Source organism: Balaenoptera ricei, chromosome 8 (assembly GCF_028023285.1).
Source record: "Balaenoptera ricei isolate mBalRic1 chromosome 8, mBalRic1.hap2, whole genome shotgun sequence".
NCBI lineage: Eukaryota > Metazoa > Chordata > Mammalia > Artiodactyla > Balaenopteridae > Balaenoptera > Balaenoptera ricei.
Genome location: NC_082646.1, coordinates 106,625,272 through 106,759,744, shown reverse-complemented (window position 1 = coordinate 106,759,744; position 134,473 = coordinate 106,625,272). Strand labels below are relative to the sequence as shown.

The window sequence follows — 134,473 nt, the reverse complement described above, 5'->3', positions numbered from 1 at the left end:
TATTGGTAGTCCACGATCACTTTAGTTTCCTTTCATTTTCTTCTCATCTCCTGTTGCCAGGACTTGCCAATCAAATAAATTGTTGATTGACAAAAAGACAAATCCATTGCTGTAGGAGTCTTCTATTGCTGCACAACAAACGACCGCAAACTAAGTGGCTTAAAACAATAGTCACTTATTAGCTCACGGGTCTGTAGGTCAGAAGTCCAGAGTCTCGAATGCTGAAATCAGGTGTTGGCCAGGCTGAGTTCTCTTCTGGGGGCTCTGGGAGCCATCTGCTTCCATGCTCATCCTTATTGTTTGGCAGGCATTGGCAGGATTCCGTCCTTGCAGCTGTAGGAGTGAGGTCCCCATTTCCTTGCTTGTTGTCAGCTGGGGGCTGTTCTAGGCGCCTAGAGGCCACTGACGTTCTTCTCCACATGGTCCCCCTCCAACTTCAAGCCAACAATGGCACATCAAATCCTTCTTGCGCTTTGAATCTCTGACTTCCTCTGCCACCAGCCAGAGAAAACTCTGCTTTTAAAGAGCTCGGGCGGCACTTCCCTGGTGGTCCAGTGGTTAAGACTCTGGGCTTCCACTGCAGGGGGCACGGGTTCAGTCCCTGGTCCGGGAACTAAGATCCTGCATGCTGTGTGGCGTGGCCAAAAATAAATAAATAATAAAAATAAAATAAAGAGCTCAGGCCACTCAGATAATCTCCTATCTGAAGTCAACTGTACCATCAAACATGACTTGTCACGAGTCATATGCATCATATTCACAGTCCCAGGCATTATGCAGGGTGTGTACACCAGGTTGGGGAATCTTGGGAACATCTCAGAATTCTGCCTACCACAATTACCAAAGGGCAAGCGGGGGGCCTTTCAGGGGGAGGTATTGGGAGGTAAAGGGTAGCAGGCCAGGCTGGATGAGCAACTCTGGGAAGGGTCCCGTTGCATTCCTGCCCTTCGAGAAGCCCCAACATGTACTTCTGGGAGTGAGCATGGAGCTTGGGCAGCCATGGGCCCTCCCATCTCCCCTACTTCTGGTCCCTTTTCAGATGACCCATCCCCATCACCTGTACTGAAGGTCAGGATGAAGGATAGGTCAGGGGAATGTTCTAGCTGGGCCAAAAGGGAGGTGAGACACTGACTATTGGCAGGGTAGGTGGGCTGGGGCAGCTGTATAGACCACCCAGCTCCGAGCGACCTGGGTGGAGACTGATTTGGGGGAAGGAGGAGGAAGGTGTTAGGTCAGCAGAAGGGACTGGAGGGTGGCCTTGCACACAACGTCTGACCCCCGATGAGGTGTGGGTGTGAGGCGCTGGGCCAGGGACCAGAGGGGCTGGGTTTGTTAAAGATGAACCGGTCTCAGGAATTCCCTGGCAGTCCAGTGGTTAGGTCTCCATGCTTTCACTGCTGAGGGCCCGGGTTCAGTCCCTGGGTGGGGAACTAAGATCCCATAAGCCGTGCTGCATGACCAAAAGAAAAAAAAGAAAAGACGCATTGGTCTCTGTGCCCTGGTGGCTGAGTGTGACACACGACCGGAGATAGACTTACTCTCCAGCCCCAGACTTACTTTCCAGCCCCCAGCCTGCGAGGCCCATGGTGAGGCTCAGGGCAGCCGCCAGTCATGCGGGAACAGGGGAGAGAGGCTATGGGGAGGGAGAGGAAGCTGGAGCAGAAGAACATGCTTGGAGAATATGTGAGAAGACAAGTGGCTGCACTCCCCCACGGGGGGCTAGGATTGTGGTCACTCAGGCAGCAACATCCACATGCCTCGTGTGTACTCTCAGGCTTCTGAGACCACGGGGACATCGGGGTTACACCCACTATTTCCATCAGTGTAGAGTAAGGGGATCCCAAGACCCTGCCAAGGGACCCCTAATGGTATTGCTGTAGAAGGCAGAATTCTCACATGAAAATGATAAACCACTTCTCTGGAAGTCCCCAGATGTGATGTGTCCACAGCAAAGGCCTGGAGGGCAGGGTTGGAATGGTGCCTGAGCTCTCCAGGGAGTTTAGGTAAAGACTGTACCCTGAGTTCAGCTGCAGCTCCTGCCTCAGCAGCTCCTGCAAGATGGGGCCAGAGGCCACCAGGACGGAGACACGCGTTTAGAAGCCCAGCAGGGGGTGGTCTCCTCCAGCCCTGCAGTATAGTTTCTTTTTTTTTTTTTTTTAATTTATTTATTTTATTATTTTATTTTATTTATTTATTTTGGCTGCGTTGGGTCTTCATTGCTGCGCACGGGCTTTTCTCTGGTTGCCGCGAGCGGGGGCTACTCTTCGTTGCGGTGCGTGGGCTTCACATTGCGGTGGCTTCTCTTGTTGAGGAGCATGGGCTCTAGGTACATGGGCTTCAGTGGTTGTGGCACGTGGGCTTCAGTAGTTGTGGCTCACGGGCTCTAGAGCGCAGGCTCAGTAGTTGTGGCGCACAGGCTTAGTTGCTCTGCGGCATGTGGGATCTTCCCGGACCAGGGCTCGAACCCGTGTCCCCTGCGCTGGCAGGCGGATTCTTAACCACTGCGCCACCAGGGAAGACCCTGCAGTATAGTTTCTATCAAAAGTGCTCGGAGGCCTCTGCAGCTGAGCTCTGCAAATCACCACGTGGTTATATGTACACAGCACCCTGGCAGGCCCCCCCTGGCTACAGAGTTGGAGCTGCTGCTTCAGGGCAGAGTTCACCCCAGCCCGTACCTGGGAAAGAGGCTCTTCAAACCCTCTTGCTTTGCTACCAGCCCGACCTTGCAACTTCAAATGGTTTGATTTTGGAAACAGCACAGTGTTAAGATTCCAAAGGTCCAGCTTCTCATTCAACCTGGGTGACTTCAAGCAAGCCACTCAACATCCCCAGGCCTTGGGCTTTTTCTTATTGGGATCTGAAGGCAGGGATCCTGAGCAGCCCTGACACTCAGTCACCTCCAAGCTGGACACCTGCAGAGGCCTCTGGAGCCCAGCAACTGTGCATCTTCCGGAGAGAGGCCCCATGGGATGGAAGGATGCCCTCTGGCTGGTGCTGGAGCCCCCGGGCTGCAAAGGAACAGAACTCCCTGGTTCTTTACCTTGTTCTGGCAAAAGTGATCTGTTGGCCAAATCTCTTACTCATGACTGTAAGAACGAAAACTGTGCTTATATGAAAACTTTCTCGGTGGAAAGAATGAACCACTCCTCATCCCAGGGACAAACCTATGTGTTATTGGCTTTTCCCAGCCTGATATTTCTGCCATATTTAGAGGAAAACTCTGTTTTTCTTTTCTTTTCTTTTTAAGTTGTTTTCAGGGGGCATGTAGACACTTCTCTAGACCAGGCCATTATGGGGCTGAGCAGACTGCTTTGAGGTCAAGCAGGTGACCCCCTTCTGCTAGCTGGGAGCAGTCTCCAAGGAGACCTAGTGGCACCCAAGGCAGGGTTTGGCAGTGTATGTATGTGAATTTAAAGGAAGAAAACACTGGGAGTGGGGGAATGGGCATCATTTCTGAGGAAAAGGAAAATATTTGAACCCTTCTTCAACCTTTTGCCAGGGAACCAGCCAAAAACAATGAGGAGACACCAAAAGTGAAATGGTTCATTCATGTTTTATGAAACTTTCCCACCCAACAGAATCTATCCTACACAAAAAAACAAGAAAGAAAGTAAGTTAGGACATTTTCACAAGCTGGGGCATTACTAGATATGGAAGCTGCCCAGGACCGAGGTGCCAGCTCTGCGAAATTGGGGAAACGAGTTTCTGCCCACTGGAGTCTCAGAGGGAGAGAAATCCCTTCTTCCAGTCCTTGAGTCCTTGGAGAAACTCAAGCAGCCATACATAACCAACATGGGCTGGTTTCATTTATAAATAACCCAGGAACATTTTGTTGTTTTCAATTTTTTAGGGCTGGGTTTTCCCAGCACACAAGGCTCTAGGGAGATGTGAAAACCATGGCAGGTCAACATGAGAGCTGCTGGGACAAGCTTGTGGAACCCTCATTCAGGCCACTAGACAACCACCTCTTTCAGTATCCTCAGCCTCGGGCCCTTCCCTGGAACATCCCAGAAATTACATCTCCGGGGTGGACCCTTCAAAGTGCCATGTAGGAGGTAAGTCCTTTGGCTTCAAAGGCTGGCCCTGGAAGTCTGGACTGGGCCTGCCAGAGGCTCCTGGTCATCAGCTGGCACATAGCCTCCGGTGACAGCCCTGCCTAGGGGTCTCAATATCCCCTTTTAAGGAGAAAGCCAAAGAAAGAGTCTCATGGCTTCTGTGTTTTACTGTGATTGATGAAAAGAATACTAATGAAATCCCAAATAAAAGCAGTAAGTCAGGGACCTAAGACTGCAGACAGGGCTGGAATTACTCAGCTGCTCTCCAATGGTCAGGGAGGGGGAGGGAAGGCAATCGGTTTAATGTGATTTATTCCCTCAGAAGGCACTGAGGCCTGATCCTACAAGGGGTGGGCGATCAGACCTCCCATCTGGGACTTCCCTGGCGGTCCAGTGGTTAAGATTCTACACTTCCACTGCAGGGGGCGCGGGTTCGCTCCCTGGTCCAGGAAATAAGATCCCACATGCTGTGTGGCGCGGCCAAAAAAATATTAAAACAACAACAACAAAACTCTCATCTCACCCCCTCTTGACTCAGCTCCCCTAATACTCTGCTTATTCTCAGTTTTGAGTTCCTGCCTCTGTCCTCTTAGACTACCAGCCTGCTTTCTTCTCTGATAACAGGCACCAAGCCCTCAAGGCTCCCACATTTCCCAGAAGCCAGAAAGTTGGACATGAGGCCTCCAAGTTCCCAGGTGCACCTTAGATCTGTCCAGGAGCACCCACCACCCCCACCCCTGGCACTTTGGTGTCCTGATACTGGTTACATAACAATCACGGTCTCCAAAGCTTTGACATCACCCACTGAAGATTCTCACCATCCTGGACAGCCAAGGGGGCCTACGTGTGGCTGGGAATGATGGTGGGGGAATGAGCCTAATGGAACAGCCAGGAACTGGTTAAGGGCAGGAGGCACAGGTCAGAATAAAGCATGGTAACTGGTGGTGACCCAGAGAGGAAAGCAGAAGTATTTGGGTTTTTTAATTCCCCCTAAGTTCCCACAAGATTTCACTGTTGCCCCGTGTTTCCCCTCCACCCCACATAGGGAATTTCCGATTTCACTTCCTCAAAACTCAAGCGCTGGAGGGCCTCGGCTTCCTCTTCACATCCCCCCCACAGATGCAGCCTCTTTAGGGAGGCCATCTCTTTTCCCCCACATGTTATATGTCATATGTGTCCTCCACTGCTAGTGTCCATCTCCCAATTCTTGGCCTGAGGGGAGCTCAGACCTCTTGCTGTTGGTTGGTCTTTCCCCATCAGCCTCCTCCCTTCCCATTTTTCTTTCCCCAATCACCACCCCGCGCCTTGGATGTTCTACTCCCTCAGCTTTCTCCACTACTTCATTCCTGTCTCTCCCTCTCCCAAAGCAGATAAAAGATGAGGGGATGAGAGGGAGAGTCAGAGAAGCAGGGGCGAGAGGAGGAGGCAAGGAAGGGCAGCGCAGACAGGAGGCGCTGGAGATTCTGAGCCAGTGGGAGGAGGACCGTTCCTGGGGGAACTGCGGGTGGGGCGCGTATTCAGGGTACTGGGGGGTCTAACTGGGGGTCTCGCCGGGTATGGAAGGCGCGCAGACCCTAGGACCTCCTCGCTCCGAACTCCCACTTCCAGCCTTCCCAACCGCAGCACTCCCGCGAGTCGCCCCACAAGGGGCGGGGCGAAACAGGTGCGGTTGCCACGGCACCCGGGCCGGGGCAAGCGGAACAACCGGCGCTCGCGAGATTTGAAATCGGCCAATGGGAAGCTGGGGAGGGGAAGACGTGGCGCGGAGCGCGTGGGCGGGGCTCCTCCTTCACCCCTTCCCAACTCCCCGCGGCCCCGCGTGGCTGCGGTGCGCGCGCCCGAACGCGCGGCTCGGCCTTATAAAGAGAGCACGGCGAGGCGCGCGCTCCACCGCACAGAGGGTGCTCCGTGGGCCGTGCCGTGCGCCTGCGCAGTGCGGGCCACTCCCCGCCCCCCTGCCCCGCCGCTCCTCAGCCGGCAGGCCCGGCCCAGCTTCGGCTCCGCGCCCTCGCCCGGCTCTCAGCCGCCGCTCTGCCCTGCAGCAGCCAGCCCGGCCTCCGGCAGCATGTTCAGCTGGGTCAGCAAGGATGCCCGCCGCAAGAAGGAGCCGGAGCTCTTCCAGACGGTGGCCGAGGGGTTGCGGCAACTATACGCGCAGAAGCTGCTGCCCCTGGAGGAGCACTACCGCTTCCACGAGTTCCACTCGCCCGCGCTGGAGGACGCTGACTTCGACAACAAGCCTATGGTGCTCCTCGTGGGCCAGTACAGCACGGGCAAGACCACCTTCATCCGGCACCTGATCGAGCAGGACTTCCCCGGGATGCGCATCGGGCCCGAGCCCACCACCGACTCCTTCATCGCGGTCATGCATGGTCCCACCGAGGGCGTGGTGCCGGGCAACGCGCTCGTCGTCGACCCGCGGCGCCCTTTCCGCAAGCTCAACGCCTTCGGCAACGCCTTCCTCAACAGGTACCCACCCCTTGACCCGGGGGGCAAAGGGGGTGGCCGGGGTCCCGACCGTCCTGTGACCGCCGCCCCCGCTGTTCTTTGTCTCCGAGGCCCCCGCGAGACCCTTAGCTACCACTCCCTGGGACTGGGTCCCCTGCCGCTTCCCATAGAAAACCCTTACGAGGGGGTCTGCGAGTGGGCGTCGCCAGCTCCCCCGGCTCTGTCACCTCCCCCCCCCCACCAGAATTTTCCAGGTTATCGGTTTAACTCCCAACCCCCCTGGCAGATCCCGGACTCACTACCCTCAGTCTTGGTCTCCACCACCTTCCCCCAGACTGGACGCACCTAATTCATTCAAACCAATCCCTTCACCCCTCCCTTCACGGGTCTGTTTCTTAAGTGTCACGGAAAACTACGGTGAAACTTTTAGCCATTCCCTTTGCTGGTGTGCTGTGCTGTGCCTCCCCAGGGACCGGTGGGAGAGGATCTGCTGTGGCCTGCTGAGTTTGGGGCGGCCTGCAGAAGCAGCAGACAGGGCGAGGACCAGCACTTCTCCCAGGGGCAGTTCTGAAGGTCCTGTGCTGCTTTAGGGGTTTCAGGGGTAAGGGTCTGTGCTGCCAGGCGGTGGGCCCTGGAGCCCTGGAATGAGATTCCGGCTGCTTAGACTTACTAGGATGTTCCCTAACCTACTTGGGCCTCAGTTTCCCCAGTTAAATGGGTAAAACCCTGATAAGGGTAATTCTCCGAGGTTCTAACCTTCACGATGCTATGAATGAAATGCATTGGCCTCCTCTCTCAGGAGTGCTACAGCCAAGTTCACTTTTCTCTAAAGGAACTCCAAGGTCCTACCCAATGGGGATTCTAGAATCCCTCCCCCCACCCCCAGGGGACATACCAAAAGACTTCACAAATTTGTCATTTCTGCCAAACCCCATTCAAGGAGTGACTCCACATGCCTTTCAAAGTCTCGTCTGGGGAAGAGCCTAGGAAAGAATCCTCGACTCTTGCCTTCCAGAAGGTCTCCGCCCTGTATGATCGCATTCCTTTCCAGACACTGTCCAGCCGCACAGGGTAGACCAGCTTGCCCTCGATCCAGGCCAGTGGCCAGGCCTACCTCTGTGCGCAGAGCTGACCTTTAACGGAGAAGACAGGCAGTCTTCTGTTGTCTTTTTGCCTCTCTCAGGCATTTAAACCTGTCTTCCTGTTTCACGGCTGATGGCGTTTGTGAGTCAGGGCCAGAGTAAAGCCCTTTGGGTGAGACTCCTGAAGAGGCACGGCCCTCCTAGCCAGGAGCCCGCCTCAGGGGATACTGGGGTTTGAGAATTGTTGTGCATGTAGGTAGGCGATTGGCTGGCTGTCAGCTGGTGGGGGCCATACGGTCCAGTGGAAAGTCTGGCTGCTGTGCTGGGAATTCCAAGCATTATTAGGTCTGCTTTCCTGGAGAAATTTGGGAAGCTTGAAGGAAGGAGCTACATCTCCTTCTGCTGTCCTTCAGTGTCCACTTTTGATTGTGAGAGGTGACCTTTTTTGTAAGGAGAAATGGGCGTATGACCTGTTTTCTGAATTTGGAGACCTAAAGTTTCAGAGCTGGGAGGGATCTTAGACATCAGCTAGGCAACCCCTACCTCGTTCAGGAAACCGCGGCTCCGAGAGCCGAGTTCACGAGCCTTCACGAGCCGGTTAATGCAGTGCCGACTGTCTGCCTTTGTGCAGCCAATTACCACCTCCTGCTACTTCTCCCTGAGAAAAAGAGCAGTTCAGGGGTGCCGGGAAGAGAGGCAACCTGATGATGCCAGTGCCGCAGGATCCGAGAGCCACACTTTTATTTCCTTCTGCCACCACTTCATCTCCAGAGGGTCCGAACACTAGTAATGAATGGCCCTGCCGGAAGGGGCCTCATCAGCCAAGGGTTGGGGTGTGAGTGTGCACTGGAGCTGAGGCCCCCAGCTGTGTCAGCCTGTGTAGTACACCAGCGCTGCCCAGCCAGCCAGGGCACACAAAGGGGGCTTTTCAGTGGCTGACACAGCCTCTCCCTCACTCTTAAAGAGACTCACTGAATCATGGACTGGACTTTCCGGCCTCTTCCCCCTAAGTGGCTGCTCTAAGGCTAAAATCAGAGAGCAGGAGGCAAGGCGCAGCCACGGTATCCTGAGAGTATCCTGCGCAAACTCATTGCGTAACTGGTAACTTGTAGCTCAAGATGAAATCTGCGTCCTTGTTGGTGAGGAAACAGGATTGGATGCATCTGTACTGCCTGCTCCCTCTCGTATTTTCGGCCTCCCTCCCCGGGCTTTGCAGAGCGCCCGATCCGCAGAGGTGTTAACTTACAAGGCCCTTCACAAGGCATTTTTATGTATATTGCTTCTCAGAGCCAACTCGACTGGAAGTCGTCTTGTTTTGGTTTTCTCTCCGCTGACTCCTTCCCCAGCAGGAGCCCCAGGTCGTGCAGTTCTTTACAGCACGTGTGCTCTGCTGCTGGCACGGTGAGGATGAGGTCCAAGGTTCCTTCATCCTGCAGGTCAGCTGCTTCTGCTCTGTTGTGCTTGCAGGCAGTACCTCTCACCCCGGCCAGCTGCCCCCGCCTCTGGGCCGCGGGTCACTTGTGGGGTGGGACCAAAAGGGGAAGCTAGTCATGGCAGATCCCTAGACAATGGGCCAGTATTTTCTCTGCTCACAATACCTTTTCCAGAGAAGTTTTTAAAGGAGCCTTTTCTGTGTCCAGTCAAGAATCTCTGCTGTCGGTTGGGACAGCCCTTGCTGTTCTGGGCTGTTCTAAGCTCGGTGGGAACTCAGGCACACACAGCTGAGCCGTGGTCCGTGAGTTGCCAGCCTCTCTGTTCTTCCTCATTCTGCCTTGACGTTGAGAGAATGGTGTCTGTACTTCCCTGCCCCACCATGCACCAGCCTGCGTGGTCCCCTGGCTGTCAGCGGCTGCCCACTGCAGTCCCTTCACCCGAGCAGCTGGGTTGAAGGGAGGGCTGGCCCCAGCAGCAGTAGGACAGGACCATCTCTTGCAGCGTGGAAATTTAGCCAAGTGGTTGAAAATTTTAATATGGAATTCCAAGGTCTCAGTTGTCACCCTTCTCTATTCCTTCCGGAATTGAATGGTGACCCTAGGCTTGTGCAGTTTTCACTAACACGTCAGCAACTTGAAAGCTGAATTCTCGAACTCTGGGAGAAAAGCTAAGTGAGGGAAGTGCTGATGTGGGTCAGTTGGAGTCTGCTGGTTGGATTCCCGGTTAAGACAATATGTGCAATTTGCTGGCCACCCCTGGAAACTTTTTTTTTTTTGGCCTCGTGGCTTGCGGGATCTTAGTTCCCCGACCAGGGATGGAACCCGTGCCCCCTGCAGTGGAAGTGCAGAATTCTAACCACTGGACCGCAGGGAATTCCCACCCCTGGAAACTTAAGACAATAGAAAACCTCCTTTCCGTTCCTTTCTTCTGGAAAGGAAGCCAGAGGCGGAGACGAAGGAGTACAGAAATCACTGCTGTCCCATCTAGAGCAGCGATACCCGAGTCTTGACATCTCTCTTCTGGGCTCTTGCTCTCGTGCAGGTTCATGTGCGCCCAGCTGCCCAACCCGGTCTTGGACAGCATAAGCATCATCGACACTCCCGGGATCCTGTCTGGAGAGAAGCAGCGCATCAGCAGAGGTAAACAGGCTCTGACACAGCCCAGGGCACCTGGTGTAGTCAGACGACTTCCATCTGACGTCTGTGACATGGACCAAATGCTGCCCAAGTCTCTCCCAGCCCAAGTGAGAACCCATTTTACATCAGCCTTGTATCTGCATGGTACGCCGAGCCCAGTGGGGGCCGGAGCTTGCTTTTTCCTTGGTTCCCTTTGCTGAGGTTACAAGAGCCGTCAGGGTGAGACAACAGCTAGTTTCATATGGTTTTCAAGCTTCCCAGCCCCTGGGGCCTTCTGGAAAGGAAGACAGGATCCTGGCTGGCTGTGAGGTCCCAGGAGATTGCTCCGTGCCTGGGCTCCAGGTACCTCAGCCAGCATTGCTGTTCTGAATGAGCCCCTGGCTCCCCTGGGGCTCATTCACCTTAGTTTGTGTTTAAAAGCTTTGCCTCCCAGAGCTGTATAAATTCCTAGTGGGTCCAGCAGGACTGTGAGAGAACAGTTTGACTTGAAAGAGCCAGCCAAAAGGAGAAGCTAGCAGGAATTTGTTAAACATGTTGGGCCTTGGAAATGTGTTTAAATTTGCTTAAATGTTGGTCATCAGTAGCCTCCCTGGGTGCCGCGCGTGGCGTAAGGTTTTCATGCGGAGTATTAGTGCACCAGGCCCATTCTAGTTGTGTAAACTCCTGTCCTGAGTGTGCCAAGCTTTTCTAAAGATCTGGTTCAGGATGCACCTGAACTGGGTTATATTTCTGCCGCTGCCCCTTTTTGTAGAAGGGAGGGGAGCCTCACGGCTGAATGCTCTCTGGGAGGAGCATGGGGGCCGGCTAAGTGTGGAGCCTGCAGCTGCAAATGTAAAAATGAAACAAGATCAGACTCAGAGGGGGTTGAGGACAAGTGGCCAGATTTGTTTATCATTAACTTGCAAATCTCTCCTGTACCCGCTTTCCCTCCGGGCCGCCCAGCATTAGTGAGCTTTGCAGTTGAAGCCAGCAGCCTGAGATTTGGGAGGCAGTGTGTCTCTGCTGAGGCTGTGAGGGGGTGGGGGCCCCATTTTCAGTGCTGAGAAGCCCTGCTTCTCTTTTTTTCCCTGCTCGTGGGCCCCTGCCAGTACGGGATTGCATCAGAGCATACTGAAACTGCTCTCTGTCCCTCAATCTGGTTTAAACTTTTACGTTCTCCACCCCGATGATAATGACACTTCTAGGGGAGGCAAGGGTCAGTTTTTTCTTTCTTACTGCTGTTATTGTTCTAACCTGGTTTTAAGAAAATGCCTGATAAACAAGGCTTTTGCCCTGTCATTTGCCAGAGCAAGCCTAGAAAATCTGAACAAGTTACTCTTTTTTTTTAATAAATTTGTTTATTTTATTTATTTATTTTTGGATGCATTGGGTCTTCATTGCTGCGCGCAGGCTTCTCATTGCGGTGGCTCCTCTTGTGGTGGAGCGTGGGCTCTAGGCGCATGGGCTTCAGTAGTTGTGGCGCGTGGGCTCAGTAGTTGTGGTGCACGGGCTTAGTTGCTCCACGGCATGTGGGATCTTCCCGGACCGGGGATCGAACCCATGTCCCCTGCATTGGCAGGCGGATTCTTAACCATTGCGCCACAAGGGAGGTCCCTGAATTAGTTACTCTTAAAGAGAAAGACCCACAAAAGGGAATTTATTCTCCATCTCCCTCCAGGATTGAGCTATCCTGGAGGGACTTTCTTTGAGGCTCTGTAGAGGTATGTCTTTAATGACCTGGTGGAATATGCTGGGGAGGAGTGCTCCCAGCTGGGAGCTATCAGATCAGATAGGTCAGTTGATGTGAACGCATCTTTGGATAAGGGACAATAATAGCTCAGAAAAAGAGGCTTATTCTCCCCCAAATGCCACACTCCTTATAACCTTCAGAGCTGACAGTTAAGGTGTTTGAAGGAGGTCTTCCCTGCTGGCGCAGTGGTTAAGAATCCGCCTGCCAATGCAGGGGACACGGGTTCGAGCCCTGGTCCGGGAAGATCCCACAAGCCGCGAGCATCTAAGCCCGTGCGCCACGACTAGTGAGCCTGCGCTCTAGAGCCCGCGAGCCACAACTACAGAGCCCGTGGGCCACAACTACTGAAACCCGTGTGCCTATAGCCCGTGCTCCACACAAGAGAAGACACCGCAATGAGAAGCCCACACACCGCAATGAGAAGCCCATGCACCGCAACAAAGAGTAGCCCCCGCTTGCCGCAACTAGAGAAAGCCTGCGCACAGCAACGAAGACCCAACGCGGCCAAAAATAAATTTAAGAAATAAATAAATAAAGGTATTTGAGGGAAAGCCTTAGGGTTCTTATGGCCCCTGTTGAACTCAGAAACAGCAGTTTTCCACCAGTGCTGTGAAGTTCCCCTGCTGGGCTATCTTTGACACTTCAGCCTGGGGCCTTAGTCTCAGCAGACTGAGGAGTTGGGAGTGTCTAACACTGTCTTGCTGCAAAGAGTATCCTGGCCCTGCCTGCTGGGGTGTTTCCCTCCCTTGCCTCCCCTTCCCTCTGCTTCCTTACCGCATTAGTAGAAAAGCAGACAGTGGTGTCCAAACTTGCTCTCTGTGGGACACAGGCACCAGAGCAGTGCCTCAGCGTGCTCTCCAGTCAGGCGCAGGGTGCATCTCACTGGTGGGGACCAGACAGTCCTGGCCCGCAAGTTACCCATGTAGATGGCAGATGCTTGGGGGAGGAAGCCAGCAGGAGACTGCCTGTATTCCCCCCAACCCCGCTTCCTTACAGTGTGGCCCCTCTGGGTCCCTGGGCAGCCAGGGACCCTCCCCCACCCATCATGGGCAGGAAGGAGGAGGTTGGCTTAAAGACAAGTGCATCACTCTCATTGGAGGAGGGCTTTCCTCCTGTGAAATAGAGATCTTTCCCTCCATAACCCTAGAGGTCTTGGTTTAAAGTATTCTACTAACAGTTACCAAGTTGGGATTTACCGTGGGATGTGTTTGGAGTCAGCGTTTTACCAGTGGAGAAGAAAGACCATCCGGCAGTACCTCTTACACGTGCTGGGTGTGGCCTCCGGGGTGGTGTTCTCCAGGTGGACGCAGAAGGGGTAGGTTTCTCCTTCTTGAAGACCCCATTCATCTGTCATTGCAAAGGTCCCATGTCACCTGCCTGAGGAAGTCAGAGTAGGACAGTGTGTTCCAGGCTCCCCGGCGGCCACCTCTCTGCTCCCTTTGCTGACGGTGTGGAAAATAGGTGTTTCCCTCTCAAAAAGATTGGGCCAACAGAAAATGTGTGTCCCGGGCAAGCGGCATGCATTTCCGTGGTCTGTCAACCTCATTCCCTGGAAGCAGAGCATCCTTCTGGAGGCTGCGTAGACGTTAGTGTCGCTAATTACATTTACTTCCAGTTCCCACCCTCTCTGCCTAGCCCCCCCTGACTTTTTCCCCTTTCCCCATGGTGCCTAACGTGTGCAGGAAATACTGTGTGGAAAGATAAGGTAAGGCCTGAGCAGGCCCAAAGCAGTCGGGATACACCCAAGGCTCTGCAAGAGACCCCTGAGAATTGCTCCAGGGAAGAGTAGGAGCCTCTGGGGGGTCTTGGGCTGCGCCTCCCCGTTGTGCTAATCTCCTGAGTGCCTTTAAAGATAAAGTTCTCTTGTGTCAGCAGAGAAAGGTGACCTGCGGGGACAGTGTTCATTCTTGGGTGCTGCCCGTGTGACTGATAAAGGGCATTCCAGAGGGCATCTGGGGCCCGGCGGAGCTGGTGCCTTGGGCTCCCAGGCTGCTGGCCGTCGGCACAGTCGTGGCAGGACCTGGGAGGGAGCAGGTCTTCCCATGCGGGTCCTCTGTGGGCAGCGGCCGGAGGCGCTTTGGTGGAAGCCTCAGCCTGGGGGTCAGGGGCCTGGCCAGGGCACCCCCGCCATTGTCACTGTGAGGCTGTGAGCTGAGCTGTAACTTTCGGGCCTCACTTTCCCCCGTGGGAGTCGAGTCAGCAAGGTCGAGTTGTTTCAGCTTGGATTAGGAGATGGAGCTCGGCCAGCCTCACGCCTGGCTCTCTGCTGGCCTCTGCCATGGGAACCAGCCCCACTCGCGTATCGCAGCAGCTGCATCTGTGAGGAAGCTGCTGCTCTTCAGATGAGGAAACGGAGGCTTAGCAAAGTTAAGTAGCCCAAGAGGACATAGGCTAGCACGAGTTGGCGCTGGGATTCGAACCCAGCAGAGTCTGTGCTCACGCCGCGGTGTGCTGAAGAGCGGTGCTAGGGGCTGAGGAGCTCCGAGAGCTTGGCTCGGACGAGCCCTTAGCCCTGCTAGGCCGGTGCTGTGCTGGGCTCAGCCCTCCCGGAGTGCCCAGGGGCCACACTGCTTCTCTCCCCGCCCGAGATCAGACTCCCCATCCAGAAATGGGCCTGAGGTTCAGGGCTTTGAACAGCAGTGCTGAGACCTGCTTTTTTTCTCCCTATTCTCTGCCTCCAGCTGGAAATTCCCACCCCTGCCCCCCCAACCATCCAGGGACAGGCCTTAGGAGCCCTGGCTATGGCTGGCCAGTCCCCTGGGTTCTTGCTTGTCCCCCGGGTTCTCACTTGTCCCCCCTGCTGACTATCCCTGGATCCCAGGCTCCATCCAAGCTCAGGAGCCATCTGGCTGAACAGTCGGGTAGGGGCTCCCTGGCCCAAACCTGGAGCCCTCTGACCCACGGTGTCCCTTCCTGCTGACCACCTCCTGAGATGCCCCAGGCCTAAAAGCCCTCCATGCCAGCGTTTCACGAGGGTTTTCTGCACCCCAGAGAATGGCTCCATGAGGCTGCCCCAAAAGCCTTGTGCAAGGCCGAGCACAAAGCTGAGCCCTGCGTCCCTCCTGGGTTCCCAGCACCCTCAGCACAGATGATGACAGAGGTTCGAGTCCCAGATCAATACTTAGGAGCTGGGGGCCCTAGGGAGTTGCTGCACCCCTGGGAGCCGCATCAGTAGAACAGGAATAGCAGTACCAGCTTCTTGGTTCTTGTCGATGATTGCACGAATTTACGTGTGTAAGCTCCTACCCTAGTGCCCGCTGCCCAGTTCAGTGTCCAACAAATGTCAGCTGAATAAAAGTACACTGAAAAACCAGCGATTCTCAGACTTTGATGAGGAAGAGCTTTCTCTGAATAACAGCCCGAGGAGGCTGGGAGAGGGGGAAGCATTGACTCAGCAGGAGTTTCCCTTCAGACTCCAGGACCTCCTCTGGTGGGGGCCCAGCCTCCGCACAGCTACCCTCCTCAGGGCCTTCCTCTCGTCGCCTCCCCACCAGCCCGTCCAGCCCCCCCACTGCCCCTGTCCAGCTTTTGGCCGCTCTGCCCGCAGGGGAGTGGACCAGCCCCTGCTGGCGCCCCACCTGTTCCCCGACAGCTGCCTGAGCGCCTGCAAATGCTTGGTTTATATTTGGGGTATGAGGCATTCTTCACGCGTTCGAAGCAGTCGTTGCCTACACACCCATCAGAATCTGAGCTTCTTGGGCCCAAATACAAATCCTGTGAGTAAAGGACCGCAAACATTTACAAAGCTCTTACAGTGGGCCAGGCGCTCACTCGCTCACACAGCGGAAACCTGCTGTCTTCACGTTGCAGTTGAAGAAACAGAGGCTCGGAGAGTAGAAGGTTCAGGCCTGATTCCAGAGTCCTTCTGCCCTTCCCCCTGGTCTCCCCTGCCGCTGCCCCCCTAACCCGTCCTTTGTTGCTGGTTTCTAGGCCAGATTTATTGAGATCTGTGTTATATACGGTAAAATTCACCCAATGCACCAGTCGTGTAACCACCACGACAACCAAGATACAGAGTTTCCATCACCCCAGAAAGTCCCCTGCACCCCTTTGTAGTCCCTCATCAGGCAACCACTGATCTTTGCCCCTAAAGTTGTGCCTTTCCAGAATGTCAGAAATGGAATCATACAGTGTGAAGCCTTTTGTGTCTGTCTTGCACTTAGCATGTGCTTTTGAGGTTCCTCATTTCTTTGAGAGTCTGCAGTTCATTCCTTTTTGTAGCTGTTGTACCCCGTGATACGGCTGTACCGTAACTTGGCATCCATCCTCCTATTGAGGGGCATCTGGGTTTCCAGTTTGGGGCAGTTTTGAATAAAGCTGCTATAAACCTTCGTGTAGAGTACAAATTTTAATTTCTGTTTCTTTTTTTTTTCTTTTTTTTTTTTTTTTTTGGCCGCGCCTCGTGGCATGTGGGATCTTAGTTCCCTGACCAAGGCTTGAACCCGCCCCCCCGCATTGGAAGCGCGGAGTCTTAACCACTGGACCGCCAGGAAAGTCCCAATTTCTCAGTTTCTCTCGGGTAAATGCCTAGACGTGGGAGGCCCCTTTCTCCCAACCTCTGTGCCTCTGGAAGGGTCCTTCCCTTAAGAACTTTAGCTTCAGGAAGCTCAGAACAAGTCCTTATGGTGTAGATTCTTAACTCTTTAATCTCTCTCATGCTCCTGCACTCCTTCCCGGCCCCGGCACGGGTTAAGCGTGGTGATGGGAGCCATGGCAAGAAACGTGGAGGCCCACGTAGCTTGAATGGCAGGAAACAAAAGCCGATTGGAGACAAACCCTCTATTGTTTGCATTCTAGAAACTTCTGGAATGTCTGAAGCAGCGTTTCCCCCAGCTACTGCAACTACCTGTGTTTGGAGGGTGCTGGGCTAGGGCGAGGACACATCACAACTGCTCCCTCTTCACCTCGGTGTCGGAGGGTGGGAAGGCAGACCCGGTGAGGAGGGCAACCAGCACTGCAGAGGCAGGACCCTTGGAGCACCCGGGCCCTGCAGGAGGCTTGGTGGGAACAGAGCCAAGGTGAGAGGCAGGCTTGGGCCTCCTGTCTACACAGCCCGTGTAAAATACGCATAACGTAAGATTTACCATTTTAACCATTTTTAAGTGCACAGTTCAGTGGCATTAAGTACATTCTCATTGTTGTACAAACATCACCACCATCACCTCCAGAACTTTTTTTCTCTTCTCAAACTGAAACTCTGTTCCCATGAAACTACAACTCCTTTCCCCCTCCCCAGCCCCTGGCCCCCACCGTTCTACTTTCTGTCTCTGGATTTGACTCTAGGCACCTCATACCAGTGGAATCATACCCTGTGACTGGCTTATTTCATCATTTCATAATGTCTTCGAGGTCCCAGAACTTTCCGAGCCAGAGCTTGTCTCTTATCAGTGCTGGCTTTTACTCACATCGCAGGGTCAGCCCTTTCTTTCCAGTTCACCCCCTCCGGCTGTGTTGTCTGTGTCCTTTGTGGGTGTCAGCACCTCACGACTGTCCCTCCTGAGGCAGATGAAGCTGCAGCGTTGTGTTCGCACCTGGCGCGTGGGCCGTGGTGTCCTCCTCACCGGGCGCTCTGCCTTCCTGCTTCTGCCGAGGAGTTGCCGTGCGTTTGGTGATGTCTGATGCCTGGTCCTGCCGCCAAGGCCGACCTCTAGGTTGTCCCAGAGCCTGAAGGCCCAGTGCCTGGGGCAGTGCTGGGGGCAGGGTGCTCCTCTCTGGCTGTGTCCCTGGTCCCTGCACTTGTCACCTGCCGCCGAGCCCCAGGCTGATGGTGGCCGCTGGGCTGCCTGGCCAGTGCGGGGACTCGGTCGATGCTCTCGGCACTGCAGGCGTGGGTCAGTCCAGCCCTTGTTGCCTGTGGAGACACGCGGGCTGAGTGAGGGGTTGGCGGGCTGGGGGGTGTCAGGTGGGCCTGGGGAGGCTGCGGCCATGTGGTAGGACGTGGTCCTCCACCTGTGATGACATCTCACGAGCCTGAGCCTTGTGACCCTCTGCATGACCTGTGGGCGTGCTTGGCCAGCCACCGGCTCTCTCTCACCAAAAGTGTGAGCACTTTCCATATAAACAGGAAATTTCATTCACCTACAAAAAAATGGGCTTAGCTTTGTTGGCTCCCAACTTGAGGTGCTGGCAAGTAACTGGGTCTGCAGGCGGGGCCGTGCGGGGCGCTCGCTCTGGCTGGGGCTCGTGGACCTGGTGCCTCATTCATAGGCTCCTCCTCTCTCCCCTCCTCCCCCTCCTCCTCCTGTCCCCCCATCATCTGCCCCCCCCCCCGCCGCCACTGGGGGATGGGAGGAATGAGGCCACACTGGGTGGAGTCTGGGGGTGACCTCGGCTCCCTGCATGCGGTCCTCACTCCCTGGCCAAAGCTAACTTGGCCTCGAGCCCAGCCCATCAGGGTCCCCCTGTTCCCAGTCCCTCGGTTTCGGCATTGCCGCCTCCCCAGCTTTGTGAATCTGTGGTCGTTTGAACTTGCGGCGGTCTGAGGACAAACAGTCTGACGAGGGGAGAAGTTGAGCCTCATTGTTGCTGAGAGAGCAGCAGTTCAGTCCTGAGTCATCGTTTTTTCAGCGCCGACCTGCCGTTCCCAGAACCGGCCATAAAAGGCGGTGGCGGCGAGGCCGGGCTGGCCCTGCTCCCTGCCCGTGTCCCTCGGCCTGCTCCTTGTGTCCGGGGATGTAAGGACCTTGTACTTTGGAACCAGCAGCCTGGTGGTGGCTGGTGGCGGGCGTAGGAGTAACCTGGCCCTTGCTCCTGGCCTTCCCACGTCCTCTGAGTGTGGGGAATCTGGTAGCCCGGCCCTTTCCTTTCTCTGCATGGGCCTCTGGAAGACTGATGGCTCCCCCTGCCCAGGCTCAAGTTCAGGTTCACAGGGGCTTTGCTGCCACCAACTCCACTTCACTGCTATGCTGTTAAGAAGCTAGGGACATCCCTGGTGGCGCAGTGGTTAAGAATCGCCTGTCAATGCAGGGGACATGGGTTCGAGCCCTGGTCCGGGAAGATCCCACATGCCGCGGAGCAACTAGGCCCGTGTGCCACAACTACTGAACCTGCGCTCTAGAGCCCGCGAGCCACAACTGCTGAGCCCGTGTGCCACAACTACTGAGGCCCACGCACTTAGAGCCCGTGCTCTGCAACAAGACAAGGCAAAGCAAGGAAGAGTAGCCCCCGCTCGCCACAACTAGAGAAAGCCTGCGTGCAGCAATGAAGACCCAATTCAGCCAAAAATAAATAAATATTTTTTAAAAAGCAGGCTGTTTCCCCCTGTGCTGCAGTGCGAACAGGTTGCCCTGGTGAGGCCGCAAGCTCAATCCACAGAAACCATGCATTTGGGGTTTTCCTTGAGGTTCGGTGTCTTGCCATGAGGACAACACTGGCCTCCAGCCTCAGAGCCAGGCTGATCATTTGTCACCTTAGTTTCTGATCAGTGATCCAGCCCCAGCCCCTCAGCCCTCGTTCCAGGGGGCCCTGCCTCTTCTCCCCGTCCTGGGCCTGCCCGACCCACGGGTGTCGCTCTGGTGCTGGGGCCTGTGCTGGGAACGCAACACGTCACCTCATTTAATCCTCCCTGTGATCTTAGGAGGAGGAATTGTTATTTGACTTTTACAGATGAAAAAGTGTTAACTCAGAAGTTAAGAACTTGGGGTCACAGAGTCAGTGGCTGGAGCAGGGAGTTAAATCCAGGGCTTTCTTACTAAAAACCTGTGTTGTTTCTGAGTGCTTGGGTGCGGGGAGAGGCCGCCAAGGCTGCGGCTTCAGGTGCGCAGACAGCTCTGGAGCCCACTTGAACCTGGGGACGGGGCGGCTGGAGTGTTTGTCTAACCAGGCACAGCTTCACCCCAGGCACGCCCCGCACAGCTCTCTCTATCTTAAAGTACCCCCAGCCCCCAGGGGGTGTTCCGGCCGGAGTGGAGGTGGCCTCGTGCGCTGTCTGTGGACTCCCATTCAGCCCCGGAGGCTTGGCGGGACGGCTCAGCCCATGCCTTACAAGAGGGGCAGTGAGGGCTGCCCTCCCCATGGCACCGTGAGTCACTCTGGGCCCTTTGTTGACACTTGGTCCTTTTCTTTGGTCTGCCCTCTACCTGCTGCTTTCCTGTTTCCTGCCATCTAGAGAAGGCGTGTCTAAATCCCAGCCTGGTGGCGGTGGGGGGTTGGTTTTGGCCTGTTTCTGGGCAGCGTCCCAGGCTCTTCTCTATAGGAGTGCCTTCTCTGGCTTCTCGGGGGCGTGACTGTGCTCTGGGAAGGACGCAGCGGTTCCTAAGAGGGCCAGCCTGCATTGGGGGTGGCCTGTGGCCTGCCAGTGAGGAACAAGGGGACTTGCCCGGAGTCACCCAGAGAGATGGCGGCTCGGGGGCTGGGACCCAAGCTTCCCAAAGACTCTTGGGCCATTGTTTCCACATGGTCTACTATTCCTTAGTAGTCTCAAAAGATAAGAAACAGAATTTTCGCTTCCTCTGGGGACAGTGCAAGAAGTGGAAACTTTTTTTTTTTAAATTCATTTTATTTATTTATTTTTGGCTGCGTTGGGTCTTTGTTGCTGCGCGTGGGCTTTCTCTAGTTGCGGCAAGCGGGGACTACTCTTCGTTCCGGTGCGCAGGCTTCTCATTGCGGTGGCTTCTCTTGTTGCGCAGCATGGGCTCTAGGCGTGCGGGCTTCAGTAGTTGTGGCTCACGGGCTCAGTAGTTGTGGCGCACGGACTTAGTTGCTCCGCGGCATGTGGTATCTTTCTAGACCAGGGCTCGAACCCGTGTCCCCTGCATTGGCAGGCGGATTCTTAACCACTGCACCACCAGGGAAGTCCGAAGTGGAAATGTTTTGAGGTGGCGTAATTGTAAAATAGGCTACAAATTAAACTGCTATTGCAGAGACCCACAAATCCATGGGCTTTTAAATCAGGTGTCTGATAGTTTGTGTGAAATACAACAGTCCAAGGCCATCCTGAACCCAGGGTGGTTATTCCAGCTCCTGCCCTCACACCTGCATTCCAGTCCTTGGGAAGGGAGAAGAGGACAAAGGGCTGGTGCACCTTTTCTTTGCTTCTTCATTTCTGCTGCAGAGAGGCTGGGAAATGCAGTTTTAAGCTGAGGGGGCCGTGAATCGAGCTAAAACTAGACAGTTCTGTCAGCAGTCCTGCTGCAGACGGCACGGTTCACCAACGGCCTTAATTGTTGGCAAGAAACAGCACAGAATAGAATTGGGAGCTGGAGCTTAGTCCAGTCGCTTCATTTTAGAGAAGCGTTTAAGACCTAGAAATGGGAGGTGGTTTGCAGCACTTAATAGGCCTGTAGAGCAGGGGTCAGCAAACGTTTTCTCTAAGGGTCAGAGTGTTAAATTTTCGGCTTTGGGGGCCTCATGGTCTCTGCCACAACTGAGCTCTGCTCTTGTAGCTCAGAAGCAGCCAGAGAGTACAGATGAGCAGGTTGTGTTCCAGTAAAGCTGTATTTATGAAAACAGGTAGTGAGCCAGATCTGGCCCCCGAGCTGTAGCTTGCAAGGAACGAATGAGAGTCCTGCAGAACAGGGAGCCCAGCACGTAGCACCGGACAAGCAGCAGCTGTAGGTCTTACTGCTGTAATTGTCGCTGCTGTGCAGGGGCACCCAGCCAACAGCCCCCAAATCTGTTCTTGCCGCCCGGCGTTGAGCTGTGCTGCTGGGGTCTCCTCCTCACTCTTGCCATAGTTCGACCCACTTTAGAGCTTGGACTTTGTGACTTCCCTTGCCTTATTTATTTGTTAAGTGCCTCTTCGTGCCAGGTGCTGCATGGGTTCGGGTGTTACCATGGTGGGTACGGAAGTAGGGGAGGCCTGATGAACCTGCCCTCAGGGCACTGTGCTGTCCACATAAGTACATTCTGGAAATTTAAATGACCCCAGGCTGAGAAGTACCAGGCCAAGTCAGGGACGAGAGCCATCAGACCACCTGGCCCCTGGCGCCCCTGACTCGCCCTTCTCTTCCCGCAGGTTACGACTTCGCGGCCGTCCTCGAGTGGTTCGCCGAGCGGGTGGACCGCATCATCCTGCTCTTTGACGCCCACAAGCTGGACATCTCCGACGAGTTCTCGGAAGTCATCAAGGCGCTCAAGAACCATGAGGACAAGATCCGCGTGGTGCTGAACAAGGCCGACCAGATCGAGACCCAGCAGCTGATGCGGGTCTACGGGGCCCTCATGTGGTCCCTGGGGAAGATCATCAACACCCCCGAGGTGGTCAGGGTGTACATCGGCTCCTTCTGGTCCCACCCGCTCCTCATCCCCGACAACCGCAAGCTCTTCGAGGCCGAGGAGCAGGACCTCTTCAAAGACATCCAGTCTCTGCCCCGAAACGCCGCCCTCAGGAAGCTCAATGACCTGATCAAGCGGGCGCGGCTGGCCAAGGTAAACCCAGGGTGGGGACGCAGCCCCAGGGGCCTCTGGGATGGCCACTCGAGGCACCGGGATAGGATGCCCAAGACCCCGCCCTGCAGACCCGTGGCCGCCCTGTGCCATGCCTTGTCTGAACCTGTCCTCTTGTGCCCCCGTGGGAGCAGCCTTTTCCTGAGATTCCTTTTAACACATATAAACATCAAATAAGAAGGTACCACTGTGCCGGGGGCAGCCTGGGGGGTGGAGAGTGAGTGGGTGGGGACGCTGCTCGAGGGCTCATCAGTTTCCCCCCAGGTCTGCTGAGCACTGAGGTGCACGCAGCATGTGCTGGGTGCTGGGGACCCAGTGGGGACTGACAGGTCCCTACCCCCCTAGCACTTGTCAGCCGTACAGGGGAAAGCAGAACACATAAAGGAAAAGAAAGTACGATTTATCTGTATTGTCGGGGTCGGCCCGGGATGAGCTGACCTGGGAGGGCGGGCTAGACTGGGGGGCCTCGGGCGGGAGACGATGCTTAGGCCGAGACAGGAGGTAGTTAGTGGAGAGACGGGGCGCAAACCCGCGGGCCCAGGGAGAGCGCTGATGGCCTCTGCCCCAGAGGCCTTGTAAACCATCCCTATTCTTCCATGGAAGCACAAGGCCTGCTGGCACCTGTGGACAGCATCTGAAGTGCTCAAGAGTTTGGAGTCTCAGTGTCTGGCCGAGCACTTGAGTGGGACCCCGGGGTGGCTGGGGCTGGGGAAGGAAGGGTAATGCCGCCAGTGGGCCCTTCAAACACTGAGGAGCAGAGCACGTCCCCTTAGGACACGATTTTGAATAGTACCGCATTGTGAGGCTCCCTTCTGTGTAGCCCAGAGGCTCTGGGACTCTGCCATGGGCCAGACACAGTGGCCCAGGGCACCCTACACTGTCTTGAGGTCTGGAGTCAGGTAGCTTTGGGTGCTCCCTGGCCTGAATAATGAGAAACGACCGTGCATCCTTTACCCCCGGCTGTGTCTCCTCTCTGGTTACCCAAAGTGCTCCAGGACCAGCAGATTGGAACTTGCTAGAAGCATAGGTTCTGAGGCCCCACCTCTGCCCTACTGAACCATAATCTGCATTTGGACACAGTCCCCTGGTGACCTGTATGCAAAGTAAAGATGCCCGCACCCTGCTCTGGAGGGTACAGGGCTGCACGTTTCTGTAGATGTCTCATTTCTGGAAGCTTCCTGATGAGTGGAACTGGTTCTGAGAAAGGAGCCCATGAGAAAATCCACATACCTGGCTCCTGGCCTCAAAGGGCCAAGCAGTGTCCTGAGCTGAAGGGGAAGAGGCGGTGAATGGAGGAGAGACCTGGCCTCCTGTTTGCCAGTCCAGCCTCTGCTCAGTCTCAGGGAGGGGCAGCTCCCCTCCTTCCCCGTCCAGCCCCTCTCCTGGCAGGGCTTCCAGTGCTCTCGCTCAGCCTCCTTCCAGGACAGAACAAAGGGCAGACTTCAGGCCCTGCCTGCTCATTTACAGAGATGGTGTGTAATCGCGTGGCCCTCGGGCACATTGAGTCACCCTGCCTGGAAAGCCCCAGCCTCTCCAATCTTGTCCTGCACCTGCTGTTTTGAGACTGTTTCCTTTTCCTGGCCTGAGTCGCTCTCTCTGCTGGCCTGTGATGGGCAGAGCTGTGACTGTGACTCTGTGACCAGCCTGCTTCCCTGGGGCAGTTCTCAGCCAGGTCTCAGCCTCCGGCAGACAAGGTCAGGCCAGTGGAGAGGTTTTTTTGGGGTGGAGCTGGCAGTCTGGGAGAAGGGGGCGTGAGGCTGGCTGGCTGCAGCCCTCCTCGGCAGGACGTTGCTTGGCAAGGCAGAGGGATTTGAGGGCTGTGCCTTTGCAAGGTTGCCAGAGTTACTGGCCCGCTGTGGGGAAGGGAAGGATGTGCCACCCTTCATTGGCAGATGTCTACCCAAGGTACTGCGTAAAGCCTGAAACATCTGGGGAAAGCCTTGTGGGATTTTCCTAATCCTTAGTCATCCCCGAGGCTGTCAGGATGATAAAGTGGGGCATAACTCAGGCTGTGTTGGAGCTCATGGCACCAGCATCCACGGACTTGTGTAAGCAGGATGGCACGGCTCTGCTTGGCTTGGTAGGAATGTGCTCGGTGTCTCTGATGTGCAGAGGGGTCACCGGGGAGGGGTGTGCGTGCCGAGAAATGGAAGGAGCACGGGCTTTGGGCTGCGGCTGTGGTTAGCTGTCCCGGGTTATGGTCCAGCTTTCCAGGGCAGCGCAGGTGCAGGCCACGCTCCCAACAAGGTGTCCAGGAAGCACCTGACACCCACCCCTTCTCTGTCTTCGCAGGTCCACGCCTACATCATCAGCTCCCTCAAGAAGGAGATGCCCAACGTCTTCGGTAAAGAGAGCAAAAAGAAAGAGCTGGTGAGCAACCTGGGCGAAATCTACCAGAAGATCGAGCGGGAGCATCAGATCTCCCCCGGCGACTTCCCCAGCCTCCGCAAGATGCAGGTACAGCCGCCCCTGGGATGGGAATGAGGACGGCTCGCGGCACTGGGGCAGTGCTTCTGGAGGGAACCCCAGCTCCATGGGGCGGGGCCTCCCAAAGTGGAAGCGGCCCGATTAATCACCAGCGCCCCACCCGATGGGAGAAGTTGACCCAGGCCGTGACACCTCACAGGGGAATGTGGTGACTCACCCTGAGGGGGAGGGGGAGGGCGGGGCTGTGCCAGGCACCCCAGCCTCCTCCCAGTTAATCCTCGCCACAGTCCTGCACGGCGGCGGGGGCTGTTTTTACCTCCGACTTAGAGAAGGGGGAGCCAAGATGTTAAGTGGTTGGGGCCGTGACGCGGAGCCAGATCTTTCTGCTCGGGAACCCTCGCTGCACCCTCGGTGCCAGAGCCCGGGAGGGGCCGACCCAACCCTGTCCTTCCTCCACTCCCACCACAGGAGCTCCTGCAGACCCAGGACTTCAGCAAGTTCCAGGCCCTGAAGCCCAAGCTGCTGGACACGGTGGACGACATGCTGGCCAACGACATCGCCCGGCTGATGGTGATCGTGCGCCAGGAGGAGTCCCTGATGCCTGCCCAGGCCGTGAAGGGCGGTGCTTTCGACGGCACCATGAACGGGCCCTTTGGGCACGGCTACGGCGAGGGGGCCGGCGAGGGCATCGACGACGTCGAGTGGGTGGTGGGCAAGGACAAGCCCACCTACGACGAGATCTTCTACACACTGTCGCCTGTCAATGGCAAGATCACGGGCGCCAACGCCAAGAAGGAGATGGTGAAGTCCAAGCTGCCCAACACGGTGCTGGGGAAGATCTGGAAGCTGGCTGACGTGGATCGGGACGGGCTGCTGGACGACGAGGAGTTCGCCCTGGCCAACCACCTCATCAAAGTCAAGCTGGAGGGCCACGAGCTGCCCGCCGACCTGCCCCCGCACCTGATCCCGCCCTCCAAGCGGAGGCACGAGTGAGCGACCCCTACTCCCACCGGCCGGCCAGGCAGAGGCTGCAGGGGAGGGGAGGGTCAGCAGTTCCCAAGACCATAAAGACTGAGCAATATTTCCTCAGCTCGCAAAGGAAAACCACCATCTTTATCTTAAGGCTGCTCCTGGGGAGGCAGGGGTGATACTCGTAGGTGAACGATGGAATTTTGTGCATAAGAACCATGGCTATTTTTAATATATAACGTTAGAGGCAGCGTTCTTTCTTGCCTCCTCCTCCTCCGTCCAGCAGCCCCACGCACGCACAGCCTCTGTCCTCCTCGTCCTCACCTCCTGCCGGGGAAGTCGCCTGGCTCGCCCCTCCTGCAGCTGCGGCCCGCGTGTAGACAGGGACGCGGGTCCCGTCTGTTTCAGGCTGAGTCGCTCGGCCAGTGGCTTCCCTCTCCCCCGGCCTTGCCCCCTCCCTCTGCTCCCAGATTCAGTTGGTTCTTCTTGTGCCTTCCTCCTTCCGTTCGCAGCGGCCCCCTGTCCGCAGGCCCTGCCTTCGCTCTCGTGTCCCCTGGCTCGGCAGTCACAGAAGCCAGGCCCAGCTGCCTGTTTGCGGGGAGTCCGGGGGACGGGTGGGTGTGAGAGAACATCTTCCAGAGAAATACATAAGCTAGTTTTTGTTCTGTAAAATGACACCTTTCATACTTGACTGAATTTTCCAGTAAGTTCCCAACCACTTGTTCAGAAGCTGTGATTTTTGTCTCCTTCCCCACGCTCCAGCCAGGGGACAGCTCCACTCAGGAGCCATGAGATGTGGGGTGCGTGCAGAGCACACCCTGCCAGAGACCCCAGAGGCGGTGTTTCCTGCTTCACCCTCTCACTTTCCTAGGACATTCTGGTACACCTCTCTGTCCCACCATTGGTGGGCAGCGGGTCCTCACGAACCTGGTGTGGCTTGGTGCTCCAGCCCGGGCCTGGTGGCCGGACAGAGAGACCAGGGACAGCCCAGCCCCTTCCCTCTCCCACCTGACTTCCTCCCGTTGAGCAAAGGAGGGCGGCGCTCCACGTGGATGTCCTTAGTATAGTGGCCCCCAGGCTGAGCAGCTCGAAACCCAAGCCAGCCAGTGGCCAGCGGAGGCCGCCTCACTCTGCTTTGTCTCGGCTGGGCTGTCGGGGGCCTGGACATCCCTGCCGGCCAGTGGTCAGCCGCCAGGGCCTGGAGCCATCATCACAGAGCCACTGTGGCGGGGGGGGGGGGGGGGGGGGGCGGGAGCAGGCTTCCCACCAGGCACGCCCTCGGGGGTCTCAGGGACTCTTCCACTCTGACCTCTGACCCCGGCCCACCCTCCTAGTGCTGCTCTCTAGGCCTCTGCTGGGTCCGAGTCTCCAGGAACTGGCCATGTTCCCTGCAGCCTCGGCCCACCATCCCACACTGTGTCCTCATTGGGAATTCACTGTTTACGGTGCAGTGGCTTAACCACGCTTGCCTGTGGGAAGGAAAAGCAAACTGAAGACAGGACTTTTTTTTCTTGCATTAAAAAAAGTTTAACTGTGCTGAAGCTGGCTTCTGGTGCTGAGATGTCTCTTCCCGGGGCCTGCTCCCCACGGTGCCTGCGGGGGCGCTGGCAGAGCATTCGGGGGGCCAAGATACCAGCGGAGACAGATTGGCAAGCCTGGCAGGGTGAGGCCTGCAAGGGGGCTGACGACCCCCACTCCTTGTGCTAGATGGGGGCTGAGCAGGAATGGTTTATTTGGGGGAAGGATGGGGTGAGGAAGTTGGGAGAGCCTCTGATGACTAGGGACTAGGCTGTGCCCCCCAGGGGTCAGGGGAGCAGGCGCCCCCCCCCTGTGATCTTCACAGCATCTCCTTCAACCTGGGCTCCGCCCTAGCTGTGGACGGACAGGTGGGCGCCCATGGGGCTCAGGGCACTGGGAGGGGTCAGGCAGACAGGGTATATCCTGGGCTCCGTGCTGGCCCCAGGGTCGTTTAGAGAAGCCAGTACTTTGAAGGCGGACCAAGCAGGTAACACCAACAAAACTACAAAGGGTGGGGCCGGCCGATGTGGCAGATAGGGGACTGTTCGTACCCACAGAGGGGAGGGTGACAAATTGGGAGCCGACGCCGTGGAAGGGTGCAGATTTGAGGTGCAGTCGCGGGGGAGACTGCTCCAGGCACACTTGTGGCAAAAGGCAGGACGTGAACAGGTGCCTGCGGGTTTTGAGGGCCAGGCTGAGTGCTCTAGCCGAGGTGGCGGGCGTCCGGTCTGACGGCCCCAGAGGCTCCCCACCCTCCCGGCACCACTCACATGGTTCACCCTGATCCTCGTGACCCAGGAGGTCAGCGTTCTCTCCATGTCACAGCCAAGAACCTAAGACTCAGGAGAGCTTGAAGAGCGAGTGTAGCGGGAGGAGATTCAAACCTGGGTCAGCTCAACCCCAGATGGGGCACTCCGCTGTGTTTCTAATGGAAAATACCCTTTCAAAGGAAAAACAAAGCTGATGGCTCACTTCGTCCCCCAAAGTCTGCAGCTGTAGACTCAGGTTTGAGAAACGCACCTTGAAGCCTAAATGCCGTCACTCCAGCCCGGGGCCCTGAAAGCTTGGGGCAGCCCCTCTATTTCCAGGGTCACCCGAGACAGGGAGATGCTTGTTGAAGCTGTTAGAACACAAAGAGAACACAGGACCGTGCTTCCGGTCCCCCCACCCCCGCACGTCCCAGCGTGGGGTGGCAGGGGGCGGTGAACCCCCTAAGGCTGCCCCAGAAAGTGACTGCTGGTCTGAGGCTGGAAAAGGGGCCGAGGGCAGGCATCTGCCCCCCGTGCAGCCCCGGAGCTCGTGGCCTGGTTGGGGTTTTACAGGCTGAGGGGGAGTCCTCTCCTGGCTGTAAGGGGGTTCAGGAGGGCCAGTGGGGTGCACTAAGGTGTGACCACCCTCCCGGGGACCAGCCCGCACCCCTTGCCTCCTCCCCAGCTCCCAACTGGCCAGGGCCCTGGGTGAAAGGCCCCCTCTTCAGAGGCTGGTCTGGGGTCAGGACAGGGCTCCACCCGGCTGCCAGCGCTCCTGGCATCAGAGACCTTTGGGGCAGTCTGCCCACCCCTCTGGCCCTTGGGCGCCACCAAGTCTGCGAGCCCCAGGGCCCTCAGATCCCAGGGCCCAGGAGACACGGGGCGGGAGGGGGGCACCCACTGCGTCCGGGCCCTGCACAGCAGCTCTGTTTTACACCTGGAGGTTCCAGGTGAGAGCAATAAACATTTCTTCTGCTCTTTGATAAACAAAGGGTTAATCGTGACTCCCACCCAGTGCCCTCTTATTATCTCACGTGGGCTGGTCAGAGGACTTGCCCAAGGCCACCAGGCAATGGCAAGGTTAGGAAGCCCACCCATCAGTCCTGCCCCTCAGCATTCAAAGCAGCACCTCAGGGCAGACAGGCAGGAGTTCGAATCCCAGCTCTGCCACTTGCTGGGGCTCAGCCGTCCTCTCCTCTCCCCTCAGGTGTCCGATGCAGACAGTGACCCCTGCTTCCCAGAGGAAGGGCCCATGGATGCCCGACTTGAGTGGCCACCTTTCCTGAGCACCTCGGGGAGGCCGATCAGGGTGGGGGTGAGGGTCGGTGCAGGGAGCCCAGCTCCCCACCCAACTCCCAGAACAAAGCAGGCGGGACCCACCCTTCCCTAAAGCAACTTGCAGACTTGGTGGCGCCCAAGGGCCAGAGGGGTGGTGGCCGAGGGGGCTTGGGCCTGGCTTCCTGTGCTCCCAGAGGGATTGATAATTATAAAACCACATGGGGCTGCAGCCGCTGTGGCCGTGGAGCCTGGGAGCCCCTATGGCGTGTTGGAGCAGCACAGAGAAGGTTTTTGGAAGAAAAGCCAGGATGATGAAATCACCATATGTCCACCCATTTGGAGTGTGGACCTTTCAAAGGACACATCCTTGGTGTGCTGGGGTGAGCGGGGAGTGGGCGTGGGGGGCTGCCAAGGACTAGCGTGGGGAGTGGGGACCCTCAACCCTACCGTCTGCATCAGCCCCTTCCCGCAAGCCACCCCAGCAGACACACTTTTTTTTTGCCTCTCTTCGCGGCTTGTGGGATCTTCATTCCCTGACCAGGGATTGAACCCGTGCCCTCGGCAGTGAAAGTGCAGAGTGCTAACCACTGGACTGCCAGGGAATACACACATTTCAGTCAAACCTGGAGGCCTGAGCAGCAGTGCAACTCTACATGAGCTCCCGACCCTCCAACCACGTGCTCCTCCTAGAGAGACAAGCTCCAGCCACTACTGCAGGCCGCTCCCTGTACCATTTGCCGCCCACTCCTGAGCTGGGGCAGTTCTCTATTGCGTACAGAGACAGAGACCCAGAGAGACAGAAGTCACTCAACAGTAGGCAGGGCTGTAGGATCCCACAGCCGCTTCTCCTTGTTCTCTGGCTCCTGGGCCAGGAGTGGGGCGCTGCACTTCCGGTGTGGCCAAGGTCAGGGGCGGCCTGCCATTCTAGTTAGCCCTGCGGGACTATATGCTGAGAGCAGCTTCGGGAGGCAGGGCTGGGAGAGGCTCATCCTCAGCCACCCGGGCTGAACCTTGACCTTTGGGAAAGGGGAGCCACAGACCAGGGTCTGGAGGCCTAAGATGTGGGTGCGGATGTGACAGACCCTGGAGCCTGCCTTGTGTCTGGGCCCCTCCCAGACCCACAGGCATATGCTATGGGGGTCAGAAAACCTGGGTTCCCTGCTTTCCCCTGCGATCTCACCTTCCTCCTCTTTGGGGTCCCCCCCTCATCTGAACCGTCCTTCCCTTCTGCCAGGCCTGGGTCATTAAACTGACAGTTCCCTTTTCTCACCATCTAAGACCCTCCTCAGAAGCCTACATACATCAAGTCCACCACAGTCTGGCCTTCCCCTGTCCCCTGTCCCCAGAGTCCAGATGCCACACGCTGCCCTTCTGCTGCCAGGCACTGGCCTAGGCCTGGAACCTGGGTAAGGAGCTTGAGGCCGGCACTACCCACCACCCACCTCCCACCTCCCCATCCTCAAGGTATTAATCTGTTAATAAGGGAGGGAAATAATAACTTCCTCCTTCTGGCAGGGCCCTTGTGAAGATAACAGATCTGCATTCACTTTGAAATGCTAAGAGGCACGTAGGAATGCAAGTCTGCTGCCCTCAGGGCTGGGTGAGAGCTAGTGCCAGCACCTCAATGCCAAAGGGGCTCAGAGGGGAGAGAGGTTATGGAGGAGGTGACCCTCCAGGAAGCAGTGACCAGTGACCAGAGGAGTGTGAATAAGGACGCGGTGGGAAGAAGGGGATGGTGGAGGTCTCCTGCTCAGACTCACTCATCCCTGGAGCACCCACCCGCTGGTCCAGGGCCCCACACACAGGATCAGAGAACAGATCTGCTCAGCAAAGCAGGCCCAAGTGCCGGAGCTGTTTCTGACAGCGGGGGAGGACTGGCTGCTTGTCGAGGCTGGAACAGAATGAGTCTTGAGGGGCATTCTGGCCTTACAACTGCAAAGCAATGGGTAGGGAGTCTGACCCGACCCCCTTTTATAGACAAGGAAACTGAGGCTTGGAACAAGGATGTGACAAAAAAACGAATACAGGACCAAATCGAATCATGTACCAGATGGGCATGGAGTGCCGAGGGCCAGTCCCAGCTCCGCCCCATGAAGACCCCAGCAGGACACAGTTTTTGCTGTCTGGGGCTCCGTTTTCCCTCTGCTGTACTATGTGGGGACAGAGTCTGAAAGGCCAGGGGATGATGGACTTGTTTGAGAACTTGGCATTCAGAGAGGCTAAAGGTCACACAGGGAGTGAGCTGGGACCCAGAGGCCTCACCAGTTGGCCCTTGACTGCTGATCCTGGGGGACATGGTAGGGTGGAGGCGGGGGATCAGGGTGTCCAAGAGGGGCAGAGGAGGAATGGCCCATCTTCCACCCTGGACCCTCTCCCTACCTTTTGCTCCCCAGGAAATGGAACTTGGTCCTGTCCTGAGCACCTGGCCCTCCTCTGGTCTCTGGCGCCCTCCTGTGGCTGCGGAGGGTGGGAACCCTTCCTGTGGGCCCTTTCCCTGCCCCGCCCCCTTAAGGAGGGCCTAGACCGCTTCAGGTGAGAGCCGGGAGGGCTCAACACACCATCCCGACCCTTGTCCCTCACCCCCTGCCAGGAGACACAGAGGCAATGACAGCATCCTCAGATTTGGGTTTGAATCCTGGCTCCCCTCCCGCCACCTGACTGACTTGGGTGAGACAGCCCATTGCACAGACCTTGGCTGCTGCCACAGCGCAGGTCTCTGAGGAGATCAAATGGGAGACCCTGGGGGAAGCCCCCAGCGTGCTGCTAGGGATGCTCAGTTCAGCTCCTCACAACTTCACAGAGCGCCTCCCCCCTCAACACGGGCAAATTAGCCCTGTACGGACTCAAGACGGTCCCCATCTGAGGCAGGAGGCAAATCTCCAAAGAGATTTTTTAATGGAAGAATTTGTTGTCTGAAGCCACTAAAATGCCCCACCCTTTGGTCCCTCCTCTTGGACAGCCCCACAGCCCCATGGCGTCTGGTCCAGCCCAGCTGAAGGCAGCTGGACAGAAGTCAGAAATATCACTGGACAGAGTCAGTCCCTCCCCTCTCCCACCTCCTCCAGCCCAGCCTCGACCTCTCCTTGGCCCTCACGTTCCAGGCGGGCCTCCCAGGCTTAAAAAGCCTGTGGTGACATTACCAGCCCCGCCCCACTCCAGGGTCTAGCTGCGAGGCTTCCTCACCCTCAGCCCCTCAATTCACCTTCGTCCTTCCCAAGCCTCAGTGTGTCCATCTGCCAAATGGGTGTAACCATCCCTGCCTCACCTACCGGTCTCCCAGGTCGGCTGTAACGATGCAAACAACATTAAATCAGAAACTAGCCAGTTTTTTGGAGGGGGTGCCGAGAGGCCGGCATCCCGGGGAGGGAGCGGACTACAACTCCCATCCGGCTCCGGGGCCGCGGGAGTCCCCAGCCCCTCTCCCCGCGTTGAGGGAGAGGCTGCCCCTGCTCCAGGGGGGCTAGGGAAGCTGCAGTGCCCTGCGCATCCCCCACCTAGGATAGGGGCAGGCGAGGGCCATGGTGGGCCTGGGCCTGGGGCCGCGAGAGGATAAGTGCGCCCGTCCGGGCCGCGATGGGACACCCCTCCCCCGCCTCTCCTCCCCCTCCCCCACCCTACCCCCTCTCCCCCTCCCCACCCCACCCCGCCTTCCTTGCTCCGCCCCGCCCAGGAGTTACTCTTCGGGGCCCGCCCCCCCACTTCCTGGCCGGGAGTTGGGCCCGCCCCCGCGCGCCTCCGCCCTCCCACCTTCACCTCCAGTCGCGTCTCCCATTGGCCGGCGCACACCTGCCCGTCCGTCGGGGGGCGGGGCGGAGGGTGGGGCGCGGCGCCCAGGTGAGGGCGCGCAGGCGGCTCCGGAGGAAGGTGACAGCGGGGAGGGCGGGAGGGTGGGGGGAGGACGCGCGGACCGACAGACAGACGGACCGACGGGCGGGCATGCGGGCCACTCGACTCTAGCCCGGGCTCAGGGCTCCGGCCGCAGCCATGGAGCGGCGGTTGCGCGCGCTGGAGCGGCTGGCGCGGAGCGAGGCCGGCGGCGGCCCGGGGCTCGACGGCCTCTTGGATCTGCTGCTGGGGCTGCACCAAGAGCTCAGCAGCGCCCCCCTGCGGCGGGAGCGCAACGTGGCGCAGTTCCTGAACTGGGGTGAGTGGCCCGGGAGGGACCGTGGGGGGGTGGCCCGAGGGACACCGCGCCAGGAGCCTCTCCCTCCGTGCTCCACGCCCACAGACCCTCCCGCGGGGAACCGCACTCCCACAGGTTCCCCCCGCTCCCAGACGACCCGCACTGGCCCTGATACGTGCCACCAGACTCCGGCCCTCTCAGTCACCTGCACACTTTACCCTCATTCAGATTCACACACACACTTGTTCCCACTCCCAGAACCTGGCACGTGTGCACCACACACATCTCAGACACACAGAAACTTGGCCCCAGGTGTAGACCCCAGACACATGTACACAGTACACGCTCCACACAGAGTCACCTCATGACCCGTGAGAACACAGCCTCTCACACGGAGACCCCTGTGCATGTGAGCCACTGACACACATGCTTTCTCTGGCTCCCACATTCCACAGACACACTGAGACACTCACGTGCAACTCCTGGAGAGACCCAGGGAACCCTGCCGACCCCCGCACCCATGCTGGATCTGATACACACTTGTCTGCTTCCACTCACAGATCCATAGGTAGTGCACACTTGCAGGCATCCGCCGCCCACCCCACCCCACACTTCCATTTCCCTGCACACCAGACCACCCAAGACTGGACACAGGAACCAACCTCAGACCCTTTGTGCGCAAGCGGCTGGCCAGGCCTCCTGAGGGCTGCTCCCCAGGGCTGGGGAAGGGGGCTGGATGGAGGTGGGTCTGCACCCCTTCCTGGCGTTGACTCATCTGAGTCACTGGGAGTGGCTGGCCCGGGATGACCCTGAATCCAGTGTGGGCACTGGTGCCACCCCCAGGGCTCCCTGGTCACGCCCGGCCAGGCCATGGGGGAAGGCCATGGGGGCCTGGCTTGGAGGGCGGGGTGAGGCGAGTGTTTGCCCAGTGGGCGACTAGCATTCCTGGCACTCCTGAGATCTGGGCAGGCACGAGGCCCAACCTGGCACGGTTAGGGGCCTGTGAGACATGCCAGTGAGTTGGGTCCAGTGCCAGCCCTTTCCTCTAGGGTGAGGGCAGTCGGAGGGCCCCTGCCTCTGCTGCCCAGCTGTCTCCCCGGCACTCCTGCACCTTATGTGTGTGTGTCTGACTATGTTGTCATCACCCCCTGTGATGCCCACACACACGTGTGCTCCTCCCTGCCTGCCTCTGGCACCTCTGCCCTGGACCCCAGCGTGGGGGCCTGTCTGTTGACATCTCCCCAGGTAACTCACAGAGCAGTGACTCACTCTGCTCCTGCCCCAACTTGTCCCTGCTCCTGCCCAGAGCCCCCATCCCTGCTCCTGCCCAGAGCCCCAATCCCTGCAGCAAGGCAAGGGGACTGGGCAGCCTGTCCTGGGGGCCTGGGTCCTCCCGGCTATGGGCCCCAGGCTTTGGCCCCTGTCTGGCTGATGGGTAGCCACCCTCACCTCAGACCTGCAGCTGCTCCTCCCCAGCTGCACACATGGACCCAGGAAAAAGACAATTAATTTCTGTAAGGAGGTTTCCACACCACCCATGCTGGGGGGGTTCTGCCTGATAAACCTGTGGAGCAGCTCTCTGTCCCAACCACAGACCTGCCCAGCTGGCAGGGAGTTTACCTGCTGGCAGGGGGAAACTGAGGCAAGGAGCCAGACTGTAGCTGCCCCCAACCCCTGCTGCGCCCCCTCACCTCCCTAAGTTTCCAGGCCCCAATTCCCTCCCACAGGCCTGGGGCTCCTCCAGGCCTAGAAGGGCCGGGGAGTGGCTGGACATGTCCCTCCTGGGAGTGTCAGGGACTCTAAGGAGGAGGTTTGTGGCCAGATGCAGGTCCAGAGAGCGAGGCAGGGCTCAGAGTCATAGGGCTGGTCAGGCCTGGAGGAGATCCTGAGCGCTCACATCCTCAGGTGCCAGCGTCAGGCGCCAGGGAAAGGCGTTTTGGCCCTGTTTTTGAGTCTTGTGAGAACCTGGGCAGACCTCACTGTGCCTCCGGCCTGAGGAGGCCCCACACGGGGAGCACAGAGCCTGCCCGCCCAGAGCCCCGTAGAACCGTGCCCTACCTATCCTCCGGGGCCGCCCCAGGCCTCACTCCAGCCAGGTACCTCTGTGCCTACAGAGGGACCCACAGCTCCTCAGTGGCAGAGAAGCCTCTCTGGGGACAAGGAATGTTGCCGGTCCAGTTTCCCAAGACAGGCCCTGGCCTGGTCCTGCTAAAGGGCCAAGAACTGTGAGCTGGGGGTGGGAATGGTATCCCCATCATTCCAGGGTGACCTGGCCAGCCATGGTCAGCCCCCAGGCTGGGGAGAACTACAAATCCCATCAGCCCCTGAGATAGAGGCCACCTGGAATCTGGGGACAGGGGTCCAGGGAACCATGGATTCCGGAGCGCCAGGTAGTCAGCCAAGCCAGGACCCCACCTTCCATGCTTCCTGACCGTGGCTGAATGGGCTGCAGCGCCTGTCAACCCCTTGGCCAGAGACCATCCCTGCGAAGGTCATCCCTGCCCTGGCCTTGTGGGAGCTGCAGGTGAGAGAGAGCCTCCCTGCAGGCTCTCTGAGCCCCACTTTGTGTGCCCTCAGTCAGCCCCTTCATAGCAAAGGTGAAAGAGCTGCAGCTGCAGAGAGATGACTTTGAGATCTTGAAGGTGATCGGCCGAGGGGCCTTCGGGGAGGTGAGCAAAGGGCCTTGGGGTGGGGGGTAGGAGGGCGTTTGCACCCAGGCTGGACTGATCCCAGTGCTCTCTGTGGCCTCAGGTCGCTGTGGTGAGGCAGAGGGACAGTGGCCAGATTTTTGCCATGAAAATGTTGCACAAGTGGGAGATGCTGAAGAGGGCCGAGGTCAGTGTTGTGTCTGGGGGAACTCTGGGTGGCTACAGACCTCCGGGACCTGCAGGGGAAGCGGTCGGGCATGGCTGCGAACAGGAAGAGGATCCACCCCCGGCAGCGCGTATTCCTCCTATCCCTTCCACACAATAAGCCTTTCTTAGAACAAGCAGAGTTGTTCCCATTTTCTTCCTTTTTTTTTTTTTTTGGCTGCGTTGGGTCTTCGTTGCTGCGCGTAGGCTTTCTCTAGTTGCGGCGAACAGGGGCTACTCTTCGTTGTGGTGCGCGGGCTTCTCATTTTGGTGGCTTCTCTTGTTGTGGAGCACGGGCTCTAGGCGTGTGGGCTTCAGTAGTTGTGGCACGCGGGCTTCAGTAGTTGTGGCTCGCGGGCTCCGGAGCACAGGCTTAGTAGTTGTGACGCGTGGGCTTAGTTGCTCCACGGCATGTGGGATCTTCCCGGACCAGGGCTCGAACCCGTGTGCCCTGCATAGGCAGGTGGATTCTTAGCCACTGCACCACCAGGGAAGTCCCCCCATTTTCTTTATGATAACACTGAGGCCCAGAGCCATAAAGCACAGGCTCAGGCTCACACAGGTGACCTTGATCCACATTCCTAGACTTACTGAATCTTCCTCCATCCCCTGAGCTGGCAAGGTGGGGTTCCTGGGCTCCAATCCCACCCCCCTCCCTTACCCCCTGTGCCCCAAAACTGTTGCAGACGGCCTGTTTCCGGGAGGAGCGGGACGTTCTGGTGAAGGGGGACAGCCGCTGGGTGACCGCTCTGCATTACGCCTTCCAAGATGAGGAGTACCTGGTGAGGATGCTCAGCAAAGCTGGAGGGGGTTACCTGGGGACAAAGGAGAAGGCTTTTGGGGGCCAGAAGCACTGATCCAGGAAGAGAGAGACCCTCCTACTGGGACCGAAAGGCTTCCACTCCCCACCAGCTCAGGCCTAGGGCCTCCTGCCTGAGCTTTGGCTGGGAGCTGGCTGCCCCAGAGCTGCTGGGAGACACAGCCTTGCGTTCCCAGAGCCCTGTGGGACCCCTGTGAGGCGGGTGGGAGATGGGTCCCTGGGGCAGGTGCCCCCCCGCCATCTGATTCTTGCCTCCTGCCCACCACCTTCTAGTACCTGGTGATGGACTACTACGCTGGAGGGGACCTCCTCACTCTGCTGAGCCGCTTTGAGGACCGTCTCCCGCCCGAGATGGCCCAGTTCTACCTGGCCGAGATGGTGCTGGCCATCCACTCGCTGCATCAGCTGGGCTACGTCCACAGGTGGGGTCCCCAAAGCCCCTGCTGCACTTTCAGTCCCTGTTGACAGCTCTGGGGGCAGCTGACCACATAAGTGCCAAGCCCTGTGCTGGGTGCTTCGTATGCACAGAACCTTTGAATTCTCACACCCAAAACCTTGTGTGATGGGAGCTGCTATCATTCCATTTTCCAGATGAGGTAGTCAGGGCTTAGCACAGGTAAGCACCTGGCTCACGGTGACTCAGCCAGTGGGTCGCCGAGCCGTGGATTGCACTGGGGGAGTCTGACTCCTGTGTCCCCCACGGTACACTCAGCTGCCTCCAAGGGTCGTCCTTATGGGTCCCTCTCCCCAACTTAACCACCTTCCTTCTTTGGAGCCAGGAGGCCTGGCCATCATCCTTCCCCCCTCCCACACGTGGGCACACACACTGCTCACGTGTGGATGCAGGAACATGTGCGAGCATACACACACTCGCACACCCAGGCATGTGCCTAAATGCACATCTACATGCACAGATCAAGCCCCTCACTCTCCCTGTCCTCCCCCAGGGACGTCAAGCCGGACAATGTCCTGCTGGACATGAACGGGCACATCCGCTTGGCCGACTTTGGCTCCTGCCTACGGCTCAACAACAGTGGCATGGTAAGGGACCCCGCCCTAGATGGGGACAGAGGAGACCTGGCTGGGAGAACTCCTAGGGGAACGGGAGGCACCAGGCCTAGTGCAGGTGGCATCAGACTCCCAGGGGAAGGAGGGGCTAGGCCTGGGGCCCAGGTGGGGGCACCGGGCCAGCCAAACCCTAGGGAGTTGGGGTGCTAGGCCCAGACCCGAGATCGTGGTGAGGGGCCGAGCCTGAGGCCATGGTCATGGCGTCATCAACACCACCACCCACAGGTGGATTCGTCGGTGGCAGTGGGGACGCCCGACTACATCTCCCCTGAGATCCTGCAGGCCATGGAGGAGGGCAGGGGCCACTACGGCCCACAGTGTGACTGGTGGTCCCTGGGGGTCTGTGCCTACGAGCTGCTCTTTGGGGAGACGCCCTTCTACGCTGAATCCCTGGTGGAAACCTACGGCAAGATCATGAACCACGAGGTCTGGCCACCAGGCCCTGGGGTTCTGGGAAGGCAGCGGGACTCCTGAGTCTGCGAGGTTGGAGATGCCTGGAGGCAAGGGTGGGATTCTGGACACTCACCTGCACCCCTCCCCCGGGCCTGCAGGACCACCTGCAGTTCCCCCCAGATGCGCCCGATGTGCCGGCCAGTGCCCAAGACCTGATCCGCCAGCTGCTGTGCCGCCAGGAGGAGCGTCTGGGCCACGGAGGGCTGGATGACTTCCGGAACCACCCCTTCTTCGAAGGTGTGGACTGGGAGCGGCTGGCGACGAGCACTGCCCCCTACATCCCCGAGGTTCGCGGGCCCATGGACACCTCCAACTTCGACGTGGATGACGACACCCTCAACCATCCAGTGAGTGGAGGGGCCCACAGCAGTGGGGAAACTGCCTTGAATCTCAGTGGCTGTGGGACCCTCCCCCGCACCGCGAAGTTTCCCAAAGCAGTTGCTGGGCTGGGGATGAGGCCTTCAGACCCCAGAGACTCATGGGAGTTATGGTTCACCTGGGCTGGTTCACCTGCACTGAGGTGGCTTGTGCCAGGTGAAGGTCCTTTGACCACAGGTGTCATCCTGTTAATTAGAAATCATATAAGAAAGAAAATTCCCAGCAGCACCTGGGAGGCCGGAACCTCAGAGACTTATGGGAGTTGTAGTCTTTTTGGGGGGGGGGCTGTGTTATCCCTCTAGGTTCCCACCTGAGCAGGAGGAGGTCGGCACTCAGTCCCAGGGGGTCTCCTGGGTCTCGAGCCTCCACCTGGAGCTGTACCTGTTACAGGTACAGAGCTGTACCTCTCCTTCTCCTCCTGCAGGGGACCCTGCCGCCACCCTCCCACGGGACCTTCTTAGGCCACCACCTGCCATTCGTGGGTTTCACCTATACCTCAGGCAGGTGAGTCTAGTCCTCACGCACCTGGTGGGAAGCTGGGGTCTGCTGGCATGGAGAACACCAGGAGCGTAGCCCATCAGGACCCTGGGAAAGTAACTGAATGGCCCACCTGGTATCCGCATGAGACAGGTGCTCGGGAAGTGTGCTCTGAGCCCTCAGCCGGACAACCCCCACCATGCCCTCAAGGTCCTGGTGGGGCTATGCCTCCTATGGGTCCTGCCCCAGCATTTGGCCCTCACAGGACCCTCCACGGCTGGCTGGGCGAGTACTGGACTCAGAGCCAGAGGCCTAGTACTGCTCCCCGAGCCTCACTTTGTACCCCTATAAAATGGGCAGGATGCTCTCAGCCCAGTTCCATTTGTGGGGCTGGTCTGAGACTGCAGCGAGGTCCTGGGGGAGTGGGAGTTGCAAAGTGTAAGTAGATGCGGATGCGTCTGACCCTCACTCGTGGAGCGCTCACTATGTGCTGGGCGTGGGGTCCCCTGGGCCCTTATCACTGAGTCCTCTTGACGGCCCTTGGAAGAGCCCCTAGCATCACCTGCATTTTCCTGTGAGAAAACTGAGATTCTAATATGTTCAAGGTCACACAGCTTGTAAGGGCCAGGGCTGGGGCTTGAACCAGGGCCCGGGGACCCTGGAACCACTGCTCTGGGCTGCTGCCCACACTAACAGCCTGAGGCCTCCTAAGGGCAGGGTCTGGTCTTGATTGTTTTTCTTCCCCACACAGAGCCCAGACTTGGGTACAGAGCTGGTGCATAGTGGGTGTTTCTTAGGTGAATGCATGTTTGGATGCAGAAAAATGGAGGAGGCTGGAGGGTGGTTCTCTGCCAACTCTTGTTGCCCTGCTCTCCCCAGTCTGGGCCCTGAGAGCAGTTCTGAGCAGTTGGCTGCCCTGGAGCGGAAGCTCCGCAGTTTGGAGCAGGAGAAGGTGGAGCTGAGCCGGAAGCTCCAAGGTACGGGGGAGCCGGCTGGGCTGGGCAGGGTGGGTCTGCCCTGGGGGCTGCCGCTGCAGGACGAGCTCCTCACCTGTGGGTGCCCCCCACTGCAGAGGCTCTGCAGACCCCCTCAGACCATCGGGAGCTGGAGCAGCTACGGAAGGAAGTGCAGACTCTGCAGGACAGGATGTCAGGTACCCCCCAGCACCCCGTCTCTTTCCCCTCCACCCTCACCTTGGGGGCTGAGCTGTTTTCCCAACACGGCTGAGTCCAACCTGGGTTCCAGTCCTGCCCCTGCTCTGTACGTGCTGTGTGATCTTAGGGAAGTATCTTAAACTCTCTTGAGTCTGCATGTAGAAAATGGGCCAAGCTGGGGTGAGGGTTCCGTGAGATACTGCACATAGAGTTCCTGGCTGAGGCTGGGCTCTCAGTGTGTGCGGGTCTCAGTGACAATTCCTGGCAGAGACGCTGAGGGACAGCAAAGTGGACGGGCGCCCGGCTGGTAGCTCAGGCCAGGACAGTGACCTGCGGCAGGAGAGAGACCAGCTCCTCCAGGTAGGGCTTGGTGAGGTGGGTGAGTGGCCCAGAGTTCGATGCTAAGGGGGTCCGTGCCCTGACTCCAGGCCTTGCCCTCCCCACCCCCACCTGGACCGCAGGAGCTGGTCGAGGCTCGGGCAGGGCTGCGGGCGCAGGAGCAGGAGCTGTGCAGGGCCCAGGGGTGGCAGGAGGAGCTGCTCCAGAAGCTGCAGGAGGCCCAGGAGAGAGAGGTGGCCATGGCCAGTGAGACCCAGGCCCTGAACTCCCAGCTGGAGGAAGCCTGGGATGCCCAGAGGGAGGTGAGTGATGGGCGTGGGTGGGGACAGCAACAGGGCCCTGCCCCCAGGACCTCTGGTGTGGCTGGGGAGCTCGGTTCGGGGTGCCGGGAACACCAAGTGCCTTTGCACCCCCTCTGTGGCTGGCCAAGGCCTGAGCGAGGGAACAGGTAGGGTGGGCAAGGGTCCAATGCCTCCACTCCTGCTGCAGCCGGCAGAGCCCGAGAGTCTGGAGCAAGGCCAAGAGTTGGGGTGGACAGGGACGTCCCTGGCGGTCCAGTGGTTAAGACTCTGCGCTTCTACTGCAGGGGGCGCGGGTTTGATCCCTGGTCGGGGAACTAAGATCCCACATGCCGCGAGGAGCGGCCAAAAAAAAAAAAAAAAATAAGAGTTGGGGTGGACAAGGTCAGCACTGGCTGCCTCTGCACCCCATCCCAGCTGCAGGCCCAGGTGGCCACCCTGAGCCAGGAGGTGACGCAGCTCCAGAGACAGCAGGAACGAAGCCTGGAGAAGGAGCCTCCCCAGATCAAGGTGGTGGGGCCTTACCCCCTGCCAAGTGGCACTTCTCTTGGCCTGACCCCACTCAGGGTCCTCAGGGCCAGGCCCCAGGGGTAGGGTGGGCCATGGCTCCTTGGGCCCCTGCCCTGAGCCCTCTCCATGTCCTGCAGACCATCCACACCGCCTCTGAGACCAACGGCACAGGATCGCCTGAGGGCAGCAGGCCTCAGGAAGCACAGCTGAGACAGGAGGTAGCTGCCCTGCGTGTGCAGCTGGAGCAGGCCCGCGGCCACGGGTGAGCTGGGCAGCCGGGGCAGGGGACAGGGCGAGGGCCCGAGCTGGGCGTCACGGAGTCGTCCTCCTCCCCCGCAGGCCGAATGGGAAGGAGGCGGCTCTGCGGCGGCTGCAGGAGGAGAACCAGCAGCTGAGCCGCGAGCAGCAGCGGGTGAGCAGGGCGGGCAGAGGGCCGGAGAGACAGGCCGGTGGTGGGACAGAGGCGGGGGGCCGGCAGGGCGGGCGGGGAGGGCTGCCAGGGCCACGGGCCGGCCATAGTGGGCGAGCGAGGGTGGACACGGGTGGGCCTCAGGGGTGCTGGGGCCCCTGGGGGCTGAGCCCTCCTTCCCACCTGACCCCCAGCTGGTGGAGGAGCTGGAGCGGGAGCAGCAGAGCAAGCAGAGACTGGAGGGCGAGCAGCGGGAGACAGAGAGCAACTGGGAGGCCCAGATCGCGGACATCCTCAGCTGGTGGGGGCCCCGGGGCTCGGGGTGGGGGCCCCGGGGCTCGGGGCAGGGGCGGGGCCCAGGCAGGGCTGAGGGCGCGGCCCCTGACCCTGAGCCCCCTTCCCAATCAGGGTGAATGACGAGAAGGTGTCAAGAGGCTACCTGCAGGCGCTGGCCACCAAGATGGCCGAGGAGCTGGAGTCCTTGCGGAACGTGGGCACCCAGACTCTCCCTGCCCGGCCGCTGGTGAGCCCCGGGGACACCCAGGGGGAGGGGTGCCAGGAGCCGCACTCCACAGGTAGGGACACTAGCTCACGGAAGATCAGGGACTTGCCTAAACTCACACCGGTTCAGGGGCAGAGCTGGGGCTTTGAGCCTGGCCAGGTGGTGCGGCGGGAGAGGGCCTCTGAGGTAATCAGGCCCTCGGGGCATCTTACGTTGATTGCCCCTGGCCACCAGGATCACCAGTGGAAGGCACGGCGGCTGCAGAAGATGGAGGCGTCGGCCAGGCTGGAGCTGCAGTCAGCACTTGAGGCCGAGATACGGGCCAAGCAGGGCCTGCAGGAGCGGCTGACGCAGGTGCAGGAGGCCCAGCTGCGGGCTGAGAGGTGAGACCGCGGGCAGGCACTGCGAGGGGCCCAGGACCCATGCAGAGGCCTGTGGCGAGCTCTTGCCTGGTTCTCCCCAGCCGTCTGCAGGAGGTCGAGAGGCAGAACCAGGGCCTGCAGCAGGAGCTGGCTACCCTCCGGGAGGAGCTGCGGGCCCATGGGCCGGGGGGTGAGTGGCCGTCCGCGTGCCTTGTCCTAGAGCAAGTCCTCTGCTCCAGGTCACCAAGGGAGTCCCACGACAACCTGGCCGGGCTGTGGAGACAAGAGTTTGTTCCAGACTCTGCTGCCTAACCCACTATCTGTTAGCTAGCACTTACTGAGCACCTGCTGTATGCCAGCCCCCCAACCCTTCCCGGCCTGTGGTCATTTCCCCATTTTACTGAGGTGGAAACTGAGGTCCCCGCCCTGGCCCCTGGTTTCCTCAGTGACAAGTGTTAGGGTGGAGTCCCTGGTCCCAGTGACCTGTGCCCTCTGTTTGCAGACACCAAGCCCTCAAACTCCCTGATTCCCTTCCTGTCCTTCCGGAGCTCAGAGGTAAGAACGGGTGCGGGGCTGGCTGGGGCAGAGTCCCAGGGGAGGACACAGGGACCTTGACTCTGCCCCCATCCCATTCCCCAGAAGGATTCCACCAAGGACCCTGGCGTCTCAGGAGAGGCCCTGAAGCCTGGGCTGGAGCCCGAGCTGAGGCCAGAGGGCCGCCGCAGCCTGCGCCTGGGGGTGAGGACCGACAGGAGACCCGCAGTTCGGGGAGGCTGGGCCCCCACCCTCTGCCTGTGCACAGCTCACCTGTTTGCTCGCCCTCCCCTGCAGACTGTGTTCCCCAGAACGCCTGCTGCTACCACACCCCCTGCAGAAGGTCCTCCTGCAAAGGTCAGTGCCCGGCGGGGCGGAGCGGGGGCACCAAGCCATTCTGCCAGGTTTCCAAGGACCCGCTTGGGTTCCCCCCACGTGCGTCCTGGCTGGCAGACTGCAGTGGGGCTGGCGGTGGCGGCAATAAGTTTTGAGTACGACCACAGACTCGCTGGGGCTCAGAGTTCACACTGCCACCTGGCTCATTCCCTAGTCTTGCGCGAACCTCAGGGTGGCCGGGGTGGCGGGGTTGGGGGGGAGTGCGGCCGGGGCGGGGAGTGCGACGCCCTCGGAGGCCGCGATCAGGCATGGGTAATGGGCGTGTCCCCCTCCCCAGCCTGGCTCACACACGCTGCGCCCCCGGAGCTTCCCATCCCCCACCAAGTGTCTCCGCTGCACCTCGCTGATGCTGGGCCTGGGCCGTCAGGGCCTGGGCTGTGACGGTGAGACCCTCACCCACTCCACCCCCCTGCACACCAGCCTCCCACGCGCCAGCCACAGCCCCTAGGTGGGGGGAACGGAAGTGGCCCCGAGCCTGCCACACCCAGGCAGTTTCAGGCCAGGCCACTGGCGCCTCCCGGTCAGCATTTCCCACTGCTCCGTTTTCTTTTTCTTTTCTCACTTTATGGGGAATCGGTGCCAGCTCAGGGGTCACCATGGCCCGAGGGGAGCTGGGGCTAGGAGGGCCCAGGGTCCCGGGTCCAGGCTGCCCGCACCCCACCTCATACCACCCATCGGCTCCCGCTTTCCCCACAGCTTGCGGCTACTTCTGTCACTCGACTTGTGCCCCACAGGCCCCACCCTGCCCCGTGCCCCCTGACCTCCTCCACACGGCCCTGGGAGTGCACCCTGAAACGGGCACGGGCACCGCCTACGAGGGCTTCTTGTCGGTGAGCCAGCACTGGGGGAGGGGGAAGACGGGCGTGGGTGGCTGGGCCCTGGCAGGCCCTCCCACGCCTGCTTTCCCCCCAGGTGCCACGGCCCTCGGGTGTCCGGCGGGGCTGGCAGCGAGTGTTTGCTGCCCTCAGTGATTCGCGCCTGCTGCTCTTTGATGCCCCAGACCCGAGGCTCAGCCCAGCCAGCGGGGCCCTCCTGCAGGCACTGGATCTGAGGTGGGTGCCAGGCGGTAGTTTGGGGCAGGGGATGTGTGGGTCAAGGGGGCAGCCGGGGCCGTGCGACCTCTGACCGGCTCCATGAACCTCCCAGGGACCTGCAGTTCTCAGCCACCCCTGTCCTGGCCTCGGATGTTATCCACGCCCAATCCAAGGACCTGCCCCGCATCTTTAGGGTGAGTTCGGGGTGGGGGGGTGGGGTGATGGACCAGACCTCTGTCTGCCTCTGTGTTGTCCCCACTCCAGCCACTTTTCTCCATCTCCATGGTTGCCCCCTTCCTCCTGCCCCCCTCGCCTCCACATGGACGGCTACAGTGGCTTCCGCTCTGGTCCGTGTAGCTACACTTCATCCTGCAGTGCAGTTTTCCATATATGAAGCTGGTTGTGTCCTGCCGCGTTTAGGACCCTTCTGCGGCTCCCCATCGCCCTCAGGATGCTCCTAACCGTAGCCTTGAGGCCCCACATCTCTGACCCTACCAGCTCCCTGCCCCTCCCCCACTCCAGCACTCCGGGTTACTCCACTCATCCCCCAGGCTCCGGCAGAAATGTCTCTTCCTCTGGGAAGTCGTCTTTCACTGCTTAGCCTGGGTGAGGGGGCCCCACCCTGTGGTCCCACAATGCCCCATCCTTCCCCTCCGATGGCACTGGTCCCCGGGCTCTGGAGTCATCCCCATGCTTGTCTGACCACCTCACCTGGCTTATCACCTGCTGCAAGACAGCACCTAGCAGTGCCCTGGGCAAGCCAATGCCCGTGCTAATAAGCATCAGCCGATGGAGAGAGGGACGGGAGGAAGGACGGCTGGCTCTTGGCCCTCTGCCCTCCAGCCTGAGTCCCCGCCCACAGGTGACGGCCTCCCAGCTGACGGTGCCGCCTGCCACGTGCACCGTGCTGCTGTTGGCGGAGAGCGAGGGCGAGCGGGAGCGCTGGCTGCAGGTGCTGGGCGAGCTGCAGCAGCTGCTGCTGGACGCACGGCCCAGGCCCCGGCCGGTGTACACGCTCAAGGAGGCCTACGACAACGGGCTGCCGCTGCTGCCCCACGCGCTCTGCGCCGCCATCATCGGTGAGCCTCACACAGAGGGGGCGCCGCCCAGGCAGGCTCGGGGGAGGAGTCCCGGCCTGCCACGATCACTAGGGCCGCTGTCACTGCCCAGTCCCTGCAGCCCTGAGCTGTGGACCCTCCTGCACATGTGTCCTCCTCGCCACTCCTCTGGACACGGCTGTGTGTGTGGTGAGGGACCTGGGCTGAGGGTTGGGAGCCTGGCTTCTGCCGCTCCATTTCTCTGCGCCCTCCTTTCTGCTTTTTCTCAAAGAATCTCAAGTGAGCAAAAAGAGCAGAGGCTTTAGGAAGAGATAAAGGAGGGTTCCGCTCCTGACTCTTACCAGCAGCCAGGTGACCATGGGGGAGCCTCACACTGTCTCCTGCGGGGCTGCTGTGTTCAGCCAGGAGCCTGGTGCACAGCGGGGCCTCCGTGTCGGACAGCTGGGGAACAGGAGAGGAGGCTCCCTGGCCTCCCCCAGCAGCCAGGCCCTGAGCCGGCCCTGCCCCGGCGGGCTGGGACCTCTCCCTGCCATCCTTCAGGACGGGAGCTACAGGAGCCACTGCCCGCATCCTCCAGGTCCCCTGTGTCAGTCTGGAGCCGGGGGACAAGGGCATTTATCGAGCAGGGATTGCTGTGAGCTTAACACTCACCCTGCACTGCTTCATCTCTTCACAGCTTCACAGCAGCTGTGTGAGAAAGGTTGCCACTATTATCCCCGTTTTACATAAGGGGAAACCAAGGCTCCGAGAGGTGACGTGACTTACCCCAAATCCCACAGCTCGGGGTGGGGGGCCTCTCACCCTGACTCCTGTCCCCATGGCCCTTCCCTGTTAGAGCCAGACCAGACTCTGGGACAGAAGAGTCCAGTGATGCAGGGGCAGTGTCCTCAGGAGAAACCGAAGCTTAGCAAGGGCAGGCAAACTGCCCAGTCTCCTGCCTCTGGATGGGCCTTTGGACCCCTGACCCTCTCCCTCCCTCCCTCCACCAGACCAGAAACGGCTTGCTCTGGGCACTGAGGAGGGGCTCTTTGTGATCCACCTGCACAGCAACGGTACCTACCAGGCTGGGCCAGGGCGGGCGGGGTGCGCGTCAGCCCCAGGGGACAGAGGAGGCCGGGCACCGGGCTGCTCCTCACCGACCTGCCGGTGACACTCTCCCTCGCCAACCCCACAGACATCTTCCAGGTGGGTGAGTGCCGGCGGGTGCAGCGGCTGGCTGTGAGCCCCACCGCGGGCCTTCTGGTCGTGTTGTGCGGCCGCGGCCCCAGCGTGCGCCTCTTTGCCCTGGCCGAGCTGGAGAATGTGGAGGCATCAGGTGCCAAGATCCCCGAGTCTCGAGGCTGCCAGGCCCTGGCAGCCGGGCGCATCCTGCAGGCCCGCACCCCCGTGCTCTGTGTCGCAGTCAAGCGCCAGGTGCTCTGCTACCAACTGGGTCCAGGCCCGGGGCCCTGGCAGCGCCGCATCCGCGAGCTGCAGGCACCAGCACCTGTGCAGAGCCTGGGGCTGCTGGGTGACCGGCTGTGCGTGGGCGCGGCTGGCGCCTTCACCCTCTACCCGCTGCTCAACGAGGCTGCGCCCTTAGCGCTGGGAGCCAGTCTGGTGCCTGAGGAGCTGCTCCCATCCCGCGGGGGCCTGGGTGAGGCCCTGGGCGCCGTGGAGCTCAGTCTCAGTGAGTTCCTGCTGCTCTTCACCACCGCCGGGGTCTATGTGGACAGCGCCGGCCGCAAGTCTCGCATCCAAGAGCTGCTGTGGCCAGCAGTGCCCACGGGTTGGGGTGAGGCCTTTGGAGGGCCAGGCTGGGTGGGGCCCGACACCTGCGGTGTAGCCCACACGTTGGAGGAAGACAGGGCCCTGCCCAAACTCCTGAGCTTGGATTTGGAGGCCAGCGTGTGTCCTCCTGCCCGACCACACCCTCGGTGGCTTGCACGGGATCTTCCTCCCATGCCTTCGCTCATGCTCTTCCCCTGCCTGAAGTACTCTCCTTTTCGTACCTGGCAAACTGTTAACCGAGTCCAGCCCCAGTGGCAGCTCAGGGCCTAGAGCTGGTAGGCCCTCCAGAAATGACCCCCATGATTGCTGTCATTATCGTTACAGCTTTCACGCTCCCTCCCTCCCCCCCCACAATCGGTCCTTTGCTCCTTTTTGCTGCCCTACCTCTGTTCAGACCTCTGCCCTGGCTCTCTGCACCTTTTGTGTGTGGGGGGCCTGCAATTCTTCATCACATCCAGCACCCAGCCCAGGCAAGCGCACCCCAGATGCTATGAATGTTTGGAGGAATGAATGAATGAATGGACAGGGCAGCAGGGGAGTCACAAATGTCCACAGGTAGCTCGTGTGATGGGCTACAGCCTGGAAGAGAGGGACAGCACTCCTTTCATGAACAATCGCCCGTCTCGGGTGAGGCCTGTGGGTTGGGTCCAGACTGCTGGGGGCCAATTCCCAGCTCTCACTCACCACGGAGTGAGACTTAGCTCTGGGGTTTCCATTCCCTCATCTGTAAGTTAGGGGCAATAATACTACCTGCCTGGAGTTGTTTGAGAATTAAAGGAGAAAAAATATGCAGCATGGTTAGAACTAGGCCTGACATGGCTTAGAGTGAGTGCTCCCTGATTGTTATCTCTGACTTGCTATGGAGGTTGGGTGGGGCAACTGGGAGAAGAAGGACCTTCGGTGGGGCGTGGAAGTTACGGTGCTGTGACAGTGCACAGGGTGTTCCCTGTGATAGGGAGGGGGAAACAAGCCCAGAGAGGTGCCTCACTTGCCTGGGGCTGCACAGCACAGCTTCCCACTCTACAGGTTACGCAGCCCCCTACCTGACAGTGTTTAGCGAGAATGCCATCGATGTGTTTGATGTGAGGAGAGCAGAATGGGTCCAGACGGTGCCACTCAAGAAGGTGAGGGCCTGCTCAGATCCATGGGGCTGGACTGGGGTGCGGTCGGGTAGTATGGCGTGACCTCTGTGCCTGTTGCCTCAGGTGCGACCCCTGAACCCAGAGGGCTCCCTGTTCCTCTTTGGCACCGAGAAGGTCCGCCTGACCTACCTCAGGAACCCGCTGGCAGGTGAGGGAGAGTGGGGGTGGGAGGAAGGGGTGTGACCCTGAGCACCAGTTGACTGGCGCCGTGGGATCTTGTGAGCACCGCCCAGCTTTCTGCTTCTCCTGCAGATACGGACGAGTTCGACATCCCCAACCTCACCGACAACAGCCGGCGCCAGCTGTTCCGCACCAAGAGCAAGCGCCGCTTCTTCTTCCGCGTGTCGGAGGAGCAGCTGCAGCAGCAGCGCAGGTGCGCGTGCGTGGTGCGGTGGCTGGGCGGGACCTCCTACTCTTGGGGGCGGGGCGAAGCACGAGCCTCCCCGTCCCGTCCCGGAGAGGGCGGGGAGGTGTCACCTTAGCAGCCTTCCTCCCTTCACCCCTTCCCCCTGTAGGGAGATGCTGAAGGACCCTTTTGTGCGCTCCAAGCTCATCTCAACGCCCACCAACTTCAACCACCTGGTACACGTGGGCCCTGCAGACGGAAGGCCCAGCGCCAGGGACCTGCCCCCGGTGAGTGTGAGTCCTCTGGAGCCAATCCCAAGCCTCCCTGGTGAGGCTGAGCCAATCACCGGCCTCTGCTTACCTGGGACCCGGGACCTCAGGGCGTCCAGGCCGTATGCAGTTCATTTGACCTGGTTCCAGCCTTCCACACTGTCCCCAACAGGCTCCGGAAGAGAAGGGCCGAGGTGCCCGCAGCTCTGCCCCGCAGCGGCCCCACAGCTTCTCCGAGGCCTCGCGGCGCCCAGCTTCCATGGGCAGTGACGGCCTCGCTGGAGACGCGGACCACAGTAAGGACAGCCTCACTGCCTCCACGACCTCTGCGTCCCTCCCCCATGTTTCCATGCCCTTTGGACCCTTCAGACCTGATCCTGGATTTTTGTCCCCTTGCTTATCCTGCTCCTGGAGCAGTGAAGAGGAAGCCTTGGACGTCTCTGTCCAGCGAGTCGGTGTCCTGCCCCCAGGGATCTCTGAGCCCCGTGGCCTCCCTGATACAGGTGAGCCAGTGGGGGCTTTCCCTTTCCCCATTCAAAGGCAGGCATTTCTGTTTCGTGCTGGGCCCTGCGCTGGGACCTGAGGCCAGAGAACAAGCTGAGCCCATCCCTGCCTTGGATGCTAAGAGATGCTGACTCTCCCCTGTCTCGCCCCTTAGTGGGTCCCAGCAGGGGCCTGGAGGCAGGTCAGCCTAGGTCTGACTGTCTTGGCTCTGACTGTCCCAGCAGTGTGGCCCCGGGCGAGGTGCCCAGCCTCCCTGAGCTTGTCTCGCCTGTAAAATGAGGTTATTGTCATGAGACCTGTAGGAGGTACCTGGCACAAGGGGAGAGCACCACAACAGGGGAGCTCTTGGATTTTTTTTTTTTGGCCACGCCACATGGCTTGCGGGATCTTAGTTCCCTGACTAGAGATTGAACCCAGGCCCTCAGCAGTGAGAGTGCAGAGTCCTAGCCACTGGACTGCCAGGGATTTCCCGCTCTAGGAGTTCCTGTGGGTGAGAGGTCAGAGGAGGGAGCAGTCCACTCTGGCTGGGGACCAGGAAGATCTAAGGATTTGGGAAGGCTCCCACTCCCCCTCCAGCCACATCTCCAACTGCCGCCCCCGCTGCAGCCACACCAAGCCACTCAGAGCCCTGGGACCACCATGTTCTTTCCCACCTCCAGGCCCTTACCCCTGCTGTCTCCCCTGCTTCTCTTGAAACGCCCTTTCCTGTCGTCCACCTGATTAAGGCCCAGGCCATCTTCAAGGCTCTGCACCACTGTCACCTTCTCCAGAGACCACTTGGCTGCCTGGTCACATGGTCACTGCCGCCCTGGGGCTGGCGCCACCTTTGGCGCCCTCCTCCCTCCACCTCCTAACTGTTGGTCCTGCTGTGCTGTGATTTTCGTCTGGGTTCCTTGATTGTGGGGGTCAAGTTTGTCTTCTGCCTGGAGTAAAGCCTATTTGTTGATTGAATGTAGAATGGAGTGAATGAACAAAGGGGCTTTGGTTTGGGCTCCAGAGTTCAGTAGGATTTCCTCAGGCTCTTCTCACGTACCCCTACCCCACCTCACATCTGACCTCCTCCGATGGCCCTGCCGCAGCAAGGGATGTGTCCTGGGGAAGCCTCTGGGAGGCACTGACGTGGTGAGGGAAGAGTCCTGCTTCCTCCTTCTTTCTTTTTTTTTTTTTTTATAAATTTATTTATTTATTTTCGGCTGCATTGGGTGTTCGTTGCTGCGCACAGGCTTTCTCTAGTTGTGGCGAGCGGGGGCTACTCTTCGTTGTGGTGGGCGGGCTTCTCACTGCGGTGGCTTCTCTTGTTGCGGAGCACGGGCTCTAGGCGCGCGGGCTTCAGTAATTGTGGCTTGCAGGCTCAGTAGTTGTGGTGCATGGGCTTAGTTGCTCCGCGGCATGTAGGATCTTCCCGGACCAGGGCTCGAACCCGTGTCCCCTGCATTGGCAGGCGGAGTCGTAACCACTGTGCACCAGGGAAGTCCCCTGCCTTCCTCTTTCTACCCTGACTTCTTTCTGTTTCCACTCCAGGTCTCAGAACGGCCCTGGAGCCTCCCCCCGGCCTCTGAATCTGAGAGCTCCCCTTGACACCCTCCGGCGGGGCCCAACCCCCAATCCCAGGACCGAGAGATGTGAGGGAGCAAAGAGCTTGAGGAACGCCGTACTCCGGCTGGTCCGGGACGTGTGGAAATTTGGACTCAGGGAGGGCCTGGGCTGGGCAGCCATGGCCTGGGTTGCTAGGACAGCGCCGGGGTGGGGTGGGATCTGACTCCCAGCCCTCATCCCGCCCTTCGCTCTGCTCCCAGCCCCAGCCTGTGCTAGCCATGGGGAATAGGATGGCCCCCTTCTGCCCTGGGGGCCCCTCTGCGCCAGTGTCCAGGGGTGATTTTGCCAAAGTTCTCACTTCCAGGGCCAAGCCCAGGAGTGCTGTGCGCAAGAGTCCAGAAGAGGGACAGAGAGGGGCCGGGTTCCTGGGAGCAGTCTGGGGTCTTGGCTGTGGACTGTCTAACCCTCAAGGAGGTTGAGTTGGGGCATATCCCAGTCTCTGCTCAGGGTCAGGGCAGGAAAGACAGGCTCTAATCCAGAGAAAGAGGTAGAGAAGGAGGGAGAGGATGTCGGTGAAGGAGGTGAGAGAGGCAAGGGGGAGGAAAGGAAGTGCAAGAGGAGGGGATAGTGATTGGAAGGAGGTGAAAGCCATCCAGAGGAGGAGAGAAGGGTAAAGGAGGAGCGATGGAGAAGAGAGAGGCCAGAGGAGAGGGGTGGAGGGAGAGGGAGCTGGGAGAGCACACGCGCAGGCGCCTTCTGTCTGGGGGGGGAGTCAGTGGGGGTGGGAAGAGGGAGGGGCTCCGCGAGCCAACTGACATTGTCATCTAATCTGTCCAGGAGGAAGATAACTCCGAGCCAGGGATGGGATGGGGGGGTATTTATAAGGGCTACTTGGTGGGAGATGGGCACCCTACGGGTTTCCAGGCACACTCTGGCCCTTCGCAGAAAGGCGAGGGGTCCTTTTTCTCAAAGCTTCAACCACCTGTGTATTAGGGGATCATAGGGGCATTTTATTATTGATCACAGTCATTATTATTGTTATTATATTACTATTTTTATTAAACCTCCCCCTACTGATGAGTAGGGAGCAAAATAAGTATTTATCTCCTCAAATGCCATATTCCCGGGAGGGATAGACCCTGACACTCTGTGAGGCAGTAAGAAACCAATAAAGACAACTTTGTAAGCTGCTGGCCTCCCCGCCTGGATCTGTCTTCCTGGGGTTTAGAAAATGGAGGGAGGAGTGGGGGCATCAGAGACAGCTAAAGACCAGGTTGTCTTCCTGTATTTTCACAAATCATATGATGTTCACATGGGGGTAAGTGAGGAGAGTTTACAAGCGAAGGGACGGGACTTCCCTGGTGGCACCGTGGTTAAGAATCCGCCTGCCAGGGCTTCCCTGGTGGTGCAGTGGTTGAGAATCTGCCTGCCAATGCAGGGGACACGGGTTCGAGCCCTGGTCTGGGAAGATCCCACATACCGCGGAGCAACTGGGCCCGTGAGCCACAACTACTGAGCCTGCACGTCTGGAGCCTGTGCTCTGCAACAAGAGAGGCCGCGATAGTGAGAGGCCCGCGCACCGCGATGAAGAGTGGCCCCCGCTTGCCGCAACTGGAGAAAACCCTCGCACAGAAACGAAGACCCAACACAGCCAAAAATAAATAAATAAATAAATAAATAAATAAATAAATAAATAAATAAATGTATAAAGAAAAAAGAAAAGTCCTGGAAATCAGTAAACTAAAACTTTGTATAATTCCAAATTAGATGTAAGACTTGACAAAAAAAAAAAAAAAAAGAATCCGCCTGCCAATAAAGGGGACACAGGTTCGAGCCCTGGTCCAGGAAGATACCACATGCCGCGGAGTAACTAAGCTCCTGCGCCACAACTACTGAGCCTGCGCTCTAGAGCCCGCGAGCCACAACTACTGAAGCCCGCACACCTAGAGCCCATGCTCCACAACAAGAGAAGCCACCGCAATGAGAAGCCCGCGCACCGCAACAAAGAGTAGCCCCCGCTCGCCACAACTAGAGAAAGCCTGTATGCAGCAACGAAGACCAAACTCAGCCAAAAAATTAATTAATTAATTAAAAAAAAAAAAAGCGAAGGGACGGTTTACAGAAGTGTGGGCAGCATCAGAGGAACCCACCAAGGAGTGGTGGCGCCCTGAGCCCCGACAGCAGTGAGGAGCTGGTATCACCCCCGGGTCAGCCGGGCAGGAGAAGGCAGGTGTTACTCTGCGGGAGCCAGGCAGGAAAAGGCAGGTGTTACCCTGCGGGAGCTATGGCTCTCAGTAGAAGCATTGGCCATGGCCAAGCAGGAAGGCAGCCCAGGAAATTAATTCCTCCACCTCACTCTACTCCCTCCCTCCCTCCCATCTCCTGCTTCCTTTTGTCCAAACCCAAGCAGCAGCCAGAGGCCCCCTGGAGCTGAGTTTCTGCAGGTCTAGAGGGCAGCCTTTGGGGTCCAGAGCAGGGTGGAGACGGGAGGAAGTGGATTTGAAGAGCACATCCTGCTGCCCCACCCAGGTGAGACTGCTGAGAGGAGTAGGGGGAGGGGAGGTCTGGGAGGGGTCTCACTTGTTCTAATCTGGGTGTCCATGACTGGGCAGGACCCAGGCGTTGAGGCTGGGCTGGGTGAGGCAGGAGGATAAGGGCTGCGTGCTGGGATCAGGGCAGGCTGTGCCCTAAGGCTCGTGGAGGGCCCTAAAGGTAGGGAAAGGGGCCTGGTTAGAGATGGGGATTGGAGGGTGCCCGTGAAATTCCAGGGCCTGGTTAGGAGTGCAGCCTTGATTCCAGTCTAGTTCTGCTGTCATGGGCAAGTTACCTGACCTCTCTAAGCCTCAGTTTCCCCATCTGTAAGTGGGGATCATAACATCCATCTCATGGGAGGTTCTGGTGAGACTTTGGCAAGACAATGAGTGTAAAATGCCTTCAGCTCACTCAGGAAATGTTTGCCTATGGAGATGCAGAAGCCCAAAGAGAGGGCCCAGGGCAGGGACACTGAGGCCTCTTACAAGCTAGGGCCTCCAGCCATCCTCACCAAATTGGAGAAATGGCTGTTTCCCTGGCACCCCTCAATAATTTAGCCAAAAGATTTTCACAGTTTTACCTTAAAAAAATTTTTTTTCTCCCGAAGTTTTATGTTGACAAATTTCAAACCTACAGAAAGATTGAAAGAATATGAACACCCTGGGACTTCCCTAGTGGTCCAGTGGTTAAGACTCTGTGCTCCCAATACAGGGGGCCTGGGTTCAATCCCTGGTCAGGGACCTAGATCCCACATGCCGCAACTAACAGCCTGTATGCCGCAACTAAAAGACCCCGCGTGCCGCAACTAAGACCTGGTACAGCCAAATAAATAAATATTAAAAAAAAAAAAAAAGAATATGAACTCCCTACACTCTTCACTTAGATTCACCATTGTTAACATTTTGCTGCTTTTGCTCTACTTCTTTACCCATATAAACGTGTATACATAGCATGTATTTTGCTAACATTTGAAAGTAAGTTGCAGACAACCTGAACTTCGCACCTAAATACTTTGCAGGCGTCTCTTAAGAATAAGGAACCATCATGCCATGGAGCAACTAAGCCCGTGCACCGTAACTACTGAGCCTGCAGTCTAGAGCCCGTGAGCCGCAACTACTGAGCCCATGTGCTGCAACTACTGAAGCCCACATGCCTAGAGCCCATGATCCTCAACAAGAGAAGCCACCACAATGAAGAGTAGCCCCCGCTCACCGCAACTAGAGAAAGCCCACGTGCAGCAACGAAGACCCAACACAGCCAAAAATAAGTAATAAATAAATTAAAACAAACAAACAAAAACTAACCACCCCATATTTCGGGGCCCTCTCACCTTCAAAAATAAATAAATAAATAAATATATTTAAAAAAAAAAAAAAGTATAAGGAACCACCAAGAATTCCCTGGCAGTCCATGTCATTTTTTTTTTTTTTTTTTTGACCTGGCAGGTCCAGTGGTTAGGACTCTGTGCTTTCACTGCCGAGGGCTCAGGTTCAATCCCTGGTTGGGGAACTAAGATCCTGCAAGCTGCGTGGCGCGGCCCAAAAAAAAAAAGAAAAGAAAAAAAAGAATAAGGAATCACCAGAAGTCACTATTATTATCTCAAGCAATTTAATATTTTTTAAAATTTATTTATTTTATTTATTTATTTTTGGCTGCGTTGGGTCTTCTTTGCTGCGCGCGGGCTTTCTCTAGTTGAGGCGAGCGGGGGCTACTCTTCGTTGTGGTGCGCGGGCTTCTCACTGCGGTGGCTTCTCTTGTTGCGGAGCCAGGCTCTAGGCACGCAGGCTTCAGCAGTTGCGGTGCACGGGCTCAGTAGTTGTGGCTCGCGGGCTCTAGAGCACTGGCTCAGTAGCTGTGGTGCACGGGTTTAGTTGCTCCACGGCACGTGGGATTTTTCCCTGACCAGGGCTCGAACCCGTGTCCCCTGCATTGGCAGGCGGATTCTTAACCACTGCGTCACCAGGGAAGCCCTCAAGAGATTTAATATTGATACTCTGTATCAATCTGTTATGGGTTGAATTTTGACCCCTAAAAAATGAAGTCCTATTCCCAAATACCTCAATATGTGACCTTATTTGGAACTAGAGTCATTGCAGATGTAAGTAGTTAAGATGAGGTCATTAGGGTGGGCCCTAGTCCAATATGACTGGTGTCCTTTAAAAAAGGGGAAATTTGGGGCTTCCCTGATGGTGCAGTGGTTAAGAATCCGCCTGCCAGTGCAGGGGACACGGGTTCGAGCCCTGGTCCAGGAAGATCCCACATGCCGCGGAGCAACTAAGCCCGTGCGCCACAACCACTGAGCCTGTGCTCTAGAGCCCGCGAGCCACAACTACTGAGCCCACATGTTGCAACTACTGAAGCCTGTGTGCCTAGAGCCCGTGCTCTGCACCAAGAGGAGCCACTGCAATGAGAAGCCCGCGCACCGCAATGAAGAGCAGCCCCCGCTCGCCGCAACTAGAGCCTGAGTGCAGCAACGAAGACCCAACGCAGCCATAAATAAATAAATAATAAATAAATAAATTTATTTTTAAAAAAAGAGAAAAAAAAAAAAAAGAAGGGGAAATTTGGACACAGACACACACACACACACACACACACACACACACACACACACACACACAGGGAGAACAACCTGTGATGATGAAGGCAGAGATCAGGGTGATGCTTCTACAAGCCAAGGAATGCCATAGATTTGCCAACAAACCGCTAGCAGCTAGGAGAGAAGCCTGGAATAGATTCTCTCACAGCTCTCAGGAGTAACAAATCCTGCTGACATTTTGATCTTGGACTTCCAGCCTCCAGAACTGTGAAATGATACATTTCTGTTTAAGCCACCCAGTTTCTGACATAATTGTGTCAAAAATGTTCTCTGTAGCATTAAAAAAAAAAAAAAAATTGAGCATCCAATTCTAGATCACATGTTGCATTTGGTTCTTGTGTCTCTTGAATCTCCTTTAATCTACAACAACTTTCTCCTCCCACCTTTTTGGGCCATCTTTCATGATATTAACTTTTGTTTTTTTTTTTCGGCCGTACCACACAGCATATGGGATCCTACTGCCCTGACCAGCGATCGAACCCTCCTCCTGCAGTGGAAGCGCAGAGTGTAGAATAACCCTCAATTTGCATTTGTCCTGATTGTTTCCTCATTAAAGTCAGATTTAATATTTTTGTCAAGATATTACGTAGCAGATGCTATTTAAATTAATTTTAATTACAATAATACACTTTTTCTTTTTTTTGGTAAATTAGAGGCTGAATTCCCATTTTGAATCCCTGCCCTCCTCTCATAAAGTTATGTCAGTGTTCCATATATGCCCATACATGTTACTGGCAGGCATCAAGACGGACCACCCTCCTCCAGCCTCCTTGCCTCCATCAATGGGAATCAAGTTGGAGCCTCAGAACCCTTCCTACCCTTGGCAGGAAGCCCTGCTCTCCGTGCTCTCACACTCACAGCCGGCCCACCACCCTACCCCTGCCTCAAGACCATCAGAACCGGTCCTACTCTTTGTCCCTGTTGCTCAGTTTCACCGCAGGGACTGAAGCCTCTAGGTTCTCCATGGCTCTGGCCATCCCTTTAGCTGATCCCATGTCCACCTTCAGCTCCTGGTAGCTGTTCACCATGCGCTCTAGAGCTGATGGTCCATCTTCAGCAAAATCTCCCGTGTCCTCGTCCCCTTCTGCAAATGGTCCTTAACCCTCCTGCTCTGTCAGAAACTTTGCCCTCCCTGGGATCACTGTTGCTCGCTGCCCCATGTCCCACAGGCTTTCTACACCCCTCCCACCACTGGGCCTGGAGATGGGGTAGGGGTCCTCCCCCATGGCCACTGATAGACATCCTCCTCCCTCCTCCTTTCAAATACTTGGGTTTAAGCTCAAGTTATTAGCTTATACCACCCACTTTGCTTCAGATATCTCCTAACCCATGCATGGCTCATTTCTTGATAATTCTGGCTCCTGGCTTGCTGTCACTCTCTCCATCCTATTCCTATTTTAATTCTTAGAGACTTTGATATACATGTGGATGATCCAGCTGCCAGGCCTCTCAGTTCCTTGAACCCATCTTCTCCCATGATCTTGCCTTCCATCTCATCCCAGTCACTCACTCCCATAGCTATACTGGAGAGCCGCACTGTCCTATATGGGAGTCACTGGTCACATGTGGCCACTGAGCACTTGAAATGAGACTAGTCTGGGGACTTCCTTGGTGATCCAGTGGTTAAGACTCTGCGCTTCCATTGTAGGGGGCACAGGTTCGATCACCGGTCAGGGAACTAAAAAAAAAAAAGAAATGTGACTAGTCTGAATTGGCATGTGCTGTGAGTATAAAACACATACCAGGGACTTCCCTCGTGGCGCAGTGGTTAAGAATCTGCCTGCCAATGCAGGGGACACGGGTTCGATCCCTGGTCTGGGAAGATCCCACATGCCGAGGAGCAACTAAGCCCATGCGCCATAACTACTGAGCCTGCACTCTAGAGGCTGCAAGCCACAACTACTGAAGCCCACGCGCCTAGAGCCCGTGCTCCCCAACAAGAGAAGCCACCGCAGTAAGAAGCCTGTGCACCGCAATGAAGAGTAGCCCCTGCAACTAGAGAAAGCCCTGGGGCAGTAACGAAGACCCAACACAGCCAAAAAAAAAAAAAAAATACATACCAGATTTCAAAGACTTAGTGTGGGAAAAAATGTTATCATTAATAATTTTTATATTGATTACAAGTTGAAATAACGTTTTGGATATATATTATTAAAATTAATCTCACTTGTATCTTTTACTTTTTTTAATGTAGCTACTAGAAATTTTAAAATTACATATGCAGCTCATGTTAGGTTTCTACCGGAAGCACTGATCTAAATCTTTATTTCTGGCCGAGCTGCCTGGCTTGTGGGATTTTAGTTCCCCAACCAGGGATTGAACCCTGGCCCTCGGTGGTGAAAGCATGGAATCCTAACCACTGGACTGCCACAGAAGTCCCCTAAATCTTTTCACTGCCAATAATGACAGCAACCGTCTCCCTATAATCTCAATCCCAAGCATCCTACTCTCTATTCAACACCCCTATCTTTCCAGCTCTCTTTAGCACCCCAACTCCAATAAACTTTTGACCCCATTGGAACCTACAATCCATTGATTTTGCCACGCTTTTGCAGCCCCTCATCCCTCTTATGTCCTTACGTTCCTCCCTCAAACAGCCTAAATTCCAGTCAATTGTTGTAATCACTCCTTTGTATGAATGCATTTGTTCATTTATTCAGCACATAATTGTTGAACATCAGTTATGTGCGGGACACTATTCTAGGCACATGGAACACGTCAGTGAACAAAACAGACACATTCCCTGTCCTCGTGGAGCTTATATTTTGATGGTAGGAGAGAAATAATAGACAAATAAGTAAATTATATTAGATGCTGGAATAGTGGTTCTCAACCGGGAGCAATTTTGCCCCCCAGGGACACTTGGCAATGTCCGGAGACATTTCTATTGTCACAACAGGGGGAGGGGCATCTAGAAGGGGCAGAAGCCAGGGTTGCTGCCAAGCATCCTACAGGGCACAAAACAGCCCCCAACTACAAAGAATTATCCAGCCCCAAATGTCAATAGTACCTAGGTTGAGAATCCCTGTTCTAGAAGGTGTTAATGCTTTAGAAAGAAAAAAAAAAAAAGTAGAGTGGGGTGGAGGGACTGAAAGAGGAATTTGGGTTGGAGAGTGTGATTTTAAGTAGGCTGGTCAGGTCTGGGTCAGCCTCATTGAGAAGGTGGCATTTGGGAAGGAGACCAACTGGGCTTCCTATTTCATTGAGAAAATGAAAGTACCCATGTATTCTGCCTTCTCTCCAGTTATTATTATTATTTTTAAACTTTATTTTTTTTGGCTGCGTTATGTCTTCGTTGCTGCGCAGGCTTTCTCTAGTTGTTGCGAGCGGAGGCTACTCTTCGTCGTGGGGCGTGGGCTCCTCATTGCGGTGGCTTCTCTTGTTGTGGAGAACAGGCTCTACGTGCGCGGGCTTCAGTAGTTGTGGCATGCGGGCTCAGCAGTTGTGGCTCGTGGACTCTAGAGCACAGGCTCAGTAGTTGTGGTGCACGGGCTTAGTTGCTCCGCGGCATGTGGGATCTTCCCGGACTAGGGATCGAACCTGTGTCCCCTGTATTGGCAGGCGGATTCTTAACCCCTGCACCACCAGGGAAGTCCCCTTCTCTCCAATTATTATGGCTAGACTGTGTTCACGCTCCTAGCAAAGTACAAGCCTGTCACTCAGGAACTCCCATCCTCTCTACTCGTTCAAGGTCATCAGTCCTGCATTCTCTCCTATTAAACAACAGCCACAACACCATGACTTCCTTTGACCCTCTTCCCCCTCCAGCTGCCATCTTGATTTTTTTCCTTCCCTTTGCTGCAAAGCTCACTGAAAGAGTTGTGTATTATCACTGTCTCCAATTTCTTTCCTCTCATTTTTCTTGAGCCCAAGAACTCTGGGCTTTTGGTCTCAAACTGCTCCTAAGGTGGTCACCAGGGGTTCTCACAGAGCTAAATGCAGTCAGTCCTTGGTGCTCAGCTTGCTGACCTGTGGGCAGCACCCGACACTGTTGATCACCCCTCTGCCTTGGTCTTCTGAACCAGATGCCCATCTGGTTTTCCTCCTATCTCTCTGGCTGATCCCTCTCAGAATCCTTTTCTGGTTCCTCCTGGTCTCCCAACCTCTACATGAAGGGGTATCCTAGAACTCAGTCCTTGGTGATCTCATTTCCATATACCCCTCACTCAATTTCCCCTAATGTTAACATCTTACACAACATGGTACATTTATTAAAACTTACTGATGAAAACTATAAACGAAGCTACAGGTTTTATTTGAATTTCATAAGTAGGGCTCACAGTTGCCCAAGACTTGACTGGTTTAGTTTTAAAACTGAAAGTCCCGTTCCCCTGAAGTCCCCTCAGACTTGGGCAAGCTGGGACAGTCAGCCACCCTATTCACCAGTTTTTCGACTAATGTCCTTTTTTTCTGGTCCAGGATTCAACCCAGAACACCACGTTGCATTTAGTGGTCCTGCCTCCTTAGTGTCTTCTAATCTGCAACAGTTTCTCAGTCTTTCCTTGTCTTTCATGACCTTGACACTTTTGAGGGGAACTGTCAGGTATGAGCAGTCTGAAAGTCCCTCAGTTTGGGTTTGCTGGATGTTTTCTCATGAATAGGCTAGACTTATGGGTTTTTCTGGAAAAAACCCACAGAGGTGAAGTAGGGCAGGAATTTTATCTCTTTTATTCACTGCTACATAGCCAGTGCCTGGGATTGAGTGCTTGGCCCATTATGGGCACCAAGAATCTGTTTGTTAAATGAATAAGTGAATGAATGATTCTGTAGAAATTTAGTATTGTTTTGAAGTTTTAAAATGATAATATAAATACTACCCTATCATACATATCGCTCTGTAGCTTTTTCCCCTCTACAATTTGCCCTGAAGATCCATTTTAGGATGCATAGAGCTACTTGACTCTTCTTATATACAAATAACTACAATGGTTCTTTAGATGTTCCTCTTTGCACACGTGTTAGATTTTCTCATGGACAGAAAACTAGACATAGAGTAGGCACATTTACGTGTTAATGGATACCGATAAATATCCAACTACAATGGCTGAACACGTTTACAGTACTCCAGCAGTGTTTAAAAGTACCCGTTTTCATCACATCTTGCCGACACGTGATAACCTACAGAAGCTCAGCAAGTGCTGAGGATGCCTGCTCACTCTCCGGACTACAACTCCCAGAATGCACTGCGGTTCCCCTGCCTACCTGGGTCTGCGTGAAATGGAATGACCAATCCCTGAGGACCTCAGGAAGGTGGCGCTGCCTCCGCTCCTCATCTACCTCTGGGTTCTGCAGCGCCCAGAGCAGCGGGACTACCACTCCCATAAGCCACCGCGGACTGGCCGGCCCAGCCACCATTTCAAGACTTGGCAGGGACAGGGGCGGGCCCCGGACTCCACTTCCCGGCAGGCAGTGCGGTCCGAGGGGGCGGAACTCCATTTCCCAGCAGGCTCCAGGCGGCGGGCGCCGCTGTGCCTTGTGTGGGATGTAAGCGCGGAGGTGGGCGCGGGGGACCGAGGCCAGGACTCTCCTTGGGACTTGGGGGGCCTGGCCTAGGGGCGCCTTCCGGGCGGACTCTAGGGCCCTGGGGGTATGGGCGCAGAGAGGGGGCGGGGCGGCCATTGGGAGTCCTCAGTGGGGTCCTAGGGGCGCACCCCCATCGGGACCGGGGCTCCTGGGGTTGTGGGGGACAAGAAGGCCCCGCAGCCTCGGCTGAGGGGTCTCTTCGACGAAAGAGGGGGAGCAGATGAGCGGAGCGTGAAGGGGCGGGGAAACAAGGGATTGTGTCTGTGAGTGTGTAGGGGGGTGTGGAAAGCTAGTCGAGCCTGGGAAGGGGACTCCTGGGCCGTGCCCACCCGACCCTCCCTCCCCACGCTTGCCCGCAGGCCGAGGCCCGCCGCCATGGGGCTGAAGGCCGCCCAGAAGACGCTGTTCCCGCTGCGCTCCATCGACGACGTGGTGCGCCTGTTCGCTGCCGAGCTGGGCCGAGAGGAGCCGGACCTGGTGCTCCTATCCTTGGTACTGGGCTTCGTGGAGCACTTCCTAGCTGTCAACCGCGTCATCCCCACCAACGTGCCCGAGCTCACTTTTCAGCCCAGCCCTGCGCCCGACCCTCCTGGCGGCCTCACCTACTTCCCCGTGGCCGACCTGTCCATCATCGCCGCGCTCTATGCCCGCTTCACCGCCCAGATCCGCGGCGCCGTCGACCTGTCTCTCTACCCGCGAGAGGGGGGCGTCTCCAGCCGCGAGCTGGTAAAGAAGGTCTCCGATGTCATCTGGAACAGCCTCAGCCGCTCCTACTTCAAGGATCGGGCCCACATCCAGTCCCTCTTCAGCTTCATCACAGGTTGGAGCCCGACAGGTGGCAAGGGGCGAGAATCCTGTCTCACGTGTGAACCTTGGCCCACTTTTTCACAACACTGTGTGGTTTACAGAGCCCTTTTGAGACCTGTAAGCCTTGTGAGGTGGAGCAAGTGTTATGTCCCCCTTTGCAGCTAGGGAAACTGAAGCCCAGAGAGGGAAAGTGATCTTCTAAAGTCACACAGAATGGCAAGGCTGGGACTGGACCCCAGTCACTTGACTCCAAATCCATTAGCCCACCCTCTGCCCCCTCAGCACCCCCCTCCCTGCCATTGAGCAGCTACAGGAGTCCTGCAGCCCAGCCTGAGGCACAGAGGGCAGCAGCAGATTTAGGGAGTGAGGAGCCAAAATCGGGCTACATTTGAGCCAATTCCATGAAATATCTATGAACATGTTTTGAAAGTGAACAGACCAGGGCTTCACCTCAAGAAACTGAAGGCTCAGGGCTTGCAAAGAGCTTTCCTCTTTGATCCAAGCCCAGTTGACTGGCAGTCAGGTCCTGGAGTGCCATATTGAGAAGGAATCTGAGGCTGCTTCTGAGCTTAGCAGGAAAAGAATACAGAGAGAAATTGGGAGGGTCTGCCAGTGGGTGTGTAAAAAGAGTGTTGGCTAGTGTCCTGTTTTTGCCGTCCCCGGTTATAACCTAATAGGTACAATAAAACGAGGAAATTCTTTAATTAGCAGAAATATATAATACAGTTGCAGAGAAAGAGAAGAGACAGGGTCAAAAGCTGGGTGGAACTACAAAAGATCCAAGGTCTCCTGTTGAGGATGGGGAACGTAAAGGGGGAGGGAGAGTCTCTGAACACGTAGGAGGAAAGGGATAGAGGGAAGACGGGCAGGAGTGCCTGAGGTTTGAGCACAGGCTTGGAGGTGAGTGTGGGAGGGTGCATGGCCCATCACTACCTGGTCCCTTCCCCCAGGCCAGAGCTCAGAGGACCCTCTTTCATTACTTTCCCTTCCACAGGCACCAAACTGGACAGCTCTGGTGTGGCCTTTGCCGTGGTGGGGGCCTGCCAGGCTCTGGGTCTCCGGGATGTCCACCTGGCCTTGTCTGAGGACCATGCCTGGGTAGTGTTTGGGCCCAATGGAGAACAAACAGCTGAGGTCACCTGGCATGGCAAGGGCAACGAGGACCGCAGAGGCCAGACAGTCAACGCGGGTGTGGCTGAGCGGGTACTGCACCCCTCCCCATACTCTCCTAGCCCAAGCCACCCAAGGAGCTCTGCTTTCTTGGGCCATGCTCCCCTCTTCCTATCACCACCTACATATGTCAGGAAGGGGAGGGTCCCCTTCCTGGCCGTCATTCCCTAGAGCAGGCACAGGTAGGCCATCGTGAGACATCTGGTCTTGTCCTCTCCCAAGAGCTGGCTGTACCTGAAAGGATCATACATGCGCTGTGACCGCAAGATGGAGGTGGCATTTATGGTGTGCGCCATCAACCCTTCCATTGACCTGCACACTGACTCCCTGGAGCTGCTGCAGCTGCAGCAGGTGAGGGGTGCCTGTGGGACCCTGGGCCCGGGCGGTTTCCCTTCCTGAGCTTCAGCTCCCCCTTCTGTAATGTGGGTGAATCATTCCTGGCCTGGACTTTCCTGGGGCTCTTGAGAGGGGAGAATTGAGACATGAAAGCGCTTTGACTTCAATAAGGGGCTAGTTCTGAATTCTGGCTTTTCCCACCTGGTGGGAGGTCCCTACTGGTGCTGGACCTCCGTCTGCCTGGTAGACTGAGGACCCCCCTCTCTCCCGCCAGCTCACACTTCTCTCCTTTGGCCCCTAGAAGCTGCTCTGGCTGCTCTATGACCTGGGACATCTGGAAAGGTCAGTAGAGGGAAGTGGCCAGGCTGGGCTTCGGGGTGGGCTGGGGGGCAGCTTGGACTCATGAGCCTTTCCCAGGTACCCTATGGCGCTGGGGAACCTGGCAGATCTGGAGGAGCTGGAGCCTACCCCTGGCCGGCCGGACCCACTCACCCTCTACCACAAGGTGGGGACATCTCAGGAGGGTACAGAAGGGAGGTGCAACGATGGCTGGGGTTCCCTTCTATCTGGGGACTGGGAGGGGGCAGGTGAGGCAAGAAGAACTTTGTGTGTATTGGGGGGTACCACCCATCCAGTCCCCATCTTGTATTTACCGTGTGAATATTCAGGGCAGTCAGGGCTGTCTGAGGAGTGTTTTGGGTTCCCTGCCTGGGAGTGGTAGGTCCCGGATTAGTCCCCTCGGCCCTACCTTTTCTACTGCCTATCATTGTCCTTCTTGGAGTATAATGGAGGTCAGACACTGTGAGAGCACTGAGGCGGGGGTGTTAACTTTGTGGGGCTGCGGGTAGGAGGGACATTGGGCTGGGCTTGGAAGGCCAGCCCAATGCAGACCTACAGACCCAGGGAGGAACACCTGGTAGAGAGGATGGCCCGGGGTGAGGTCACGTGGGAGATGAGACTCTCTGGGATCTTCCTATTGCTCCTCCTGGGTGTGATCCAATGGGACATTTGTGCCACCTGGGGCAGCTGGGAGCTGTCTCCCTGAGGCCCCTCTGCTCTATCCCCAGGGCATTGCCTCAGCCAAGACCTACTACCGGGATGAGCACATCTACCCCTACATGTACCTGGCTGGCTACCATTGTCGCAACCGCAATGTGCGTGAAGCCCTGCAGGCCTGGGCCGACACGGCTACTGTCATCCAGGAGTGAGGATCCCCCCCACGGGGCCCCAGCCTGGCCTTTCTTCCCCTTCCACCCAATTTCCAAACACCCTCGTCCAGGAGGGAGGCCTGGGTCCCAAGCCCTATCCCCTCTCCATCCAGTCAGCAGGCAGCCAAGGCCACCATCACCCAAGAGGTAGGGACCCCTGATGAGAGCTTCACGCCTTTCCTTCCCTCCCTTCCTCCTAATTTCTAACCACTGTCATCCAGCTGTGGAACCTGCATTCCCCACCCCCCTCCTCACTCTTGCTCTGGGCTGACAGACACCACCATTTTGGAGTGAGGACCCCAACCGTTCACTCAGTCCCTGGATGACCCCGGAAAAGAAACCGGGGCTCCATCCCCTGCCAGGTCCCTGGGGGTACCCACCATGTCTGAGACCCCACAGTGCCCTGCTGCTCTCACAGCTACAACTACTGCCGTGAAGACGAGGAGATCTACAAGGAGTTCTTTGAAGTAGCCAATGATGTCATCCCCAACCTGCTGAAGGAGGCTGCCAGCCTGTTGGAGGCCGGCGAGGAGCGGCCAGGGGAGCAGACCCAGGTGAAGGGCTGGACCACCAGCCTGTGTACACCTTCCCACCTGAGCAGGGCTCCCAGTCACAGGACGTGGGACTGCTGCATGGGACTGGGGATGGCACGGGACAGGTGGCCCAGCTCAGGCAGATAGCTGTGTTCTCTTATGCAGTAGCTGAGGGCCTGGGTTTGGGTTTGAGGAGTTGAGGTAAATGGGGTGGAAGCCCCTCTCTTTCTCTGTCAGGGTCACTCATTCAGCTGAGGGGGTGAGATGGAGGTAAGGGATGGTTCCTCCCTCCTCCCAAGTCCTGGCTAAGGACTGGTTTTATAAAAGGAAGGCGGTTCTAAGAATTCTCTCCATCTATGCTCACATCTGCCAGAGCCAGGGCTCTTTGTCCAGGCGAGAGGTCTGGCCTGTGCCCTCTGATGAGGGGTGAGTAATGGGGTCTGAACTGTGCCCTCCTTTCCCCCTTTCCCAGGGCACCCAGAGCCAGGGTTCTGCCCTCCAGGACCCAGAGTGCTTCGCCCATCTGCTGCGATTCTACGATGGCATCTGCAAATGGGAAGAGGGCAGTCCCACGCCCGTGCTGCACGTGGGCTGGGCCACCTTCCTTGTGCAGTCCCTAGGCCGTTTTGAGGGACAGGTGAGGGACAGCTGTGCAGGGTGGCTGGGGAGGACAGGTGGTGACAGCAGCTACAGCGGAGTCAGAACCTTTGTAGCCCTGAAGGGGATCTGCCCATCCTCTTTGGGTGCAAGTGAGACCGAGGCTCCACGACAGGATGGTCTTGGCCGGGTCTTGGGGTTCCACCCACTGGCCTGCAACCTCTTCCTCCGCTTGCCCCCCCACCCCAAATCCGGCCCAGGTGCGGCAGAAGGTACGCATAGTGAGCCGAGAGGCAGAGGCGGCCGAGGCAGAAGAGCCGTGGGGCGAGGAAGCCCGAGAAGGCCGGCGGCGGGGCCCGCGGCGGGAATCCAAGCCTGAGGAGCCTCCGCCGCCTAAGAAGCCGGCGCTGGACAAGGGCCCAGGCGCGGGCCAGGGTGCGGTGCCAGGACCCCCCCGGAAGCCCCCAGGCACCGTCCCGAGCACTGCCCGCGGCCCTGAAGGCGGCAGCGCGGCTCCGGCGCTGGCGCCCGCCGCCTCGCCGCCACCGGAGGGTCCGGTGCTCACTTTTCAGAGCGAGAAGATGAAGGGCATGAAGGAGCTGCTTGTGGCCACCAAGATCAATTCGAGCGCCATCAAGCTGCAGCTCACGGCGCAGTCACAAGTGCAGATGAAGAAGCAGAAGGTGTCTACACCTAGTGACTACACTCTTTCATTCCTCAAGCGGCAGCGCAAGGGCCTCTGAAGTACCCGGGTCTCAGTATCGGCCCACTCGGAGCCCGCCCTCAATCAGGATGAGGCTCCACCCCAGCCCCCCTAGCGAGCCCAGGCTCCGCCCCTGGCCTAGGGGCCTAGGCCCCGCCTCCAGGCCCCACCCCTACCCGGAACTCAGGCTGCAGGTTCCCAGAGTAGACTACCCAGCGCCCGAATCGAGGGCTCTGCCCAGTCACTGGAATATAGAGCCCATCCCCCAGGATCCCAGCCGGCCAATTGAAACCTTACCCTGAGTCCTTCACCCATCTTTAAAGGTCCAACTCCGGGAAGCTCAGGCTCCATCTCAGAACCGAGGCTCCAACCTTCGGCCTAACCAGTGTTGGCTCAGGGTTGCTTCCAGCCCATAGGGCTGTTTCACCCTAAACTCTAGGAGCGCAGGTCCCACCCACAGCCCGGGAACCAAGGACCCCGCTCAGCCCCTAGGAGTACGTTTCCGCACTTCAATAATTCCATTCCTTGGGAATCCAAGCCCCCTACCGCAAAGAACCTAAGTAACGCTTCCAGAACTTGGAAATCCTAGCTTCCTCCCTTCCCTGTCGCGAGTCCGGGACACGAAACTCCGCTCCCGGCGTATGCGAATCCTGAGCCCCACCCGCTTCCTGACCAAACTGGCCCCAGATCAGAGCAGACCTCTCTTCCGAACCTCTGGGAACCTCCCCGGGGTCCATCCCGGCTCGGGGGACTCTGGAGGAAATCTGCAGGGGTTTGCGAGTGGGTGAGGGGAGCCTGATCGCTTCCTGTTTTGTACATAGATTTATTTTTCAGTTCCAAGGAAGATGAATACATTTTGTAAAAAAAAAAAAAAAAAAGTACTTGTCCGTGTTTCATCTGGGAATTTGGGAGTGGAGCTCCCCCTCTTTCCGATGCCTTCCGGCCCTCCGGGCTTCGGGCTCCCCACCTGTAGAGCGCAAGGAACCGGTGGCTGGCAGAAGAGCCAGGGCACCATCAGCTCGTCCCGGGCTCGGGACTTTCCCTAGCCGCCGAGGGCCGGTCCCGCGGGCGCCTCCTCCCGGCCGGGCGGCGGGGCATCCCCGGCCTGGCCCCGCCCCGGGCCCCGGCCCCGCCCCCGCGGCCTAGGAGCCACCGGCGCCCGCCTCGGCGGTCCCACCCCGCCCCGCCCCGCCCCGCGCCGCCCCGCGCCGGCTCCGCGGCTCCGCAGCTCGCGCCCGCCCGGCGCCGGGCCATGGCGCTGCTGCAGAATGTGTCGCTGCAGGATCCGCGGGACCGCTTCGAGCTGCTGCAGCGCGTGGGGGCCGGGACCTATGGCGACGTCTACAAGGTGCGCCGGGCGGCGGGACGGGCGGGAGAGAGGAGAGGAGGGTACGCGCTCCGCGCCCTGCTGCGGGATCCGGCCCCCAGCCCCGCCCCTCCTCATCTCGCTTCACCCCCTCCGCCCCTGCAGGCCCGCGACACGGTCACGTCCGAACTGGCCGCGGTCAAGATAGTCAAGCTAGACCCAGGTGAGGGCCCGGAGCCAGGGCCTCAGCGCTGGAGGGAGGGCAGAGGGCCGCAAGAGCGGGCGCGGTGTGAGAGTTGACATTTCCGAGACCCCCTGAGAGGCAGGCCCCGGGAGGTACTGTCCGCTGGCACCTGTCTGCCCTGGAGAGGAGAGGCACTCTGTGCCCATTTTGCAGATGGGGGCATTGAGTTAAGGCGGCCCCCTTCATGATGCCCTGTGTTTCCCAGGGGACGACATCAGCTCCCTTCAGCAGGAAATCACCATCCTGCGTGAGTGCCGCCACCCCAATGTGGTGGCCTATATTGGCAGCTACCTCAGGTGAGGTTGCTTTATCCCCTTGCCTGCCCCCAGGCAGCCCCCATATGGCCCTGCCATGTGCCCACCCCAGCTCTGTGTCACCCCAGGAATGACCGCTTGTGGATCTGCATGGAGTTCTGCGGAGGGGGATCCCTGCAGGAGATTTACCACGGTGAGGGCCAGGACTCCAGGCCACAGAGGGTCACAGCCTTCTTCCCATCCCCACCGCAACACAGGGCAAGAGGGGAGAGCTGGGGCCCTGGATTTGGGCCCCTCTCCACTTCTCACTAGCTGTGTGACCTTGAGAGAAATGCTATCCTTTTCTGGGCTGTATATCCCAGCCTATGTCGGGAGGGGATGTGGCCAACTCCCCTTTCACCAGCAATGCCTGCTGCTTACCCCACACAGGGTGGAGCCTGGGAGGGTCAACATATCCCCCCAGACCCCCCTGCCAGCCCTTACCCCTCCCATTTCAGCCACCGGGCCCCTGGAGGAACGGCAGATTGCCTATGTCTGCCGAGAGGCACTGAAGGTAGCTGGGCCCATGGGGCTACTTACACCCCCAGTCCCCTGGAGCAGGGCAGGGAGCCCAGCTGGCCAGTGTGTGTGTTGGGGGGTGGGGTGGGTGGAGTGCTCAGGCAAAGGTGCCTGAGGGGCTGTGGGTCCTGGGGGGAAGGGGCCCCAGCCGTGTTGCCGGAAGCAGCCCATTTCCCTTTTGGCTCAGTCATTTCCTGTTTGGGGAGAGGGGAGGAGGAAGCAGCTTGGGTGGGGGGCCCCCGTCCTGAGAGGGGGTTCAGGAGAGGTGGGATATACTGGGTAGCTGCTCTCAGGGGGTCCTCTTCGTCCCCAGGGGCTGCACCACTTGCATTCTCAGGGGAAGATCCACAGAGACATCAAGGTAGGGGTCTGGCCAAGGGCATCGTGGGAGGGAGGAGGAGGCTCTCGGGGGCACCAGACGGGATTCTCTCTCCTCCATTCCCACAGGGAGCCAACCTTCTCCTCACCCTCCAGGGAGATGTCAAGCTGGGTCAGTACCCTGGGGACACAATCAGGGTGAGGGTTCTATGGGAGCTCCTGGAGTCTTAGAGCCTACTTTCAAGTGCAGCTTGTCCTTGAGCAAGTCATTTTACCACTTGAGCCTCAGTTTCCCCATTTAGAAAGTGAAACAGTTCTCCCTTCCTGTTAGAAGTTGGATGTGGTTGGGTCCGTAGGGAGTCTAACATGGGACCGGGCACGTGGTCATGGAGGGAAGGTGCTTGACCCCTCCCAGGAGGGGACCTGGCCTTGCCTTGTGCCTGTGGCAGTTGTGGCTGAACCTGGGCTGCCTATTTTCTGAGCCCTGCCAAGTGCACCCTGAGCCTGAGCCCTGGACGTGGGTGGGGAGTGGCAGCCAGAGGTCGGATGAGAGCAGCTCTTTCTCCCTGCAGCTGACTTTGGGGTGTCAGGCGAGCTGACGGCATCTGTGGCGAAGAGGAGGTCTTTCATTGGGACTCCATACTGGTGAGCCTGCACCTCTGGCTGAGGGGGTGGGGGCCACAGTGGGGCACTCGGCCATCTCGTCTGTGACCCCGCCTCTAGGATGGCCCCGGAGGTGGCCGCCGTGGAGCGCAAAGGTGGCTACAATGAGCTGTGTGACATCTGGGCCCTGGGCATCACCGCCATCGAGCTGGGCGAGCTGCAGCCCCCTCTCTTCCACCTGCACCCCATGAGGTCAGCTGAATACTTGCCCCTTGCCTGACCCCAAGAGCCCTGTGACCCTCGACCCCTGACCTGTGGTCTCCATAGGGCCTTGATGCTGATGTCAAAGAGCAGCTTCCAGCCGCCGAAGCTGAGAGACAAGACTCGCTGGTGAGGGCCCACATCCCTTGCTGGGGCCCCCTTTTCAGCCCAGCCCCGTGGGGGCGGAGGAGCCTTCTGCCACCCCCCGGGGTGCAGCCTCAAGGGCCCTGCCCTCTCTGGGCCTCCACAGACCATCCGCAGGAGGGGCCTGGGCCCTGCTTCTGGGCTGGGGACCAGTGTGGACAAAGAAGGGCAGATGGTTGATGACGGAGGCGCTGCCGGCTCGCAATAGCAGTGTTGCTCAGGCCAGCTGCCCTCGGCCTCGGGCTGGCTCCTTCCTGGGCAGGCCCAGCAGACTCCTCTGGAGCAGTGGCAGGATGGCCTGCCTGAGGGCTAACCTGGGCCTGCGGGTGGGGTCTCTTGTACCCACTAGGACCCAGTATTTCCATCACTTCCTCAAGCTTGCCTTGACCAAGAACCCCAAGAAGAGGCCAACAGCAGAGAAGCTCCTGCAGGTGGGAGGTAGAGGGGTGGGGCAGGGGGCTCGATGCTCAGAAGCAGGGACCCAGAGGCCAGGGACCAACCTGCACCCCCTCCATCCTCCAGCACCCCTTCACGACCCAGCAGTTGCCTCGGGCTCTCCTCACACAGCTGTTGGACAAGGCCAATGACCCCCACCTGGGAACCCCCTCCCCAGAAGACTGTGACCTGGAGGTAAGTGAGAGCAGCTGGGGACTGGGTCTTGGCCTGGTCTGGTCATAAGGCATGCAGAGATGACAGAAGTCAAGGTCCCTTCAGCTTGTATGTTTCCAGCACATGGAGCTTCAGTCTGGTCGAGCCCACCCATTAGGAATCTTCCCTGAGCTGGTTTGCCTCCTTGTCGCCCCCCTGTGATAGGTTCTTGCCCTTGGCCCAGCATGACCGTGACCCTAGTTAAGCCATCTTCTGCTTTCTCTGTGATCTTTGGCGAGTTACTTGCCTCTCTGTGCTGGTTTTCTCATCTGTGAAACGAGGGTGCCATTTAATCTCGCAATAATCTCAGGGCGTTTTCGTGAAAACAAACACATCAGTGTGTGTAAAGCAGCTCAAGGAGTACCTGGTGTGAGGTGGGCGTGGACACGTCTCCACTGTCTGTGTTCTCTCGTAGACTTACGACATGTTTCCCGACACCATTCACTCCCGGGGGCAGCATGGCCCAGCCGAGAGAACCCCCTCAGAGATCCAGTGTGAGTCTGCTTTGGCGGGGGGCTGTGTGGGTTGGGGGGCTGTGCGTGTGGATTTGGTGAGAGTTTCGGGGTCGGTCCTGAGGCTCTGGCGCCCTAACCCCTGGATCTGGGCCCTCCAGTTCACCAGGTGAAATTTGGCGCCCCACGAAGGAAGGAAACAGACCCACTGAACGAGCCGGTGAGGGGCTGGCGGTGTGGCAGGGTGGGGCGCAGGGCTGGGCTGGGGAGCTGTGCGGGTGACCGAGCACCGCAAACTCAGGAGCCTTGCAGCAGCAGCAGCCTGGCCCTCGGGCCCGGGAGAGCTGTCCAAGCAGGCCTGTCCGCCCAGGGACCCGGAAGCCTGGGGGCTCCTTCCTGGCGCAGGTTGTTTTGGACAGTCGGCTGGGGGTGGCAGGGTGACCACGCCTTTCTAAAACGTGGGCCTGTCACTCGTCTGAGGACGCCCCCGCCCCCTTCGGCACGTCCTTCTCTGCCTCGGTCGCTGTGACTGCTGGGCTGGCGGACTCACCATCTCTGCTCTCTCGCTGTCTCTCCTTATCGGCATCTCTCTTCACCCCCACGATCTCAGTCCCTCCCTGCCCTTCTCTCTCACTGTCTCTCTGTCTCCTTCTCTCTCGTTGTTTGTCTGTTTGGCCCTTTTTCACACTTTCTCGGCCTCTTGTTGTCTCTCTCACAGTCTTCTTGCTTGTTACCGATCTCACTTTCCATCTCTGTCTGTCTGCCATCTCTCTCTCCCACAATCTCTCCAGCACTCTCTCATGTTGCCTGTCTGTCTCTCTGCCTCCCTTCCGGTCTTTCTGACTCGGTTTCCCCACAGTGGGAAGAGGAGTGGACGCTGCTGGGAAAGGAGGAGCTGAGCGCGTGAGTGAGGGGGAGGGAAGCTGCCGGTGGGGGGGGCGGCAGGAGGAAAGGCTGACCTCTGATCCCTTCCCCTCCTACCCAGGAGCCTGCTGCAGTCAGTCCAGGAGGCCCTGGAGGAAAGGTGAGGGGCCAGGGCCCGGAGCAGGTGGGGGGCAGCTGGGCTCAGGACCCAGTCACATCTCACACCTCGTCTCCCTCTGATTTGTCCCCGACAGGAGCCTGACCATCCGGCCAGCCTTGGAACTCAAGGTACGGAGAGAAGGGGAGCGGGGGATGGGGATGGGGGGCAGTGCGATAGCGGGTGCAGTTGGAGTGGGGGTAAGTTACAGGGTCCCCTGCTAACAGCTGGGCTGGGTTCCCTGACCCTCCTGCCAGGAGCTGGACTCCCCAGATGACACCATAGGAACCATCAAGAGGGCCCCGTTCTTGGAGCCGTCCCCCACTGAGCCTCCAGCTGAGGACCTTCAATCCAGCCTCCCAGGTGAGCCCCAGGCTCGAGGGACCAGGAGGCGGGCCCTGGGAGGTAGGGGGTGGTCCAGGACCGGAATTCACGGCAGGTCTGTGCCTGCAGGAACCGCACCTCCACCTCTCCCAGGCCCTGACAGCCCCCCACTGCTCTCCACTGCCTGGGCCACCATGAAGCACCGGGAAGATCATGAGGTGAGGCGGTGCAGTAACGGGGGTCGGGGAGATGGGAGGCTGGGGCTGTAGCCCTGACTCCTTTCTTCCTTCCCAGAGGTCATCCTGCCATGGGCTCCCCCCGACCCCCAAGGTGCACGTAAGTGTTTGCGCATGGCTCCACCTCTGCACCGCCTGCTGCCCCACCGCCTGCGGCTTCCCCCGCCCCGTCCCCCCCACCTAGTGCTTCATCAGCCTCTTGCCTCCTCTCCAGATGGGTGCCTGCTTCTCCAAGGTCTTCAATGGCTGCCCCCTGCGGATCCACGCTGCTGTCACCTGGGTTCACCCTGTCACCCGGGGTAGGCCGGGGGCAGGGAGGAAGCGGGAGCCTGGGAATCCCCCGCTTGGGCCAGGGGACGTGGCTGACCTCTGACCCCATACCCAAACCTGCAGACCAGTTCCTGGTGGTGGGGGCCGAGGAAGGCATCTACACCCTCAACCTGCATGAACTGCATGAGGATACGCTGGAGAAGGTGAGGCCCGGCTGGCGGGGGAGGGCCGAGGGCCTTGGGCGTCTGGGGTGCTGACCCCTGTCCATCTATGGCTCTGTGGCCTCCAGCTGATTTCGCACCGCTGTGCCTGGCTCTACTGCGTGAACAACGTGCTGCTGTCACTCTCAGGTACAGTTGGGGCAGGCGGGGGCAGGGCCAGCGCCCCACCCACCAACACTCTCTGAGCCCCTCTCCCCTCCATCCCATCCCTCCGCAGGGAAATCCACGCACATCTGGGCCCACGACCTCCCAGGCTTGTTTGAGCAGCGGCGGCTACAGCAACAGGTCCCCCTCTCCATCCCCACCAATCGCCTCACTCAACGCATCATCCCCAGGTCAGGGACCCTGGGGAGCCTGGCCCTGCGGGGATGAGGGAGGAGGGAGAGGCAAAGGGATAGAGCCAGGGCTGGAATGCAGCCTTTCCCGGTACTGAGACTGTTGGGATCTGAGACACGTCACTTGGCCTCTCTGAGGCCCGGTTTCCTCATAGGTCAATACAGTTGGTAGCCTCCCCTCCCCCTGCACCCAGGCCTGTCGGGAGGGAAGGAGACAGGGCATGTGAACGTGCCTGGCAAGCTCTGGGAGCTGCGGTGGGTAGGCTGTGGGGCAAATGTTTCCTGAGAACCTACTATGCGCCGGGTCTTAGGCTGGGCTTAGGGATGACAAATCAAATGAGTTCTTGACAGTCAGCTCCTGGGACTGAGGTGCGCCAGAGGGAGAGCTGGAAGGGCTGGGGAGGCCTCAGAGAGGCCAGGCGAGCTCGCGGAGTTTGACAGAGCGTTGGGGGTCTTCCAGGCAGATGAGTTAGGGAACAGCCTTCTAGCAGTGGGAGGAACAAGTGTGAATTCTCGTAGGCGATCGGGGGAGTTAAAAGGTGTTTGGCCCGAGCTAGGAGGGGGGAGCAGCCCAAGAGGAAGCTGCACAGGTGGCAGAGCCCTGCCGTTGACGCCAGGCCCAGGATCTGGGCTTTGTCTGCCTGGCAGCGGACCTGGAGCATCTTAGAAGGGTCCCTCTGTACATCAATCAGGATTCTTCCTGTTGCAGGTGATTCAACTCGCTGGCTTAAGGACAAAAGGGAATTTAACGGCTAGTGTAGGAGTAGGGTCAGCTGCATGCCCAGCTGGATCCAGGCTTAAATGGCATCTTCAGGCATCTTCCTGCATCTCCTGGCTCTATTTTCCTCTTGTCACCTTCATTCTCACTCAGGCTTTCTTGTCCAGTGATGGCTGCCTGCAGGTCCAGGCCAGTGTTCCACTAGCTAACAACCCAGTGGAACTGGAACCTCTGTTTCCAAGTAATCCCCACAAAAGTCCAGGGCCAGTTCTCACTGGCCTAGCTTAGGTCCATGCCTACCCCCGGGGTAGTCACTGTGGAAGGGGATGAGGAGCCAGGGCCCAGGCCTGCGTCCCGTGCCCTCTCCTGGAGCTGGGGGAAGGAGAGGGGGGCTTGTCTGGGCAGATGGAACCAGGAGCGTCTGCTGGCCGCTCTGGTGACAGTGGGAAGGATGAATGGAGGGGGAGGCTGACGAGAGGGCCTGGAAAGGAGGCCGGTGTAGTGACCCCAGGCGGTGTGAGAACTAGATGGACTCCAGCAATATTTAGGAAGTGGGATTGACAGGATTTGGGGACTAATCAGAGTGAGCTGGAGGGAAAGGGAGGGACTGGGAGACCCCCAGAGAGCAGACTGTGTGGTGCGTTTATGGGGCAGTAGAGTCCCTCATTCAGCCATTCAGCACCTAGCATGCGCCAGGCAGTGTCCTGGGCGTGAGATACACCTGGGAACTGGAGACCCTCATATTCCCCAGACTCTCCTGTTGAGACAGACGACAGTGGACATGAGAAGGAGTCTATGCGGTGGTGACACAGAGGGGAAAGTGCCCCGTGGAGAAGAGCAGGGTGGTCAGGAAGGACCTCGCTGAGAAGGTGCTTTTTGAGCAAAGACTCGGAGGGGTTGATAGAGCAAGTCCTGAGGGTATCTGGGGGGCTGGAGCCGGCCTGCCTGTATGAGGAACAGCAAGGAGGCCAGTGAGTCTAGATGGATGGAGTGAGAGGGAGCTGGCCTCCGAGAGCTCTGTAGCCACAGTGAGGGCTTTGCCCCTGACTCAGAGCAGCCTGAGGGCCACTGCAGAGGAGTGGCGTGACTGAGGTTTTCACGGGTCACTCTGGCTGCTGCGCTGGGAGGAGACTGGAGGGGACGCGGGCGGACGCGGAGACCCGTCAGGAGGCTGTGGCACCATCAGGTGGGACATGATGGCGGCTTGGGCCAGGGAGGCCCTGAAGGAGGAGAAAAGCGGTCAGAGTCCAGTTTTATTTTGAAAGCTGAACCAACAGGATTTCCGGACAGTTGGTGGATGGAAGAGAAAGAGGAGTCAAGAATGACTCCAAGGTTTTGGCCTAGACAATGGGAAGGATGGCGCTGTCATCAGCTGTGGGTGGAGCAGAATTCAGTGTTGTCACATGGAGTTTGAAATGTGCAAGTGGGACCTCAGCCCTTGGCGGGGGCTGGGGGGTGGGGGGTGGTGCTGAGTTCTGAGGGGGAAGCTGGGGTGTGGGCTTAGACATCGTCATGACAGGTGGGTGGTGGAAGCCGGTGGGGAGGGCGGGGGAGGCCGGGCCATGGGCAGATGAGGGGCCCAGGGCCATTATTCAGCGGGCTCGCTTGAGGACCACATCGGGAGCCCCGTGGCCTTGGGGCTTCCTGACCTCAGTCCCAAACCAACCTCTGCTTTGGCCCAGGACCTGCAGGAAACAGGCCCATTACAGGCCCAAGTCACAGGCAGCTTTGGGCGTGTGTTTGGGAAATCACAGTATCACAGCAGAGATCTCGAATTGTTGGGGAAAAAAACAAAAAATATCCGCCTCTGTCCCATCTGAAGGCCAGCTGGGAAAGAGAGTGGAAGGAATAAGGAGAGAGAGGAGAGTGAGGACAGAGGCGGAGAGAGAGGTGCTGGCTTCCTTGGCGGGGCCCACATCCCAGCAGAGGGTGCAGACAGGGCTGGGTCACTGGGAGGAGGTGGCAGGGCTGCTGACGTGTAGCCCTGTTCCCCAGAGGAAGAAACAGGTTCGGAAGGTCCCCTGAGGGTTTGGGGGACAGACAGTAACCAAATGAGGGACCCCACTTCTCCCTCGGCACCAAGGTGAGCCACCCACTGGCCACCCCATGGAATAGCCTGAGCTGAAGCAGGAGAGGGCAGGGCGTTTGCCGTTTTGTGAGTCTTCATCTCCTCCGCCCGGCTTGCTCATCTGTGACTTGCAGCGTGTCGGGTGGGGACTGGCCCTGAGTGCTCTGGCCGCCGGAGGAGCTGGAGGCTGCATTAGCTTGCCGCCCTCCCACACCCTCGTTTTCTCAGTTATTTCTTTACTTACACCCTGCCTTTGCCTAAAAAGTATTTTCGATGACTGAAAATAGGTGGAAAAGTAATAATAACGGGATGAGAAAAGTTAGCCTTTTGTGAGGGCACCTGATGTGCCAGGCTCTGCTGTAAGCTCCTCCCCTGAGTTAACTCATTTAGGCCTCACTGTGACCCTGCGAGGGGGGTACCACGGTTATCCCCAGGCTGCAGGTGAAGCAGCTGAGGCCCGGAGAGGTTAAGTCCCGAGGGTACTGCACGTGAAGCTGCAGGTGAAGCAGGTGAAGCAGTCGAGGCCCGGAGAGGTTCAGTGCCTTGCCCCAAGTCGCACGGTGAGAGGTATCTCTGTGATCCAAACCCCTGGACTGGATGTACACGCTCCAGGCTGTATAGGGGGTGCTGGAGCCACGAGCACTGCGTCACATCCTGCGCAATTCACAGCTTCATGGCTCCTCGGATACTCGGGCCAGGGGCTTGACCTCTCTGAGCCTCGGTCTGCCACCTGTGAGGCGGGGAAGGTGTTAGTACCCGCCCCTTAGGGCTCTGCAGGGGGCCTTGCCCAGGGTGGCACCCGTGACGCCTGCCCTGGTTGCCACCCCACAGGCGCTTTGCCCTGTCCACCAAGATTCCTGACACCAAAGGCTGCCTGCAGTGTCGCGTGGGTAAGAGCTGGGTGAGGTGGGCGGGGCCGGGTGGGCGCGGGTGGGCACAGCCCCAGGCCCACCAGCCCCTCTCTCGCAGTGCGGAATCCCCACACAGGCAGCACCTTCCTGCTGGCCGCGCTGCCCACCAGTCTGCTTCTGCTGCAGTGGTATGAGCCGCTGCAGAAGTTCCTGCTGCTGAAGGTGCGGGGCCGGTGGGGGGACCCCCGGGCGGGTGTCAGGGTTTCTGGGAGGAGAAATGGAGACCTGAGCGCCCCTGCTGCCCCCAGAACTTCTCCAGCCCCTTGCCCAGCCCAGCAAGGATGCTGGAGCCGCTGGTGCTGGATGGGAAGGAGCTACCGCAGGTGTGCATGGGGGCCGAGGGCCCCGAGGGGCCCGGCTGCCGCGTCCTGTTCCATGTCCTGCCGCTGGAGGCTGGCCTGACGCCGGACGTCCTCCTCCCACCCGGTGAGCTGGAGGGCCAGGCTGCTGTATGTGTGTGTGTGTGAGTGTGTGCATGTGCATGTGATATATATAGAGGGAGAGGGAGAGGAAGAGGGAGAGGGAGAAGTTCCTCACAGCTTACGGCGCCACGGAGACCTTGGGGACCCGAAGCTCCCAGCCTCTCTTCAGCTCAGCAGCTAAGAAAACCTGACCAACCCTGCAGGGGCTGGAGGGACAGAGCCAAGCTGGGGAAGGTGGGTGCCAGAGGCCTCCATTCTGAGCAAGGAAGCAGGACACTGGGTGTTGGGACAGCTCAGGGGAGCGGAGTGAGTGGCAGTGGGTAAAGAAAGGGGAAGGTGCCCTGGACCAAGTCCTTGCGGTGGCCCAGACCCCCAGCCAGGGGTCTCATGGGATTTTACTCTTGATCCTCACAATGGCCCTGCAAGGTAGGCATCGTCGTGCCTGGGTTACAGATGAAGAAACTGAGGCCCAGAGATTCGAGGTCACACAGTGACCGAGTCATGAAGCCTGGCTCTCCTGACTGCAGAGCCCCTGCCCTCCCAAGCCTCCCTGGGCCTCAGCCCTGCCCCTTGCGATGGGTCACTTTGCTGCCAAACATCAGTTCCCCTGCTGTGCAGTGAGACTGGCCATCGTGACCCCACCCGGCTGTTGTGCAATGCACTTGTGGTGAAAGCTGGCTGATGCACACCTCCAGCTTTTCCTCTTGGGGCCAGAGTCGGGCTGGTGGCTCAGCCAGGCCGTGTCTCCCTTCTCTGCCTGCAGAGGGGCTTCCGGGCTCAGCCCAGCAGGTGATCCAGGTGGACAGGGACACAGTCCTAGTCTGCTTTGACCGTGAGTGTGCCTGGTATCAGGGCTGGGGGCTGGAAGCGGGTGGTGAGGGAGGCCAGGTGGGTCTGTCTCCCCAGAAGGGAGCCACCCCGCCCCGCCCACCAGCCCGCCCCCTGTGCAGGCTGCGTGAGGATCGTCAACCTGCTGGGCGAGCCCACGGCGACGCTGGCGCCTGTGCTGACCTTTGACTTCCCCATTGAGACTGTGGGTGAGTGAGCAGACGGAGGTGGGGGCGGGAGTATCCCTGGCCTGGGGCACGTGATGTGGCCCCGGGGCCCGGGGTTGGCAGCGGGACAAGGAGGCAGGTCCCCCAGCCCCTCTGGAGAGCCACCCTGCTCAGCTGCGGCCCAGTCTGTGAGGACCTCTGTGGCCCAGACCCGGGCCCAGGCCGTAGCTGGGGGAGCCAGTGTCCCCAGGGCAGGTGCAGGGCTGATGGCCGCCTGGCCCCTCCTAGTGTGTCTGCAGGACAGTGTGCTGGCCTTCTGGAGCCACGGGATGCAAGGCCGCAGCCTGGACACTAATGAGGTGAGTGAGACTCAGGAACCTGGTGGCTCCCCACCCAGTTGTCCCCACCTTTTAGGAGAGGACCCGCTGGGGTGGCCTCAGTGCCCCTTTTCTTCCCAGGTGACCCAGGAGATCACAGACGAGACAAGGATCTTCCGAGTGCTTGGGGCCCACAGGTAGGACACGGTGCCCCGGCCTCCCCTTCAGACGCTCTCCAGGCCAGGTGGAGCTGCCCAAGTGTCTTCCCACCTTGCTCACCTCCGGTTCTCTCCCCTCCAGAGACATCATCCTTGAAAGCATTCCCACTGGCAAGCCGGGGGCTCACAGCAACCTCTACATTCTCACGGGCCATCAGAACAGTTACTGAGCCAGCGGGCCGGCCTGGCCAGGGGCATCCCCCGCCCGCCCCAGGCCTTAGCGGCAGTTCTTTTAGGCAGAGGGGCCCCTCCCAGATCAGAGGAGCCCAGGCCCCGGCTCTGCTGGTCTGACGGGCAGAAATCCTGAGAAGAGTTTGGGGGCTGGGGAGGGTAGGGGTACCTACCCCACACCTCTGCAATAACTGGACCAGAGGAAGCTGCTGTCACCTCCCCCTCCCTGGCGGGCAGCCAGTCCCCAGTGCCCCCTGGCAGGGGCCCTGGGCTGGTTGGGGGCGGGCCCGGGGCTATCCATTCCATTTGGTTCCACATTTCCTTTCCACTCTTCCTGCCAAGAGCCTGCCCCTGTGCTCTGTCCTGGGGAACATGGTATTTAAAAGAGAGACTATATTGGTATTAAAGCCGGTTTGATTTTATTCCACTGGTTCCTCTGGTTTGGGGGGAGCTGAGCCCACCTGCCTCATCTCCCTCTACCTCTCCCTCCAGCACACCTTTCTTCCTGTAGCACCGGGTGCCGTGGATATAACATGGAAGGGAGGCCACCAGTGTTCTGGTGGCTCTCTCATGGGGAGCCAGGCAGAGGTGAGGGGGAGGCCATGGCCCCCCGTGGCATCTCAGGGTCGCTGTGTCTTCCTGGGCTCCCTTGCTCAGGATGAGCCCTCAGCCTTGCAGTGTGAGGTCTCTTTTGTGGCCAAGGAGTCATGCAGATGGGGCCGGGGGAGGCACTAAACGAGGGACTCATCCGAGCACCCCTGTCTCATACGAGATCTCACCAGGTAGCCTATGGAGAGGCCTGCCAAGGGCTGCTCCACCCAGCCCCGGAGAGGCTGCAGCCTTCGGAGACAGCCTGCCCTGACCTGTATCCCCCACCCAGGCCTGGGGCTGCCTCCCGGCCTCCCACCTGCTGCCTGGATATCAGTTGCTCTGTCAGGCCAGGATTCCTGAACATGGGTGTGCTCACCACGCTAGACTCTGGGAAGATTAGCCTGTGTCCATTTAACAAGAATTCCCAGAGGGTCTCTTCAGTGCCCATCCCTGGGCTCCCAGAGGGGTCCCTACTAAGATGTGGACCAGCCCCCAGTGAGGGGAGCTGTCCTTGCTGGAGCCTGCATCTCGAGGGCACATTCGTCCACCCGTTGGTCGCCTTGTGCTTTGCATCGTCATTCTCCCACATTTCCCTCTTAGCGGGCTCCACGCCCCCAGGCCAGGGAGCCCCCTGTGGCCCCAGGCACTGACCAGGCTGCTCTTGACCAGAGCCTTTGGGCAGGTGAGGCCAAGGAGGCAGGATGACAGCTGGCCTTAAAGGAGGGGTCAGTTGTACAGACAGGACCAGAGCTGCGGAGGGTGGGAAGGCCTGAGTCTGGGGGAGGAGCTTGAGCAAAGGTCCAGGGTCAGTTTGGCCCGATCATCTCCCTTCTGATGTTCAAGGCAAGTGTTTGAATAAGAACTCTACACCTGGTGGGCTGTTGGTAAATACTTGATAAATGAATGAAATGATAAGTGGGTGTGTGCTGGGTAGATGGCATGCCAGTCCCCAGTGCTCCTGGCAGGGGACCCCGGGCGATCTCATGGTTGTCATATTGTCCCCTTTTCCACCCTTCAGCAGAGCTCTGACTGCTCTCTTAGAGACAAGGGAGGGTTTTGAAATAGGGAGTCAGATCAGGGGCAGAGACACAGCTCCTGTGAACCAGGCATGCACGCCTGTGTTCTCCCTGAGACCCAAAGGAAGGAAAGAGGCACCTTCCAAGTTCTGAAGGTTTGTCTGCACCAGCCTGGGGAGGGGGGGCATTTGATGGGCCAGATGGAGGGGGTGACTGGGATATGATTCCTAACTTCGTTTTTCCAGATTTCTTAGCAGAGGTGCAGGATTAAGGAGTGCAGGGGGTGGGGAGGTGAGCTCCTGCTCCTTGGACGGAGACCCCTGACCCTTGACCCCAGGTACCGGGAGAGGACTTTCAGCCCATGGAGCAGCAGGCGGCAGACAGTGCCACCTTGTGGCAGGTTGCCCCAACACTCTAAAGGAGGGTTGGGGGGTGTCAGAATGTAATGTGCCAAAGCAGGGGTGCCTGGGAGAAGCAGGGGCCCCTGATAAAATATTTGCTGCCAGCAAAGTCTGGCCACCAGCCGAAGAAAGGCCAAGAAGCCAGGGAATATGCACTGAAAGACCAAAATTGTTATTTTATCTGTGTGTTTTTAAATAGGTAGCCCTTGGCCATAGGTACACAATTTTTTTAAAAATACAAAGTAAATACAATGAGAAGTCTCCTATTCAGGTCCCAGTTTCTTATAAACCTTCTGGAAGTACTTATGCATATTTAAGCAGCAATGGTATGCTTTAGTCTTCCCTGTTTCTTACATACACGGTAATATATTCCACACACTGTTCTAATCTTGCCCTTTAAAATCTGTCCTGGAGGGAATTCCCTGGCGGTCCAGTGGTTAGGACTCCACGCTTTCACTGCCCAGGGCCCGGGTTCGATCCCTACTTGGGATACTAAGATCCCGCAAGCTGAGTGAGTGGCCAAAAAAAAAAAAAAAAAAATCTGTCCTTGAGAGCTTTCCATGATCAGTGCCTCCCACTTTGTTCTTTTATAGCTAGTGGTATTCCACTGTATGGGTTTCCCATAACTAATGTGAATTAACTGTAGTTAGATCCCTATTGATGGAAATTTCAGTTGTTTCTACTAGTTTGCTATTACAAATGATGCAGCAATAAATACTCTTATGCCAGTGCCACTGTGTACGTATTCAAGTGTCCCGTAGGATAAATTCCTGGAAATGGCCTTGCTGGGTCAGAGCTGGCTGTCTTTGTCCTTGTGACAGCTACTGTCACACTGCCGTCCCTGGGCAGAAGCCTCTGGGATGGGTCAGATCAGCCTCCGTTAGCCATTCCGTGGGTAAGAGGAAGAGGCTAGGGCACCCCAGGATGTTCGGGTAGCTGGCCCATAGCCGAGTCAAGTGAGGGTCAAGGTGAGAGGTGACAACCAGAATGTGTGCTTCAAGACAGCAGGGCATCAGCCGTGCTCACAGCGGTATGTCCAGTGCCTGGTCACTGCCTGGTGCACAGAAGGCCCTCAATCATGCTTTCTGAGTGAAGGAATGAGCGCGATATTGTGAAGAGGAGGCCCTAGAGTTGGGCCCCTGGACTGGGTGAGCTTGCTAAGCTGTGTTTTCCCCAGGTAGACCATGTCCTGTCTATCTGCAGGGTATAGGGAGGATTGGAAGTATTGTAGTACACATAATGCAATGACACAGATGAATCATAGAGATGTAATGCTGAGTGAAAACAGCAAATTGCATAAAATGACACACAGTGTGATAGCAAAAATAAGCAAAACTAAACCATCTATTGTTTGGTGATTTAAGCACATGTGATAAAACTCTTAGGAGATCAAGGGAAGAAAAAGCACAAAATTCACATGATGGCCCCTGTGAGGGGAGTGGGAATGGGGAAAGGAAGGATCCCAGGAATTTGCAAAGGTGTTGGTAATACCTTGGTTCTCAGGCTGGGTGGTGGGTTCATGAGCGTTCGATTTATAGCTCAGTTCCTAATGCACATAAGGTTCCACACAGCCTTTTGTATGTATCGAATACTATGTGAGGGAATTCCCTGGTGGTCCAGTGGTTAGGACTCCGTGCCTCCACTGCAGGGGGCACCGGTTCACTTCCTGATCTGGGAACTAAGATCCCCCATGCCACGCTGCACAGCCAAAAAAAAAAAGTAAGAAAACGTAAGTTTAGATATTTTAAAGTAAACACTTAAAAAAACTGTAATCGGGCTTCCCTGGTGGCACAGTGGTTGAGAATCTGCCTGCCAATGCAGGGGACACGGGTTCGAGCCCTGGTCTGGGAAGATCCCACATGCCGCGGAGCAGCTAGGCCCGTGAGCCACAACTACTGAGCCCGCGCGTCTGGAGCCTGTGCTCCGCAACAAGAGAGGCCGCGATAGTGAGAGGCCCGCGCACCGCGATGAAGAGTGGCCCCCACTTGCCGCAACTAGAGAAAGCCCTCGCACAGAAACGAAGACCCAACACAGCCATAAATAAATAAATAAATCAATAAAAATTAAAAAAACAAAACAAAAAACCTCTGTAATGGCTTAAAAAACAAAACCAAAAAGGCAACATAATCCTTTCCCAGATGATAAAATCAAGTGGAGATAATGAAATCAATGTTCCAGTGACAAACTATGGGCAGGTCCCTCTGTAGCTGCTTTCTTCTGTTGCTTCTTTTAAAACAGCTTTACTGAGGTATAATTGGCACACAATGAACTGCATATATTAAAAATGTACTATTTGATGACTTTCACACATATACACCAGTGAAACCATTATTGCAATCAAGATAAACATTTCCATCACCCCCAAAGCTTCTTCCTCTTTCTAATCAGGGCCTCCTGCTCCTCCTTGCCTCCCCATCCTGAAGTAACCACTGATCTGTTTTCTGTCACTATAGATGAATTTGCATTTTTCAGAATTTATATAAATAGAATCATATTGTATGTATTCCTTTTTTTATTTGGCTTCTTTCACTAAGCATCATTATTTTGAGGTTCATCCATGTTGTTGCATGTATTAATGGTCATTCCTTTTATTGCCAAGTAGTATTCCATCATATGGATATACCACCGTTTGTTTAGCTAGTTGCCTGTTGATACACATTTGGGCTGTTTCCAGTTTTGGACTATTTATTACAAATAAAGTTGCTATGAACATTCACGTACATGTCTTTGTGTGGATATATACTTTCATTTCTCTTGAGTAAATGCTTTCTAGTGGAAGGGCTGGGTCATATGGTAGGTGTTGTTTCATTTTTTTTTCTCTTTTTTTCTTTTTTGTTTAATTCTAATTAAAAAAAAACATTATTTTAAATCTTGTTTCACTTTTTAAGAAACTACCAAGCTGTGTTCCAAGGTGGTTGTACCAGTTTGCATTCCCACTGGCAGGGTAGTTGAGTTCTAGCTCCTCCAAGTCCTTGCGAACACTTGGTATTGTCAGTCTTGTTTAATTTTAGCCACTCAAAACACATATGTAGTGGTATCTCATAGTGGTTTTAATTTGTATTTCCTTCATGACTAATGATGTGGAGCATCTTTTCCTGTGCTTATTTACCATCTACAGGTACACCTCAGAGGTACTGCGGGTTCTGTTCCAGGCCACCACAATAAAGGGAGTCCCGTGAATTTTTTGGTTTTCCAGTGCATGTGAAAGTTACGTTTACACTATACCACCTGCATCACCCTCCTGTTACATTAATATGTTCACCAACCTGGTGGATTAACTGCTTTCCAAGGCTGCCTACTAATCCCAGTTATGGGTGATCTCGTTTATTCAGCCATTCACATATTGATGGTAATCTACTTCGTTTCCAGGTTCTTGCTATTACAAACAAGGCTGCAGTAAATGCAGTGGAAGACTTTGAACTCATTACATTATATAATCACATGCCTTGCTTTGGGGCAGATTCCCAGGACTTGGACTGCTACATTGAAAGGTTTAATTTTTCCTGCAAGGGGTACAATTTTAACAGATAACAGAATGCTTTCCAAAAAAGAATTCATAGTAGGTGTTAGCACTTTTTTTTCCTATTTGATTGTTATTTAAAGATTTCTCATTATCACCTTAATTTGCATTCCCCTGCTTGGGCTGTTAGTACCTTTCACGTTTTTTTGGCTGTTCGGATTTGCTCTTCTGAGACCTGCCTATTCAGTGTTTGCTCATTTTCTATTGTTTTTGTCTTTTTTCTAATTAGTTTTCAAGACTTCTTTGCATATTATAGATATTAGCTCTGTATCATATGTATGGTAAGTATATTTTCCTAATGTATTATTGTCTGTTGACTTCTATCATAGGTTTACTTTCTTTGGTAATCAAGTATATTTTTTCTTTATATTTTCAGTTTCCTGTCTTCATAAAGTCTCTACCCCTAGATGACCCTGATAATCTCCTAAATTGTATCGTGTCTGTTCTATTGTTTAGATTTAGGACTCTATACCATTTACTAGCTAAATCTTTTCCTTACTGAATTGAAATACCACCTTTTTGGTAGATATTGTAGGGAATCTATTTCCAGACTCTATTCTGTTGCACTAATCTGTTTTTCCTACAACAATAACACATTGTTTCATTATTGTCTTTTATACTGTGTATTATCTGGAAAGGCAAGCTCCGCCATAATCTCGTTTACAAGTTTCCCCACTATTTTCAGTTATTTTATATGACTTAAAGATGATTTAATCAACCCCAACCTCGTTGGGATTCTAATCAAAATAAACTAATTTTGGAATTGACAACTTCATATTGCTTTCCACGTAAGATATGTGTACCTCCATCGGCTCAGATATCGTTCTTAATCCGTCAACAAGACTATTTCATAGCTTTTGATTTTTCCACTTTTATTTTTTTCAAAAACAGTAACTCCCCTTTCACCTGAGTTGTCAACGGATCTGGTTTACCCAACCGCGCCAGCCCCTCCCCCGTCCCTCGGTTCTGGGTTACCAAGGGAATCGAGGATTGACGTCACCAAGGGCTTCCGCGTCGGACCCGAGGGTCGAAGGTGAAGCCAAGTGCTGAGAGGCGGTTTTGAGCCATCTACGCATGCGCGCTGCTGCTCCGTTCCCCGCGACCCTAAATCTCCTTCGGCCCGGGCTTTTGCGTCGCGACCTCTCGCTTAAACCCAGCGAAACTACTCCCCGGGGGAAGGGAGTAGAAAAAAGAATCGAACCAGCGACAGCCAATCCCATGATACTACGACGCAACCGAGTTTGACTCCATCAACTCCAGCCAATGGGAGAGCGCTTGGCCCCACACGTCACAGAGTTTGCCCCACCCTATCCCCGCCTTTCTGGACTCTGAGCTCAGTTCGCGCAGTAACAAATGAAGTGCGCGCTGCGACACCTCCCAGCTCTCCAGGCTCAGCCGCCATTTCCTCGCCTGGCCTAACGGTCCGGCCAATCCCAGCGCGCATCGAGAAGGGCTAAGGCTCCGCCAATCGGAGGCCGCCGATTTCGACCCCTTGTCTCGGCCCGGCCCAATCCAGGCTCCGGCCCCGTCGCCCCCGGCCCGCCCCCGCGGCGCCCTCTCTCCTCCCTCTTTGTGCGTCTCGCGCCGCCGCCGCCGCCCGCCGCGTGAGAGGACGGGCTCCCCGCGCTCCGCGGCAGCACAGTCAGGTCCCCTCCCCCCAGAAGATTCGCGAAGGAGAAACCGCCGCCGCCGCCGAAAAGGAGCCGCCGGTGCCGGTCCCTGGGGGGCGCCATGGCGACCGGAGCGAACGCCACGCCGCTGGGTAAGCTGGGCCTCCCTGGCCCCAAAGGGGGCTTCGAGCCGGGGCCACCGCCTGCTCCCGGGCCTGGGACGGGGCTGCTGGTGTCCGGGCCGCCGCCGCCCCCGCCCGTGGGCTCGGTGGGGGCCCTGACCGCGGCCTTCCCCTTCGCGGCGCTGCCGCCGCCGCCGCCACCGCCGCCGCCGCCCCCCCCACCTCCCCAGCAGCCGCCGCCGCCCTCCCCGGGCTCCTCGTACCCGCCGCCGCAGCCGCCCCCTCCGCCGCCGCTCTACCAGCGCGTGTCGCCACCGCAGCCGCCGCCGCCACCCCAGCCGCCGCGTCAGGACCAGCAGCCGGGCCCGGCCGGTGGCGGAGGAGGTGAGTCGGGCCGAGAGAGCGCGACAGGCGCTGCGCGGATGGGCCCGGCCGGCTGAGGGGCGCGCGGCGGCGGCGGCGACGGCGGCTGCACGCGGCTGGGGCGCGCGCGCACGGGGAGACCCGGGCGGAGGCGCCACGGGGCGCGCGGCCGGGTTCTCGGGCCTCGAGTGCGCCCGCGCGTTAGGGGTGGGGGCCCGGCGGGAGGAAGTTTGCTGTGCGCAGGCGCAGTGTGGCGGCCGGACTTTGCGGCCAGCCTGAAAACCTAGGTGGGGGGGGGGGGACACCCCCTGTTGCTCTCCGCCCCTGGTGTAGGGGAGAGGCGTGGAGGGGGTCGAGTGAGTGGATGGGGTGTTGGGTGTGCAAGTCTGGAAGGTGTGAAAGGGTCAGTTGATGACGTGGAGCGTCCTTTTCCTGGTTGTAGAAGAGTTCTAAAGGGAGAAGAGTACCCAGAGTAGCTCCTCGACTGCTACAGTAAGGCAGGGTTTTCACTACAGAGAACCAAAGAGGTTGAAAGTCTTCAGAGGATGGTTGGGTCTGATTTTTTTGTGGCTCTTTTTGGGGGAGGAAATTCTGTTCGTTTCCTAATCTCCCTTTATCTACCTAAGAAATGTGACATGCCTTCCCCTCTTGAGGCTTTCCCCCTGGGTCTGGCCCCTGAGGAGAACACTTTTGTGTACCAAATGCTAGGGAGTTTCTGCCTGTGTACTGGAGAAGGAGGATTTGGCTTTTATATACCTTGCTCTTTGTTGAATTTTTGATACATCTTTTAGATACTAAGTGTCCAACTGGCCAGGAAAATTGAATGCTGATCTTGACTAAATTTCTGAGAAAAAAGTGATCTTGCTGAAGAATCCAGGTTTTTCACTTAGTAACTATAGGGTTAGTTGTGTTTTGGCCCCTTTAGACAGGTGACTGATGGGGAGGTGGGAGGAGCCAGCAGGTCCCAATATTGCTTTACAGGCTTGTCTGAATGTTTAGTCTACTCTTATCTCCCCTGGGGCTGTTAAGGTGTTTATGGACAACCACATAGTACATTATCTTCTCAGTATTTTATTTTACTACTTGAAACTTTATGCATTGAGATTTGTTACCTTGTTTACGTACTTCACAGAATTTCTGTGGACAAAAATTACAAATGTGAAATGTTAACTTTTCAGACCCAGGTCCAGGTCCCCTTCTAGTGGCCATGTCTCTTGACTCCTCAGGTTTGTGTTCCATTCTTTGCCATTTCCATTTTAGGTCAAGCTCTCAGTTTCACAGTCTGCTGAGGTTGTGTGTAATAATCATAAGTATCCTAAACTTCTTTTGGTAGTTACTCTGCTGGTTTATATTTGCATCTGATGAACTTTATTTCTTTTAGACTTTCCCAGTAAGAAGCGGAAGAGGAGCCGCTGGAACCAAGACACAATGGAACAGAAGACAGTGATTCCAGGAATGCCTACAGTTATCCCCCCTGGACTTACTCGGGAACAAGAAAGAGCTTATATAGGTAAATACACGTTCTGCACCCAAATGCATTTTCGGATTGTTACTATTCTGAGCAACATTTTATCTGTTGAAAGTTTGGGACTTTAAAGTTTTCTCTTTTTTGAGAGGAGGTATGGTCAGGTGTACTTGCGACTTTGGTATAATCTATCAGTTTTTGCTCTGTGAGTCCTGCATTTGTAGCTCCTTGTTTTGGTCTGTTGGTAACAGCAGTGTTCTCCATGAGTGCCAGCAGGGTAGAGGGGCCCACTTAGTGAGACTAGTCCCCAGTCCAGCACCCCACCCCACCCTTTTCAGCTGCTGTTCATTGCCAGTTGATGAGGTGAGTGTTTTATGCCTCTCTGGACACGGCCCCAGTGGAGAACACTGCAGGTATTGTAAACCGAGTACCTTTTTCACAGCATGGCCTTTCACCATAATTTCATATTTCTCCCTTCCCTAAAATGTGGTCTTTTATTTTTTATAGGTACTTTCTAAAAGGGAAAAAAAAGCTCAGTTTAATCAAAAAATGGTTCTGAAAGTGTGTTTACAGTGCACCCCTTTTTTACCATTTTGATGAATTTAACCTTTCCTTTAGCATCTTTTCTGGTTTGGTCTTTTGTGGAGAGCTGTCTTGAAATGAGGGCTCTTGTGTTTACTACTAAAGAACTCTGCAGGGAAAGGGATACTGCTTGGATATGGAATAATGAGGTGGTTAGGATAAAAGATCTTAACTGTTGAGAAATTTTGAGAAGTAAGAATGTCCACAGTAGAAATGAAATTAACCTCAAAATTACCTTTTTTTTAAATACTAGGTTATTAATGCAAGTTTTACCTTTATTTATGTAATTGTGCAGCTGTCTCAAAAAAGTTCACTTGATAAACATTTCCTACTAACCAAATAAACATCCCCTTTGGAGTAAATTAGGGCAGACGCCTCCTAGACCCGTAAGGTTGTGGCCTTCACGAATAAAAAAACTTCAAGGCCGTTGTTGTTCTTGAGGATCTTAATCTCTTGTGTTTCTAGATTGCTGAGAATTTTGAGGTGTTGGAATTGTCTATCTCTTTTTTTTACAATACTAATAATTCTTTCCCCACTGTTCAGTCTATTCCCACCCATCCCTTTATGTCTCATATTTGACTGGTCTGGGTCTTGATAACCTTATGAAAATGTTCCTAGTGGAGTGATATCCCAAGGACACAAGCAGATGTAGAAAATGGGAAAAACAAACTCATTCTTTACATCTCCAGCTCTCTTCCCTTGGAGGGAGTTAATGCTCTGGGCCCTAAGGGCTATTTATAGCTATAATCAAAGTAGAGAGAATCAGAGCCTAGGCTACTGTAGGTCTCTGCTCCAAGGAAGATAGCAGCCTTTTGATTTAAGTGCCAGCAATTTTCCTTAGATCAGATCCCACACCCCTAACAGTCCAGTTAAGATGACTGCCTATCTCCATGAAGGTGACTTTCACCTTGAGCTGTTGAGCTAATACTTGACTGCCAAGTCAGAACTTTTCTGGCATAAAAGAGCTTAGGGGCCCATGTGTGTCTTACTGCATTTCTGTCTTTCATGGTACATACTGCCCTGTACAGAATGCCCCCAATATCTTCTCTTGATATTAATGTGGATTTTCATTTCTTCAGAGTTTGAGTGGCTGTGTGATATATCCCTGTGGGATGTATTTAAAATTAGAAGGGTGTCTGGGGTTAGACATGCATTAATTCTCGGAGCCAACTCAACTTTAACCCAACCCAGTAAAACTTGCCTTTATTTAGAAGTATCTGTTTAGAACACTCAGATACTACAAAGGTAAGAAACAGGTGGTCTTCAGCATGCCGAAGAAAGTGGTTTGGCTCTGCAGTGCCATTGTCTTGAGAAATCATCTGGGTAATATTCCCCTGGAATCACTGAACTTTTGTGAAACCCTCATCTCTCTTTTTCACATACAGCCTCATTTGTCAAGGTCTGAGGGCCACACATACTGTCTTTGACCAATACTTTTCATCCTCTGCACCCCTACTTTTACTCCCCACATAAGGAACAAGTCTAAAAACAGACTTCTTGCATCTTAATGGTTACTGGTTTATTAAGGTATATGGATTGTCATAAAGTTTGAATAAAAAACAACAGGTATTGGGAGATCCTTTGGATCTGGTTTTACACAAAGAGTATGTACAAACTTATATGAGATTGTTGAATTGGTTATTAAATGTCTTATTTAAGGAATTTTAAGTCTGGTATCAATGAAAATGATCTTTGCTTAACTGGTGTTTTTCCTTGTCCCATGTTAATTGAGTCTCATTTTGGGTTATGTTTAATATTTAATGAAGGAAAAATAACTCTAAGAGTCTTGCACTCAAGAATGTAATTTGATGGGAACAGGATATTGGTGATAACGTGCTTTAGTTCTGGGTACCAATTGTATAGCAAGCCTTGGTGGGGAGGGAGAGGTGAAACACCTCCTGATAATTGCTTTGATGTTAGCCTTAGCGAACAGTCTATACTGCTAACCCCTCTTCCAACAAATTGTTTGCTTCCTTAAGTGATAACCATTTTGAAGTGAAAGATACTTATAGATGTAAATGGACTCCTGCCAATAGGTGGTTGGGGGTTTTTGCCTCAATGTGTTCACTGATCAGTCGTCCCTTTCAAAGTCTCCGAGTTCTTCATGCTTGTTGTTGAGATTTGAGATGTTTTTTGGTAACATTGTCTTTTTTCCATCCTTTTTTTTTCTTTCCTAACCTGGTTTCTTCCAGTGCAACTGCAGATAGAAGACCTGACTCGTAAACTGCGCACAGGAGACCTGGGCATCCCCCCTAACCCTGAGGACAGGTTGGGAAACAGTTTTAACCAGCTGACAGTAACGCTTTTACCTTTTTCTCAATACATTTTACTGGTGGCAACATGTTGTGTCAGTTCAATAAAATCCTAGTAAGAAGACTGGTACTGTGACCATTCTGGGAACTAGAGTGTAAATTAGCAGTATATATGGTCAGTCATCAGTTAGAAAATTGGAATGAAATTTAATTACTAGCAGAATCGAAAGTTAACAGGAAAACGGACAACCGGTTTTCATTTGGTAAGCATGTAGGTTTTTTAACCTGATTTACCCACCGGTAGGGACAGTGAGGTGGCCCGTTAACCAGCCATTTCAGTACCTGTTTTGGCTGAGAGCCCAGGTGTAAAGTTTTCCTCACAGATACTACACAATGTAGGGAATAAGAATATTTTTGAGCATCACTGAATCTGAGTAGGCCAGAAATTCATTCTGGTCAGCTCATTGCTGCAGTCTCCTGCTCATGGTTTTGACATGGTTTTAAAATAGACAAGATTCTAACCAACTTCCTTCACTGCCAGTTAATTTTCAGCCTTGGCCATTGCCTGGGGTGTTGGGAGGGGCCAGAATATTCCCACCTGTTTTGGGAAGGCAAGCAACCAACCCTAAATTACTTTTTTTTTTTTTTTTTTAAAGGGAGTGTGGTCTTCAAACAGCTGTGGTCTTGTCATTTCAGTTTATAATTTCTCTCACCTCTGAAAAGTAAAAAGTCTAAAAAGTCTGAGGGAAGTGAACTTTTTAAACAGGAATTTTATTCGCAGGCTGATATTTGAGCAGCTAAAATCTGGTCCATTTAATAGAAGGGCAGTACGCCTCCCTCTCAGTGAAATTTCTCTTAGTGCATGCAGCATAGTTCAAAACACTTTGCTTTTAAAAAGTAGTGTTTTTGGCTTTTGTTACCCATTTTAATAACTTGTTAAATCAGGAAGATGATGTAATGGTTTTAGAAGCCAGTCAATTAAGCATCTTTCTGCTGCCCTTTGTCAGGAAACAAATTAACTTATTTCTCCATATTGACGCTTTTAATTTTATTTAATTAAATTTATTATTTTTTCACCAGTAGATTTTGGTTGGAGGGTTGTATTATGTTTTATATTTTGACTTTTTTAAGATTTGAATTATAGGTTGTAGACCACAACTGTTAGTGCCTTTTTGGCCTTTTTCCCTTTAATGACATGTCTACAGGTTACCAGGCAATTTCTCAAAAAGTTGAATTTTTAACAAACCTTCTTTGCTTCCTGGAGAATTTGGATTAGAAACTAGATGATCTATAATAACAGTGCCTATTCAAAGCGAAGAAGTTGGGCCAATCTGACCTCTAGAATATTGGCTTTTGCCTTTCACTTCCACAATTTGGAAAGAGGTTCACTGTTGCAGGACCTTTAAATGACCAATTTGGTGCTGGTAAAACTGGTGATTAGCCAGAAATGCTTAATTCTAGACAGCTATGAATGAGGTGGGAATTAGAAACGTCAAGCATGTTAGAAATAAAAACAGAGCAGAGCTTTTTTTTCTCCCTTGTATTCAGTTTGAAAGAGGCCCTAATTAATGCCTGATGGTTTTGCTTTGAAAGAACCCAGGTTGGAGGGAAATGCTATGAGTTTCTTACTTAAGATTATTTCTTAAGAAGGTGTATTCTCAATATGAAGCCACTTTATGCCATTTTGATTTTGCTCAAGTTGCACAGTTAAAAATGTTTTAAAATCTCTTATAGACTTAAATGTATAAGATGATAGTCTAATAAGCTGGGGTATGTTCGTTTTTGTTCACTATTATTGGATTGTGCTAACAGTTTATACAAATGCTAGAAACGGAGGTGTCATTTAGCCGTCATTAGCCATGAACAAACCTGACCTTTTATTCCATCGTGTGTGTAACGTGGTATGACATGGTTCCCTTTAGGCTGAAGACAGTGGGAGCAGCCGAGTTCAGTCCTTGCTCTCCAACTAGGCAAGGTTCTCTCAACTAAACCAAGGGTATAGGAGTCTTGACTACTTTCAGGATGTTTTTAAAATAACCTGATCCACATGGTCTCTTCCCTTCTTGCAGCTGCTACTAAATTTTCATTCAGAATATCAAGCTATGGTCCTTTTTGTAATCTTAACTCAGAATTCTAGGAGTGTAACTTTTCTTTTTTTTTTTTTTTTAATTACCGCAAAATCCAGCTGTGGTAAACTGACCATTTTATCGTTACTATTTTTTACTTGTAGCAACAGCATTTTACTCCTTAAAAAAAGAGAGAGAGAAAATCTGCTTTCTGGACTTGTAAACTCTGGTGGAGAATCATAGGATTTCCCCTTGCTGTTTGCAGGTTCAGACCCTAGACAAGTACTTGACCAAATCTGCATTTGCAGCCTCTCACAGAAGCTGCTTTAGCAATTTAACGGTTTTCTCTACCCAGACTCCCCAACCTCGAACAGCCAGAAAACAGGTTGACTCCTGGGCCTTGGACACAGCCAGCCAGGCCATTGAAGGAAAAGCAGAGACGAAGCCTTGAACCATCTCTCTCCATTGTGGGGGCCAAGTAGCTGCAGTAGCCTTGAGTCCCAGTTGCATTGGGTTAAAGAGCTCATACTTACTATGTGGTAGGGGTACAGACTCTCTTCCTGATAGGGCATGAGCTCTGCAAGAGTAAACGTTTTGCCTAAACTTCGGGTTTCCGTGGTTCATAAAGTTGTAATGTTAATTTTTTTTCAAATGAAAGCAAATTCATATTTGGCAAGAAGACTCCAGAGGATGATAACTGTCCTTGCCATTTACAATCTAGATATTTCCCCCCAGAAGGACAGACTTTTTTTCCTCTCTTCACTTTTAGAAGCAAAACTACTTTTTTCTTTCTCACACACACCCCAGTCCCCCTAATGCTAAGCCAGCTTCCACCTCCCCATTCCACACGATCGTGAATAGCACACGTTATGGTCGGTTCCTCCGAAGAGTGTTGAGTTAGGGTCTGAGAGGCAGAGGGGCTGGGGAAGACTTATTTTAGCCCATGTGGGAATGAGAGAAAAGTGAAGGCAGAACAGTGATGGTGGTCTGTTTCCCACAGGTCCCCTTCCCCTGAGCCCATCTACAATAGCGAGGGGAAGCGGCTTAACACTCGTGAGTTCCGCACCCGCAAAAAGCTTGAAGAGGAGCGGCATAACCTCATCACGGAAATGGTTGCCCTCAACCCTGATTTCAAGCCACCTGCAGATTACAAGTAAGCAGGGGCCAGGTGATCTGGGACAAGGACACCTGCGGATTAGGTGTGGTCTGGTAGAGCAATTTTGGTACTAACCTCTTACTCCTTACCCCCAGTCACCTGTAATTAACACGTGGTGTCAAGGTTTAGTTCTAGAAGAGCTCTCTATTTGTGTCATCTTGGAAGTGTGCAGAGTTTATGAGTCTTTTCTTTCTTAGACCTCCAGCAACACGTGTGAGCGATAAAGTAATGATTCCACAAGATGAGTATCCAGAAATCAACTTTGTGGGGCTGCTGATTGGGCCCAGGTGAGTAACTACTATCCTCTGGAATATAGAATTCCTAAGGACCTGGGAGATGTATCTGTCTTCTGCCTATTTGGGTGCCACTGGTGGCTTATTTTCCTGTTTTGGGTAGGATGTTCACTTTGGCTGAGTGCATGCCTTTGTGTGAGAAAATCTCTTTAACTTCCCGATTTCACCGCAGAGAAGTCAAATCTTGAGGGTTGCTGTGTCTGTGACCTTAACTTAGAGATCATGGAGCTCTTGGTGGGAAAATCCCATTCTCTGCACTCACGGTTTCCTTCCAGTGCCCAGCGAGCCACTCTGGCGTGTGAATTTGCGTGTCAGGTATGACAGCGGTCTTTTCTGCCTTTGACAGAGGGAACACCTTGAAGAACATAGAGAAGGAGTGTAATGCCAAGATCATGATCCGGGGGAAAGGCTCTGTGAAAGAAGGGAAAGTCGGGCGCAAAGATGGCCAGATGCTGCCAGGAGAAGATGAGCCGCTTCATGCCCTGGTTACTGCCAATACCATGGAGAATGTGAAGAAAGCAGTAGAACAGGTGAGGGAGCCAGAAAGGAAGTCTCTAGCCAGAATTCTAGGTGGTAGTCCCAGGACTTATATAACTGTGCCCGTTGCATCTCCACCAGATAAGAAACATCCTGAAGCAGGGTATCGAGACTCCTGAGGACCAGAACGATCTACGGAAGATGCAGCTTCGAGAGTTGGCTCGTTTGAATGGGACCCTTCGGGAAGACGATAACAGGTATGTATGTGATCAGCTTAGAGGGGAGTGCACAGAGACCTGAAGCACCTATGGAGGAAGGGTGATTGGCCATAGCCCTTCAGGTGACTTTTTTCTCTCAACAGGATCTTAAGACCCTGGCAGAGCTCGGAGACCCGCAGCATTACCAATACCACAGTGTGTACCAAGTGTGGAGGGGCTGGCCACATTGCTTCCGATTGCAAATTCCAAAGGTGAGGGTTTCCTGGTAGCCCGTGGAATACAGGACAGTTCCTGTTAACCTGCAGACCCAAGAGAAGCTTTCTTTCTGTGAATGTGGTCTGTAATGGTGTGATTTAAAGCCCAGGATGATTAGAAACAGCTGATGCAGAACATCCCTGTTTTATTGCTTATCTTGAGCCCAGGGAAACTGGAAAACTTCCCTTCTGGATATAGGTGTTTTCACAGTGGCTTAATGTTAACTGCCATTTGCTGCTTAAGATTGGTACAAGAAGACAGCAATCCTGTGGAGTTTTGACCAGTTGCGAACCAGATTTGATAGCAGTGTTTTTCTACTTTGGGTGGCAAATATAAAAAGCTTTGTTAAGGAAGTTCTGGCAGTTGCTCCGGTCTTGCATAGATTTTCCTTCCCTCAAACCTGGAATGTAGAAATTGATGAAACTTGCTGTTTTGGAAAAACCTGCGCTTTCCTGGCTGGCGTGGTTGGCTCTGGTCTGGTGCTTCCTGTCTCCTCTGTTCTTGCCCTAAGGGTCTCTGCTGTGGCAGAGGTAGATATGGTAATCCCAGTTGCAGAGCTGGGCATGGAACTGAAGCGCTGATGAGACTCTTTTGAGGAAGGGGTCAGAAAGGGTGACTGAATTCCTCAGAACTTCCTCTGTGTAAATTTCTTACAGTAAAGGTTTCTATCTTAAGGAATTTTTTTCCTTTTCTCTCTTTGTGTCCCCCACCCCACCTTCAGGCCTGGTGACCCCCAGTCAGCTCAGGATAAAGCGCGGATGGATAAAGAATACTTGTCCCTCATGGCTGAACTGGGGGAGGCACCTGTGCCCGCATCTGTGGGCTCCACCTCTGGGCCCGCCACCACACCCCTGGCCAGTGCACCTCGGCCTGCTGCTCCCGCCAACAACCCACCTCCGCCGGTGAGCTTCAAGGGCTGGTTCTCGTAGCCTGGCCCCCCTTGTCTTTCGAAGAGACTGGGGGGACGTGGCCAGGTGCTTTGGGTAGAACAGGTGGACATGGGCGGCAACATTGTTCTTTCGGGACGTCAGGAATGTTTGGGGACCTCTCAGTTTGGGGAAGATCTTGTCCTTGTGTCCTGGTCCTGTGGCATAGCCGAAAGAACAGTGTTGCCACCAGGGGGAGCAGGCAGGGACGCTGGCGGGAAATGCTCTCACGTAGTCTCTCATGTCCACTACCCAGAGCCGCCCACCCTGGATGAATTCTGGCCCGTCAGAGAGTCGGCCCTACCATGGCATGCACGGAGGTGGCCCTGGTGGGCCCGGAGGTGGCCCGCACAGCTTCCCACACCCGTTACCCAGCCTGACGGGCGGGCACGGTGGACATCCCATGCAGCACAACCCGAATGGACCCCCTCCTCCTTGGATGCAGCCGCCGCCACCACCGATGAACCAGGGCCCCCACCCACCTGGGCACCATGGCCCTCCTCCAATGGGTAAGTAAGTGTCAGACCAGAAACCTTGGGGCTTTGGGATAAGCAAGGGTTTGTATCGTCACTGCACACTGGAAGCAGGTCTCGGAGCGGTCGGGTATTGGTACTGGGTCTCTTGCCGAGGCTTGGGCTCCAGGTTAGGAAGAAGGTTCCATCCTGGTTCAGGGAGGGACTTGTGTGTGGGGTAGGCACAAGCCTACTGCTTAGGGGCGGAGTCTCAGAACTGCCCTTGTGAGGGTAGTGATCGCAAGCTGTGCGGTTAAGCTCTTGGTGGGGCGGCGTCTTCCCTGACCAGTTCCAATGTCCTGCTAAGTTCCTGCTCTTTCCTTCCATCAAGATCAGTACCTGGGAAGTACGCCTGTGGGCTCTGGGGTCTATCGCCTGCATCAAGGAAAAGGTAATGGAGCCTGGCCATTTGCTCACTTTGGGGTGTCCCGTCCCAGGCCTGGGAGTGAGTGGGGGCTCTGTCGCAAATCCCTCTCCTGTCCTGAGGCCTCACCCTTGTGTCCACCTGCCTGCAGGTATGATGCCGCCGCCGCCTATGGGCATGATGCCGCCGCCGCCGCCGCCTCCCAGTGGGCAGCCTCCACCCCCTCCCTCTGGTCCTCTTCCCCCATGGCAGCAGCAGCAGCAGCAGCCTCCGCCACCCCCTCCGCCCAGCAGCAGTATGGCTTCCAGTACCCCTTTGCCATGGCAGCAAAGTGAGTGGAATATTTTGGGCTGGTGGGGGTGGGTGGGATTGCGGGGGAGGGGGATGAGAGGAGTGAGAGACCCTTGCAGACGGGCAGGCAGACACCTTGGGGTGAGACTCTGGTCTCTGCTGCAGGGTAAACAGAAGGGCCTTGCGGCCCCTGGGGGCCTCGGGGAGGAGAGCTGATGTTCGGTGTGGTTGTGTCTGGGGAGAGGTTTGTGGGGGCCTGGAGGGGAGTTGCCATCATAGGTAGGGTGCCAGAAGTCCGGGCTCTCTGCCGAGTGAGCTGCTGGCTGGCCCAAGCCTATGCGTTAGGCCCGGGTTGGGGGTGGTGCATGCCTGCTCTGGAGAGGGATGTGATTGGGGCCTGAGAGACTGCGGGGATGGGATCGGGATCGGGCAGCGGGGAGAGTAACCGTGGCCTTGAGGTTGAATGTGCCGTTCGGTGGTGGCGGCGGATGGGCGGAGGGATGTCAGAGCCGGTTCTTGTGTCTGGTACCTTCCCCTCAGCCCTTCCAGGGGCATTGGTGACAAAGGGCTTACTCTGTTAAGCCTAGAGACCTTGAGGCTGACCCCAGGGTAGTCCTGCCCACCCCTCCACTCCCATCGCCAGGACAGCCCCGCCCGCCCGCCCCCCACCACCGTACCGCATGCCAAGCAAGGAGCAGGCGTCCCTCGCCCCCCCATCCCAAGGCAGCAGCCGCAGAGAGCCGCGGTGTGCCCCCGCGCGTGTGACCTTGGGCTTCTTTACCACCCCAGATACGACGACTACCACCACGAGCGCTGGCACAGGGTCCATCCCGCCATGGCAACAGCAGCAGGCGGCTGCCGCAGCTTCTCCAGGAGCCCCTCAGATGCAAGGCAACCCCACTATGGTGCCCCTGCCCCCAGGGGTCCAGCCGCCTCTGCCGCCCGGGGCCCCTCCCCCTCCGCCGCCTCCGCCGCCTGGTTCCGCCGGCATGATGTATGCCCCGCCCCCTCCTCCTCCGCCTCCCATGGACCCTTCTAACTTTGTCACCATGATGGGCATGGGGGTGGCGGGCATGCCACCCTTCGGGATGCCTCCAGCTCCCCCACCGCCTCCACCACAGAACTAGACTCGGTTTTTTAAGAAAATATATATTATATAGAGAGAGAATTGGTCTCGTTTAAACACACGCCGAACCTCACCATATGGAGCCAGACATTGGGACGCACGCATGTGATTGTGTGCACGCATGTGTGTGTGTGCACGCACCGGGCTGGGCCAAGCGACTGAGGCCTCACTTAGGAACGGGCAGGTGGTAGTAGGGGCGCCAGCTTGGGCTCTCCTGGCGCCCCGTAGCATCGAGTGTCTTCTTTGTCTTCTTTCTCTCCTCACCCAAATCCCTTTGCCTCTCCCCAAACCGGGCCGCCAGGATCCCTCCCCGCGGCGGCGATGGCCCGAGCCATGAGAGTGAGGACTTTCCGCGCCCATTGGTGACCCTTCCAGGCAGACAGCCTCAGCAGCGCCCCTGGTGGACAGGATGGTTCGGCAAAGCAGCCTGAGTTATTTTTATGGACGGAATCGGAACACGCTGGCTCCATATTGTGAAATTTTTTATTAAATTTTTCTTTTTCCTTTGTTATTTCCTTATCTTTTTCTTTCTTCAGACTCCGTCCAAGGAGATGCTCTCCCCGGTCTTCTGCTGCAATTAGATTTCTTTCCCTTTTCTCATTCCTCGTTCTTCTCTTTCTAAGGAGAGAGGAACAAATGGTTTTTAGGCAAAGGCTTTTGGCCATCAATGTCAGGCTAGTGGGGGGTTCCTTTGGTTCTAAGATTTTCAAGGTGCCATAGTCGCCCTGAGATTTTTTTTTCCTAATTTGAAGCGTGGGGTTTTGTCTGCCACCTTTGTAGACTAGCAGGTTGACCCCCATGTCCAGGGTCCATATCCGTCCTGGCATCCCTGCCAGTAGTTGGGGCCGCCTACGCCGCCGTGGGCTTGTCTGCCAGCCAGGAGCGCCCTTTCCACGCCCCTGAGCACCTGAGCTGCCTCAGATTTCATTTGTTCCTCTCTTTCCTGGAAGGCTTCCTTTTCAAATTTATTTTAGTCCCAAATGTCAGTGTTTTGCAGTGTCTAGGGGTTTGAGCCCCTTGTTTTCCGTTCTGCTTCCTTTTTTTTCTCCTTCCTCTTCATGGAGTGATTATGTTGACAGTAATGTATAATGCGCGTTCTCTTCACTGGTTTATCTGCAGAAATTTCTCTGGGCTTTTTTTTTTTTTTTTGGTGTATGATTCAACACTGCGTTAAAGGGGGATGTTCATTGAATAAAAGAGCAGTGTGGTTTTCTGGGTCTGTTTATTTCCTTTTCTTTTAAATCTCCTCTGCCACCATCAGCACCAGCACCAGTTACCTTACCTGCGTTCAGCTCCTGGCCGCACTTGTCGTTTTCTTCCTGGAGAGCCTCTGGGACCTTGCTGAAGGAAGCCCCCATCTACCTCCCTGTGCAGTTTCGCTGGGGGAAGCTGGTGTGTGGGTGGCCCCACCTCCTCCCTCTGCCTTCGTAGTTAATGGCTGAGAACCTGGTGACCCCCTCCCTGGTCTCTGTCCTTTCAAAGGCCTTTCCCTGGGGTTTGGACCTCCACATGCGATGAGCTCCAGTTGTGATTTGTGCCTGGAAGCTGCCACCTGACTGTGAGGTCCTGGGCCTAGGGAGGCATCGGCACTAAAGGTCAAGCCAACTAATCCTGCCTGTCAGGCTCAGAGCTGCTAAAATTAAAACCGCCAAGTGGCTTTTTCTGTCTCTGCTGGTGACTCGCCGCCTGCCAGCACTGCAGGCTTCGGGGAGAGGTGGGGCAGGAGAAGGGGCCCCACCTTGTGCTTTGTAAGCACTTCGCAGAGGGTCTCAGGCTGTTTTGGTCTTTCGTGTCTGGGGTAGTAGATAGGGCCCATGGTGGCACTAGAAAAAATCCATCTCAGGACATAACATGGGGCAGTGAGGGTCTTGTTCAGCTGCTGCTGCTTTGCTACAGTTCCCCTGGGGAGAGTTGCGCTGGGGCCTGCCTTTTCCCACTAGCTTTCCTTCCTTCCGGGAGGCTGAGGGATAGCAAGCTCCTGTTGCCCACGGCTCCTGGCCAGTGGGGACAACACAGTGCTGGCCCGGGCTGCTTTACAGCTTCAGGCTGGGGCTGGCCGCTGCTGTTTTATCTGGAGCAGAGCCTGGGTATCTGGTCCCCGTCCAGGGTGCCTGTGTTTGCGGTAGGCCCGCGGGGGTTAATGAAGCCTCAGAACCCAGACCTGTTCCCTGGGTCTCCCTAAGCAAGCCCTAAACTTCAGTTGACTGAAAGGGAGCAGGGAGATCTTTTCTCTTTGTCCTTAGCTGACAGAATGGGGGCAGGGCCTGGGGCCTGGCAACCCTCTTTGACCTCGGCTTCATCTCATTGCTTCCCCCCCACAAGCTTGGTTTCCCTGGTGGGCTCATTGGGCAGTTAATTAGCTCTTTGAAGCTCTGGAAGAGGCAAAGTGGCGCTATGTGGGTTTTAGAAATAAAATCAATAAATGACTTAACCACAGCCCAGCTATCTCTGTTTCTCTCCCCTGGGGCCAGCTCCATTCCTGTGCTCACTCCCTTTCTGCTCCCTGCCATCAGCTTTTGTTAAGGTTTTGGAGGGTAACGAAGTGGCTGAAGGAGGCATCAGTGTCGGCCTTTCTCCAAGCAGCTCAAGGCCCTGAAATGGACGAGAGACAGCAGGAAGGCTTGGCCCTCGGAACCACAGCAAGCACCTGCCTTTGTGGTGGAACCGGAGGGAGAAGTGCTCTCCCACCCGCCTTGGACACCTAGAGTAGAGAAGAGCCCTCTACTTGACCCTGTTCCTGTTCTGCTGCAGCAGCAGTGTCTCCCCACCCCCTCAAAGCTAGGTTGGGGAAAGGAATGTCGGTTGGGAAAGGTCACTGTTAGGGCTCTGTTACTGAGACCCAGCCAAGGGCTCTGGAGAAACCCAAGATTGGTCCCAGGAAGGAGGCAGGATTTCTGATTGGAAACCTAGTCGGACATAAACAACCTTGAGTTAGTTCAGGTTGGGAAAGTGTGCTCTCGGGGTTCTTTAAAATCTATACATGCAACACCTAATGGGGGTGAAAGGGGAGAAGGACTTGGGGAAACAGGTAAGTTTCAGCCTTCAAGTTTCCATCATGCTGGGCTGGGGGATGCAAAATAAAAGGGGGGCTCCTGAGATGGCGTCACCTTTGGAAAAGACTGGAAAGTTTTGAGTGGGTGCCAATGACACAACAAAGACCAAAAGAACCCACAAGAAAGGTAGTTGGAGAAACCAGTTCAAAGTACATCTGTTTTCCAAGAGAAACAGGATGTGTCCCAGTTCAGCAAGTGCCTTGAGTGCAGGGGCAGGGTGAGCACTAAGATAGGGAGAGGGGCGTGGATTGAGTTGACTTGGGGAGCAGGATAAGAAGCTAGGAAAGCTCTGTTAGGAGCAGGTCCATAGTGGCAGGAGAATTAGGGGTCAGTGCAAAGGTTTGTGTGGCCAGAGCACGCGGCCACAGTTGGGGCATGAGGTGACAACATGGGTAACTGGCACTACCTTGTCGACAACTGTGCCAAGGAGCTTCTGAGCTCTCCGCGGCCCTCCACAAGGAACCACAGGCCAGGCAGCCCAAGATGCTGGCCAAGCCCAGAGACCAGGTGCTTGGTGGAGGGTGGGGTGAACCTCCCCAGAGGCACAGCCCAGGAGGAAAGGCTGAGGGTGGGAACTGTGAGACCTGAGGGCCACCAGGCATTCTTTTGAAATACAAGGTGTAAAAAACTTTTCAAATGCAAACAGGTTTTAAGAGGAAGTTTTCTACGTTCTCATGGCATCTGTGCAGATGTGTTCTGGTGTTCTCTTCGTGGTCTTTTTTCTCTGCTTTGAAGCACGCACTATGGAAGACCAGAACAGACGCTATTTGGGAGCAGGGGTAGAGCAGAGCTTGGCCTTTGGAAGACTTGGAGTTTGGCCCCCATACCAGGGTGGTACTTCCAGGGCTGGGTCTGCTGTGGCTCAGAGAGTCCTCAGAAACAGCTTGGCCTTCCTTGAACCAGACTCTAGCATCCTGCAGCTGTCCAGGTCTCTGACCTACTTCCTTGACCCTCAGACCAGAGCACCCAGTTCCCTTCCACCGGCCCACTGCCCTGCCCCGGGAAGCCCAGGCATCCTTTGAAATAGCACCAGGCCCTGGGCTCCTTTTGCTCAAAGAACAAAGCAGGATCTGAGGTCAGCCTCCACAAGAATAGGAGGCAGTGGCTGGAGGAAGCAGGGATTTATATTCTCACTTGAGCGTATACATTTCTTGAAGGAATTCAAGGCTCAGTAAAGTAAAGCAACCAGCCTAAGTTCCCACGGCAAATCAGTGCTGGGGCCAGGACACCAGCAGCGAATTGGGGGCAGCCAAAGCCGCAAAAGGAAGGATCTGTAGCTGCCAGGCCATGAGGAGGAATGGTGTAACATTCCCGGGGTGCAGGAGCTCCCATTTTATGGGTGAAGTCACATTTGTGAACCTGGCCCACTCTTTTTTTTTTTTTTTTTTTTTAAATGTTGAGTTTCTTTAGGAGTTTTTGTTTAAATTCCTCTACTTTTTTTTTTTTTAATTTATTTATTTATTATTTATGGGTGTGTTGGGTCTTCTTTTCTGTGCGAGGGCTTTCTCTAGTTGCGGCAAGTGGGGGCCACTCTTCATCGCGGTGCGCGGGCCTCTCATTATCGCGGCCTCTCTTGTTGCGGAGCACAGGCTCCAGACGCGCAGGCTTAGTAATTGTGGCTCACGGGCCTAGTTGCTCCGCGGCATATGGGATCTTCCCAGACCGGGGCACGAACCCGTGTCCCCTGCACTGGCAGGCAGATTCTCAACCACTGCGCCACCAGGGAAGACCCAACTCTTTTTTTTTTTTTTTTTTTTTATACAGCAGGTTCTTATTAGTCATCAACTTTATACACATCAGTGTATACATGTCAATCCCAATCGCCCAATTCAGCACACCACCATCCCCACCCCCCCGCAGTTTTCCCCCCTTGGTGTCCATACATTTCTGGCCCACTCTTTAGGCCTGTCCAGCGTGTGGCCCTGTCTAGTGCATGGTCCCAGGTGGGAGAAATGAATGGGAGAAGGCTTCACTCACTCACCTGGCAGCTGCGTCATGGGGAGACCTAATGCCATTGGCCAATGTTGTGTGTATGTGTCTGTGTAGGGGGTGCTTCAGTTCTACCCCTGTGGGCCACAGGACTACAGTTCCCAGGGGCCCCTGCTCCAGGCTGGTGGCCTCTAGCCAAAGCTGGCCTGTAATCTGACCGTCCCTCTCAAAAGGTCACTTCAGAGGTCCTTGAGGGACAGCAACAGGGGGAGCTCAGAGTGACTTGACTTTGTGGGGGGTGGAGCGGGGAGGGGCCCTGCCTCAGGCGACCTCCCCATACCACCCCTGGAACCCGGGGTCCTGGTCCCCCTTCTCCCAGCCACCCAGTGTCCTCTGCTAGCTGCCCTTCTTCTGTTCGGGGTACCCTGATCCTCAGCGCCTGGGCCTTCAGCCTGTGGGGAGTCCTGGCCCCTCTTGCCACATGTGTCCTCCCCACCCGGGTGCAGGGCCACTGTGGAAGCTTGACCAGAGGGCATCCCGCCTGTGGTTTGCAGCCTCTTGCGTGAAGGTCTAGAACCGAAGTCAAGCTGCTCTGATGGAGGCTGGGCCTCCTGCCACCTGTCCGCCTTTGACAGCCCCCTCGGCCTCTCCAAGGAGCCCTGATTGAGGGCCCGCAATCAGGCTGCATCCTTCATCTATAACCCAGGAGAGGGGTCCAGATCAGGGTGACCTCAACCAAAGTCACAGCCCAGAGGCTCCAGTCAAGCCTCAGGCCTCTCAAGCCAGCGCTCTGCCTGCTGCATCTTGTCTCTGACCCTGCAAAAGGCAGGGACGGGGAAAGAAGACAGCAGACCCCAGTGTGTGAGGCCTGGCAGAAGTGGGTCAGCGCAGGGCTGCGAATGAGCCAGGGTGGCCCTCCCTGTCCCGTGTGGAGCTCGGCCCTGCCCTCCCTGCCCCTCCTCTCCTCCCCTCACCCCAAAATAGCTCCCCGAGCGGTCAAGCCAAGACCCTCCCATCGAGGGAGGAGGCGGGGCACGTTGCCCAGAGCCAGGCTTTAAAGCACCAGCCGGCTGGGGATCTCCACTCAGGCCGCCCACCCGTCCACACAGTCAGTCCGGCCCGCCCTCCCGCAGCCATGTCCCGGCCCCTGACAGACCAGGAGAAGAGAAAGCAGATCAGCGTGCGTGGCCTGGCTGGCGTGGAGAATGTGACCGAGCTGAAGAAGAACTTCAACCGGCACCTACACTTCACCCTCGTGAAAGACCGCAATGTGGCCACCCCTCGAGACTACTACTTTGCGCTGGCCTACACCGTGCGTGACCACCTCGTGGGCCGCTGGATCCGCACGCAGCAGCACTACTACGAGAAGGACCCCAAGGTGCTGCTTGGGGCACCCCGGGAGGGGAATGGGCTGGGTCCCCCTGCCTGGGGGCTGGGAGATCTTGACCAAGTGGCAGCCCCTCCCTGGGGTCAGGGCTCTCTGCAGCAAAATAAAGGGTCACTCCAGGTTCCTGAGGTTGGAGGATCCAGGGGTGCCAGGTGCAATGGGTTGCTGGGGCAACCCAGGGGGAGAAATCTGGGACGGGGACAGGTCAGGGGGCTCGGGTCAGGTAGGCTGGTTGCAAAGGCCCAGGGCTCACTCAGAGAATGGAGGGGCTTCTGGGGGGCATGAAGACCCCTGTGGCCTGGGTTGGACCCTAAGTGGAAGGACATATTGAATGCGTGCGTGGTGTGTGTGCTGGTGCAGCGCATGGGGCGTAGCTGGGGCAGCTGGGGTGGTGAGATCAAATGTCTGTTGGGGTCACTGGTAAATGTCAGCAACCTGACACTTCTGGGCAGGAGTGGGGGAGGGCCAGGGAGGGGACCCAGGGAACCAGGACACCAGGCACCATCAGCATCCTGGATCCTGGCGGCTCTCCGTCCCCTTCTTGGGACTGAGGCTTGAGGGCCAAGGGGCCCTCTGCAAGGACGGGAGGTGGCCAACTCTAGCCCTGCGTCATGTGTGACCTTGAGCCAATGACTTCTTTCTCTGGGCCTGGCTTTCCCCTCTGGGGAGCACTTGGAGGGGCTTCCCTATGTCCTGACTCCCTGATGGGCTGTTGGCAGAATTGCATGCGATGGAAGGAGTTCCTACCTCTCCTAGGCACCTCTCCTAGCCCCTGAGGTAGATATGGCCAGCCCCATTTTCCAGATGAGGAAACTGAGGCTCAGAGAAGAAAAGTGATTTGTCCAAAGTCAGAAGAAATGCTGGGACCAGAATCTTGCCTGTTGGGTCCCAAAGCCTGAGAAGGGGGGAGAAATGGAGGCAGGGCTGGAACATGCTGGGGCCTAGGAGTGGGGCAGGAAGTATGAGAGGTGCAGGCCCAGCTGGGCCTGGCTTAATGTCAGTGGGTGGCCTTGACGCCCTCCCCTCCACCTCCCCACCTGTCTCTCTGGGCAGAGGATCTACTACCTGTCTCTGGAATTCTACATGGGCCGGACGCTACAAAACACCATGGTGAACCTGGCCTTGGAGAATGCCTGTGATGAGGCCACCTACCAGGTGTGTAGGGGTGGGGCAAGCCTTGGGGCTTGGGAGATTGACCTGCTGGCCCTTGGCCCTGACGCCTGCCATACCCTCCCGCCTCTAGCTGGGCCTGGACATGGAGGAGCTGGAGGAAATCGAGGAGGACGCAGGGCTGGGCAACGGGGGCCTGGGCCGGCTGGCGGGTAAGTAAGCAGGGTGGCAGGGGATTGGACAGAAGGGTTCCTTTGTGCTGTGTCTCTGACACCCACCTCCATGCACACCCCTAGCCTGCTTTCTGGACTCCATGGCGACACTGGGACTGGCTGCCTATGGCTATGGGATCCGCTATGAGTTTGGGATTTTTAACCAGAAGATCTCTGGGGGTTGGCAGGTGAGTGACCTTGGGCCCTGACCTTGTAGTTATGATGGAGAAGACCCCTATTTGTTCATTCATCTGCACATAGATCCAGAACCAGCCCCAGCCTTGGTGGAAAACATCCTTGCCCCTTCCCCCTGGCCCCGAGCCAGTTGTTAGCTCCTGGGATAGGAGGTCCACACCTGTGGAACATCTCAGACTCTCATACACACACCGTGTCCCCTTGGATATTCCACCAGACCAGGGGCCCACCTATCCCAAAGTCCTTCATTTACACCCTCCCTGTATAGGGCACATTAAGGCCACTGCTCCTGCCCTACTCACCACCTGCTGTGGTGTGAGCCTGGCTCTGACACTGCCTTCCTTTCTCCCCTGACCTGCCTTGGGCTCAGATGGAGGAGGCTGATGACTGGCTTCGCTACGGCAACCCCTGGGAGAAGGCCCGACCCGAGTTCACACTGCCTGTGCACTTCTATGGCCGAGTGGAGCATACCGACCAGGGGGCCAAGTGGGTGGACACGCAGGTGAGAGGGAAGCCAGGGAGCGGGGGGTGGTGGCGGGAAATCTAGTGAGGAAGAGGGGAGGAGGTTCTAGAGGAAACAGGGAGAAATAAGGACAGAGCCTGGAGGCTACTGGACCTAGTGCTATTTTATAATGGATGCCACTGAGGCTCAGAGAGGTTAAGTGACTTATTCGAGGTCACACAGCTAGAACCAGGAGAGGCTGGAGACACGGTCACAGGGGAGCCAGACCAAGTGCAGAGCCTGGGAGGAGGAGAGAGGCCGCCCTACTCTACCAATGCTTCTCCCCTGACCTGTCTCTCCTTTCCATCACCCCACAAGACTCATCAAAGGATAATCACCGAGTCTTGGCCCCCCTGCACATCTGAACTGGGGGCTTGATGGGAAACAAAGCAACAGCCCAGAAAGGGGGACAGGGGAGAAACTTAAAGCCTGGAGAGGGCAATTGACTTGTTCAGGGTCACAGAGCAAGTTAGAGGCAACCTGAAGCTAAACGAGGTGTCCAAATCCCAGCTCAGCCAGTTCTCTTGCTGTGGCTGCAGGTCATCGGCCTCCAGATAGCTGCACAGCAACCTCTAGACTTTCAGAATCAGAGTTTGTTCTGCTGTCCTCCACGCTAAGGTCCAGCAGGGCTCTGGCTGCCCGCCTAGCTCTATGCTCTTGGGCCAATCCCTTCCCTCTCTGAGCCGCAGCTTTCACTCTGCTCCAATCAGAGGCTACTTAACGTTGGGGAGGGAGGCGTGGGTGTGCCCCCGCCCCGTGGTAGCAGGCAGCTATCGGCAGCAATTATTGATGTTTGCTAATTGTGAGAGGTGGGGCCAGCATTAGTCACTGCTAATTAGCCCTGTGGTCAACCAGGCGTAAGCCCTTTGGATGGACTTGACCTCCGTGACCCCCTCAGCCAGGCCCCATGATTCCTCCCAGCCCTTCCATGAGTCCAGAGTGTCCTCTAGACTGTGCTCAGGCCGGCGGCCAGCTCATCCCCGTCATGGCAGAGTGCCCACCAACAGGGCCCCACCCTGGGCTCCGAGCTCCTCCCCGCCTCCTCCTGGAATCCTCACAGCAGCCCAGCAAGGAGGGGCATGGGGGTGTGGGGAGGCACTGGGAAGTCCTCTCTTTATGGACGAGGTCCAGAGAGGTTGGCGGGGTTGCTTGTGGTCACCCAGAGTTGGGACGAGAACCCGGTGTGGGGAGTTGGCGGAGTGCAGGGACAGAGGCTGGAGTTCCGGCTCTCAGGGCCTCTCGGGCACGGCAGATGCCCACCTCTTGACGCCACACCGGGTGCTCCGCAGGTGGTGTTGGCCATGCCTTACGACACACCCGTGCCCGGCTACCGCAACAACGTCGTCAATACCATGCGCCTGTGGTCTGCCAAGGCCCCCAATGACTTCAACCTCAAGGACTGTGAGTTCAGCCAAAGCCAGCAGCCCCTGCCCACCCCGGCCCACACTCGACCCAAGCCTGACCCTGTCCCCACGTTCGTTCCTCAGTCAACGTCGGTGGCTACATCCAGGCTGTGCTGGACCGCAACCTGGCTGAGAATATCTCCCGTGTCCTGTACCCCAACGACAATGTATGTTACCCCCTGGGCTGGGGACAGGAAGCCAGAGTGCATGGGAGAGGGCAGGAGAAGGGGAGTGACACTTGCCGGTGCCCTAGTCACACCCAGGGCATATTGCTGGCCCCTGTGTGTCCTGTTCTTCCCCCAAGTTCTTTAAGTGGGAGGATGCCTGAGTCCTGGGGGCAGCAGGTTAGGGTGGGGCACTTTGGATGAGCCGCTCCCTGGTAACACCCACAATACTCCTGGTCCTTATCCCTCCCTCCTGCTACCATCCACATTGCTGCTTCTTGGTGGGAGAAAGACCCCTGGGTCCCTGAGGTGGGGCACCTTGGTGTGGGTGGGAGTCTCCCCTGGTCACACCCACAGCAGTGTTAGGCCACCACCTTGACTCCACCCTGCCTGGCACTGTCCCCAGTTCTTTGAGGGGAAAGAGCTGCGGCTGAAGCAGGAGTACTTCGTCGTGGCTGCCACGCTCCAGGACATCATCCGCCGCTTCAAATCCTCCAAGTTCGGCTGCCAAGACCCTGTGCGCACGAGCTTCGACGCCTTCCCGGATAAGGTACCAGGCCCCAGGGAAGGCCGGCCTCTACACCTCCTGTGATGGGTGTCATCCCTCCTCCCTCCAGTCTCAGCCTGAACTGTCCATTTTATAGATGAGGAAGTGGAGGCTGGGTGTTGGGGGTGGGTGTGGGGGGATCTGCTCTCGATCCTCAATATAACCTCGCTCCCCTCTTCCTCCTGCCCCATACCTGCCCCCATGAGGGCCTCCACCCCCAGCTCAACCCTAGAACCATGAGGGGCCCTGGGGGGGTGGTGCTCTGAAGGGGCAAAGGACAGCGATCATAGCCTTGGTTTGGAGCCCAGACTGACTCCAATGGCCGCCCCCCCACCAGGTGGCCATCCAGCTCAATGATACCCACCCCTCCTTGGCCATCCCCGAGCTGATGAGGATTCTGGTGGACCAGGAGCGGCTGGACTGGGACAAGGTGGGCTTCAGGGCCCCTCCTCCACCCCTGCCTCACCCGCTGCATCTCAGGGTTCCCCTCCCAGCCTGGGGAGTGGAAAGATGTGGGTGGAGCCCCCACTGCACAGACGGCAGTGTGAGGCCCAGAGGGCGGGTGTCCTAGAACCCGGCATGGCGGTGGCAGGGCCGGGGCTCTTGGCTGCACAGTGTGTGTGGAGAGTCATCCGGCTTCAGCCCGGGGGTCCTTCCTCCCCATCCCATCTGTCAGGCATGGGACGTGACTGTGAAGACCTGTGCCTATACCAACCACACGGTGCTGCCCGAGGCCCTGGAGCGCTGGCCCGTGCACCTCATAGAGACCCTGCTGCCCCGGCACCTCCAGATCATCTATGAGATCAACCAGCGCTTCCTTAACGTGAGTGGAGGAAGCGTGGGGTGCAGGGCATGGAAAGCATGGCTCCTGAGACTGGCAGGGAGGGCTGTGGGCAGAGACCTGGGGGTAGGCGCTGGGGACCTGGGTCCTGGGTCCCCGTCCTAGCTCTGGGCTCTCCTGGCACAGCGGGTGGCGGCTGCGTTCCCAGGGGATATAGACCGGCTGAGGCGCATGTCGCTGGTGGAGGAGGGCGCGGTGAAGCGCATCAACATGGCGCACCTGTGCATCGCCGGTTCACACGCTGTCAATGGCGTGGCTCGCATCCACTCCGAGATCCTCAAGAAGACCACGTAAGACCCGCTCCCCAGACCCCGCCCCTCCCGCTGGACCCCCGCTCACCCCCTCACTGCCCGGCACTGGCCATTCACAGTCGCCCTCAGCTGGCCCCTTCCACGGGTGGCGCCGCTCTTACAAGCATCGTAGCCTTGCCGTCCGGTCCAGTCCTGTCCCCAGATGACCCCTCTTACACACAGCACCCTCCCCCTCCCCTCCAGGCCCCTTTGATCAAGAAACCAGGGTAGGGGCCCCAGGGAGGAGGCCTTCATCCCACAGGGGTGATTGGTGATCCCCCGAACCCATCCTGTAGCTTCAAGGACTTCTATGAGCTAGAGCCTCATAAGTTCCAGAATAAGACCAACGGCATCACTCCTCGGCGCTGGCTGGTTATGTGTAACCCTGGGCTGGCAGAGGTCATTGCTGAGGTGAGCATTCACGTATGGCCAGTAGGGGTCAACGCGGTCACTGCAGGGAACATCTGGGTGTGGTTGTGTATGTGGTTCACTGTAGGGCACCCATCTGAGGGCTGAAATCCATCCTGCACTGCGTTCCCCAAGCCTTGCATCTATCTGGAGGAGGGGAACCATTTTCTTGCTTGCATGAGGGTGCCTTTGGGCGAATGGAGGCCCTGGCTATGAAGGTCAACCTGGTGGAGTTCACAGTCTAATGGAGGGGTTATCAGCAGGTCACATCTGAAGTGAGACCAGAAATGGGCAGAGATTGGGAGCAGGGCCCTGAGGTCAATGCCTGTCAGAGGAAAAGGCCAGGGGGAAGGCCTGTGGGGTCAGATGGGGGTCAGCCATCAGAGCTCAAGGTCAGGAGGGGAGGAAAGATGCACATACATGTACCACCCCCCAGCTGGGAGGCTGCAGAGGAAGGAGCTGTCTGCAGTGGATGGGGCTTGGTTGACCTGGAAAGGGACCCCTCTGTGAGGGAGGACGGAGGAGGGACATGGGCCTAACTGAGAGCTATCTTCCCACAGCGCATCGGGGAGGACTACATCGCAGACCTGGACCAGCTGCGCAAAGTGCTCTCCTATGTGGACGATGAAGCCTTTATCCGGGATGTGGCCAAAGTGAAGCAGGTGAGGAGCGCTGCGACCTAGGACAGACCCCTATGCCAGGGCTTGAGTGGAGGGTGCTGGAGGGGCCGGATGTCTGAGTCAGGAATGGTCGATAGAGCTCATCTCTTCTGCAACCTCAGGCCATTGGTAGAAGTTGCCTGGAGTCAGTCCATGGTGGGAAGGCATCATCTGACCTCACTGGAAGAGTGCTGACATTGATTAGCAATGTCTGCCCTGATGCAGGAGTGGATGAAGGTGGCAAGGGAGACTTCTATCCTCACCTTCCTGGGAAAGAAATGAGACTGTAGGATTTCCTGAGGCTGAGGCCTATTGGTGAGCTCTCTCCACTCCCCTGCCTTCAGGAAAACAAGTTAAAGTTCTCTGCGTACCTAGAGAAGGAATACAAAGTCCACATCAACCCCAACTCGCTCTTTGACATCCAGGTGAAGCGGATTCACGAATATAAACGCCAGCTCCTCAACTGCCTCCATATCATCACAATGTACAACCGTGAGTGGCAGGGCTCCCTCTGGCTCCCGGTTCCCCCCTCTGTGTACCTCCCAGGATACTACATACTTCCTGATCAACATCTCCTTTGACCTCTTGGGACATGGAATTATCCCCATTTCACAAATGGGCAAACTGAGGCTCAGAGGGGGCAGAAGTGACAAATCTGAGGTCACAAAGCAAGTGATTGCCCAAGTCAGGGCTACTGTCTCCCAGCCCAGCCCTGACTGGATGGGTGCTGTCAGGTGTTACTGCCCAGAGGGAAAGCCTGGCCCACTCACTGGATCCCTCTATTTCTCCACAGGCATCAAGAAGGATCCCAATAAGTTTTTTGTGCCTCGGACTGTGATAATTGGAGGGAAGGTGAGAAGCCGGGCTGCAGACCACGGCTGTGGTTCTTTGATATCCAGGTTGAGGTCAGCCTGGCTGGGTTGCAGGATGGGGGTAGGAGGTCAGGCTGTGGAGCTGACCCCAGACTGTGCTCCCACAGGCTGCACCCGGGTACCACATGGCCAAGATGATCATCAAACTCATTACAGCCATTGGGGATGTGGTCAACCACGACCCGGCGGTGGGAGACCGCCTCCGCGTGATCTTCCTGGAGAACTACCGAGTCTCACTGGCCGAGAAAGGTGGAATGCCGCCAGTGGGGACCCTAGGGAAGCTCTGATTAGTTCAGTCCCAGGAAGAGATATTAATCTCCTCTTGTTAGGGTGCTTGCACTTTGAGGAAGAATCTGGAGAGGACAATACTCAAATCATGAGGATGTCCCTTTAATGGTGGTATGGGGTGAAATTATAGGGGAGATGGGCCTCAGTGGTGCCCTTTAAATCACACAATGGAGCTGGGGGGTGGGGGGAGTCCAGGTTAGATCCCAGATGTTCAAGAATCAACAAGAGGTGGCGGGGCGGTGGGGGCAGTGAGAGGGAGACTTAGTTGGTTAAGACTGGAGGGTTGGGGTGGAGGGGACTCTGAATCTGGCTAGGCCTAGGGCCAGACTAACTCCAGAGTCTCTAGCTGGTCTGGGGCTCTTCCTGGAGCTGAGCTTGTCCCCTGCTGCCCCACCCCCCACAGTGATCCCGGCCGCTGACCTTTCTGAGCAGATCTCTACTGCGGGCACTGAGGCCTCAGGCACTGGCAACATGAAGTTCATGCTCAATGGGGCTCTGACCATTGGCACCATGGATGGGGCCAATGTGGAGATGGCAGAAGAGGCGGGAGAGGAGAACATCTTCATCTTCGGCATGAGGGTGGAGGACGTGGAAAGGCTTGACCAGAGAGGGTATGAGCTGCAATGTTCACAGTCTGTGGGCAGGAGGCACCAAGGTGCGACTGCTGGAGGGTAGAGCCGGGAGCAAGAGGCATGACTGGAAAGGCTGGTCCAGGCTGCACAAGGCCTTAGTTATGGCCATCACGAGTCTAGAAAACTTTTGGGGTAACTTATAACAAAAAAGGTTAATGAAATGGGAAAAGAAAGAAGTAACATAGAACTGAAGGAAAAGGAAGAGAAAATAATATCAACCCTAAGAGATAATATTATTTCTGGAATTGGAAGTAAAGTGAAATTCTTAGCTCCCTGGCAGCCATGGCAAAAAGGGAAATATGAGTACAGTAGTTATATCTGTGCTGTGGTCAGAAACATAGATCTTCAGAGAAGACATTTTCCTGGCATTACATTTTTAACATTTTAAAATATGATTTTTTCTTATCATAAAAGCAGTACATGCTCACTGGTTAGAAAAATGCAAAGCCACAAAGAATAAAACAACCATCATCCATAATCTCATCACCCAGATTTAAAGCCACAGTTCTCTTTTTCTTCGTGTATTTATATGTGTGTGTATATAGTTTTCAAAAGTTGGGAATAATGTATGTACAATATTGAATCCTGTTATCTTAACATTGGTGAGGCATTTTCCATGTCATTAAATAGTCTTCAAGATATTTTAAATGTTTGTATAGCATTCTATCCTATGGACATGGCATAACTTATTTAACTAGTTCCATATGGTTGGACAGTAAGGTTGATTTCCCCTGTCTGTTAGGATAAACGTCCCTGGTGATGACTAACCTTTTACATTGATGTCCACATCTCTGATTATTTCCTTAAGATCATTATTAGAAGGGGATATTTCTGAGTAAAAAGTATGAGTTCTCAAGGCTCCTGATACACATTGTCAAATTGTTTTCCAGAAATTTGGTACCAGTTTACACTCCCACCAACAGCTTACAAGAGCTGGCACTGAATATTGATAGGAATTTCTCCTGTGGGGCTTGTCTAGAAAGTTTAGACTTGGTCCTTTGTTGTTGTTGTTGTTGTTTTGGTTGCACCGTGTGACATGTGGGATCTTAGTTCCTTGACTAGAGATTGAACCCGCGTGCCCTGCATTGGAAGCGCGGCAGACTTGGTCCTTTCGACAGGAAGGAAATGTGAAATGTTTTGAGCAAAGTCCAACACGTTCAGAACTAGGCTCCAGATGGACACTTTTGGCTGCAGGAGGGCGGCTTGACTGGAGGGGACAATGTCTAGGTGGGGGACCAGTGTGGGGCTGACGCCAGACGGCACTGGGGGTCCCCTGCAGCAGACCAGTGCTGGGGATGGGGATTAGGGGCAGTGTTGAGGAGGCGGACTTGGTTTCTGGTTGGAAGAGAGAAAGGAAGGAAAGAGATGAGACTGGTCTTGAGAGATATGAACCCAGGTGGCTCAGGAATGGATTGTGCTGCCTTAGGAAGTGGGACACTGGAGGAAAGTTGGTGCCAGGCACAGCGATGAGCTTGGCTGGACGGTTTGAGTTTAAGGGTGTTCCTCAGGATATACCTGTTCGCTCCTCCTGGGGCCTGAAGGCGGGGCCAGGGATGGGCTGTGGATGGTGATGCAGAAAAGCCATTCACGGAGGAAACAAACCTGTTGGGAGACAGTGGTGGTGTGTGGGAAGAAGAGCGCTTGGTTTGGGGCCTTTGGCTCTGACACTACCTTTCTGTCCTCTCTAGGCCTCAGTTTCCTCATCCACAAATTGGGGGATGAAAAGCTGAGCTGAGAAGGGAGGGGGCCTCTTGGAAAGACCTCCGGAGGGAGTGTGGCAGCTGCGGGGAGGGCAGTAGCAGGCTGGGCCTGGGTTTTGACCCTGGGGCTTGGAACTTCCTGGATTTTTGCTGGAGGAGGAGGAGCCAGGAACCCATTTCCAGGGCGCTGACTACGGCTCTTCCCCCACAGGTACAATGCCCAGGAATATTATGACCGAATTCCAGAGCTTCGGCACATCATTGACCAGCTGGACAGTGGCTTCTTCTCCCCCAAACAGCCCGACCTGTTCAAGGCCATTGTCAACATGCTCATGCACCATGACCGGTGAGCTGGCCGGCCAGGAAACTGCACACGTGGGGCTGCTGGGCTCAGTAGGGCTCAGGTGCGGTGGGGAGGCTGGACAGGGCTTCTGGGCAGTTGGGACTAGATTCCTTTGGAAGCAGCATCACTGTTCAGGGCCTCAGAAATCCAATGGGACAGGATGGGCTTGGCCCTTGACCTCATGAAACTTCCTGCTTCTCCATTCCCCTCCAGGTTTAAAGTCTTTGCAGATTATGAAGACTACATTAAATGCCAGGAGAGAGTCAGTGCCCTGTACAAGGTGAGGGGTCCTGGGCCAGGGGTTGGCAGGGCTTTGGTGGCCCTGGTTGGGATGAGGCGGTAGGTGGGGCAGAGCAAACCCAGAGCTCCCTTTTGGCTTGTAGAACCCGAGAGAGTGGACGCGGATGGTGATCCGGAACATAGCCACCTCTGGCAAGTTCTCTAGCGACCGCACCATTGCCCAGTACGCCAGGGAGATCTGGGGCGTGGAGCCGAACCGCCAGCGCCTGCCAGCACCTGACGAGAAGATCTGAGCCTCTAGACCAGACCCAAACCTGCCCCTGAGTCTGTTGGCGATCCCTTGGGCCAGCTCCAGCTCCTCATCCAGAGGGTGGGGTACTGGAGTTAGATCTCTAAACCTCTTCCTGGAACCCCATTTCCCATCAGCCTCGAGATCCCAGTGTTCAGCGTGACTAAGGACACTGCTCCTGTCCCGTCCTCGGGCTCCCTGCCCGCTCCTATTTATGGGTCTGACCAACTTCACCCACTCCCCAATAAATTGGTTCTCCTTGGGAGCCTCCTTACTCCTCTCTCTGTTGGGAAATATTTTTAGCTCTGGGCGACATAGCAGCTGCGCAGTCACCGTGCCTTACCCCCACCCGTGTCAGGTGCGTTCCCTCAGAAGGTGGGGGTGGCCTGTGGGGGCGGGGTCCGGACTCTCCTGCCCCTTTCCAAGCGTCACCCTCCACGCCTCTCTTCCCAGTGCTGTGTCCATACTAGGTCAGCGGCCTGCTAGGCTTGCCGGGGGCGTGGCATCCGCCCGGGTGGGGCCCACCCGGGCCGGGAGCTGGGCCTTAGGCAGAGGCCTCCAGGACTACTGAAGATCCACGCGGTCGGGGGGCGGGACTCAAAAGGGGGAGGGGCCTCTGGGTGGTTGGCGCCTTCTTGAGTCCGCCCTTAGCCCCGCCCCACTGCGGCGTTTAAGGGTCTCTCAGCAGGTGGCTGCGCTAGGTCCAAAGTAAGGAGAGTGTTAGGGCGGGGGACACGCACAGACCGTCTAGGCTAGGCCGGTGTTGCCCCTCCTCACTTGGGGAAACTTAAGGACCAGAAGGGGCCTGTTTGTAGGTCTCGTTTTACCGAGATTGAGGTGTGGGGGAGGTCCTGCCTCCGCAGCCGGGTAGCAGGGCGGGGCAAGCCTCAGAAGATTTGTTTGGGGCCCGATGGTTTCACAGTGAGTGTGTTTGAACCCGAACGGCCGGAAACGGTTACCGGCTCCCCTAGGCCCGGCTTGTGGGGACCCCAACCGCCTGCGGCTTCCCCTCCCAAGTTCCTCTCTGCCGGGGGCGGGGGGGGGGCGCAGGCCCCCAGGCTCCAGTTTTCTAGCTGCGGAGAACCCACCCGTCGCTTGCAGCTGCCCCTTTTCATCTGGCCTCATGGGGAGCCAGGCTTCCGGGGCCCCAGTCCCTCCTGTGTGAACTGGAGCTCGCTCTATACCCAGACCTCGAGGCCCCTTCTCCAGGTAGCCGCGTTTTCATTCCTCCCTCCCCACAAGCCCCTCTCCTCCAAGTGTTCCCACCTTGTCCTAGCCCCTCCCCCAGGCTATCACAAGGACCCGCCGCGCCCACGCCCCCGATCTCTACCCGACCTGTGCCCCCCGCTGCCCGCAGGAAGACGCCCGGCCCCAGGCCGGGTTAGCCCCGTGGGAACGGTTTGTCTCGAAAACAGGAACCCGGGCCGGGGGCTGGGCGGGGCGCCCCTTCCCCACCGCAGTCTGCTTCCTGCCCCTCCCGGCTTCCTCTGCCCCACACCAGGCAGGGCGGGGGGCAGGGGGGTGTCTGTGGTGGGGGGAGAGGACCGGTGGTTTAGTTTCCCCCCTCCATGTCCCGCGCGGCCTGACCTCCCCTCACCCACCCTCGGCGCGGCCCCTGGCGCAGCCCCCCCGCCCGCGGCCCTGGTCTCCCGGTCGGCGCGGCAGGGCAGGGGTTAAGCTGCCGCAGGGACCGCCGTGTGCGGGGCGAGAGGGAGCCCCCAATGGGGGAGGCGCAGCCGCCGGTGCGGAGCCCGGCGCAGGGGCGGGAGGGGAGGCGAGGGGAGGGGAGAGGAGGGGGCGGCCGCGGAGCGGGGGCGGGGCGGCGGGGAGCGGGGCCGCGGCGCGGAGAGCGGGCGGGAGCCGCAGCCGCAGCGAGGTCGGCGGGCAGGAGAGCACGGAGGTGGCGCCAGCCGGGCCGGGTGCGGGCTTCTTGCCGCGGGTCCCAAGTGTGAGTGAGCGAGCGCGGGGGGGAGAGGGGGGCGCGCAGGGCAGAGGAGGCCCGGCCCCTAGGGGCCCTCGAGGGCGGCGCAGACGGGCTGGGGGCGGCGGGTGGGTTGGTGGGTGGGGAGGCTGCGGCCCGGGTCAGGGCTAGGAGGGACCTGCCGAGAGACCCGAAGCTCCCTGGACAAGCGCGGGAGGGGGCGGCATCCGGGGCGCACCCGGCCCCTCCTAGCCATGTCTCAGCGGGACCTTCCCCGGCGAATCCCCCATTTGACAGATGAGAAAATTGAGGCTCCGAGAGGCCAAGTGACTCTCAAGGTCACACAGCGAGGAAGCGGGAGAGCCGGGCGGCGATGACTCTGGGTGCCTCTTAGGAAAAGTCTACCAGAGAACTCCATAGAGGAGTCCCCCGCTCCCCGCCCGCAGCCCGGGGGAGTATGTGTAGGGGCGGGGTACCTTCTGTGGGGCAAGGCTTTGCCAGCGTCCATGGGTGCGGGATGTCAGGTCGCTGGGGCCGCAGGGCTGGCCCTGGATCGCAGATGAAGGGGGCGGGGGCGGAATGGGCGTGTGTGCGTACCCACCGGGTGTGTGCATGTGTGGGAGAGTGTACATGCGTGTAGGTGCACTGCCTTGCGTGTGTGCACACGTGTGCGGATGTCAGCGCTGCTGTGGCCGCGGAACTCCAGGCTGGCCTGGCTCTAGTGAGCAGCAGGGCCGGAAGCCGGCCCCTTCAACGGGTTTGCATTCTGGGGTAGAGAGCTGGGTATGTGTGTCCGAGGTTTCCTTCGTTCAGGTGTGCGAGGGGTGTGGGTGCCATTGTGTGTGTGAGAGAGAGTATGGGAGGTAATTGCCTGAGGCTCGGCTTTTTGGGAGCCTCAGGCATTCTTGCACCCCGATGTGGGTCCCTGGCCTCGGGCGTGGAATGAGTGTCTGTCTCTGCATGGGTGCGTATATTCCCGCCAGTGACTGGAGTTGCTGGTGGAGTCGTACAGGCACTCTCCACCCCCCACGGTGCTAGCGCCCCCTCCTGGGCACCCTACTCTGTGCTCGAGTGTGGACGGCCTGTGTGTGCACTCAGTTCGACTGTGCAGTATGGGGACCTGCGTCAGGGTCTGGGGATGAAGATAGCCTGCGGAAGGGCTGAGCCGGGACCCTTGGGGCCTTCACGGAGGAGGTGGCTTGGGAACGCGCGGTTCCCAGGCTCAGGCTTCCCGCTGACGCCTCCGGGCCGCAGTGGGCTCCCCGCTCCGCCCTCTCCGCCCCCCCCCCCCCAGGAATGTTCCTCTCCGCTCCAGCCCGCCTCCCCAAGGGCAGGCCCCTGGGGGCTGCCACAGCCCCGCCTCCCCTTCCGGGGAGCCCGGGAGGGGGCGACGCGGGCAGGACGCCTGGGTTCCTCCCCCCTCTCATCCCAGGGAGAAATTCCTCCGAGGTCCCCTCAGGCTCTGGGTTCCCAAAATAACCCTGCGGGGGAAGGGAGGCTGTGAAGGGAGGGAAGCGGGAGGGGCGCAGAACTGAGCTGCGGGGTGCTGCAGGTGCCTCTGGGGAGAGGACGTGAGGAGAAGAGGGCCTGCGGGGAGGGGGGCTGGGATACTAACCAGCCCCCGGAGTTCTGGCTCGTCCCCATCCCCGGGGAGTCCCTCAGCCCTCCCACGACTCCAAGGGTGGGCCGGAAGCTTCTTGGCCAGTTCGTTTCCCAACTGGTGGGTTGCAACATCCCGGGCCAGTTAACCCCAGGAGTGGCCGCGGCGGACGACTCCGCCCCTGCCCAGCAGGGGGCGTGCCTGCCCCGCCCCATTTCTGTCCGCGGGGCCGCTCCCCCGGCCCGCGCCTTCGCAGACTCCCGCTCTGCCTCTCCCGGGACAGGGGTCCGGTCCGAGCCCCGTGGAGGCTCTCGGAGCGCAGCTTGGCCCAGCCTACCCGCGCCGGAGGCCATGGCGGGCACCCTGGACCTGGACAAGGGCTGCACGGTGGAGGAGCTGCTCCGTGGTTGCATTGAAGCCTTCGGTGAGTGGCACGGGAGGACACGCCCAGCCTGAGCCCAGCCGGGAACCTGAACCCGGACCCCTGCCTCCCAGGGCAGACCTCTGCCCAACTCGCATCCTGCAGCCTCTTTGGCGAAAGTCTCCTCTGCATCCCGGGGTAGAGAGAGCCACACGCTGCAGAAAGAGAAAAGGTTTCCCTTCCCTAGTATACCAGCGTTGAAGGGAGGGACGGCGGTGTCCCCAGGCTCTGACCCATGAGGACCATTATCTGCCTCCCCGGGGGATCCGGAGGAACTCGCTATTGCGGCCTGGAAGCTGTTTCCGGCTGATGGGGGGTGGCTTATCTGGTGAAGGGGTGCCCCTTCCCCAGGCACTCAGGAAATGACCTCTGGATTCTTGACCCCGCGGAACCCGTCTCCTTCCGCCCCAGCTGGTTCCCCTCCAGACTACAGGCCCGACTCAGACGCTCCTCTCCTCTAGTTCCTCGGATCCTGCCTTATCCCTCTTCCACCCTACCTTTACTTTATAATCTGCCTCCTGGTTTCGGAGCCCTGGGAAAGCCGGAGGCGGCCGGGAGCCAGAAACCCGGCAGGCTGCGGGGTAAGGTTTAGGGACCGCGGCTGCGGGATGTAGGGTCAACCCGCTTCTCCTTGACCCCTCGGAGTTAGATGACTCCGGGAAGGTGCGGGACCCGCAGCTGGTGCGCATGTTCCTCATGATGCACCCCTGGTACATCCCTTCCTCTCAGCTGGCGGCAAAACTGCTGCACATATATCCTTCGCCAGCCTCGCCAAGGGCCCTGCGGTCCGGGTCCATAAGGGAGCCCCGCTGCCCAGCGGGGGCAGAGGATGGGCTTCGCTCCTAGAGCGTGGGCCGCTCCCACATCACAGAATTCAGGATTGGCCCAGGCTCCAGCTAGGGCCTAAGCTCCACCCCTTTCCTCCCCTCTGAACTAAGGCCCCGTCCCCGGGTCTCTCCCCAGCCTAGGCCTTGCTCTCTCCTCCCCACAGCCTAGGATCTGCTTCTACTCCCAGCGCAGGTCCTGCCTCTTGCTTCTCTCCCAGAACCCAGGTCCTGCTCTCAGCCTCTCCCAGAATCTGGCCCCCATGTCCACCCAGGCACCCTCCCAAAGCTCACACCTCACCTCTGCCTTCAGCCCCTTTCCAGAGCTTGGGCCCTGCCCACCCCAGACCCCACCCCTAGAACTTCTCCTAGAACCAGTCCCTGCCCTCAGCCTCCCCCAAGAACTCGGGTCCCATCCCCTGCCTCCTTTTCTAGAGTAAGTCTCCATCCTTGTTTTCCTTAACTCTGCTTCACCTACCAACAATCCCGGAAGGACAGCTCCAATTCGCTTCAGGTGAAAACATGCCATCTGGTCAGGTGAGTCTTCCTCTTGGGGCTCAGTCCCCTCCTCTGCTCCCTTATCTCAGGCTTCAGACTGGCCTGAAGGAGTGGAAATAGCTCGTTCTGGAAGCTGGTCATGTGGGTTTGAACCCGGCTCTGTCCATGGTGGTGGTGCTGCTGAAGGCTTGCCCCTTCCTGGTCCTGGACCGGTCCCTGTTTTCTGATCTGCCCAGTGCCGGTGGGGAAGGAAAGAGCTGGGCGAGGGGAACCACAGTTTGAGGCTCTTTCCCCGTCTCTGGGAAACTACGATCCTAGGGAATGTGGGGGAAGGGCTGCCTTGGGTGACTCTGAACCTCCACCAGGTACTGGATTTCAGCATTCCCAGCGGAGTTTGATTTGAATCCTGAGCTCGCTGAGCAGATCAAGGAGCTGAAGGCTCTGCTAGACCAAGAAGGGAACCGCCGGCACAGCAGCCTCATCGACATCGAGAGCGTGTGCGTGGGGGGAGCTCGGAGGGCTGGGAAGGGCACTCAGCATCCTACACCATCTGCACTTAATACATGTTTGTTGAATTGAATGGGTGAGGGTCATGTCACTCTTGCTTAAAAACCTTCTATGGCTCCCTATCGTCTTCACAATGCCTCGGCTGGGGATTAAGGCCTTTCATAGTCTCAGGCCAGCTTGGCATTCCTGCCTCATCTTCCACAGCCCACCGCCCTATACCAGGCACCTCATACCGCAGCTGCACGGGTCCACTCACCATTCTGCAGCCCCTGCATCCTTTCCCACCGTGGCTCTTTGCTCATGTCCCCTTGCCTCCTCCTCCGTGTTATCAAAGCTCAGCACAAGTGTGGAGTGTCTGTGGACTCTTTCAGGGCAGAATTTGTCGTTCCTGCCTCTGTTCCTCCATGACACTTTGTGCAGACCCCTTCCCAGAGACCTCTGCACTTGTGCCACGCTATTTCGTGATTGTTTGTTTCTGTGTCTGTCTCCCTCAGTAGACTGTGAGCTCCTCGGGGGCAGGAACCGTGTCTTGCTCATCTCTGTACCCCCAGCGCCTAGCACAGTGCCTGGCACAGAGTAGGTCTTCCATAAATCTGTGTTGAGTGCGTGACGAGGGGGAGATTGCAGGAGGTGCTGGGACTGGGGACATTCGTGCTCTGCACAGTGTCTCGCAGTCAGCGTGAGTGGCATGAGTGTGGGGCCATGAGGGGTGGGGCATCTCCAGCAAAGGACTCACTGCCCCGCCCTACTCCCCCAGCCCCACCTACAAGTGGAATCGGCAGGTGACCCAGAGGAACCCTGTGGAACAGAAAAAGCGCAAGATGTCCCTGTTGTTTGACCACCTGGACCCCATGGAGCTGGCAGCACATCTCACCTACTTGGAATATTGCTCCTTTTGCAAGATCCTGGTGCGGCCCAATGGCCTTCGGTCAGGGAGCGGGTGTGGGCTGGAGAGGGGGTGCCAGGAGGGGCAGGGTCTCTGGGGTAGGTGGGGTCACAGGGTGGGTCTGGGGTTTCAGTGTAACCACCAAAGGGCCACTGGAAGGTGAGGAGCGGCTGTTGGTGAGGGGAGGGGCCACAGGGTGCTGAGGCCACCCTGCCTGCAGTTCCAGGACTATCACAGTTTCGTGACTCACGGCTGCACCGTGGACAACCCTGTCCTGGAGCGATTCATCTCCCTCTTCAACAGTGTCTCGCAGTGGGTGCAGCTCATGATTCTCAGCAAGCCCACAGCCCCGCAGCGGGCCCTGGTCATCACACACTTCGTCCACGTTGCAGAGGTGCCTGCCCCTCCCCTTCCCCCCAACCTCCCCAATTGCCAGTAGGGCTGAGTCCCTCCTTTCCCCTAACCCACTGCCAGGTCTTCTCCAGAAAAGCTGGGCCAAGTTCTGGGCCCACTCAGTGACTCACTGCCTCATCTCTCTCCATTTATTCCCCAGAAACTCCTGGAGCTGCAGAATTTCAACACGCTGATGGCGGTGGTCGGGGGCCTGAGCCACAGCTCCATCTCCCGCCTCAAGGAGACCCACAGCCACGTGAGCCCGGAGACCATCAAGGTGCTTGAGACTCGGGGGGTCAGGGGAACGGCCTGGTCAGCCTTCCCAGGGCTGGCCTCGCTGAGAACTCCCAGCAGCCCTGGGGGCTGGGCACTCCCTCTTCATTTGATAAATGAGGAAACTGAGTCTGGGGGTTAAATCCTTTCCCAGTTGCACAGTGAAAGCAGCAGAGTGGAGTCTCACAGGTCTGCCGAACTTCAAAGCTCGTGCTTTACTCTTCCCCTGCTTATTTTATTTTATTTTATTTTTTCGGCCGTGCCGCACACATGTGGGATCTTAGTTTCCTGACCAGGGATCAAACCCGTGCCCCCTGCAGTGGAAGCACCGAGTCTTAACCACGGGACCACCAGGGGAAGTCCCTATTTTATTTTAAAAAACATAACTGGTGACATACATATAGAAAAGTCTATAAAACATATGTACAGTTAAAAAAATTAGAAAACGCCTGTGTAACTACCACTCAGGTCAAGAAGTAGAACACTGCCAGCCCCCGAAGCTCCCAGCACCTTAGAGCATAACTCCCTCCTCATCAGAGGCAAACAATGTCGTGACATTCCTAAGGATGATGACCTTGCTTTTCTTTCTTTCTTTTTAAAAATTTTTATTTATTTATTCATTTATTTTGGCCGTACTGCATGGCATGTGGGATCTTAGTTCCCCAAACCTGTGCTCCCTGCAGTGGAAGCTCAGAATCCTAACCACTGGACCACCAGGGAATTCCTGACCTTGTTTTTCTGGATGGCTTTACCACCTATGTATGCATCCCAAAACCATGTGGGTTTCTTGTTGCCTGTTTTTGAACCTCCTATGAATGGAATTGTGTTGTATATGTGATTTTACTTCTTGCTTCTTTCATTCTTACATTCTGTTGTGTGGAGCAATTGTTCATTCACTTCCGTTGCCGTATAATATTTTAGTCCACCCCGATTTGTGTATCTCCTCTACTGTTGAACATTTGGGGTTTTTCCAGTTTGGGCTGTTACGAATGATACCACTAAGAATATTCTTCGAAATCGTCGTCCTGTGCTGCTCTGCCTCCCTGATCCTCAGTTTCCTCTCCTGTGAAATGGTTTTTTAAAAAAATATTTATTTATTTATTTTCTTTATTTTTTTGGCTGTGTCGGGTCTTAGCTGCGGCACGTGGGGTCTTCGTTGAAGCTTGCGGGATCTTTTGTTGTGGCGCGGGCTCTTCATTGCGGCGTGCGGGCTTCTCTCTAGTTGTGGCGCACAGGTTCCAGAGTGCTGGGCTCTGTAGTTTGCGGCACGCAGGCTCTCTTGTTGAGGTACACGAGCTCAGTAGTTGTGGCATGGGGGCTTAGATGCCCCGCAGCGTGTGGGATCTTAGCTCCCTGACCAAGGATCCAACCCGTGTCCCCTGCGTTGGAAGGCGGATTCTTTACCACTGGACCACCAGGGAAGTCCCTTCTTCTGTTAAATGTTGATGATAATCTGTGCCTAGGCCTGGTGTAGAGGTGTGGTATTTGGTAGTGGGTGTCCCTTTGAACTCATGACCTATGAATTCTGATTCCCAGGGGCTAAGGGAGCCAGTGTTGGGGGATAGTGAGGGAGGCTTTTGACCTTTCACCCATCCCTGACCCTGACTCCACATCCTCTCCCACGTTTCCAGGGCTGGGCAGGGGAAGGAGAGTTGAGCCTGTGACATGTGATGTGTATGTGATGTGTGTGTGTGTGTGTGTGTGACCCTCTGCCCTTTGTCCCCCAGCTCTGGGAAGGTCTGACAGAACTAGTGACGGCCACTGGCAACTATGGCAACTACCGGCGCCGGCTGGCAGCCTGCGTGGGTTTCCGCTTCCCCATCTTGGGTGTGCACCTCAAGGACCTGGTGGCCCTGCAGCTGGCACTGCCTGACTGGCTGGACCCCACCCGGACCCGACTTAATGGGGCCAAGATGAAGCAGCTCTTCAGCATCCTGGAGGAGCTGGCCATGGTGACCAGCCTTCAGCCCCCAGTGCAAGCCAACCCCGACCTGCTGAGCCTGCTGACGGTGAGGGGCCAGCAGCGGGGTCGACAGCTGCACCTGGTCCTGCAGGCTTGGCCTTGGGTTCTCAGTTCTGATCGAAGAACTGAGACCCAGCCTGGGCCCCAAGGTTGGGGTGAACTTGGAGAAGGGTTCTAGGCTCCAGTTGGGGCTGTGGGCCCCTGAGGCTGGCATGTGGACTTGAGGCTGGGCCTGGGCCCTGAGTTGAGTTCCTAGCAGTGGGCTGTGTTCAAGGTTTGGGGTCAAACTCTGGATTCTGGGTATAGGGGTGGCTTTTATTTTATTTTTTTAATTTTAATTTTCATTTTTGGGCTGTTTTCAAGGTTTGGGGTCAAACTCTGGATTCTGGGTATAGGGGTGGCTTTTATTTTATTTTTTTAATTTTAATTTTCATTTTTTGGCTGTGCTTCGTGGCTTGTGGGATCTTAGTTCCCTGACCAGGGATGGAACCCGCACCCTCGGCAGTGAAAGCGCGGAGTCCTAACCCCTGGACCGCCAGGGGATTCCCCAGGGGCAGCTTTTAAACATGGCCCTGAGCTCTGAGGTTCTGGGCTTGGTCTTGGACTTGGTTTTGAGCCCTAGCGTAGGAGTTGTGTTCTAGTCCAGATCTGGACTAGGTTCTAATTGTTGGGCTGGGGCTTAGGTTTTAAGGTTTGGTGTGAAGTCCTACCTGTTTCTAGGTTCTGGACTGAGATGGGGATTGAAATCTGAGCTGGAGTCTGGTTGCTGGATGGGGTTCTGTGTTGAGGGGGGAATTTCAGAGCTCTCAGCTGGGTTGTGACCTGGATTCTTGGCTGAGATCTTGGCAGTGCATTGTGTTCAAGGTTTGGGGCCAAGATACAGGTTCTGGTCTGTGTGCTAGGCTGGCGTGTGGTTGCTGGGATGTGTTCTAAGCTGGCCTTTGTCCTGAGTCTAGCTTCTGGGCCAGGCTCGGGGCTGGGCTGTGACCTCTAGGTGGACCTGTGGGTCTGAGTTCTGGGCAGTGGGCTCCTGAGAGCAGCGGAGGCCGGTGGGCGTGATCAGACCTGTGTGTCCCAGGTGTCTCTGGATCAGTATCAGACAGAGGATGAGCTCTACCAGCTGTCCCTGCAGCGGGAACCGCGCTCCAAGTCCTCGGTGAGGGGCGGACTCGCTGCTTACCCACTCGGCCCATCCTCTTCCTCCCCCACCTCTGCCCTCCTGGGAGTTCCAAGATTAGAGGCTACCTCACCCATCCTGCTGGTTGGGCAGGCTTCCTTGTCCCCAGGGCTTGCCCTCTCTCCTCCACTGGGCCCTGGGCTTCCTCACCTCTGGCCCTCTCTCAGCCTCGACCATTCCCACAGCCAACCAGCCCCACCAGCTGCACGCCGCCGCCCCGGCCCCCGGTGCTGGAGGAGTGGACCTCAGCGGCCAAACCCAAGCTGGATCAGGCACTCATGGTGGAGCACATTGAGAAGATGGTGGAGGTGAGACTCTGTGGCAGCTGGCTCCGGAGTCTGCGGGGGGCGGGGGGGACAGGCGTAGTGGTCAATCAAGGCTAGTTGTGCCAGGGCACTGCCCTGGGAGCCACCACCAGTGCCAGGTGCTAGGGCCAACACTCAGTCTCCAGAAGGCACGGGGCGCAGCTGATGGGTGGGGTTGGGATGGGGGTACGGAGAAGGGAGGTGGTGGGGGAGACAGACAGCTGCCCACGGCTGAGATGCCCCCCCCTTCATCACTTGGACTGGGAATGTGGGCACGGTGGGGCCGATGCTCCTTTTATCCTCCCCTCCCCCATGTGTCCCTCTATGTACCCCAGTCTGTGTTCCGGAATTTCGATGTCGATGGGGACGGCCACATCTCACAGGAGGAGTTCCAGATCATCCGTGGGAACTTTCCTTACCTCAGCGCCTTTGGAGACCTCGACCAGAACCAGTGAGGAGGCCTGGGGGCAGGGGGAGAGGGAAGGCAGGCTCACTTCCCCTTGGGTTTTAGTTTCCTCCCGTGCAAGATGAGGACGTTGAACCAGATGATCTTGAGGGAGGAAGCCACCCATGTGGGGAGGGGCTCTTGTTTTCGGGGTGGCTGCCAGCTGCAGAGGCACAGGGTTACCTCACTTATTCAGACCGAAGAGGGGGTGGGGGGACTCCACCTGAATCTTGCAAAGACTGTGGCCTGGGGACTGTTGCTACGTAAATGCCATTTTATTTGTGGAGCTCACAGCTGGCAAAAAGTGTGGGCATGTTGAACTCCTCGGTAGCCTGTCTTAATGAATAGATAAGAAAAGCCTGCAATTAGCAGCACCCACTTGCTTATCAACATATCACAATTCACATGCTGACAATTTGGACAAACAGCTGGTTCTCTGGAGTAGGTTAAACATGCCCCCTGCAACCATGTTCACACCCTGGTTTTGCTGAGCGGACAAAATTCCAATCAAAATTTATAGTCCATCCCAGGTCGATTTACTTTTTAATGTTACCCGTATTTCAAAAAGCTGGGTTTTTTTCCATATTATAAAAATCCATGGATAAAAAAAATCCAGGTAGTAAAATAGATTTACAGTGAGCAAAGTGTATAAGGTAAGAAGTGAAAATTCCCTCCCTCCTTTCCCACTCAGAGGTTGTCATTAGTAACTATGTTAGTAACATTACTGGCTGGCAATGCCTGTATCTTTCCAGTCTTTTTTTCATGCATGTTGCAAATTGTTAGAGAATTTGTCTGTGTCTGTTTCATAGACAACAGGATGATGGTATAAATCTAGTTCCGCCAGTGGCGTTCATTGTAGTTGCTTTGTTTCTCCTCCCACTGTTGGGAGCAAATAGTTGAAAACAGAGTTTTCTCTAAGTTGAAAACAGTTCCCCGTCACCTCCCTGGGTGGGGTGGATTTTTTCCAGGCCACACTTTTAGGGAGGGTGCAGCCCTTGGAGACCTTCAAGGCGTCAGCTTCATGCAGGCATCTCAGCCTTAACTCCCCACCTCCTGCAGGCCCCAGGCAGGTATCAAAATCCAGCACCTGGCTCCTGGGGCAGCCGCAGCTCACTGCCTCAATTTGAAGATCTCTCTTTGTTTCTGAAACTTGGGGGTTTCCATTTCTTACAAACTCACCTATGCATTTAAAGCAATTTTTGATATATTTTAACCAGCATCTGGGTATTTGTAGCAGTAGGGTTTTCAGGGTTTTTTTTGTTTTTGTTTTAAAATCACTGCCTTGACAGAACTGCATGCTTTGTGTTTTTTTACTTTTGTTTTCCACTTAAACCCTCATCATGGACATCTTTCCAGACCGATTCATGCAGAACTACCTCATTCTTTAGAACAGCTGCAGAGTATTACACTATGTGGCTGGGCCATCATTTGCCTCACCATTCTCCTGCTGATGGACATGTAGACTGTTCCCAGTTTTCCGCTATTAATATCCACCATGCTACTGTGAACATCTTTGTACCGATGCACTCAGGCCACTATTTTTGTAGGAGAAATTCCTAGAAGTGGGATAATTGGATCAAAAGATATGCACATTCTAAATTAGAAGAGAGACTGCCAAGGTGACCTCAGGCAAGGTTGTGCCAGCTTGCACTCCCATCAGCAGTGAACGAGTGCCCATTTCCCAACTTCCTTGCCAACAGTGGATGCTATAATAAGCTTTACAATTTTGCCAGTCTAATTGGCAAATGGTGTCTTGGTTAAATTTGCATTTCTTTAATACTAGTGGGGGTAGGATATCTTCATATGTTTATTGGCCGCTTCTATTTCTTCTGTAAATTGCCTGTTCGTGTTTTTTGTCCATTATTCCACTGGGTTTGTGAGTCTTTTTCTCATTGATTTCTAGAATCTCTGTTAATGGATATTAACCCTTGGTGTTGAATATGTTTGCAAATATTTTCTCCCAGTCTGTCATTTATGTTGTCCTTTTCCATATAAAATTTTTTAAAAATGTGTGCTCAATATGTCAGTCTTTTCCTTTATGGCTTCTCGGATTTGTGTTATGCGTAGAAAGGCCTTCATCCCCTCAAGATTACAAAATTCTTCCCTCATACCTTTTCAGATACTTTGAAAATTTTATTTTTTACATTAGTGTTCTGAATTTAGTGGGAAACAAGTTTTCATGAACAGTGTGAGATAGGAGCCTAGGTTTACATATTTTCATAAACCGTCAGTTGTCCCAATGTACCATTGATTTGAAGGACCACCTGGATCACCCAAATACAATGGGCAGGCGTTTCCGACAAGGGCCACCCCTGGTGGAAATAGCTCCCAGTGGCCCAGCACCTATTAACCATTACAGACACTGTTGTCAATGCTCCATGGGCACTATCTCATTTAATCCTTACCCAAAGGCCTCTGAGGTGTAGGAACTATCATCGTCCCCATTTATAGAAGAGGAAACCGAGGGATGGGGAGATTAACTAGCCTGAAGTCACACAGAGAAGAAGTAGAGCCCAAATTTGAACTGAGTTCTGTCCATCTCCAGAGCACGTGCTCACTCTTTCCCTAAAATATGTGAATGGGTGAAAAAAAAGGGCTCCGTGGGGAAGCCCCGGATTACCTTTCTGGCAGGATTGCGCAAGAGTGAGACAGGTGCAGCTTTTTCCAATCTTACCTGGTCCCCAAACTTATCAGAGATCTCTTAATTCTCAGGGCTCTGGACTGGTGTTCCACAGAGCTCACTTTGGGAAACAGAAGCTGATAATCCCATGGGAAAGTGCAGAGCAATTTTAGTTTACACACCAACTCTGTGAAGTGAGCAGGGCAGGAATTATGATCCCCATTTTTCCAGGGAGGAAACCCAGGGCAGTGACTTGCCCAAGACCACACAACTAGTTAGTAGCAGCTACTACATCTGCCTGACTCCAAGTCTAGTGCTCTTTCTCTTTCCTGCACCAGGGGTCCAAAATCAGGAGTCGGTGAGGACCTTTAACTTGGTAGGGGTTTTTCCCAGTGGGATGGGTTAAGCTGGTAGTGGGTGGTCCCAGGGAGGCCCCCAGAGCTGAGGCCCTCCCCCTTCCCGGACAGGGATGGCTGCATCAGCAAGGAGGAGATGGTCTCCTACTTTCTGCGCTCCAGCTCTGTGCTGGGTGGCCGCATGGGCTTCGTACACAACTTCCACGAGAGCAACTCCTTGCGCCCGGTCGCCTGCCGCCATTGCAAGGCCCTGGTGAGCCCCCGCCCAAGCCACACCCCTCCAGCACCGGCCCCGCCCCATCCACGCCCCGCCCTTCCTTCTGGCCCCTCCCCTGCCGGAGCCTTCTCAGCCTAGGCAAAGCTTAATTCCACCTGCCTCTCCTCTTGCTGTTCTGAACAAAACCCTGAGGGGGCCCTAAGGCTCCAGAAAGGGTCAGTCCCACTCCCTGCCCATAGAAAGGAAGAAGTAGAGTCATCCCCTCTAAACCCCTCCCCCCTACTACGGCCCCCTCCTCTGTTTCAGATCCTGGGCATCTACAAGCAGGGCCTCAAATGCCGAGGTGAGATGGAATTGCAGGGCTGCTGGGCTGAGTTTTTTGGGAAGAGTTGCTATCTGGGTGAATATTCTTATTTTGGTGGGGTAATTGCCAAGGAGTGAAGTACCTTAGAGCCAAAGAGGCATGCTGATTGATGTGAAGCGGGTAGCCTTTAACAGGGCTTTTGTTGGGACTTCCCTGGCTATCCAGTGGTTAAGACTCTGTGCTTCCACTGCAGGGGGTGTGGGTTCGACCCCTGGTCTGGGAAGTAAGATCCCGCCTGCCTCGCAGTGCTGCCAAAAAACCCCCCCAGAAACCAAAAACCAAGACAAGCAAACAAAAAACCCAAAAAACAAACAACAACAAGCAAACAAACAAAAACCATGGCCTTTATTTTGGTGAGGCAGCTGTCCAGGAACAGGGAGCTTTGGAGAGGGCACAGACTGCCGAGTAGGATGAAGAGAGCGCTTGGAAAGGAGGCTCTTGTTTTGGTGGGGCAGCTGCTCAGGAGCAAAGGGACCTGGGGAGAGGTGCAGGCCTGCGGAATGGGGTGAAGGGTATTCTGATCAGTTGATCTGGCTGGGTTCCCCATCTGCCTCCCCAGCCTGTGGTGTTAACTGCCACAAGCAGTGCAAGGATCGCCTGTCAGTTGAGTGCCGGCGCCGGGCCCAGAGTGTGAGTCTGGAGGGGTCTGCACCCTCACCCTCACCCACACATACCCACCATCGCGCCTTCAGCTTCTCCCTGCCCCGCCCTGGCAGGCGAGGCTCCCGGCCTCCAGGTAAGAAGGGGTCTCTTTCTGTACTGGCCTGTGGAGGGAGAGAGGCAAGGCCATGGTGGCATAGTATTACCTTCTCCAGGATGGAAGCTATTGCAGAGTTTGTAATTGTCTTATTTTGGTAGGGTGATGGAGAAGGGCTGGACAGGTAAGGGTGTCAGAAGGTGACCAGGGAGCCCTCAACCCTCTGAAGCTGAGGAGGAGAGAGACTAATAAATAAAAAAGAGTAAAAGTGAAAGAGACTTCAAGATTCAATTTGCACTCTTATTTTGTTAGGGGGATTGACAATGGATTGGAGAGGGAGTTTGGTGAGCCATTTGCCTGTGTTTTCCTTTTTGGCTGCTTTGGAGGCTATTCTGAGAAAAGTCCCTTGTCCCCCATATCTCCCAGCAGCTCTCTTGGAGCCATTGGTGGTTCTAGGTCAGTTTTCTGAATGACAGTTCCTCAAATGATTATTTTGCTGAGAACACTCTGAACAACCATGTTAAACTGGGGTCTAAGGCAGTTGACCACAACTGTTCAGACTGGCATAAGTCCTCAAAAATAGAGGCAGGCACAGGGCATAAGGTCTCAAATACAGAAAAGATGAAACCATTTGCATTGCGCCTTCCAGAAGTGCCGGGGTCTAAAATGTAAAACACACACAAAACTGACATTTAAGCAAACCGCACCGATACATCTGTGGCTGCAAAAAAGCTGTGGCAAAATGAAAACTTAGAAAAAGAGCCTCAAAAATTGGGCCTTTTGGTCATTCAGTGAATTGATTTTTGGTGGATGGTTCTGCTTCTGGGATGGGGCAGGGTGCCTCCGGGGATGGGGAGAAGGGCTGCTGAGGGCACAGGGACCCAGGAGTTGGTCCTGTGACACCCCCCTCCCTGCAGAGATCCGAGAGGAGGACGTTCAGATGGTGGAGGACGGCGTGTTTGACATCCACTTGTAATCGATGGTGAGCCCTCCTGCAGCCTGTGCAGAGCCTCCCCACTCAGGGCTGGGGCAGTGCGGGGATGAGTGGGACGGGTGCTCTGTCCAAATGGCCCAGGCCAGGTGGAATCCTGCTTTTTGGGGAGGGGGGAGGGTCTTCCTCACAACCTCTGTCTTTTTCTTCCCAGCTGTGACTGGATCAAGCACTCATGCCTGCTTTGGAGAAAAGACTTGGACCAGAGCAGGGAGCCCGGGGTGCTGCGGCAGCAGGCTGGGGCTGGGGGGCGGGGTGTGAGGGTGGCATGCGGCTGAGGGCAGGGCCAGGGCTGGTGTCCCTAAGGTTGTACAGATTCTTGTGAATATTTGTATTTTCCAGATGGAATAAAGGCCCAAGTAATTAACCTGGACTATCAACGCCTAGAATCCTTGCGGGGGGCAGAGGGCAGGGGTCCGTAATCACAGGGACTAGAATTGTGGAGCCTAAAACTTTGTAGTCAGAGAATCTTGGGAGAGCTGGAATCTCATGTGTCTGGAATCTTGGGGGGGAGTAGAATTGTAGGGGATAGAGCCTTAGAACCAGGAAACCGTGGAACAGAGAGTTTCGGGGGGAGGTCTAGAATCTCTAGGAGTCCAGAACCTTGGGGGCCTAAAACTTGAAAGTAGAATTGCAGAGCCTGGTGGTCATGTATAGCCATAGCCTTCAGCCCGCAGCTGAATTTCCCTTGCTTGACAGGTGGTCTTTCAGCCTCTGCTTGTATACTTCCAGCAACGGGGAGCTCACTACAGAGAATCATGGGAGGGAGGGGGCAG

At 56.3% G+C, this 134,473-nt stretch overlaps 7 protein-coding genes across 31 annotated transcripts; all 7 read left to right on the top strand.

Annotated features, from left to right (window-relative positions):
* Positions 1-5,861: 5,861 nt before the first annotated feature.
* Positions 5,862-25,916, top strand: EHD1 (EH domain containing 1). Its single transcript, XM_059931942.1, has 5 exons — positions 5,862-6,524; positions 10,061-10,158; positions 21,840-22,252; positions 24,563-24,727; positions 25,166-25,916. Exons 1-5 carry the CDS (start codon positions 6,121-6,123, stop codon positions 25,688-25,690), a joined length of 1,605 nt encoding a protein of 534 aa, XP_059787925.1. The 5' UTR covers positions 5,862-6,120; the 3' UTR covers positions 25,691-25,916.
* Positions 25,917-33,108: 7,192 nt separating this feature from the next.
* Positions 33,109-52,736, top strand: CDC42BPG (CDC42 binding protein kinase gamma). 6 transcript variants are annotated; one of them, XM_059931939.1, is made up of 37 exons: positions 33,109-33,355; positions 35,912-36,003; positions 36,086-36,169; positions 36,873-36,968; positions 37,280-37,428; positions 37,954-38,047; positions 38,300-38,500; positions 38,626-38,874; positions 39,330-39,409; positions 40,262-40,359; positions 40,455-40,535; positions 40,805-40,896; positions 40,998-41,177; positions 41,592-41,684; positions 41,822-41,946; positions 42,024-42,096; positions 42,288-42,394; positions 42,502-42,616; positions 42,830-42,978; positions 43,059-43,147; positions 43,460-43,512; positions 43,597-43,695; positions 43,789-43,848; positions 44,165-44,270; positions 44,584-44,717; positions 44,800-44,939; positions 45,034-45,115; positions 45,784-46,000; positions 46,969-47,031; positions 47,154-47,753; positions 48,776-48,873; positions 48,955-49,039; positions 49,144-49,264; positions 49,407-49,524; positions 49,679-49,802; positions 49,924-50,009; positions 51,532-52,736. In XM_059931939.1, the coding sequence occupies exons 1-37, from the start codon at positions 33,196-33,198 to the stop codon at positions 51,586-51,588; spliced, it is 4,650 nt and encodes a 1,549-aa protein (XP_059787922.1). In that variant the 5' UTR covers positions 33,109-33,195; the 3' UTR covers positions 51,589-52,736. The 6 variants fall into 6 exon arrangements, with proteins under 6 accessions (XP_059787922.1, XP_059787921.1, XP_059787924.1 ...); XM_059931938.1 differs by having other exon boundaries at positions 49,921-50,009; XM_059931941.1 differs by lacking the exon at positions 51,532-52,736 and adding an exon at positions 50,736-51,525 and having other exon boundaries at positions 47,154-47,615; positions 49,921-50,009.
* Positions 52,737-62,071: 9,335 nt separating this feature from the next.
* On the top strand, positions 62,072-68,163 carry MEN1 (menin 1). 2 transcript variants are annotated; one of them, XM_059931934.1, is made up of 10 exons: positions 62,072-62,161; positions 62,560-63,020; positions 64,002-64,210; positions 64,400-64,528; positions 64,815-64,855; positions 64,931-65,018; positions 65,581-65,717; positions 66,140-66,275; positions 66,727-66,891; positions 67,112-68,163. In XM_059931934.1, coding segments are annotated over exons 1-10 (1,851 nt in total). In that variant the 5' UTR covers positions 62,072-62,159; the 3' UTR covers positions 67,595-68,163. The 2 variants fall into 2 exon arrangements, with proteins under 2 accessions (XP_059787917.1, XP_059787918.1); XM_059931935.1 differs by having other exon boundaries at positions 62,077-62,173.
* A 607-nt stretch (positions 68,164-68,770) lies between these two features.
* Positions 68,771-80,991, top strand: MAP4K2 (mitogen-activated protein kinase kinase kinase kinase 2). Of its 3 annotated transcripts, XM_059931931.1 has the most exons (32): positions 68,771-68,902; positions 69,026-69,083; positions 69,310-69,400; positions 69,487-69,551; positions 69,856-69,911; positions 70,230-70,277; positions 70,364-70,406; positions 70,807-70,879; positions 70,958-71,089; positions 71,165-71,227; positions 71,592-71,673; positions 71,765-71,872; positions 72,306-72,384; positions 72,504-72,562; positions 73,202-73,245; positions 73,328-73,366; positions 73,461-73,494; positions 73,621-73,726; positions 73,817-73,905; positions 73,982-74,023; positions 74,138-74,222; positions 74,317-74,396; positions 74,483-74,543; positions 74,632-74,749; positions 78,367-78,425; positions 78,505-78,608; positions 78,695-78,872; positions 79,632-79,700; positions 79,819-79,905; positions 80,152-80,222; positions 80,322-80,377; positions 80,481-80,991. In XM_059931931.1, exons 1-32 carry the CDS (start codon positions 68,807-68,809, stop codon positions 80,566-80,568), a joined length of 2,463 nt encoding a protein of 820 aa, XP_059787914.1. In that variant the 5' UTR covers positions 68,771-68,806; the 3' UTR covers positions 80,569-80,991. The 3 variants fall into 3 exon arrangements, with proteins under 3 accessions (XP_059787914.1, XP_059787915.1, XP_059787916.1); XM_059931933.1 differs by lacking the exons at positions 68,771-68,902; positions 69,310-69,400 and having other exon boundaries at positions 69,039-69,083; positions 69,434-69,551; XM_059931932.1 differs by lacking the exons at positions 69,856-69,911; positions 70,230-70,277; positions 70,364-70,406.
* A 6,446-nt stretch (positions 80,992-87,437) lies between these two features.
* Positions 87,438-100,686, top strand: SF1 (splicing factor 1). Of its 11 annotated transcripts, none has more exons than XM_059931929.1 (14): positions 87,438-88,213; positions 89,574-89,702; positions 92,432-92,507; positions 95,558-95,710; positions 95,911-96,000; positions 96,353-96,536; positions 96,625-96,740; positions 96,845-96,952; positions 97,678-97,858; positions 98,118-98,391; positions 98,726-98,785; positions 98,910-99,089; positions 99,839-100,043; positions 100,477-100,686. In XM_059931929.1, exons 1-14 carry the CDS (start codon positions 87,829-87,831, stop codon positions 100,604-100,606), a joined length of 2,271 nt encoding a protein of 756 aa, XP_059787912.1. In that variant the 5' UTR covers positions 87,438-87,828; the 3' UTR covers positions 100,607-100,686. The 11 variants fall into 11 exon arrangements, with proteins under 11 accessions (XP_059787912.1, XP_059787904.1, XP_059787903.1 ...); XM_059931930.1 differs by having other exon boundaries at positions 87,442-87,859; XM_059931921.1 differs by lacking the exon at positions 99,839-100,043.
* A 5,544-nt stretch (positions 100,687-106,230) lies between these two features.
* On the top strand, positions 106,231-117,513 carry PYGM (glycogen phosphorylase, muscle associated). The gene is made up of 20 exons (XM_059931912.1): positions 106,231-106,535; positions 107,598-107,699; positions 107,788-107,866; positions 107,951-108,054; positions 108,432-108,563; positions 109,853-109,964; positions 110,051-110,133; positions 110,537-110,680; positions 111,015-111,107; positions 111,354-111,500; positions 111,645-111,808; positions 112,105-112,219; positions 112,777-112,878; positions 113,220-113,367; positions 113,669-113,727; positions 113,855-113,996; positions 114,439-114,646; positions 116,579-116,713; positions 116,924-116,990; positions 117,094-117,513. Exons 1-20 carry the CDS (start codon positions 106,293-106,295, stop codon positions 117,241-117,243), a joined length of 2,529 nt encoding a protein of 842 aa, XP_059787895.1. The 5' UTR covers positions 106,231-106,292; the 3' UTR covers positions 117,244-117,513.
* A 407-nt stretch (positions 117,514-117,920) lies between these two features.
* Positions 117,921-134,064, top strand: RASGRP2 (RAS guanyl releasing protein 2). 7 transcript variants are annotated; one of them, XM_059931914.1, is made up of 17 exons: positions 117,921-117,947; positions 121,044-121,184; positions 121,831-121,933; positions 122,480-122,542; positions 122,869-123,000; positions 123,768-123,918; positions 124,117-124,290; positions 124,450-124,566; positions 126,290-126,571; positions 127,604-127,681; positions 127,888-128,010; positions 128,343-128,458; positions 131,540-131,681; positions 131,952-131,988; positions 132,569-132,745; positions 133,624-133,688; positions 133,852-134,064. In XM_059931914.1, the coding sequence occupies exons 2-16, from the start codon at positions 121,112-121,114 to the stop codon at positions 133,680-133,682; spliced, it is 1,827 nt and encodes a 608-aa protein (XP_059787897.1). In that variant the 5' UTR covers positions 117,921-117,947; positions 121,044-121,111; the 3' UTR covers positions 133,683-133,688; positions 133,852-134,064. The 7 variants fall into 7 exon arrangements, with proteins under 7 accessions (XP_059787897.1, XP_059787901.1, XP_059787898.1 ...); XM_059931918.1 differs by lacking the exon at positions 117,921-117,947 and adding an exon at positions 118,324-118,448; XM_059931915.1 differs by lacking the exon at positions 117,921-117,947 and adding an exon at positions 118,919-118,981.
* Positions 134,065-134,473: the final 409 nt, after the last annotated feature.

Coding starts and splice junctions, on each gene's coding strand:
- PYGM (XM_059931912.1), top strand. CDS start 106,293: ATGTCCCGGCCCCTGACAGACCAGGAGAAGAGAAAGCAGATCAGCGTG. Junction 109,965..110,050: donor TGACTTCAACCTCAAGGACT/GTGAGTTCAGCC, acceptor TTCGTTCCTCAG/TCAACGTCGGTGGCTACATC. Junction 110,681..111,014: donor TCGACGCCTTCCCGGATAAG/GTACCAGGCCCC, acceptor CCCCCCCACCAG/GTGGCCATCCAGCTCAATGA.
- RASGRP2 (XM_059931914.1), top strand. CDS start 121,112: ATGGCGGGCACCCTGGACCTGGACAAGGGCTGCACGGTGGAGGAGCTG. Junction 126,572..127,603: donor ACCTGCTGAGCCTGCTGACG/GTGAGGGGCCAG, acceptor TGTGTGTCCCAG/GTGTCTCTGGATCAGTATCA. Junction 127,682..127,887: donor AACCGCGCTCCAAGTCCTCG/GTGAGGGGCGGA, acceptor CCATTCCCACAG/CCAACCAGCCCCACCAGCTG.
- CDC42BPG (XM_059931936.1), top strand. CDS start 33,196: ATGGAGCGGCGGTTGCGCGCGCTGGAGCGGCTGGCGCGGAGCGAGGCC. Junction 37,429..37,953: donor CAGCTGGGCTACGTCCACAG/GTGGGGTCCCCA, acceptor GTCCTCCCCCAG/GGACGTCAAGCCGGACAATG. Junction 47,032..47,153: donor GATCCACCTGCACAGCAACG/GTACCTACCAGG, acceptor CCAACCCCACAG/ACATCTTCCAGGTGGGTGAG.
- SF1 (XM_059931920.1), top strand. CDS start 87,829: ATGGCGACCGGAGCGAACGCCACGCCGCTGGGTAAGCTGGGCCTCCCT. Junction 96,001..96,352: donor GGGCTGCTGATTGGGCCCAG/GTGAGTAACTAC, acceptor TGCCTTTGACAG/AGGGAACACCTTGAAGAACA. Junction 96,953..97,677: donor TCCGATTGCAAATTCCAAAG/GTGAGGGTTTCC, acceptor CCCCACCTTCAG/GCCTGGTGACCCCCAGTCAG.
- MAP4K2 (XM_059931931.1), top strand. CDS start 68,807: ATGGCGCTGCTGCAGAATGTGTCGCTGCAGGATCCGCGGGACCGCTTC. Junction 69,084..69,309: donor GATAGTCAAGCTAGACCCAG/GTGAGGGCCCGG, acceptor TGTGTTTCCCAG/GGGACGACATCAGCTCCCTT. Junction 74,397..74,482: donor ATGAGGATACGCTGGAGAAG/GTGAGGCCCGGC, acceptor TGTGGCCTCCAG/CTGATTTCGCACCGCTGTGC.
- MEN1 (XM_059931934.1), top strand. Junction 65,718..66,139: donor ACGGCTACTGTCATCCAGGA/GTGAGGATCCCC, acceptor CTGCTCTCACAG/CTACAACTACTGCCGTGAAG. Junction 66,892..67,111: donor TAGGCCGTTTTGAGGGACAG/GTGAGGGACAGC, acceptor AATCCGGCCCAG/GTGCGGCAGAAGGTACGCAT.
- EHD1 (XM_059931942.1), top strand. CDS start 6,121: ATGTTCAGCTGGGTCAGCAAGGATGCCCGCCGCAAGAAGGAGCCGGAG. Junction 10,159..21,839: donor GAAGCAGCGCATCAGCAGAG/GTAAACAGGCTC, acceptor CTCTTCCCGCAG/GTTACGACTTCGCGGCCGTC. Junction 22,253..24,562: donor AGCGGGCGCGGCTGGCCAAG/GTAAACCCAGGG, acceptor CTGTCTTCGCAG/GTCCACGCCTACATCATCAG.